General features: G+C 42.8%; 4 protein-coding genes across 6 annotated transcripts; all 4 read left to right on the plus strand.

Annotated features, from left to right (window-relative positions):
- Window positions 1-14,876: 14,876 nt before the first annotated feature.
- LOC100653743 (NADH-cytochrome b5 reductase 1) lies at window positions 14,877-22,725 on the plus strand. Its single transcript, XM_003410235.4, has 9 exons — window positions 14,877-14,955; window positions 15,266-15,415; window positions 15,571-15,643; window positions 16,159-16,265; window positions 16,507-16,636; window positions 17,333-17,416; window positions 18,320-18,405; window positions 19,253-19,352; window positions 19,780-22,725. Exons 1-9 carry the CDS (start codon window positions 14,941-14,943, stop codon window positions 19,950-19,952), a joined length of 918 nt encoding a protein of 305 aa, XP_003410283.1. The 5' UTR covers window positions 14,877-14,940; the 3' UTR covers window positions 19,953-22,725.
- Window positions 22,726-23,919: 1,194 nt separating this feature from the next.
- ADIPOR1 (adiponectin receptor 1) lies at window positions 23,920-38,856 on the plus strand. Of its 3 annotated transcripts, XM_023548272.2 has the most exons (9): window positions 23,954-24,038; window positions 29,045-29,174; window positions 30,463-30,697; window positions 32,033-32,149; window positions 33,240-33,411; window positions 33,974-34,160; window positions 35,962-36,149; window positions 37,491-37,684; window positions 38,000-38,856. In XM_023548272.2, the coding sequence occupies exons 3-9, from the start codon at window positions 30,557-30,559 to the stop codon at window positions 38,126-38,128; spliced, it is 1,128 nt and encodes a 375-aa protein (XP_023404040.1). In that variant the 5' UTR covers window positions 23,954-24,038; window positions 29,045-29,174; window positions 30,463-30,556; the 3' UTR covers window positions 38,129-38,856. The 3 variants fall into 3 exon arrangements, with proteins under 3 accessions (XP_003410282.1, XP_023404040.1, XP_023404041.1); XM_003410234.3 differs by lacking the exon at window positions 29,045-29,174 and having other exon boundaries at window positions 23,920-24,038; XM_023548273.2 differs by lacking the exons at window positions 23,954-24,038; window positions 29,045-29,174; window positions 30,463-30,697 and adding an exon at window positions 31,073-31,304.
- Window positions 38,857-43,487: 4,631 nt separating this feature from the next.
- KLHL12 (kelch like family member 12) lies at window positions 43,488-76,564 on the plus strand. Its single transcript, XM_003410233.4, has 12 exons — window positions 43,488-43,654; window positions 45,443-45,682; window positions 49,904-50,057; window positions 51,344-51,561; window positions 56,681-56,830; window positions 59,495-59,609; window positions 71,699-71,805; window positions 72,624-72,819; window positions 73,257-73,415; window positions 73,737-73,835; window positions 74,639-74,825; window positions 75,012-76,564. Exons 2-12 carry the CDS (start codon window positions 45,488-45,490, stop codon window positions 75,136-75,138), a joined length of 1,707 nt encoding a protein of 568 aa, XP_003410281.1. The 5' UTR covers window positions 43,488-43,654; window positions 45,443-45,487; the 3' UTR covers window positions 75,139-76,564.
- A 130-nt stretch (window positions 76,565-76,694) lies between these two features.
- Window positions 76,695-99,727, plus strand: RABIF (RAB interacting factor). Its single transcript, XM_003410232.4, has 2 exons — window positions 76,695-80,519; window positions 94,975-99,727. The coding sequence occupies exons 1-2, from the start codon at window positions 80,394-80,396 to the stop codon at window positions 95,218-95,220; spliced, it is 372 nt and encodes a 123-aa protein (XP_003410280.1). The 5' UTR covers window positions 76,695-80,393; the 3' UTR covers window positions 95,221-99,727.
- The last annotated feature ends 44,452 nt before the right edge of the window (window positions 99,728-144,179 follow it).

Below are 144,179 nucleotides of genomic sequence, written 5' to 3' on the forward strand. Positions count from 1 at the left end.
TGCAACACCTCAACAACACAAAGATGAATAATCTGATATAAAAATGGGCAAAGACACTTCACCAAAGAAGACTTTCAGGCAGCTAACAGACACATGAGGAAATGCTCACAATCATTAGCCATAAGAGAAATGCGAAGTAAAACTACATTGACAAACCATCTCGTTGTGACAATGCTGGCATTAAATCCAAAAAACACAAAATAACAAATGTCAGAGAGGGTGGAGGGAGCTTGGAATTCTTATGCTCTGCTGGTGGGACTGTAAAATGGTACAACCATTATGGAAAATGATATGGCACTTCCTCTAAAAGCAGAAATAGAAATACCATATAATCCAGCAGTCCCACTCCTATTAATATATCCTAGAGAAATAAGAGCTGTCACACAAATAGACGTACGCACACCCATGTTCATTGCAGCGCTATTCACAATAGCAAAAAGATGTAAACTAGGAGCTGGCTGAATGGACATGGGAAATCCGGAGTAGAGAGAAGTGTGCTGTCACATAGCAACTAGGTTCACATAACACTGTGTGTATAAATTTTTGTATGAAAAACTACTTTGAGCTATAAACTTTCACCTAAAGCACAATAAAAAATTTTTTTAATTAAAAAAAAAAGATGTAAACAACCTAAGTGCCCATCAACAGAGGAATGGATAAACAAATTATGGTGCATACAATGGAATACTATACAATGATAAAGAACAATGATGAAGTCTCAAAACATCTCACACCATGGATGAAACTGGAAGGCATTACGCTGAGTGAAATAAGTCAACCACAAAATGACAAATATTGTGTGAGACCACTATCACAAGAACTCAAGAAAAGGTTTACACACAGATAAAAACATCCTTTGATGGTTAGGAGAGTAGGGAGGGAGGGGGAGAGGAAATTGCTAACTAGATAGAAGACAAGTGTCAACTCTGGTGAAGGGAAAGACAACACACAGCATAGGGGAAGGCAGCACAACTTGACCAAGGCAAAGGCATAGACATTTTCTAGATACATCCAAACAACTTGAGGGACCAAGGGACCAACTTGAGGGGTAGGGACTATTGTCTTGGGGGCACCTAGGTCAGTTGGCATAACACAGTTCATAAAGAAAATGTTCTACATCCCGTATTTGGTGAGTCGTATCTGGGGTCTTAAAAGCTTGTGAACTGCCACCTAAGATACATCTATTGGTCCCAACCCATCAGAAGCAAAGGAAAATGAAGAAAATCAAAGACATAAGGAAAATATTAGTTCAAAGGACTAAGAGACCACATGAACCAGAGCCTCCACCGGTCTGAACCCAGAAGAACGAGACGGTGCCCAGCTACCATCACCTACTGCTCTAACAGGGATCACAATAGAGAGTTCCAGACAGAGTGGAAGAAAAATGTAGAACAAAATTCAAATTCACAGAAATATACCAGATTTATTGGTCTGACAGAGACTGGAGGAACCTCTGAGACTATGACCCCGAATACCCTGCTAACTCCAAAATAAAGCCGCTCCTGAAGCACACTTTTCAGAAAAGATAACACACATGAGTAATGCGCTTCTTAGATCAATCAAATATACAATACCAAATGGTCAACTCCTGCCAAAAGCAAGACAAGAAGGCAGGAAAGGACAGGAAAACTGGACAAATGGACAAGACAGAACCCTGGGTAGAAAGGGGGAGAATGCTGTCACATTGTGGGGATTACAACCCATGTCAAAAAATTTATGTGTATAAATTTTTCAATGAGAAACTTAACTCGAGCTATAAATTTTCACCTAAATCACAACAAAAAAAAAAAAACCTTTACCATGCAGGTACTAAGGACTCCTTTATATTAGCTATTATTATCATTGTCATTATTATTTAAATCATTAACTCCTAATTCTTTTGCAAGAGTACAATCTAACCACAACCTATGTCTGTCATCTCACTGGCCACTTCTCTCCCTCTACCAGTCATTCAACACTCTATTCACTGCCTGGAATACCACTCCTACCTTTATTTTTTTGACAAATTACAACGTTCAAAGGTGCATGAGAACTCGGGCTTGATTTAAACCATTGTCCTTAGCAAAGACTGATCAAGATGCAGGGCCACTCACAATTAGGAGCAGTATTGCTAGGTGCCATCGAGTCAGTTTTGACTCATACTGACCCTATAGGACAGAGAAGAACTGCACCATAGAGTTTCCAGTGAACAGCTGGTGATTTTGAACTGCCTACCTTTTGGTTAGCAGCTGAGCTCTTAACCACTCTGCCACCAGGGCTCCCAGTGAGGAGTAGGAGACAGTAAAACAAAGATTAAAGAAACAATTAGGGGCAGAAAGAAAGAAAAAATTGATCTCAGTGACTTCCAGGGCTCTTGCTGTGCCCAAGGAAGGTGTATTCCTCTCCAAGTATTGGCTCTTGTCCCCCAACCTGTGCCATCCCAAGAACAATGTGAAAGAAGTACAGCAGAAGCTGAAACACAAAGTGTTCCCAGAGGATTTGAAACTGTTTTAAATAACAAAGAGTGGCAAAGACCAGAACAAAGACAGAAATAAAATGAGACAGCAAAGAAGTGTTTGATATACACCTTCTCCCAGCCACCCTGCATTCTATTGTTCTTTGATTCTCTCTTCAACATTGGTCTTCATCCAGGAGTGATTTGCCCCCCAGGGGGACATTTGGCAATGTCCTCAGATACTTCTGGTTGTCACAACTGGAGGTGCTACTGGCACCTAGTTTGAAGAAGCCAGAGGTGCTGGTAAACATTCTACAAGGCACAGGATAGCCCCTCACAACAAAGAATCATCATCTAGCCCAAACTATCAGTAGGGTCAAGATTGAGAAACCCTATCCTTCAATGAATTAGCAACAGCGTTCGTGACATGCTGAGACCACTTTTAAACAATCATACTAAAAGCAGAAATTTCCAAAACTATGTAAGGAGGGAATAGATTTCGCAAGCAGCAGATGGACTTCTTTTCTCCACAAAAGGCAGAAGCACTAGTTCAATAAGGAAGCCCTGGTGTACAGAAAGACATCAATAAAGGACACGATTCATGGGAGAGAAGTGTTAAAGAATTTCTACTAGGATTTCTTCTAACTTTTTAAAATTTTTTACCTTTGTGTGTTTCGTCAAATAGAAGGTTTTCCTTGGGATTTGTCTTAGTTATCTAGTGCTGCTATAACAGAAATACCACAAGTGGATGGCTTCAACAAAGAAGTTTATTCTCTTACGGTCTAGTAGGCTAGAAGTCCAAATTCAGGGCACCCGCTCCAGGCTTTCTCTCTCGGCTCTGGAGGAAGGTCCTTCTCATCAGTCTTCACCTGGTCTTGGATCTTCTCTGTTCAGGAACCCTGGGTCCAAAGGATGTGCTCTGCTACCGGCAGCACTTTCTTGGTGGTATGATGTCCCCCACGTCTCTCTGCTTGCTTCTCTCTTTTATATCTCAAAGGAGATTGGCTTAAAACACAACCTAAACTCGTAGATTGAGTCCTACCTCATTAACGTAACTGCCTCTAATCCTGCCTCATTAACACCATAGAGGTACGGTTTACAACACACAGGAAAATCACACCAGACGGCAAAATGGTGGACAATCACACAGTACTGAGAATCATGGCCTAGCCAAGTTGACACATATTTTTGAAGGACACAATTCAATCCGTGATAGAATTTGTAATGTAAAGATATCTGAATGCTTGAAGGGACTACACCTATACTTTATAAATCTGTGAACTTCTCTCTGAAATCTTCTCCAGTCAGGCTTTTGCCCCTACCACTGAATCAAAACTGCTCTTGTCAAGATTGCTAATCACCTCCTGGTTGCAAAACTTGCAATGTGTCAGCATAGAAAGCCACGAGATTACCAAGGCCTGAGCCCCAGTTCATTTCAGCATTAAGAGGCAGAGGAGATGGAAAACCAGCAAAGGAGAGTGAGACAAATGGACATGGAGTAGCAGTGTGTGCTGTGAAGAAAATGTGTCAAGAGGGAATAAACAGCTGCATCAAGCTGATAAACCAGGTTAAATAAGGCCTGACAATTAATCTTTGCGTTTAGCATTGTAGAGATCAAGTCAAATAGCAGGAAACAGAATGTAATGAAAAAAGAGCTCCACCTCTTTCCACCGTAGTTTTTTTGTGGTTCTTGTTATTGTAGTGGAGGATATACACAAAAAACCATAAACTAATTCAACAGTTTCTACATGTAAAATTCAGTGACATTGATGACCTTCTTCGAGTAGCGCAACCATTCTCACCCTCCTTTTCTGAGTTGTTCCACCCCCATTAACATAAACTCACTGCCCCTAAGGTTCCTATCTAATCTTTTAATCTTTTGAGTTGCTGTTGTCAATTGGATCCCAGATACATAGTTCTTAAACGAGCATAATGCACAAGGCAGATATTTTTTACTAGTTAATGTAAACTCTTGTTTGGTTTTAAGACTTCAGGGAATATCTTTGGTTAAAGGTTTAAAAATTATCTCAGGACCGTATTGTCAGGCATTCATCCAGCCTGCATGTTTTCAGAAAGTCTGGAGTCCATGAGAATTTGAAATTCTGTCTTGCATTTTCCCCCTTTTGATCAGAATTCTTCTATAGAATCTTTGATCAAAATGTTGAGTAATGGCACCATACAGTTCTCCTGGACTCATGGCAAAGGAGGCAGTTTTTCATGGAGGCAATTAGCCTCTTGTTCCATTTCCTCCTCCTATTCCTGCCTCTCCTTCTTCCTCTGTTGCTCCAAGTGAATAGGAGACCAATTGTTGTGCCTTGGACGGCCCCCACCCTAGGTTTGATCCCCAACTACCTTAGACTCTTTAGCTATTACTTTTGGTGTTTATTTGCATCCATATTTCTAAATAATATACTTATGCTATTTTTTAATTTGGAAACCCTGGTGTCATGGTGGTTAAGTGCTATGGCTGCTAACCAAAGGGTCGGCAGTTTGAATCCACCAGGCGCTCCTTGGAAACTCTATGGGGAGTTCTACTCTGTCCTGTAGGGTCGCTATAAGTCAGAATCGACTTGACGGCACTGGGTTTGGGTTTTTTTGTTTGTTTGTTTGTTTGTTTTTTAATTTATTTATTTTATACACAATTTCCTGTCATGACTGATAAGGTTTTAGCCCTTTCATGCTATTCCACAAAGGTCCCTAGGTGACACAAATGATTTGCGCTCAGTTGCAAAAAATGGTTTGCACTCGATTGCTAACCTAAAGATTGGCAGTTCAAACCCACCCAACTATGTGCTGTGGAAGAAAAGACCTGGCAATCTCCTTCCATTAAGATTACAGCCAATCAAGTCGACACATGAGACTATGTGGGCAACTCCTGTCTAGTGGTGAGATGAGGAGGAAAAAGGGGACAGGAGCTGGTTGAATGGACATGAGGAACACATGGTGGAGAAGAGAAATGTGCTGTTTCATTAAGGGGAGAGCAGCTGGGAGTGCACGGCAGGGTGTGTATGGCTTTTTGTATGAGAGACTGACTTGATTTGTAAACTTTCAGCTAAAGCGCAATAAATAAATTAAAAAAAAAATTACAGCTAAGAAAACCCAATGAGCAGTTCTACTTTATAACACCTGGAGTCACCATTAGCCAAGCAACTTGACAGCAACTAATAACAATAACAACATGTTTTGTGCCCTCCAGTCTATTTTGATTCACAGAGACTCAATATGACAGAGTTGAACTGCCCCATAGCTGTAATCTTAGGTGAGCAGATCACCAGGTCTTTTCTGCTATGGAGCCACTGGTGGGTTTGAACTGCTGACCTTTCAGTTATCAGCGACACGCTTACCCATTGCACCACCAGGGATCCTTAAACAACATGCTACCCCATAGATAGGCAGTTCTTCCATTCTTTCAATATACTTTCATCAGTGATTACATTTTGATGCTTTTGTAAATTATTCACTGCTGAGCAAGTAGTTGTTGGGAATTTCTACATGGTGCTTCTACACACAGCCTTATAAACCAAAAGCAGTATCTTCCACCAGTGCAGAGGTTTGTTTATAAAGATAACTACCTCAGGAGAGATTTAGAGATGTAGCTCTTGCAGAGACATTCCAGAATAATAAAGTCCCCTTCTTTAGCTGCCCAGAGAAGGTGTATTTCCTCACCAAAATAGTAAAGATAACATCTCCCTTTGGGCAAAGGTTGGGCAAGTTTGGTGTCACTTGTGCGATTATTGTTGTTGTTAGGTGCCATTAAGTCAGTTCCGACTGATAGCGACCCTATGTACAGTGGAACTGAACGCTGCCCGGTCCTGCGCCATCCTCACAATTGTTGTTATGCTTGAGCCTGTTGTTGCAGCCAGTGTGTCAGTCCATCTCATTGAGGGTCTTTCTATTTTTTCTCTGACCCTCTACTTTACCAAGCATGATGTCCTCCTCCAGGGACTGGTCCCTTCTGATAACATGTCCAAAGTATAGGAGATGAAGTCTCGCCATCCTTGCTTCTAAGGAGCAATCTGGCTGTACTTCCAAGACAGATTTGTTCATTCTCCTGGCAGTCCATGGTATATTCAATATTCTTCACCAATGCCACAATTCAAAAGCATCGGTTCTCCTTTGGTCTTCTTTATTCATTGTCCAGCTTTCGTATGCACATGAGGTGATTGAAAACACCATGGCCTGGGTCAGGTGCAACTTAGTCCTTAAAGTGATATCTTTGCTTTTTAACACTTTAAAGAGGTCCTTTGCAGCAGACGCACCCAATGCAATGCATCATTTGATTTCTTGACTGCTGCTTCCGTGGGCATTGATTGTGGACCCAAGTAAAATTAAATTCTTGACAATTCCAATCTTCTCTCCATTTATCATGATGTTGCTTATTGGTCCAGTTGTGAGGATTTTTGTTTTATGTTAAGGTGTAATCCATACTGAAAACTGAAGTCTTTGATATGCATCAATAAGTGCTTCAATACCTCTTCACTTACAGCAAGCAAGGTTGTGTCATCTGCATATCACAGGTTGTTAATGAGTCTTTCCAATCCTGATGCCACGTTCTTCTTCATATAGTCCAGTTTTTCAGATTATTTGCTTGGCATACAGAGTGAATAAGTATGGTGAAATGATACAATCTTGATGCATACCCTCCCTGATTTTAAACTACACAGTATCCCCCTTGTTCCATTCAAACAACTGCCTCCTGGTCTATGTACAAGTTCCACATGAGCACAATTAAGTGTTCTGGAATTCCCATTCTTCACAATGTTATCCATAATTTGTTATGATCCACATAGTTGAATGTGTTTGCATAGTCAATAAAACACAGGTAAACGTCTTTCTGGTATTCTCTGCTTTCAGCCAAGATCCATCTGACATCAGCAATAATATACCTCATTCCATATCCTCTTCTGAATCCGGTTTGAATTTCTGGCAGTTCCCTGTCAACGTACTGCTGCAACCACTTTTGAATGACCTTCAACAGACTTTTACTTGTGTGAGATATTAGTGATATTGTTGAATAATTTCTGCATTCGATTGGATCACCTTTTTCTGGACAGGGCACAAGTATGGATCTCTTCCAGTCAGTTGGCCAGGTAGCTGTCTTCCAAATTGCTTAGCATAAATGAGTGAGCACTTCCAGCACTACATCCATTTGTTGAAATATCTCAACTGGTATTCCATTAGTTCCTGAAGGCTTGTTTTTCACCAATGCCTTCAGTGCAGCTTGACTTCTTCCTTCAGTACCATGGGTTCTCAATCATATGCTACCTCCTGAAATGGTTATATGTCAACCTGTTCTTTTAGGTACACTGACTCTGTATATTTCTTTAATCTTCTTTTGATGCTTCCTGCATTGTTTAATATTGTCCCAAGAGAATCCTTCAGTATTGTAACTCAAGGTTTGAATTTTCTCTTCAGTTCTTTCAGCTTGAGAAGTGTCGAGCGTGATCTTCCCTTTTGGTTTTGGTTTTCTAACTCTAGGTCTTTGCATATTTCACTATAATATTTTGTCTTCTTGAGCTGCCCTTTGAAATCTTCTTTTCAGTTCTTGTACTGCATCATTTCATCCTTTCAACCTTTCAACCTACCTTCTCTACATTTAATGCAAGTTTCAGAATCTCTTCTGACATCCATTTTGGTATTTTATCTTTTTCCTGTCTTTTTAATGACCTCTTGCTTTCTTCATGTATGATGTCCTTGATGTCACTCCACAACTTGTCTAGTCTTTGGTCACTGGTGTTTAATAAGTCAAATCTATTCTTGAAATGGTCTCTAAATTCGGGTGGAATACACTCAAGGTCATACTTTGGCTCTTGTGGACTTGTTCTAAATTTTCTTCAGCTTCAATTTGAACTTCTATAGGAGTAATTGATGTCTTATTCTGGCCTTATTCTAACTGATGGTATTGAGCCTTTACATCATCTCTTTCCACAGATGTAGTCAATTTGATTCCTGTGTATTTCATCTGGTGAGGTTTATGTGTACAGACACTGCTTATGTTGGTGAAAAAAGGTATTCACAATGAAGTCGTTGGTCTTGCAAAAGTCTGTCATGCGATCTCCAGCATCGTTTGTATCGCCAATGCCATACTCCCCAACTACTGATCAGTATCAGTCATCTAGTGCTGCTATAACAGAAATACCATACGTAGATGGCTTTAACAAAGAGAAATTTATTCTGACATAATCTAGGAGGCTAGAAGTCAAAATTTAAGGCATCAGCTTCAGGGGAAGGATTTCTCTGTCGTTGGCTCTGGAAGAATGTCCTTGTCATTAATTTTCCCCTGGACTAGAGCTTCTCAGTGCAGGGACCCCACATCCAAATGACATGCTCTTCTCCTGGCACTACTTTCTTGGTGGTATGAGGTCCCTCATCTCTCTGTTTGCTTCTCTCTTTTGTATCTCAAAAGAGATTGACTCAAGACCAATCCTAATTTTTTAGATTGAGTCCTGCCTCATTAACATAACTGTCACTTATCCCACCTCTTAACATCATAGAGGTAGAATTTACAACACAGGAAAATCGCATCAGATGACAAAATGGTGGACAATCATATAATACTGGGAATCCTGGACTAGCCAAATTGACATACATTTTGGGGGGACAAAATTCAATCCATAATATGATCCTCCTTTGTTTCCAACTTTCACATTTCAATCACCAGTAATTAACCAGTGCACCTTGATTGCATGTTTGATCAATTTCAGACTCCAGAAGTTCGTGAAAATCTTCAATTTCTTCATCTTTGGCATTAGTGGTTGGTGCATAATTTGAATAATAGTCGTATTAACTGGTCTTCCTTGTAGGTGTGTGGATATTATCCTATCACTGACATCGTTGTACTTTGGGATAGATCTTGGAATGTTCTTTTTGACAATGAATGTAAAGTCATTCCTCTTCAGTTTGAAATTCCCAGCATAGTATACCATATGAATGTCCAATTTGAAATGGCCAATACCAGTCCATTTCAGCTCACTACTGCCAGGATATTGATGTTTATGCGTTCCATTTTGCTTCTGATGACTTCCAATTTTCCTAGATTCGTACATCGTACATTCTACATTCCTATTATTAATGGATGTTTGCAGCCATTTCTTCTCATTTTGAGTCGTGCCACATCAGCAAATGAAGGTCCCAAAAGCTTGACTCCATTTACATCATTAAGGTCTACTTTACTTTGAAGGGGCAGCTCTTCCCCAGTCATTATTTGAGTGCCTTCCAACCCGAGGGGCTCATCTTCCCATACTATATCAGACAATGTTCTGCTGCTATTCATATGGTTTTTACTGGCTAATTTTGTCAGAAGTAAACTTCCAGGTCCTTCTCCATAGTCTGTCTAAGTCTGGAAGCTCAGCTGAGACACATCCACCATGGGTGACCCTGCTGGTGTTTGAAATACCAGTGGCATAGCTTACAGCATCAGGGCAACCTGCAAGCCACCACAGTACAACAAACTGACAGACATGTGGGGCTTGTAAATTTGGGGGTTACTAAACTCAGCTTTGGGAGCAGTGGTAGCTCAGTGGTAGAATTTCTGCCTTTCATGCAGGAGAACTAGATTCAATTCCCGGTCAATGCACCCCAAGCACAGCCACAGCCAATCTGTCATTGGAGGCCTGTGTGTTGCTATGATGCTCAGCAGGTTTCATCAGAGCTTCCAGACTAAGATGGAATAGGAGGAAAGGCCTGGCAATCTACTTCTGAAAACTCAGCCAATAAAAACCCTATGGATCACAATGGTCTGATCCGAAATTGATCATAGGAATGGTGTAGGACTAGACAGCATTCTATTGTGTGTGGGTTTCCCTGATGTCTTAGGCTGGGTTCTCTAGAGAAGCAAAACCAGTAAAGCATATAAATGTATGAATAGAGAGAGATTTATATCAAGGAAATGGCTCACATGGTTGTAGAGGCTGTGATGTCCCAGGTCTGTAGGTCAGGATAGAAGCTTCTCCTGATTCATGTAGCCACAAGGGTTAGTGAACCCAAGACTGGCAGGTCAGAGAGCAGGGCTGTTGCTCACAGGCCGTGAAGATCAACAAATTCCAAGATCGGCAGACAAGACCTCAGGTAAGATGCTACCTCAAGTCCTAAGAACCAGAGGTCTGACAAACAGGAGCCAGCTGCGGGATCCAGAATGAGCAAAAGCTCCCCATCCCTGCCTGAACGTCCGCCCACATTCGATGCAGGCCACACACGCAAGGAAACTCCCCTTCAATGGATTGGCTACTCACAGCAGATCCCATCATGGGGATGATCACATCAAATCTCAACAGGGAAAGGACCAAAATACCACATGATGGTCAAAACACTGAGTATCATGGCCCAGCCAAGTTGACACACAATCTTAACCATCACACATGAGTTGGGGGCTGACTTGAAGGCAGTAACAACAACAACTCTCATGAGCTCCCAATGTAGGGCGGTAACATAGAAGATAACAAACTACACAATGAATTAGATGGACCCACCATGGTAAGTGCTAAAAAAAGGTAGTACACTGACTGGGTTGTTGATGATGGACGTTGGTTGAAAAAGTTTCCCCTGAAAAAGTGATGCTTGAGTCAAACTCCACATTAGTTTTCTATTGCTGCATGGCAAATTTCCATCAACTCAGTAGCTTAAAACAGCAAAAATTTATTACTTCACAGTTTCTATGAGTCAAAAGTCTGAACACAGGTTAGCTGGATCCTCTGCTTAGGGTCTCACCAAGCTAAAATCAAGGTGTTGGCTTCGGCTATGATCTCATCTGAGTCTCAGCATCATCTTCCAAGCTTGTTCAGGTTGTCAGAATTTAGTTCCTTGTGACTATATGACTGAGGCCCCATTTTCTTGCAGCTGTCATTTACTCTAGCACCTCCAGGTCTCCCTCTCACAGCATAGCAGATTACTTTTTCAAAGCCTTCAGGAAAATCTCTCTCTGGGTCCTCTAGGGCAAAATATTATATAATGTAACCTAATCAAGGGAGTGACTATCCCATCGTATCCAAAATCTCTGTCCCCACTCAAAGGCAGGAGATCATACAGAGTATTATGAATTGAATTGTGTTCTCCAAAAATATATGTTTAAAATCCTAACTCCTATAAGCCAGAATCAACTCAACAGCAACAGGTATACCTGTGGATGTAATTCCATTTGAAATAGGGTTTTTCTTTGTTACCTTAATGAGGCCATATCAGTGTAGAATGTGTCTTAAACCAATCACTTTTTTTTTCTTTAAACTGAGTTTTAGGTGAAAGTTTACATAGCAAATTATGCTCCCATTTAACAATTTTTATACAACTTGTTCCATGACATTGGTTACATTTTTCACAATGTGTCAACATTCCCATTATTTCCATTCTGTTTGTTCTGTTTCCATTAATCTAACTTCCCTGCCCCTTCTTAGATTCTCGTCTTTGTTTTAGGGTAAATGTTGACCGTTTGGTCCCATATAGTTGATTATTTAAGGAAGCACAGTATTCACAGGTGATATTATTTATTTCATAAGCCAAGTTATTATTTGGATGAAAAGTGACCACCAGGAGTGGCTTCAGCTCCAAGTATCTTAGGGTGATAGTCTGGAAGTTCCTCTAGTCTCTATCGATCCAGTAAGTCTGGCCTTTTTTAAGAACTTGAGTTTTGTTCTAGATTTTTTTTCACCTTTCTGTCTGGGACCTTCTATTGTATCCCTGCCTGGTTGGTAGTGGTAGCTGGGCACCATCTAGTTCTTCTGGTCTCAGGCTAGATGAAACCATGGTTCATTTAGGCTATTAGTCCCATGGACTAGTTTCTTCTTTGAGTCTTTGGTTTCTTTTATTCTCTTTTGTTCCCGATGAGTAGAGACCAATATTTGTATCTTAGATGGCTGCTCACAAACTTTTAAGACCCCAGATGCTACTTAACAAACTAGGATGTAGAACATTATCTTTATGATCTGTGTTATAGCAATTGACCAAGTTATTCTGTGAGACCCTGGTCCCAAGCCTTCCAACCCAGTAATCCCATCCCACGAGGTATTTGGTTATGCCTAGGCAGTATCCACAACTGTGTCCCCATGTGGCTTATTATACATATATATGAATATATATGCAGCACACATAAACATGCATATGCATATGCCTACAGATATACCTGTACATGCACTCCTATATGCTCATACATGGCTTCCTATACACATATATGCATACCAATCCCTTTTGAGATACAAAAGGAGCAAACTAGGCAAGAAGCAAGGAAGCACAAATGGGGAAAGACTGAAGCCACATAGAGATCACCAAGGAACTGAGGAAGAAAGGCTGAAGGGACAAGGATTTTCCCCCAGAGCAGACAGAGAGAGCCTTCCCCTGAAACTGGTATTCTGAATTCAGGCTCTTATCCTCCTAAGCTGTGATAATATAAATTCCTGTTTGCTAAAGCCACGCACTTATGGTATTTCTGTTATAGCAGCACTAGGAAACTGCAGGGGGTGGGAGTCTTGAGGGCGATCATCTTAGAATTCTGCCTATCACAAACTCTGAATAACAAGTTAGAATAACCTGGTGAAGCGTGGGTTCAAAGATGGGAGACAAATGTTCTAGGCCGAGGGATTGGTACTTGCAAAGACCATGAAAGCCCCTAGTAACACAATTGTTCAAGAAAATGGAAGATAGTGTTGCCAAAGGGGTAAAGCAGATGGAGTCTGTCACCATGTGAGGAAGAAGAGATAGAGAGGGGCCACTTCCTGTAGGGAGGCTATAAGCTATGTTAGGTGTTTATTCTAAGAACAATGGGGCACCAAGACAGGACTTTGAAGATTGGGCCCCCAGACTCTACAATCCTCATGGGAAGGACTGTGTCTTGTGAGCTCTGCATTCTAAATGCCTGACACATGGTGGGTGCTCAGTAAGTTTGCTCTCTGATAGCTTTTCAACTCCCTATTTCTTTGCTGGAGACCCTGGATGTTGCAAGCAGTTAACACGCTCTGCTGCTAACTGAAAGTCTGGAGGTTTGAATCCACCCAGAGGTGCCTCAGAAGAAAGGTCTGATGATCGACTTCCAAAAAATCAGCCATTGAAAACCCAACAGAGCACAGGTCTACTCTCATACACATGGGTGGCCATGAGTTGGAATAGACTCCCTGGGAACTGGTGGGCTGCAGATGATAGTATGCATCCATCTTTAGATGAGGAAACCCGGGCTTCTAACCGGTTTGTTCCAGTTCGAACCCCTGCTGAGAATTTATCTTTCCATCCCAGATATACAGAACCCAAATCTACAGTTTAACAAGATCCCCAGGTGATTCTTATGTATAATAATTTTGAGAACCACTGGTCTACTAGTGGTTCTCAGAAGTGGTCCCTAACCAGCACCATTAGCATCGCCTGGAAACTTGTTAGATATGGAGATTCTCATCAGGAGACCAAACTGGAACAATCGGTTGGAAGCCCTGGAGGAGACTCAGAGAAGGTTACAGATCCACCAAGCGGTGGAGCTGACCTTCTTCAGTCCGTTGGACTCCAAAGCCCTTTAACCCTGAGGAAATGACAAGGCAGAATAGGACTTGAAGCTTGATTTGGACTAGAAGGTTGTCTGCAGATCTGGCGCTGTGAACAAAACCAGTATTTTGTAAACAAACAAAAAAAGTTGCGGTGGAGTGGATTCCCACTCATAGCGACCTATAGGAAAGAGTAGAACTGTCTCATGGGGTTCCCAAACCTATAAATTTTCATGGAAACAGGCTGCCATATCTTTCTCCTGCAGAGCAGCTGGTGAGTTCAAACTGCCAACCTTTCAGTTAGCAGCCCGCGCTTAACCACTGAGCAATCAGGACTCCTTATTTTGTCAAACCAAAAGCAAAAAAAAAAAAAAAAACCAAACCCGCGGCCTTCCAGTCGATTCTGACCCATAGCAACCCTATAGGACAGGGTAGAACTGCCCCATAGTTTCCAACCAGCGCCTGGTAGATTCGAACTCCCGACATTCTGGTTAGCAGACGTCTTAACCACTGCGCCACCAGGGTTTCCATTTTGTCAAAAGGGACCATGAAATGAAGTTGCCACTCCACTATTCATTCCTACAAAAGAGACTGTACCAGGCAGTTCACTTCTCTAGTTGCATTTTGGCCCACTGAAAAACTAAGGTGACCCCACAATGATTAATTCCAGCCCCTTCAGCTCTGGTTTGAACCTGTTTCTGGCTCGGCGTCACACACCTCTTAGTTCGGCATTCGCAGACTCAGCCATTTCCAATCCTCCAACTTGGGGTGCTTCTCCATTTTGCAGAATTCTCCCATCCAGCTCAAGGATAAGCGGATCGAAGCGGTTGGGCCAGAAGGTAGTGGAGGAGGAGCCGGAGCTGTGGTCTTAAATGGTCTTTTGCGCACACGGGGAACCGATTCGAGGGGAGAAGGGGCGGGGCACAGAGTGACCCCGCCCTCCGACCCCGCCTCCTGCCCGGCCCCGCCAGCCGTCCCCGCAGCCTGCCCAGCTCCGCGGCGCATTGTGGGATCTGTCCGCCTGCGGGGAGGTGGAGGACACGGCGGTCGGTCATGGGGATCCAGACGGTGAGACCCTGACTCAGTATCGTGCACCAGGAGACCTCGCCCCATCTGGTTCTGGGCATTCACCTCCGGGCCAGGGGCTCTCACTGCTGACCCCACCCCCCAGGGCTCTGGACACGCCCTGGATGCCCGGGTCCGGGTACTGCGCATCCTGGGTGGGGACCCTGCCCAGGTTACCCCTCTGGTCCCGACATGTCCCCGCCCCGGAGCTCCAGATCGCTAACCCCCGGCCGGCTGGTCGTACGGGACGGTCATCGCCCACGCCCTGGGCTCTTCCCCAGCGTGGCGGTCACGCTGCCTCCTCTTCCCACAGAGCCCAGTCCTGCTGGCCTCCCTGGGGGTGGGGCTGCTGACTTTCTTCGGCCTGGCTCTGGGCTCCTACCTGTTTCGGAGGTCCCGCCGGCCGCAGGTTACTCTCCTGGATCCCAATGAGAAGTACCTGCTGCGACTGCTAGACAAAACGGTAAGTCGTGGAAGAAAAGGCCAGGGGAGGGAAGGGAACCAGAGTTCTGATGTGAAGCAGACAGCACCCAGGACAGCATCTGAGGTGGCTGGGATGCCCGAGGGACTTGGGAGCACCCGACCCCCTTGGTGAAACATGTGTCATCCCTCCTCCAGACCGTGAGCCACAACACCAAGAGGTTCCGCTTTGCCCTTCCCACCACCCACCACATTCTGGGGCTGCCTGTGGGTAAGGACAGTATGGAGTGGGCTCCTTTCCCTGGGATCCCGAGAGGGTGATTCCCCTTCTGGGGTTTCCTAAAACAGGCTTCTTCCCTCTATTTCCTCCATACCCCATTCCCCTTTCCCTACCTGGCTGTCTATCCCCTGGGCTGTGAAGTGCCCCTGGGCCCCTCTAGGGTGTGGTATCTGTGCCCCCGGCCATCTTTAACACTCAGCAGTCTTCCATCCTTCCTGCATGATTTGTTTAAGCAAGCACTGATTTTTTTCCCATTGCCCAGACCCTCAACTCACCGGCTGCTGCTAAGGTCCTGGCAGTAATTGATAAGTTTCTCCAAGGAAAAGCTTGTGAGGAATCCACCTAGGGCTCAAAGGAATGAATCCTCCCTGCCTGGTAGTTCATTGGGACTAAAGCAGAAAGCAAGACATTCTTATTTTCTAAAACCTTCCTGAGGGTATTGAAAGGTAAAAAAGATGCGGCACTTCCACAAGCCACCCTTATGTTGCTCCCTGTATGGTCCCCAGGCACACATGTCTACCTCTCTGCCCGAATCGATGGCAGCCTGGTCATCAGGCCATACACTCCTGTCACCAGCAATGACGACCAAGGCTACGTGGATCTTGTCATCAAGGTAAGGGGGTACAAAGGAACTCCAGGAGCTCCTTACTCCTACTCTTTGTAGAATTTGTAGAAACTTCCAAGATTTGTTTGATAGCAAGAGATGGCAGGTCCTTTGTGAATATGAGCAAAGGATGTGGACTGGGAAAAGATAGCATGTGTGTGGTCCCTGCTCCAGCCTCGGGAGTTTCCGTTAACAAGATTCAGAAACCAGTGACATTCCAAAGAAGATATTTTCCACTCTGTCTTATCAGGTCTACCTGAGGGGTGTACACCCCAAATTTCCTGAGGGAGGGAAGATGTCTCAGTACCTGGATAGCCTGAAGATTGGGGACATGGTGGAGTTTCGGGGGCCAAGTGGGTTGCTCACTTACATTGGAAAAGGTAATGCCCTCTCTTCTCATTGAGCCCATCTCCCATTTCTCCAGTTCCTATAGTCCTCTTGGCACAGTGTGACTGTGTGTACTTGTGTGTGTGCATGAAAGGGCCATAGCTGTCTTTCTTTCTGACCATAGCACTGGTACTTACAGAGAGGCACGTTACTGAGCCCCGTTTGTCACAGGGAGAAGTTCCGTGTCCACTTGAATTCACCAGCTATGACAGCTGTGGAGATTACTAAAGGAAACATAATGCCTCCCTCCCTACCCCCCAAAGATTCGTACCTCAGGCTGAGCTGTGGAGCAAGCCAGAGATAGCTTTCAGCCCCTCCCACGGGAGCAGCTGGGTGCATCAGCATGCCTCTGGAGCTTCTCTATGCCACTTGGGAAAATAGATTCACACCTGGCACTATGCCTGTCACCTTCACCAGGGAGTGACACTCTGACAGAAGCAGCTGATGACTCACCACGTGGTTCTGAGCTGACTGGTAGTTGGCAATATGGGCCATAGCTCTGGCCGCATTGTCCCTCAAGTATATTATTTGTCAGGGCTGGCTCAACTCAAACCTCCACCCAGATTCCAGAATCAGATTTCATAGCAGTGGCTAACCTGGCTTTGGACATAGTTTCAAGTCTGTATTTGTTTCTTTAGGTCCCTGTATTGACTTTGTTCTTCTTCCCTTCTCTTCCCTTGGCTCCTCAGGGAATTTTAACATTCAACCCAACAAGAAATCTCCACCAGAACTCCGAGTGGCAAACAAACTGGGAATGATTGCTGGCGGGACAGGTGTTTGTCACTCAAGGGGCCATTCTCTCCCACCACTGTTGATTGTTACCATGAAAACTTCCAAGTGACCTTCAGGAGGTTTGGTGATCATAGCCAAGCTGTTAATCAGGGGATTCCCAGCAACGTCTAGTGCTCCCTGGTATCTGAAAAATAAAATCATAATCAGGTAGAAACAAAAAAATTTTTTTAAACCGATGGAACAAGAGAAATAAATCAGGGGGGCTCTCCCAAGATCTTAAATTGAATGAATTTAATAATTTTTTAAGTGAGAGTAGACAGAAGCACCTAGAAATGACTGGTCAGGAAGAAATAAAATTAACATCGGGGACTACTGTGTATCAGACACTGTGCTAGTCACTTTACATATGTATCTACAGAGCAGGTATTTGCTTTTCCATTTTACAGAAGAGAAAAATGGAGGTTCAGAGAGGTTGAGAGGTTTCCACAGGGTTATTTAATTGGTAATGGACAGAGACAGGACTAGTACCAGAGTCTTCCTGATTCCAAAGTATATGCACTTAACCACTACAAGTCCAGTGTTCCAGAATGGCCATCATTGAATCAGGAGGTGCCTGTAGTCATCTATGACTGTTCTAGTCTCCAAGAGAAAGTGTCTTCAGTTGGTTCTTAGAAGGATTTCAACAAAATGAACTTATGTGAATATTAAGAGTGTCCAGAATTCACCTACCAGATATGATTTTCAGTGAGTTTGGGATAAATGGCAAACCTCTCCAGAAATGTAGGTACTAGATACCCAGAAGGAGGCTAGAGGATTAGGATACTAAAGGAAAATGGAACAGAGTAGTGAATGTGTAGAATTAAGATGAAAGAGTTGGTCAACTAAAGAGCTGGGACAGGGGAGAGTGTGGCCACCACATCTCACTAAGGGGTATCTTTATGCAGGGATCACTCCGATGCTACAACTGATCCAAGCCATCCTGAAAGACCCTGAAGATCCAACCCAGTGTTTTCTGCTTTTCGCCAACCAGGTTGGTTTGCTTTTCTCAGTCCTGGGACTTCAGAGTTGCTGTATGGGTAGAGCTGAGGTGTGGTACCAGTGGGCAGACCTGGTCCAGTGCCTGTTCTATCCTCTGCCCAAGGTCCCCTGTATAAGGTAGAAGGAGGAAAGAGGGCAGAGCATTGGGCCAAATTTCTTCCTCAGCCCCCAAGGAAAGAAGAAAACATTTAAGGAATCTAGCCCTGAGCATAGAAACCTGGGTCTCCTTGGTTAAATTGTTGTTATTGTTGTGTGCCATTGAGTTGATTCCAACTCATAGCAGCCCCATGTGACAGAGTAGAACTGCCATATAGGGTTTCCCAGGGTCCCTAGGAAGACCCTCAATGAGATGGATTAATACAGTGGCTTGAACAATGGTCTCAAACATAGCAACGATTGTGAGGATGGTGCAGGACCAGGCAACATTTCATTCTGTCATACGTAAGGTCACTATGAATTGGAACTGACTAAATGCCGCCTAACAGCAACAACAACAACAATCTTGACAGGAGCAGATCGCTAGGTCTTGTCTCTTGCAGAGTGGCTGGTAGGCTCAAACTGCCAACTTTCTGCTTAGCAGCTGAGCACTTAACCATTGTGCCACCAGGGCTCCTTCCATCTTTATTCCTTCACACTGTGTAGATAATGTTTGTTCCCCTCTCCTCCTCCTCATCCTAACTTCCTAAAAGTGCTTTCTGGTCTTTCTTATTCCCTGGAACTTTACTATTTCTCTGGCATTCTTGTTCTCTCCTGGTTGCAAAGTTGTTAAAGAAAAGATTTTTTTTTTAATGTGGGCCTGAGAAGGTTCCCAAAGACTTTGCTTCCCCTTTTCATTTCAGACTGAAAAGGACATAATCTTGCGGGAGGACTTGGAGGAACTACAGGCCCGATATCCCAATCGCTTTAAGCTCTGGTTCACTCTGGATCAGCCCCCAGAAGGTACCCTCCCCATTTCTGGGTGTTCCAATCTCCCTCATCATCAAAATCCAGGCCTTGCCCTTCTTTGAGTTCTACTTTCAGTGAAACCAGTCCTTGCTGACACTACCAAACTCTCAAGTGTGAGTGCACAGACACAATAATCTCCTGGGCCCTTTCCTTCCAGTTCCTGTCCAGTTTACTCAGTGGGTGGCAGGTGCAGCTTGAGGCTCGGCCTGAGCAGGCTGAGTATACCCCTCCTCTGCTGAGGCAGGCTGGGTATATCCCTTCTACGCTGAGGCAGTCAGAGGATACTCATCCAGCTGCTGCTACAACTTAATACCTCCTCGGGAGTCTTTTTGGACCCCCCCAATGGCTCATCCTTGTGGTATCCTGCCCCCTTGCCACATAGGTTTGTAGTGCCAGCTCTCTCCTCTCCCCTACATTTTAGATTGGGCCTACAGCAAGGGCTTTGTGACTGCCACCATGATCCAGGAGCACCTGCCTGCCCCAGGAGATGATGTGCTGATGCTGCTCTGTGGGCCACCCCCGATGGTGCAACTGGCCTGCCATCCCAACTTGGACAAACTGGGCTACTCGCAAAAGATGCGATTCACTTACTGAGCATCCCCCAGCTTCCTTGGCCCCGTTCCCTGCAATTGTCCCCAGTTGGTACTCAAATGCTATAAGCCCTGGGTTCCTTTTCTGATAGTATCAGCCTTTTGTGTCTTTCTCTGGAGCTGAAATGTGTATGCTACCTGCAGGAACCACATCCCTGCAGCCCATGGAAGAGGACAAAAGTGGAGTCATTCCCTGGAAGGCCTCCCAAATCTCCCTGTGATAAAAGGCCCAGGTCAGGCTCATGGAGCAATCTCTTCCATGGAGTCAGAAAGAAGGGAGCATGTATATTTGTTCCAAGACTGCCTAGTTCTTTAATAGCATCACGGTCTCACTTTCTGTGTCTATGATGAAAGGTATAGTCTGTGCAATGACTTGTACTTAATATTCAGTACTTAACCAATGGACAGGTTCTTCACATGCAAGTGCAAGTTGAGCAAACTACAGAGGTAGTGAAATTGCGGGAAAAGAGGAAATGATTTCTTCAGATCTCCAGTCCTCAGAAAAAGGAGGCTGAGATATGTGTTTGTATGTTTCTCTCTCTCTGCCCTTGCCCAGGCTACAAGAAAGTGGCCACCCAAAGTCTAAGACTGCTGTTTGTGGCAGGAGCCTCTGGCTATGCAAATAAATGGGGCTGAGGTCCCCGTGTGATACCTAAAGGGTTGTCGCATCTGGGGTCCTTGTTTCCAAGGCCTTTTGTGCCTGAGAATCTTGGGAGGAAGGGTTTCCCAGTACAGAATTTCCCCCGGGTCTTCCAAAGAACCTTTGACCAGTTGTTCCCTGTGCTGAAATGTGAGCTGCCACCAAACTCAGTGATCATCTCAGCAGCTGTCTCAGCAGAGCCAGAAGCTTAACTTCCCCTGGAGACTTTGGAGGTGGGGGAGGAGAACATACATGAAAAGAAGTGGTACCCCTCACAGTGGTCCTTGGGTTTAGCCGCTCTTCCCTTCTTCCTTCTCTTGGCCCTTCCTTCACCATATTTATTATCCCTCAGGATACCTGGCAAACAAATCAAAGTATTGTCTTTTTGTTTGGAAGAGAAGCCTTCTTTAAAAAGCAACCTGACTTCACCAGCCCCAGCCAGACTTGGTGTCTTGACAGAGTTGCCTTCCCAGAGGCCCATCTGTCCTGAGCAGTGTCCTTCTGCTCTTCTGTGACAGCATAACCCACTCTTCTCCTGACGTAGGACTAGGGTAGCCCCTTCAGATTCTTCTTTGTTAGATTCATTGGGACAAAGCAATGCATCAGGCTCAGGAGGAAGGTTGACATTGTTTTTCTGCATGGAGCTGTGTATTACTCTCTCTGGAGTCCCTGAGAGAAAGGCTTCGGGAACTGTCAGAATTCACCCCTTCGTAGGAGCCCAGGGAGGTCCAACCATAGGCTAGAGTCTTCAGTAAACCCTTCAAGTGGTGATCCATCATTGATCAGCTATTATGTGTATGGCACTGTGTTCTGTAAGACACAGTCTCAGCCACATCACCTCCCAAAAGGAAAATCTTGCTTAGGATTGTTGTCTCAGATAGTGGAGCAGCCCAGCAAAGATAATTTTCCACATGGAAGCTCACCATTCCTTGTCTTACAGGGTCTCTGCCTCATCCACTTGACATACAAACATTTATTGAAGACCTGTCATGTGCTAAGCACTGTTCTAGCCCCTGAGAATACAATTGTGACCAAGGTTGGTCTTGGGTCCCCCAAATAACTCACAGTCTAAGTAAGATAGACCAGTAAATAACTACAACACAGCATGATTAATGCTGTAACAGATACAAACAGGGTGCAGATGGGGCCTCAGGAGGGAGTTCCAAAGGATTCCTGAGAGGAAGGAAGAGAAAGAGAATTAATAGTTTTGAGTAACCAAGTACTGTGCTACCCAATCTACACCACATAATTTAATCTTCTTGATAATCCTTAGTCTTAAATTTAAGGATTTGTCAAAGGTCATACAGTTGATCAGTGGCTTAGAGAGCCTAAATGTGAACTTAGGATTGTCTTGAGTCCAAAGCCAAACCTAGAACTAAGCATTTTAGATCTTCAGGCAGAATGGGGGCAAGGGCAGGCCAACAGAAGATCAACATGTGCAAAAGCCTGGAAGAAGGAAAGAGTTTATATTTGGAAGACTAGGAAAAGTTCATTGAGGCCCAAGATGCAGGAGGGAAGGTGGAGAAAGATGAAGCCTGAGTGTAGTAGGTTGTCATGCCATGCAGAAGAAGCTTAAACTGAATTCTGTGGACAATGGGAAGTTTTTGAGGGTTTTCTGAATCCTGGCAAAACAATGGCTAATGTTTATGACGCATTTACAATTTGCTGGGCACAGTACTAAGAAACTGCATGAATTATCTCATTTAGTCCTGACAAAGGCCCTATGAAATAGCACTATTTTAGTCCCGTTTCTCAGATGAAGTAATTAGCCTTTGGAGAGGGGTTCAGTAATGTCTTGAAAAGATCAGAGGCTGGCCAGGGGCACAAACCTGGGTCTATGTGACTCTAGAGCCCATGCTTTTAACCAGCACGGAGACAATTAAGCCCTACTGCCCTCAGGCAGGAAACCCTGGTGGCTTAGTGGTTAAGTGCTACAGCTGCTAACCAAGAGGTTGGTAGCTCAAATCCACCAGGCACTCCTTGGAAACTCTGGAAACCCCAGTGGTGTCCTGGTTAAGTGCTCCAGCTGCTAACCCAAAGGTTGGCAGTTCGAATCCACCAGATGCTCCTTGGAAACTCTGTGGGGCAGTTCTACCCTGTTCTATAGGGTCGCTATGAGTAGGAAATGACTTGATGGCAATGGGATTCTTTTTTTTTTTTTTTTGCCCTCAGGCAAGGAGCCCTGGTGGTGCAGTAGTTAAAGGGCTTGGCCACTAACCAAAGCGTTGACAATTGGAATGCACCAGCCACTCCGAAGGAGAAGGATGTGGCAGCCAGCTTCCACAAAGATGTACAACCTTGGAAACCTCATGGGTATTTCTACTCTGCCATATAGGGCCATTATTAGTCAACTGGGCAATGGGTTGTTTTTTTTTTTTTTGCCCATAAGACACCTATTGTAGGTAATGAATAACCTCCTCTCCCATCTAGAATGGCAGTGGTTATGTATCATTTTGGGGAGAATTGAGAAAAACTCGGTCCCTCAAATCATTTTCTGTGTTCTGTGGTTCAGATGAGGGCCGCACCACCCTATATTGTCGCCCACTCTGGGTGTCACCCCTCTGGCTGCAATGTAGGAGCATGAGCTGGAGCAAGGGGCTCTCAAGTAAAAAAAGTTAGAAAGAATTCCACCATTTCTGACAAGAAATTACGAAGCCAATATTAGCCTTAGCTCGTAACCACTAGCCACCAGGGTTTCCATAAAACCAAACCGGTTGCCGTCGAGTTGATTCTGACTCATAGCAACCCCAAAGGACAGAGTAGAACTGCCCCATAGGGTTCCAGGGAGCCCCTGGTGGATTCGAACTGCCGACCTTAAAGTCTAGCCCGCTGCCTGTCACATATTAGGTGCTTAATAAATATTTGTGGCAGGAAGGGAGAATGGGACCATGAACTTGAAGATGATTAGATGTGGGGAGTCTTCTAGCTTGGATGACAAGGTAGGGAATTCAGCTTTCCTTCCCAAGTTTCGGTCTGATTCCCTGACATTCCTTCTCCGTCACGCGCTCTGGTTTGTGATTGGCGGTGTAGATTGGAGGTGGAGTTTGGAATTGGACAGTGAAAGGCCAAGGCCGTGCGTCGTCTGAGTTAACGATTGGAGCAGAGCGAGGAGGCGGGGCCTGCGGTGAGGGGCAGGACTCGTGGTTGGTGCCGGGCCGCGCCGTGACGGGGCGGAGCGCAGGATGGGGAGGCGGGGCCGGCCGGAGGGGCGGAGCCCTGGGCGCTGGGGGTGTGGCGGAGAGGAGCGAGCTTGTGATTGGGACTCCGGGATGAATGCCTCGGATTGGAGGTGGCGCGGCTGCGGAGGTGACGCTGTGTCGTCGCGCGCCCCTTCCGGCGCGGGGAGGGCGCTGAAGATCAGGGGCCGTTCGGCCACAGGCCGCCTCCAGAGCCGCGGGATGTAGCGCCGGGGACCGCGGCCCCCAGCAGAGCCGGCCCGTCAGCGCGGCGGTAAGTATCTCTCCGGGGCTGACGGGGCGAGCGGGTGGGCGGGAACTCAGCCGGGGCGCCGGGACCCCCGGGAGCCTCGACCCAGGCCTGGGGAGCGGACAGCGGTGGGGGCAACCCAGCCCAGACGTCCCTAGGGTCGCAGGGTCTCGAGGTCACCGCCCTGGAGCCGGCCGGGCACCCGGCTTCTGCTCCGTCAGGCTTGTGAACGTTTCCGACCCCTCCCACTGCGCGTCGCCTCCCAGGCGGCCTCAAAAGCAGTTTCAGTGCGGGCGGGTTGCTTGATCGCAGCCTTCAGCCTGGCTCCCAACAGTCCTGGTAAGTGCTGTGTCCTTTCGGCCCCTCTGGGGACTTGACACCTCTGGGTTCAGGCTCAGAGTCTGGACGGGACAGGCCGGGACTCAGCCTGGTCTCGAGGCCGCAGCGCGAGGGACGTGAGGGGAACGGGCCTGGGTCGCAGAACCGCCTGTCTCAGCCGGGAGCACCAGCCTTTGGTGGTCTGGGAAGCCCTAAGGCTCCTCGACCCCCAGCCTTTAACAGGTCAAGCCGTGACAATGCCCCCACTTTGAGAGGGGAGGAGAGGAGGCCGGTGGAAAACACACGGGGTTAAGGCAATCCTAAAAGTAAAATGTGAGCAGAATCTAAAGTAATTTGGGGAAAAACGGGGTTTCATTCACTCAGAAATCTAGGATTGATGTTTGAGTTGTTTGGCTTTCAGACATTCTATTTTTAAGAAAATAGACGTTTTCCCTCAGTTTCTGGTGCTTTGTAGAATGGGAAACTAAGGCTAATTTAAGTTTACAGGGTTTCAGATGTCAGGAGTAGTAGGCGGCCATGGTACCTTGGTAGATTAACCATAGTGTTTGCCCAAGTACTTAGAAGACAGGCTTGAAAACACAGCAGTGAGTATATAGGCCACAGTCTTAAAGCCGAAGACTATTGTTGCTGGGGTTTCTTTTCTGAAATGAAGTAAGCAGTGGGATCTGTTCACTTTTTCTCTCTTGATAGTGGTTGGGTAGCCTGTAGTGGGACCACTGCTATTCCTGAGGTGTCATAGTATATACTATCTGTACAGTGCTAGGAGTTTAGGTTGGGTGGAGCTAAATGGATTGCAGTGTCAGGGTAGGAGTTCCCTGCTTGCAGCCACTAAATTTGTTTACTCCAGGAGCAACTTCTGTGTACCAATACTGTTGTTACTTGGGGTATCAGCATTAAAAACTGGTGTTACCTGTGAAAGCCCATCTTAGGATTGTTGTCAGTTGCGATCAAGCCAATTCCAACTCACAGCGACCCCACGTATGCAGAGTAGAACTGCTCCATAGGGTTTTCAAGGCTGTGACCTTTCGGAAGCAGATCACCAGTCCTGTCTCCCAAGGTGCCTCTGGGTGGGTTTGACATCTTAGAGTCTAACCCCATTGCCATCCAGTCAATTCACATCTTCGGGTAGACCTCCACAAAACTACACGTAATTGTAGAGTAGAATCTAAAAGCATTCCATTCTAAAGGATCAAGAAATCACATGATTCCCAAGGGATTTTAAAAAAGTCAAGTGACCACTTTGCAAGTGTGAGGTAATCTCAGACAAGTAACAGGAAACAACATCAATACACTAGGCCCCCCTTTGCTATGGATAAAGTACACCACATTACATTGGCTTTTAAGTTGTCTTCAATTTTTCAGACTGGCCTCATTCTACCTTTCTAAGAAGACTCCCTATGGAAAAGTGGATTATTCACTGCCCTGGGGCTATGTTCTTTCACACCATTGTTCATGCCATTGTACTCTTGGGGAGTACCTTACTATTAAGAGCCTTTCTAAAAATCTTCCACAAAACCTTTCCTCATTACTCCAACTAAAATTGAGTTTTGCTTCTCGAATTCTTACAGCACTTAATGGCACTTGGTCTTATAGAATATAGAAGCTATTTCTCCCTCTTAACGGCCAGCAACTATGACAACCTGTAACTCCTCTCTTTGCCTTTTCTCTGTAGCCACAAGGCTATGCACATCGTAAATATTCAACAGATATTCTTAGATGAATAAGGGATATAATTTGCATCTTTCTAGGCCAGTAAGTTCTCTATTTCTTGGAAATTTCCTTTGACTCCTGTAATATGACGCCAAACTGAAACTCTTTAAGACTGTTGGTACATTATCCTGTCCTATTTATTGTATTTGTGATCACGGGTGAGCTAAACCAGTCTTTAAATCCAGAAACTTTGTTAATTATGGTGATTTTTCTCTTGGTGCTGTTAGTCATCAAAGTTTTTACATTTTGTGCTTTGTGTCCATGTGTCCCTGTCGTCACCCACCCCACTTTGTTCCACTTGCTAAGCTCAAAGTTTATTCCCTTTTCCTGCTCAGTAATGTTGGGGGTGTGATTAATGTTTATAAAGTTTGTAGCTGTCTTGGATTGAACCGTTCCTTGAAAATGCCCTCTAGCCAAACCAGTTCCAAGTGATTGGTTTTTAAGCATGCACCTAGTTTCCTTTTCTTTCATTGGAACTTCTAGGATGCACAGAATAAATTGAGTGTTATCTTGTGCAATTGTATCGATATATCAAACTAAAAAAACTCATTGCCATCAAGTGGATTCCGATTCATAGCGACCCTATAGAACAGAGTAGAACTGCCCTATAGGGTTTCCAAGGAGCAGCTGGTGGATTCGAACTGCCAATCTCTTAGTTAGCAGTGTAGCTCTTAACCACTGCTCCACTAGAGCTCCATTCATGTATCAGTAATCTGTATTGTGCTTGAAAACTGGGTACAAAGATAGGGAATGGCATGAAACTCTTTCGTAAGCCCATTTACCTTTTTTTTTTTTAAAGTCATGGCATTTGGAAAGCTTACCTGTCTCTGTTCGGGATCAAAAACACCTCTTCCTTCTCCTGGGGCAGCTTTAACTGGGAAAGAGCTGCAAAGGAAGTTAGAGTGTGATTTTCTATTTCAGACTCTAAGTCAGTGCCATAGCATCAAATAGGAGAGCTCAGGCCCCTTTACTGCATTTTGGTAATTTTCAAACCTGGGTCTTGACTTGTTTTTCCACTACAGTGATACGAAACTACCCTCCTTAACAAATGGAGTAGATCGAGGAGAAGATGGCTGTGTTCTTTCTTTGTGTTTACTGCTAGACTAGTCTTGCTTTAGAGCAATGAGAATCAAGGTAGGCATAATAGCACCTACCCGTGGACTCTCTAAGGACCAGGGACGCCAGATCAAAAACTCCTAAAAGTTTTGTGCCTTTGACTCCAGGGAAGGAGTGAGCTGTTGACCTGGAAAACTTGGGTACTGGTTCACAGAATATATGTCTCAAAAAACTGGAAGGGGAATAAATTCTTCGGAAATTGCCTGGTGATTAAGAATCAATCACGTACCAAGTTTGACACAGGATTATTTTATTTGTAGGGTTACAAATATCTCCCTGCCTCCACAGCTTTAGTCTCTAATATCCTAGGTTTATCCAGTTGGAAAGCTTCGTGGTAAAGACTTATTAGCTTGAGTTGCAGAAACCCCATAAAAGATGTACTCAACAGAGTTTGGCTTGATTATAATTTGCACTGTTGGGTGTGACAAGTTTAAGGGGAAATGTGTTTCCTCTAAAATAAATAAGACATAGAAAAGCTGGCAGAAAGTTGAAGAAGTATATTTTGGCTCTTCTGAGTGCTCCCAGAATCAGCCTAACACCTTAGGGGTTTGTGCTGATTTTATATAATGGAGATAAAACACTTCTGCTTGAAATTCTCAGTTGTTTTTGAGTGCGCCCCCCCCCCGCCCCCATCTCAACCGATGTTAAAGCCCTGGTATTATTGCTCTTCTTTCTTGCTAGACCTCTAATCCCTGTCTCTCTCTTTTCTGTCTGTGTTACTACCGTCTAGAAGACCACACTGGACAGTGGGCTTTGCTCACTCTAATGACCTCCATTGTGTGTACCTTAGTGCCTGATGACATATCTTGTATCATGAGTTGTAGCTGATGGCTGGTTTATGAGTTAACTAGCATCTGGCAGGTTTGGTGAGTCTGGATCTGGAAAACAATGCAGGGGGATGTAAGAGCTAGTGATAGAGGGGCTGGATGGAACCAGAAAAAGTAGCAGAAAGTGATTTAGCCTGAAAAGGGAAAAGACCTCGATGATGGCAAAGGGACTAAAGTCATCCTGAGAGAACACTAGACTTGAAGACGTGAGAAAGACTTTTCCGATCAAATAAGAAAACGAGGAAGCCGAATTCTGCATCTAATCTCTGGACTCTAGTTATCTAAAAGTTTGTCTCTGTGATTCTCACTGGCTTTAGTAAACTATTGTCAGCACTCAGTAACTGAACTAGTTGATGTTTCCGTCCACCGCCCTCCCGGAACAGTGAAATTGCATCACTTACTTTGTATGTATCACAACTACCCAAGGCCATCTGACTGTAGGGTCTTTGAGGGAAGTGAGATAACTTGTTCCACTCTGTGTTTTGCGCAGTGTAACGGTGCTAGTACTAAACCCACACGTTAAATATTCAATGACTACGTTGGCTGACTCTGGGAAAAGGAATAGGAGAAAGCCCCATAAACACAAGAAAAAGTGCACAAACCCTTAGCTAGAGGCAAGTAATAAGCTTGCTAGCTGGAATGCTGCCCCAGTTGTTCATTCATTCACTTATTCATTCATTCATTCATATTGCAATACGGGGTTTGACCAAAATTAGGGATATGTATCAATTTATGATCCATGTAGTATCGCATCCCAGAACCTGAGAACAACAACAAAAAAAAAAATTGGTGGGGTGGGGTGTCTGGTAGCCTGCCTCTGAATGATTGATGGCCAGTATTCTGAGTTTGGTGTGGTCCCCTTTCCACATTTCTCTAGGATGTCCAAAACTATATTTTTTCCTGACAGTGTAAATTATTAGTAAAGCTGTTTATTCGGTAGTACTTCATTTTGAGGACATTTGTTTTGTGGTCAGCCAACTGAGAAAGATTTCCTAATGTTTCTTCTCACGTGGGCTGCCTATCACCTGAGGTTTTCAGGAGCTTCCAGTTTCCTGTCCTTGGGCTCGGTTGTTGACTGTGTGTGCTGGCATCCGTCTTGTCGGAGTCTTGCACGTTTAAAGGAAGAGGAACTGTCTATGTGATGACACATCTGAACGTTCACCATACAGTGAGTTACTGCTTTTGTCTCTCTTGGACTGGATTTGCCTATTGCTGTCAGCTGTGCTTGTGTGCTGAGCATAGCATGACTGCTCTGGAATTTGAGATGGCTCTTACGTGACTACATATATCCAAGTCTAATTCCTGAGGAGGAATTTTGTTTACCTGGATTAAAAAAACTAGAAATTTACAAATAGTGAAAATCTTTGAATACTCTTCTCCTCTTCCCAATATCATTTGCTTCTCTGAGGTCTGATTAAAAGCTACTACCTAAAGTTCAACCCAGGAAAACTTGATGTGTTTCTGAGACTTTTCCTAGAAAACTGAATTCAGGGTTTCTCTGGTTTCCCTAAAGGGATCTGTTTACGTATATCAGGTTTCTGAAAAACTAATCTAAATAGGGCTCAGATGATGGGCTGCGGTGGTCGGGACAAGCTCCTGCAGAGCAGGTTAGGTGGTGTGTGTGTGGCGGCTGCAGTGGTTGGGACAAGCTCCTGCAGAGCAGGTTAGGTGATATGTGTGTGGCAAAGGGTAAGGCTGGGGCTGCCTCCTTGTCTTCAGCTTCCTGCTTCCAGGCAAGCTATTTCTTGCTTTAAGGAGATTGTGATGAAAGCCTGTTACCCAAGTGTTGAACCCAGAAGTATAATCCTATAATAACAAATTAGCAGACTTTGTAGAGAAATTAACCACTGGGCATCCAGCCCACAGCCAGGCTCCTTTTGTGTACAAGGCACATTTGTCAGAGCCTTTGTAGATAAAACCCAGCTGAGTTCAGCTGGCATTTAATTCCTCACTAAGCTTGGCTGGTCTTGTAGTAATTGCAGTCTGGTGTTAGCTTCGTAGTTTTGTTCCTCCATCTCAGAGCCAGGCCTTACTTGGGCAGCATGAGCTTTGGGAATGGTAGGCAAGACTCTTCTCAACTCATCTCATTTAATGGGATCTAGACCTGTGGGTGGAGGTCTAGATCCTGTTTAGGATCCAGACCTAAAGAGGAGGGTGGGTAGCTGTTTTTCTTTGGTGACAGTTTGGTGCAATAACTACAGATCGTTTGAAGGCAAGCAGTCAGGCATTATATTTCAGCCTTATCTGTAAGGTTAGTGAGGTTCTGGGTAAAGGGTGATATTAAAGTCAGAGGACAAGGAATAGATTTCATTTCAACAGTTAACTGGCTTTTAGAGTTGGAGGGACAGGGTGTGGGTTGTTTAGCTGTATCTTATTTTATTCAACATTGAACTGTAGAAGTTAAACTGTAAGAGGAATAAATTGTCAACACCCTTCATGTCTGTGTTTGCTTGTAGTGTCTACCACCACAGGGAGATCTCTGCCCCCTGGGGCTGAGAGATCCCCACATTTCCCCAAGCTGAAGCTGCAGGGTATTGAGGTACCAGCCAGATGTCTTCCCACAAAGGACCTGTGGTGGCACAGGGCAATGGGGCGCCTGCCAGTAACAGGGAAACTGACGCAGTGGAACTGGCTGAACTGGGACCCCTGCTAGAAGAGAAGGGCAAACGGGCAGTCGCCAATGCAGCCAAAGTAAGTCATCTTCCCGGGAGTCATTCCCTTGACCAATCTCTCTCCTTAGGCCTCCAGCAGTCTCTATTTTTTCAGAAGAGCTCACCTTCCTCCCAAAAGGAGGAACCATAGCATCCTGGGAATATCCCTATCCAAGTTCTTATCATACTATATTATGTTTGTTTTCCCCTCCGTAAGCTTTTGCAATTTCACTCACCTCTGTAATCCCAATGCTTAGCACAGGGCCAAAATCCAGTAAGTACATAATCAGCAAATATCTGTGACTGAATGAAGGAAGCTATCAGGTTTGGTTTGGTTTTATAGAACAAACAAAAATCCCTTTATCTTTAACAGGGTCGAAGTCTCTCTCACAGAAGAGAATTCTCGAAGTAACCAATCCAAGGCTGATATGGAGGCTCCACTACTGTCAGGGATCCAGGCTCCTTCTGTCTTGCTCCTCCGCCATTCTTAACATGCTTCTCGTCATACCCTCATTCTAGTCACTCTGAAGGAGGAGGAGAGAGAGAAGAAGAGCTTGCCTTTTCCCTTTTAGAGTACCTCCCAACCCTTCCATTTTTATTTCACAGGCCAGAACTTAGTCATGTAGCCATATTCAGCTGCAGTGGAGGTTAGGAAATACAGTCTTCTCGTTGGGCATAAATCTAAGGGGGACCAGTTATTTACCAGGGACCATCAACAGGAGAGAGAATAGCCCAGAGGTGGAACTGAACTGTTAGGTCAGGCTTGCCATCTCCATAGGGTGGTGCCTTGGGACAGAGAGAAAAGCTCCCTCCTTGATAGGCAAGTGCTCTCCAGTGTACACGCTGATGTCAGGGTTCCTTTGGGTACAGGAGTCAGTGCTGCGTCTTTCCATGGAACCAGTTCTAGAGCCCTGATAACCCCTGAGAGCTTCTATGGATACAAAGTTTCACTCACTGTAGCTTCCCCAGAGTCCCCTTCTAGAGAACTGTCAACAAAATTAAATCGTTAAGGGAATTTCTGAGACTCTGCTTTGAGAATTTAGTGACCTGGGAGAGGGAAATATTTGGAAAACTGGGCGAAAGTTGAGAACACTGTCCTAGAGAAAAGGATGGGCCATTTAGACTTAAAGCACACTTAGGACAGGTATGCTAATTCTGTGTTCTCTCAGATGATAGTCTCCAACATTTACAGAATATTAGTAAACTTCCATCTATGCTGTTGTAAGCTCAGTCAAGTGTTTTTTGGAGATAGGGCCACAGGGCCCTATGTTGAGAGAAAGCTTTGGTTGAGTTGGGTTTCTCTGGAGCTCTCTGACCTTGGATAGTAGAGATTATGGAATGACTGCTGGGGTTGGTTGGTTTATTTCTCCCACAGACTGAAGAAGAGCAAACATGCCCAGTGCCCCAGGAAGAAGAGGAGGAGGTGCGGGTACTGACACTTCCCCTGCAAGCCCACCACGCCATGGAGAAGATGGAGGAATTCGTGTATAAGGTACAGCATAGGAGCTTCTGTCCTAAAAGGGGAAGGGAAGCAGGGTGCTGGATGTTCCCAGCAGGCAAGGCTCCCAGTTCAGAGCATGTGTTGTGTTGAAAAGCTTTTACAGCTGTGGATGGGTTTGTGTTTTGCTGAAGGTGAAATAAATCAGGTAGAAGCCTGGATAAATTTGTACTGCTTGCTGTGCTAGGCATTGTTCAAAGTATGCTCAAAAAGAGGGGTTCTTAACTTTTGTGCCATGGATCCCTTTGGCAATCATCAAAATATTTAGAAGTGATATAGTAATATGGGCTTCTTTATTAATGCATTAAATATGCATTAATAAGCCCTAGCATATTTTGTTATAAAAAACCATTTCGAGGTATCTGCAAGACTGTAACGTGGCATGAAAATACCTGTGATTTCTATTAGTTACAAACTCAAAAGTTCTACTAATACTACTGTGATTTGTCGTCTACATTTATAATTGAGGGAATGCCAAATTTTAATTAGAAGTGAATGAAAATAATTTTTTTTTCTGTCTGGGTTTCCATCCACTCCCTGGACTCTGTCCATTGCCTACGGATTCTAGGTGAAGAGCCCCTGCCTAAAATAGCATGGTCCCAGCCTACTAAGAACTTAGAATCTAACTGGGGAAAGGGGTAGGACAGAGGGCAAGCAGAATCTCCTGGAGGAAGGGGCCAAGAAGGAATCTGCATATTTTTTTAATCATGTTTTATAATATATAATTTCCATTTTTTTGTTTTCAATCACTATGTTTACTTAATTTTGAAATTTCAAGTAGTTTAGAGGAGGTCATGCCATATTTTCTTAAAGGTTGAAAAACATCTAAAGCACATCCAGATAAACTAACATGACACAGCAAGGACAAAGTATTTTTTAAAAAAAAAAGTAAAAATATGGGTCAGTCCTCTGCTAGTCTCATTCATGCTGTGCCTTGAATACCTCCAGGGCCAGGCTTGTTCCCCACTATTACCTAGACTATCCAAAGCCTGATTAACATCCTAGACTGGCTGTCCTTCACCCTTATCCTTGGGGAAGCTGGTATTCTCCAGGCCCTTGCCTGGAGAGAGTGTATATGTTCTAGGTCTGGGAGGGACGTTGGAGAGTCATCCCATATGACGTGCTCCCCGACTGGCTGAAGGACAATGACTACCTGCTGCATGGCCATAGACCACCCATGCCATCCTTTCGGGCTTGCTTCAAGAGCATCTTCCGCATCCATACAGAAACTGGCAACATCTGGACCCATCTGCTTGGTGAGCCATCGGGATGGGGAAAAATCCAATTTTTAGTCCCCTTAAATGCCAAGGGAATATAAATATATATGTGTGTATGTGTATATATATGTATATATGTGTGTGTGTGTATATATGTGTATATATATACATATATATGTATAGCCTTTGTCCATGGGAAGGGAGAAGAACTAATGGCTTGCTGGCTGGAGTTGTTCCTTTAAATTACCAGTGACCTTGGCTGACCCATGATCACCAATCTGTAAGACTGGGGCAGAAGGACTAGAAACAGAGAAATTAGGACTAGATGTTCTCTCATTATCCCGTGCAGAACTCTTGTAGATAGGGGCAGTTTCTTCTACTTCATAATTTCCTGTTCTAAAAACAAATACCAGTATTTCAGAAAATGGTCTTTTTGTCTAGGTTTATAAGACCGGTGCCGTTTCCTCCTGAGTTTTTAGACTGCAATTCCCACAGCTAAATCCTGTAGCTCACTGATTTAAAACCATCAATTATCTGACACTGTCAAAGCACACGCATTTCCTTTTTCCTCACAGGCATTTTTTCCTCCTCTTTTCTGTAGGTTTCGTGCTGTTTCTGTTTTTGGGAATCTTGACCATGCTGAGACCAAATATGTACTTCATGGCTCCTCTGCAGGAGAAGGTGGTTTTTGGGATGTTCTTCCTGGGTGCAGTGCTTTGCCTCAGCTTTTCCTGGCTCTTCCACACCGTCTATTGTCATTCAGAGAAAGTCTCTCGGACTTTTTCCAAGTGAGTCAAAAACCGTCAGTAGGACAAGACCATGCACTATTGTGACCCCAGTGCTGACTGGGTGCCAGTTACTCCAATAACCCATAAAGGTTCCCTGATACGCCAGAGGAGTGGCTTTCTGTTTTGTGGGTATAGTAGGTCGATGAAGCTTTTCTCTTAAATCCTTCATGAAAAAAGCTCACTGCAGCCTCAGCAGAGGCGGGAACCCAATTATGGAATATTTTTTCTACCTGCAACAGTACAAAGTTGTGACTCATCCTTTGTGAAACTTAGATGCCAGTGGGCTGCTTTCCAAGGCCATGTACCCAATATTAGCTTACCTTCCTGTTGGCCCAAGGCAAAGCAGGGCATGGTAAAGTATTCTGTGCTTCCTTCTGCTAGTGACCCTAACCACTCGTCAAGTAAAGCTTATCTTTGCTGCCCATGTGTTGCTGGAAGCCCCAGATATCCATCATATAATGTTTTCTCTGTTCTCCAACTCTGAGCCTGGGTTTTGTTTATTTATTTGCTTGTGGTCTCCCCCCTTGACCCTTTCCATCCATTGCTGGTTTTGTTTATGATGGTGGTGGATTATTTTTTTCCCTCAGTACCACCAGTAACTAAAAAAACTTAACTAAAACAGAACAAGCTAAAGTACTTCTTGAAGACATATAGGTCAATTGGCATAACATAGTTCATAAAGAAAATGTTCTACATCCTACTTTGGTGAGTAGCATCTGGGGTCTTAAAAGCTTGCAAGCAGCTATCCAAGATGGATCTGTTGGTCCCATGCTATCCAGAGCAAAGGAGAATGAAGAAAACCAAAGACACAAGGAAAATATTAGTCCAAAAGACTAGTGGACCACATGAACCAGAGCCTTCACCAGTCTGAGCCCAGAGGAACTAGATGGTGCCCAGCTACCACCACCAACTACTCTAACAAGGATCACAATAGAAGGTCCCAAAGTGGGAAAAGTATATAGAACAAAATTCAAATTCACAAGAAAAGACCAGACTTGCTGGTCTGACAGAGACTGGAGGAACCCCCGAGACTGTGGCCCCCAGACATCTTACTAACTCAGAACTGAAGCTACTCCCAAAGCCTGCCTTTCAGCCAAAGATTAGACAGGCATATAAAACAAACTAACACATGTGAGGAATATGCTGCATAGTTCAATCAAGTATACAAAACCAAACAGGCAACACCTACCCAAAAACAAAGATGAGAAGGCAGGAAGGGGCAGGAAAAATGGGTGAATGGACATGGGCACGAATCTGGGATGGAAAGGGACAGGGGGAGAATGCTGATGCATCACAGGGATTGCAACTGACTTCACAAATAATTTGTATATAAATTTTTGAATGAGAAACTAATTTGCACTGCAAACTTTCACGTAAACGACAATTAAAAAAACAAAGTTCCCCTTGATAATATTCCCAGTCTAAGTATTGCTTTTAGAATTGAACCTATCGGAGTTGGGAAATATTCAGAGTCCTTCCCGAGTGTGATGCTGGGAACCATCTGATTGTGACAGACTCCTAAATTTAAGTGTCCACCAAAGAAATGTAGCTGTTCACAACTAAGGGAAAAGGATCAGGTTCTGTCATTAGGGAGTCTTAGAGACCTTTCCACTGTAAAATAGTGATTGACCTTGTGGGATTTCAGTCGAGGATACAGGGTGGACTGCATGAGAGGAGGTAAGGGGAGGAAACTGGAGATGGCTAAATCTAGGAGCAGACAGAGAACAAAAATCATTAAACCAGCTGTAGCAGTTCTTCATTTCACCCACTGATTTGTTTCATCTTTATTGCTCTTTTCTAGACTGGACTATTCAGGGATTGCTCTACTGATTATGGGGAGCTTTGTCCCCTGGCTCTATTACTCCTTCTACTGCTCCCCACAACCACGGCTCATCTACCTCTCCATCGTCTGTGTCCTGGGCATTTCTGCCATCATCGTGGCACAGTGGGACCGGTTTGCCACTCCTAAGCACCGGCAGACAAGAGCAGGTGGGTAGGAAGGCATAGTGTAAACCTTAGAGGTATCTTTGGACCTTGGGTGCAAGAGGCTCAACTCTGGGCCCTAAGGCTTGCCACGCAGACCCTGATTTGTGTTTAGAACTTCCAAAGGAATGTGGCTCTTGAAAGGTCAGTTTTCCTTCAAGTTTTATACTGTTTCAGAAGAATGCAAATAGGACAGATCATTACCCGACTTGTCAGTTAGCTGTAAGCCTGGATATGACTGCTCTTGTCATACTTGGTTTAAGACAGTTAAAAATGTGGCAAGCATAGTCATTTTAGTAAACCAAGCTCTCAGCACTCCAACCAGGGGGCTAAAGTGAAAACACCCAGATTTATTTACTAGGGGATTGGAAGGCTTGGTTTGGTGAATAAAATACTGAAGCATAATCACTAGTAACAACTAATGTAATAGCTGCAAGCATAAACATCTCTATTTCTGTTGTCTCATCTGGGCTCTAATTTTAAGTTTTTATTACTTGCAGCAACACCACCAATTACCACTAGTCTTCAGTCCCTTTAAAAACTCGTTGCTGTCGAGTCGATTCTGACTCATAATGACCATATAGGACAGAGTAGAACAGCCCCACAGGGTTTCCAAGGAGCAGCTGGTGGGTTCCAATTGCTGACCTTTTGGTTAGCAGCTGAGTTCGTAACCACTGGACCGCTTCTTAAACTCTGCTCTGCTTTAACCTCCAGTTAAGACAATTATGTATTCATCAAGCACCAGCCACGTACCAGGCCCTGTGCTTAAACACGGGTACCGACAGAGGTGGAGAAGGTGGTCCCTGCTCTCTAGTTATGTATAGTCTGGTTATGTGTAGGTAGTGGTGTTGAGACCGGTGTCATTCTTCCCTTGCTCTTGCTTCATTTGTGCGTCCCAGTAGCCACAGACAACATCTAAGCTGGATTTATCTATCTACTAAGGGGGTGAGAGTCCTGGTTACCTAAGTCTTCTATGATCTTAATGAGAAACCTGTCCTCCTCCTCTCTGGCTTGAGAACCAAATGAAGCCTTGAGATTTAGGTTCTGTACCTATGACATACCACTTTTGCCTACACTTCTTAACAGGTAGTGAAGAATGTGAGCTTTGTTTTTGATGCTTCTTAAAAGGTGACAGCTGCATAAGCACTTACACAATCATCTCCCCATTCTGGATGTGGAAGAGATACCTGCCGGCTGTTATCCACCTGGTGGTTAAATTTCCTAAATATGGATTATTCACCAAAAAACAGCTAATTATCATAAAGTTTTGGATTCCAGAGGAAGGCGACAGTGCCTTTCACATAATGGCGTTTCCTTTCTTGACCGTCTCATGTCTGCTTTGTTCAGGAGTGTTCCTGGGACTTGGCTTGAGTGGTGTTGTACCCACCATGCACTTTACTATCGCTGAGGGCTTTGTCAAGGCTACCACAGTGGGCCAGATGGGCTGGTTCTTCCTTATGGCTGTGATGTACATCACCGGAGCTGGCCTTTATGCTGCTCGGATTCCTGAGCGCTTCTTCCCTGGAAAGTTTGACATATGGGTAAGGACTTACTCTTCCGGGGGGGCATGTGATTGTGTGTGACTAACACAGAGTTAAAAGGCTGAGTAAAAAGTGGTTAGAGACATAGGGATCGTTGAGTGTTTGGGGCTACATACATGTATATGGGGGAAAAAAAAAGAAAAAATTGTGTCTCTTTGGGAACGACTGTTTTTTAAATTTTTACAACAAACCCACCACTTTTATGATACAAAAAAAATTTTAAAAGAGAAACTAGAAGAGGCAAATGCTTTCTCTGCTTTTTTCTAGTCCGTCTTTGCCATTATCCTAAAGGCTCTTCTCTTTGTGTTCTTGCAGTTCCAGTCTCATCAGATTTTTCATGTCCTGGTGGTGGCGGCAGCCTTTGTACACTTCTATGGGGTCTCCAACCTTCAGGAATTCCGTTATGGCCTAGAAGGTGGCTGTACTGATGACTCCCTTCTCTGAACCTTCCCACCAGGAGGGTGGAGGAGGAACTTCCCAAGTGCTTTTAAAAAATAACTTCTTTGCTGAAGTGAGAGGAAGAGTCTGAGTTGTCTATTTCTAGAAGAAACCTCTTAGAGAATTCAGTACCAACCAAGCTTCAGCCCACTTTCACACCCACTGGATGGTAAACTTCGCATTTCCATTTCCCTGGCTGGGAAGGGAGGGGATGAACTAACTTGGCCATCCCCCTCCTCAGCAAGGCAACTTGTCCCCTCACAGAGACAGTACTTTGAAGCTCATGTTGAGATTTTACCCCCTCTTCCAACCATTTTGGGAAAAAATGATGGACTGGGACTCTTCAGAAATCCTGTTTCTGGAAGAAAATGTCCTTCCCTTACCCTGTCCTTTGTAACCTGGCTTATAATGAGCCACCCATTTTTGTAGCACACTTTTCAAAAACAGTTATAACCTGGTCCCATCTTTCTAGGGCCTGGATCTGCTTACACAGCAGGAAGAACAGAGCCACCAACTTTTACATAGCCCGGCTAATCATGGAAGTGGTCCAGACTTCAAATAACTTGAGTTTTAATTTTTTTTTTTCTTGGCAGAGTAATGTAAAATTAAAATGGGGAAAGTTATTTAATATTTAATACTAAGCTTTAAAAAGAAACCTGCTATCATTGCTATGTACTTGATGTGATGACTGATGATAATAAAAGAAAGTACAGAAGATACTTGACATTCACATATTTAACATGTGTGGTCTCAGCTCTCTGCACACGACTCCAAAGGTCTAAAACCTGTAAAAATTTCAGTTCCTGCTGAGGTATAAGTTTGAATCACCGGCACTGATGGTCTGTATATGTTGGCCAGTGAATGAACCTAACTGTATTTCTAACACGTCAATATAGCTTTATTTTTCTCTCCTTGCTGCAGAGACATTTTATAAGGGAAATTAGTATGCTGTAGTGGTGTTCAGCAACTCGAGGGCACTGAGTTAGTGGTGTTCAGTAATTAGAAGGTTCTCAAAGGTGCTGGGATAGATCCCTTATGACTATCAAAGATCTATCTATTACATAATAGATCTTGCTCAGGGTTGTCTCCTAAAGGGGTCACTCCGTGCCTTTCTGTGCCTTTGTGAATTGTAGCACTCAACTTGACATGGGTTCTGTTCACTGGATAGCGTAAGGCCCGGCAGTAATCATTTCTCAGTGACATGGGCAGTTGAGAGTCTTCTGGGGTAATAAACTTGGATTTACTTCAACAGCCAAGTTTGTACCACTGGAATAGCAAATGATCCTTTTAAAAAGTAACCCAACTAGGCCAACAGGAAAAGTCTCTCAGCCTCAAGTGTTAGTTAGGGAAATCTAAATTAAAACCACAATGATATACCAGCCAGATTGGCAAATTAAAAAGCCAAATAATACTGAGTGTTGGTGCAGGTACAGACATATACGTTGGTAGAACCACTCTGTGCTGATACGCATATAGTATATGCCCATGTTAAAAGATTCAGATATTTCATGAAACAATACGAGATGGATCTGATAGCTGTCTCAGGTTACTTCATTTAAAAAAAAGTGCTGGTTCTGACCCACTAAATTGTTTTCATAACTCATTAGTAGATCACAGTTCACAACGGTGAAAACACTTTTTGAGAAACATACCAAAAGGTTCATTGCAGCTGTTTGTAGTAACAAAATACTGCAGACAACCTAAGTGCCTACAGCTGTTGAATGGAAAAATAAGTCTTGGTTTATTCATATAATGAAACATTAACAGTGAAAATGAATGAATTACAGTGACAAGCAATAACATGGTTGAATCTCAGAAATAAGGTTGGAGGGAGGAAGCAGCTTACAGAAGAATGCATATGGTATGATTGCATTTACGTGAAGTTCAGAAATTTGCAAAACTAAAGACAGTTTGTTATATCTACTTGACATTTAATACAGAACAATTTTAAATTAAAAAAAAAAAGAAACACTTTCAGAAACTGTTAGCAGAAGTCACCAACTGGAGCTGAGTAGCAGTTAAGTGCTACGACTGCTAACCTAAAGGTTGACAGTTCAAGTCCATCAGGCGCTCCTTGGAAACTATGGGGCAGTTCTACTCTGTCCTATAGGGTCGCTATGAGTCGGAATCGACTCCACGGCAATGGGTTGGGGTTGGGTGCTTTAAATGGATGTTTACAGTTCAAGTGAGTTTCTCATACAAAAATTTATACACACAATGTTACGTGGCCCTAGCTGCTGTCCCTATACTGTGACAGCACAGTCCTTTCCACGCCAGATTTCCCGTGTCCATTCAACCAGCTCCTGTCCCTTCTGCCTTCTCATCTCGCCTCCAGAGAGGAGCTGCCCATTTAGTTTCATGTCTGAAGAAATTCTTGAGTGTGTTAATCTGGATCTCCGGAAAAGCATTCGCCAAGGCATAATTAAATGCGCAAAGATTTTATGACGGTAAATGTCTATACGAGTGTATGTAAAGGAAAATAAGGGAGCAGGACAAGGCTGAAAGCAGACCGCGCGATGCAGATCTGACCCCTGTGAAGAAGGGAAAGAGGAAGGTTGGGAGAAGCGTCCTAGACTGCCCTGCAGTATAAGAAAAGTTCAGCCAAGCCCTTGGTTTTTTGGAAATCCTTCATCCAAGGTCTGATGACAAGAGGCCAGTCTCCCAATAAAGGGTCTGCCTTAGTACCTCCGCTATGAGTCGGAATCGACTCTACCTTAACGGGTTTTAGGACCTCTGCCGTTCCTGGTAAGGGGCGGGGACCAGCTCGCAGGAGGTGTGGCCTCAGCCTTGGCGCAAATTCAGCAGCGAATTTCAGAGCAGTAACTGGGGCCTTCGCTTCGTTACACACTGTAGGCAATAGAGAGGTGCGTCCTGCAAAAATACAATATATTCTTCCTGACTGGTTTACAGGTTCGACCTGTACCTTCATCTACCTGATCTTGAGTTTTAAGGCAAAGTCCCTGTTTTCCCTCATTGAAACTTTCAATAGCTATGAACACCAGAATCAACACCACAGGTATCCAAACCATAAAGTCAGGATGATTTATGGGACCTGGCTACTGACTTACCTTATCAGGACTCAACCCTCAAGAAGGGACCTTAGAAACTTAGAATAAGTTTGGGCTGTAGGATATCGGGTCAGATATCCAAATGCCTGTAAACAATATTCTTGTAGAGAAAAATTTGAACGCTGCTTCAAGTTAAAACAGAAAGGTTTATTAAGAATTAAAAACAGTTGCAATTGGGAAACTACATAGCCTACTGAAAATGGAACCAGGTATCCCAGGGCAGTTTCCTTATACAAGTATTCTTATGGGGTAAAAAAAGGAACCAAACCACAGCGAAGGCAATTACAGGAAAATAAATATTGTAATAATCACACTGGTTACGGATTACTAATAGTGTAGTTAGTGATTACAGAGAATTCACAGGATGCTTACTTAAATCATGGTCACAAAGGCCTCCTGCTGGCTCAGTGGTTAAGAGCTTGGCTGTTCAAATTCACCAACCACTCCTTGGAAACCCTATGGGGCAGTTCTACTCTGTTCTATAGGGTGGCTATGAGTTGGAATCAATTCGACAGCAACGGGTTTGGTTATCTTGCAAAAATACTTTGTTGGCAACAGCACCCAGACAGCACTCTTCCTGAGTGCATGTATTTTCAGGGGTGCAGATGGTCACTTGGTTAAGACCCCTCAGGGCATATGATTTCACGTCCTGGTTTTGACCATGGAGGAAAAACATGTTTGTTTTTTTTTTTTTGAGAAAAACATAGCTATAATCCAGATTACAATGAGATAGCATGGTCAGCATAGTATGCCTCTCTCTGTCTCACTGACTGCACTGAGAGTTGTCTTTTCCTGAGACATTCTTGTATGGGAAGGAGAGTTAACCCATGATTCAAAGACCCAATATGTGCCAGGACTGTACCCCTGCAGAAAATAGTTAGGAGAACCCTGAACCGGTTTCCTCAGTGTGTTGACTCTTGCTAGCTGCTTGTCCATCTTTAATTCTCTGGAAAACAGTAGCCATACTCTAAAGAAAGCATCTTTTTAAGTTCCCTCCCATATTTAGAAAAATTCTTGATTTAGTAGCCAGGAATTAGGCAATATTATTAAGGTGTCTTTTTGTACTCCAAAAATAAGGGATGATTTTTATTTAAATTGTACATATTTTTAATTCACAGGATTCAAAATTACAAAAGCCCAACAAGATATAGAGAGACTATCTTCCACCCACCTGCCCGCCCACACCCCCCCCCACCAACTACCAGGTTCCTCTCCCCAAAGAAACCAGTTACCACTTTATTTTATACCTTTCCATATACATTTTATACATATACAAGCACATATGGAGTCCCTGAACGGTGTAAACATTAACCACTGGAACCCACCCAGGGGCGCCTCCAAGATAGGCCTAGCCTTGAAAACTTTATGGAGCACTGATAATTTTAAACCTTAAACCAAAAATGTACCCTGAATTCTCCTTAAAACTGAACAACGGTTTAGCTTAACTAGTAAAAAAAAACGTCTGCTTTGAGCATTATGCTCTTTTAAGAACTATCTTTGTGGGAACAAATAGACAACAGTATCTTGAAAGATTAGATAGAAACTTGGGGGGGCACTGAGTTTATATTAATGAAGGAGGAATAACTCAGAAAAGGGGGCTGAGAATGGCTGTGCTACTCAAAGAATATCATCAATTTCAGTGAACCGTACATGTAGAAACTGTTAAGTTGGTCTATGTGTATGTTTGCAATCAAATTCTGAGCTTAAAAATCTTTTGAATCCTCTCAGTTGTCCTTGCCTGTGCACCTTAGGAAGAAGGGGCTCAGCCTCCGGCAATCACCAAAGTGAAAAGCTGTACATAACCCCCACCCCACTCCACACACACACCTGCCTGCCACACCCCGCCCACCCACCTTTCCCTTTTCGCCTTCACTACACGCACTGTAGTGTCGCTATGAGTCGGAATCAACTCCACCGCAATGGGTTCGGTTTTTTTTTTTTTTTTTTTTTTTTTTTTAATGCACTAAAGTGAAGGAGCCCTCACAGCGGAATGGTTAAGCGCTTGGCTGCTAATCGAAAAAGCAGGAGGTTCAAACCCACCAGCAGAATCCACGGGGGAAAAAGGACCTAGCGATCTGCTCCTGTAAAGATCATAGCCTAATAAACCCCATGTGGCAGTTCTACGCTATCCTATAGGGTCGCTATGAGTCCCAATCAGCTCCACAGCACCAAACAAGCAGAACAAACGCACTGAAAGCGGACATCCAGGTAGACTCAGGTCACGTGATACCGCCTCCTCACGTGACGCAGCCCCGTGGGACGAGGCCGAGCCTTTAGCTGCATACGTCATCACTTAGCGCGGACCTGGTGACGAAAACAGCGACAATCACAGTGACGGCTCCAGGGCCTCCGGGTCGGGGCGGCGGCGGTTCGGCTTCACTTGAGCCGCCTGCTAGCCCCGCGCCCCACTCCACCCCACGGGCGGGGGACGGGCCGGAGCGATTGGGTGGGCCCGGGAGCGGAGGTGAGTTGCGCGGAGGGGGCGGCAGTCAGCCCTCTTCCTCCTACCCCTCAGCTCCGGGATTTGGCCCTTGCCCCGTCTGTCGTCTCCTTCCGAGGCGGAATGGGAGAGATGCCCTGGAGAGGAGGAAGACTGGGGGCTTCTGGCAGCGAGCTCGCTCCTCTCAACTCCGCCCTGAGCTGCGCCCCTTGGGTACCTCACCTGACGGTGCCGGCCTTATTCCTGATGCTGTCAGGGGAAGAGACCTCCTTTTCTTTTCTCCCACCTCGAATAGCCAGAACTTACCCCCTCCCCGAATCTCCCGTGTTGGAACCTCTCTATTCAGATATTAACGGAAGTTCTAGAATAGGTCACCTCAGAAAGGTGAGGGTGAGGGATGTGGCTGAGACTTCCCCTGGTGATAACTTGAAGGACAGGAATCCCAAAGAGGGAAGGTCACGCTGCTTTAGGGTTATTGTCATTTTTACACTAAAATTATAAGCCCAGTCATAGACTAACCGCCCGCCCCACCATCTTCACAATAAAATCGGCATTTGTTCAGACCTTTTTTATATCCCCAGATTTGAAACTGAGTAAACGAAAATCCTTCTGAAAACATCGTTTGACGCATCACCTTCTTCTCTGTGAAATGGATCTTGCAGAGCTATTAGAGGGATTATCTAGTGTTGACAGAATTATATGCGAACTATAAACAGAAGTAGATGAGAATTTAGGAAAGTAGTGAGGAGCTCGTTTTTGCTCTGCAAAAGTTATGGTCGGGAGTTGTGGTGTCTAGAAGACAACTGATTGATTTCCCCACCCCCCACCCCCCGATCATTTCGGAAACTTACAGATTTCAAAAAAGATAAGCTGTCTTAGTCCATCCCACTTCATTACCTAGAAATTGCCCTAGAAGAAAAAAAAAGTGTGACTAAAACTTGTCAACAATCAAGAAAGTACTCCTTAAGCTGCATACAGTGAACTTTGCAAGTGATGAGCTATCCCAGTAAAGCTAGTGAGTTCTGATAGGTTTATAATTCTAATAAGGCTCTTTGGGTATAGAAGAATAAGTACACATACTGATTTTTTAATGTTGATGGACGTTTACTAATAATATAGAGTAGGCAGACTCTTCTGTTGAACAGCTTCAATTGATTAATCAACTGAAAGCCCATAGGTAGCTTGCATGGTTTTCATTATGCAGTGTAGACATTGGATTCTCATTTGAGGTTTCATTATAAGAAATCCAGATATATTTGGAGGTCTTCATAAATAATTCTTTGCATACTCTTTAGAAAAAGTTCATTTTCACCATCTCTGGCCATTCTTGCTCTAAGTTGAACACAGTTTTTCTTGTATTCAATTAATGTTTATTGTGTACCTGCTAGGATAGCAGAACTATAAAACCGGATCCTCAGTCTCTAAAATCTTATCTACCTGTGGATATTGGTAGTTATCAGACCTTTAAGGAATTTTATCATTTGAGACAACGATTTTGTGAAAACCTGCAGGACATGTATAATATCTTTCTACTTACAATACAGTTTAGTATTAATGATAATAATGTCAAGCGGTAAGGGCACTCAATGATACTGGAATTCAGAGAAAGAAAAGATCATTTAATTGAAGTAGTAGCCGGATTGTGTTTTGGCAGTGATGCCAGGAGGAAGAGTGCTCTCTACTGGTGGAGGGTTGGGTTTCAGGAAACTTCCCCTTAGCTCCTTCATTTTTAAAGTTAATTGAATATGTTCGGTTTCCTTCAGTCTTTCAAATATGCTCTTTTTTTTCTCTCTCTGTCTGCCTCTGTTTTAGTTGTAGGATCCAAGGACGACTCTTGTTCTTTCTCCAAATTGCTTAATGGGAGGCATTATGGCCCCCAAAGACATAATGACAAATACTCATGCTAAATCCATCCTCAATTCAATGAACTCCCTCAGGAAAAGCAACACCCTCTGTGATGTGACATTGAGAGTAGAGCAAAAAGACTTCCCTGCCCATCGGATTGTGCTGGCTGCTTGTAGTGATTACTTCTGTGCCATGTTCACTAGTGAGGTAAGTAATAAGTTATCTCCTCACAAATGAGACACATGTAATCTTGTAGTTGTCTCTTTTTGCTGAATAATATAGAGGTTTGATATAATAGTGAATTCTCTATTGTGGTGGTTACATAAAAAGGCTCTGGAAAAGATCTGCCACTTAACCTGAGTGCTTTAGTTTCTTCATTTCTAAACTAGGGATAATAGTCATACATAGTAGCGTGGTTATTGTGAAGATCATATGAAATTACATGTAATATGATTAGAACAGTGTTTAGCATATAGGAAAAAACTCAAATGTCAGCTCTTGGGTTTTAACGTACTTTTTATAAAGTTGTTTCCCTGTTTTTCTCCTTCTAAACTTTAGTATTTTTAAGTCACTACCAAGGGGTAGCAACTCATAGCGCCCCTATAGGGAATTGACTCGACAGCAATGGGTTTGGCTTTTGGTTTGACCAAGGGGTAGGGAGAAGGGAAGGAAAGAAGAGGAGTGGGATTCAGTCCTCATCCCATTCCTCTTAACAGTATGTGAAGAAAATCAGTATTCATTCTACCAGTATAGATTTAGGGTAATTTCAAATGAGAGGAAGAAGATTTCATGAATGGTTATATAGGATTATGGAGTGTAACTTGGAAAAAGATGCTGACTCTGGAGTGGACACAGTTAACAGAAGGAGTTAGGAAAAGGTCGTCTTGACAAGAAAAACGGCAGCGCTCACAAAGTATTAAGACTGAAGACTATTTAGTAATTGCTTGGCAAAACACTTGAATAGTAGAATAAGGTTGTTGAATATATTGTGAGGTAGTCTTAGAAAGTTGAACACAGGTGAGGGCTGCAACTTTTTTGTTTTTCAAGATCCTATGTCTGATTTGAAAAATAGATTTAAGTAAATTATCTTGATTTCTTAAGCTGAGTGCTTGATACACCAGTGTTTATTATGTCCTTTATGTATACCTGAAATATTTCATCATAATACCACTTTTTAAGAAATCTTATTAAGCATCAATATTCAGTTAATTCTGTTACCTTAATGAAGATGTTGCTACTGGATCTGAATAGGAAAGGTTGGTATTGTCATAATGAAAATAACTACCTATTATGGGCCATGTACTGTGGTAGGTGATTGTTATACATATCTCATTCACCCTAGGGGTAGGTGTTAACCATCTTATTTTACACATAAAGAAATAAAGTCTCAGATGTGACTTACTAAAGTCACATGGCTTATAAGTGGTAAAAGTGGGTTTAATTCTAAATTTTTTTATGCTAAAGCCAAAATAGTGTTTAACTCCTGTGCCTCCTTAGCCTTTGAAATATGGATTTTTATGTTCTATGATCTGACTCTAAAACCATAATAATTTATGATGCTCTGTCACATGGCTATTAGGAGAACATAGGAACCTGACAAATCATTCTAACCAGACTAATTTTAAAACGGTCTTGTGTAACATGACATTACAGATCCTCATCCTATACTGTGCTCCACGATATCTGCACAAGAGCATCCAAAGTAGTTGGCATTTAACTGGGTAGGAGAGTGTCACCCAGCATCTGGTGAGCATGAAATACTAATGGACTAGGAGTGTGGACTGCTAATTATGTATTGTGCATCCTGTTCTTTGTCAGCTTGAAGAAAATTAGAAATTTCATCCTTTTTCTACACATTTAGAAATTAGTATGGAGTTATCTAAGAGAATTCTCTCTTTTCTCATTGGTGATTATTTTATAGTTTTTCTTAAAAAACTGACATTGGGCAAGAAAATGCCAGATGATTTTGTTTTTATTTTTAACAGTAGAAGGTTAAGGAGTGGATCTAGAGACCTGGATTCTGGGTTCAACAATCTTAGCAATTCTGTATGAACCCTGGCAACCATCTGACTTCATTGTGTTAATCTATAAAATAAAGTGATCGAACTAGAAGGTTTCAGAGTTCTATTCCAACTCTGAAATGCTCCTCACATGTGGTCCAATTGAAAGATCACAGGACTGAAGTTAAAGGACTTGGGTTTTGTCTGTTATCTCTTACTAGTTAAGTGACCTTGGTTGAGTCACAAACTTCTTCGAATTCTTCATTTCTTACCAGGTTGCTGTGAAAATCAAACAAAATAACAGTAAATAAGAAACACTCTGAAAAATTGTAAAGCAAAATATGAATGTGAAATGGTATTGTACTTGTTCTAAGTTATTACATACTAAAATCCTTCCCATATTTAAACTATTTGGCTTATGGAAATACAGTTTAATTATTGAATGAGAAACTTCTAGAATAAATGTACTCATGTATTCCAGGGTCATTAGTAGTGAATATATTTCATGTGTTGGGATAGTAATTATTTAAAAAATCTAGTATGTTTTTTCCTAAATAATGTACTAGTGACTTTTTTGTAGTATTAGGGATTGATTTTGTTTTTGGCTTTCGTAGACAATGCTTTTTGACAATTACTCTGGGCTAATGAAAGAATCAAAGGTGATAAAGCCATTTATTTTGTAATGGAGGTTGTCTTAGGCTGGCTTCTCCAGAAAAGCATAACAACAAAGTGTATACATGTATATATATATAGAGAGAGAGATTTATCGCAAGGAAATGGCTCACATGGTTATAGAGGCTGGCAAGTCCCAAGTCTGTGGGTCAGGCATCAGACTGGAGGCTTCTCCTGACTCATGTAGCTGCAGGGGCTGAGGAACTCAGGATCAGCAGATCAGGTGGCTGGCCACTGGCTCTCAGGCTGCAGAGGCTAATAAATCCCAAGATTGGCAGGCCGTACAGCAGGCTGCCGGCTCAAGTCCCAAGAACCGGAGGTCAGATAAGCCGGATGCAGGATTGAGAGCAAGCAAAAGCCAGCAAGCTTTGCCAGAATGTCCATATATATTGAATGTAGGCCACACCTCCAAGGAAACTCTCCTTATAACTGATTGGCTGATCACATCAGATCACATCAGGGAAGTGATTACATTATATCAGAAAATGGAGGATAACTACATCAGCACCTAACTGCCAAACTGCTGAGAATCATAGCCCAGCCAAGTTGACACACAACCTTAACATCACAGAGGCGTGATGAAGTTTTATGAGTAATAAGAATTTCTAAACTAAGATTAAGATCTAGTAAAATTTTCATAAGGTAATCAGTTTTCAAATAGTTTACTGCCCTGTAAAAATTTAAGATTTCCACCCTGAGCTAAACAGTTATTATCTGGCCTCATCAACACTTGTAACTGTAAAAATATATCCTAGACTAAATATTAAAAAAAAAAAAAAAATGCCATCGAGTTGATTCCAACTCATAGTGACCCTGGAGGACAAAGTAGAACTGCCCCATAGGGCTTCCAGGGAGCACCTGGTGCATTCAAACTGCCGACCTTTTGGTTAGCAGCTGTAGCTCTTAACCACTACATAACCAGGGTTTCAAAGAATAAAAATACCACCTACAATTCCATAATCAAAAGCTAGAGTTAACTCAATATTTTGAAAAAGTATCAGACAGTTCAGTTGTGTTTCTGCAGTGTTACAGTGGAGCCCTGGTGGCACAGTGGTTATGAGCTCAGTCTGCTAAACAAAAGGTAGGCAATTCGTATCCACCAGCCACTCCTTGGAAACCCCATGGGGCGGTTCTGCACTGTCCTGTGGGGTCACTATGAGTCAGAATCAACTCGATGGCAGTGAGTTTTTTTTTTAAGTGTTACAGCAGAAGACTCCTTAGAATGGTCCACATGTTCCTTCCTGTCTCTACCAGATGTAGTCTAAGGGCAGATGAGAGGGACTGGGTACTCCTGGGGGGCCGAGGAGCATAACTCACAGGGTCCTCTATAAGCATGAAATTCCTTTGTGTTTTACCTTGAATGTTCATGAGCCCTAGTGGTACGTTCATGGAATTTGCATTCTGTTCCGTAATACATCTATGTTTTTTTTAATGTGAAAGCAATGTTTTAATTTCCTCACTGGTAAAATTGATATTCCAGGAAGTTGTCACCTCACCATGTACTCCTGGTGCACACCCCACCCTCCATTTGGGACCACCTCCCCATCATTGAAAAGCTGTATACACATAAAAATAATAAAAATATACACCTTATTTGCTTTGTGCAAATCAAGTAAAATAGACCATAATTTTTTAAAGATGTATATTCAATTAATATTATTAACATTTGTTCAAGCTCTTGGATGTGAGAGTCTGCCTTTCTCTTTTGGAATTTGAAATTCTACCTACCATTATTTTCTCCCCTTTGCATTTGCAGCTTTCTGAGAAGGGGAAGCCTTATGTTGATATCCAGGGTTTAACTGCTTCTACCATGGAAATACTCTTGGACTTCGTGTACACAGAAACAGTGCATGTGACGGTGGAGAATGTACAAGAGCTGCTCCCTGCAGCCTGTCTGCTTCAACTGAAAGGTACAGACATTAGAGGCTTCTATTGTTCATGCCAAAAGAGCCCTGGAAATCTTTAAAATTAATAATGTAAACCTAATCGTGAAAATCTTGGAGACAGACTTGGGCACTCGTGTTTCCCCTGGCTTTTGTCTTCCTGAGCAATAGAAGATCAGATGTCAATAGCAACGTAAGGGAACCTCTCCAAACGTATTTGACTCTTTAGAAAAAAGCATTTACACCTTTTCGTGTTTTAAAAAGTGGAGGAAGGGATAATATCTGCGCTTTCTTACAGATTTGTACACAGTAGCCCTGGAAGAAAACAAAAGATGCTGATACTGTTCATTACCTGCATGGATGGGAACTAGGTGGCTGGGAGGCTAGGGAAGCTAGGGGGGCTTTTCATGGTAAACCCTTTTGTATCTTTTAATTTTGAGCCATGTAAATTATCTCTTCAAAAATATTATTAAAAGTGATGTACAAGAATGAGAATATGAAGTTTTCACAGCACTGGAGGTAGCCCCCCTTTTGGTTCCCACTCCTGTCTTTCTTAACCTCTAGTTTTTATTAATTTCAGTTTTTATATATGCATGATTGAAACAGTGTGAAGCTTTTACATTAGTGCATAGTTATGAAATTAAGTTTGTACTCTGAACTTTTCAATTAGAGAAACATGACGCTGTAATTAATACCTTCTGTTTTCCTTCACTGGAGTTTTTTGGTGAGTTTTCACATAGAGTAAAAACGAGGCATGTTATGCTAAGTTAGTAATTGGTTTTTTAGCTTGATTCCCAAGAGTTTTATATGCATTTTTGTTTAATTGTGCCCAAAGCTAAACCAAACCCATTGCCATTGAGTTAATTCAGACCCACAGCGACCCTATAGGACAGTAGAACTGCCCCATAGGGTTTCCAAGGCTATAATCTTACTGAAGCAGATTGCCACATCTTTCTCCCAAGGAGCAGCTGGTGGGTTCCAGCTGCTGACCCTTTGGTTAACAGCCAGATGCTTAATCACTACACCACCAGGGCTCTCCCTGTCATTGTGCCAGTGTCCCTGAAAGGAATTGGTCTTGCTACTATGCTCATTTTAAAGATGAAGCAGAGACAGGTATAAAGGACTTGCTGAAGATCATATAGCATATAAAATACAAGTAGGATTTGAACTGCTTAAGCATAAAATTTCTAATCTGGTTCTTAGGTGTTGAGCCAGAGTTCTTGATACTGTATTGAGAAAATGTTGAGATCTGAGAATATAAACCAATTCAACACCTGACAAGTATCCTGAAATATTCACTGTGTTTGTCCTAGGTGTGAAGCAAGCCTGCTGTGAGTTCTTAGAAAGTCAGTTGGACCCTTCAAATTGCCTGGGTATCAGAGATTTTGCTGAAACTCACAATTGTGTTGACTTGATGCAAGCAGCTGAGGTCTTTAGCCAGAAGCATTTCCCCGAAGTGGTACAGCATGAAGAATTCATTCTTCTAAGTCAAGGAGAGGTGGAAAAGCTAATCAAGTGTGATGAAATCCAGGTACAGATGTGGCTCCAAGACTGGGCTGTTTGAAAAGTTGCAAAGCAGGGTGGAGTTACTGTGTCTCCTTGCAGGGCTTCTTAATCCAGCATCTGTATTGGCTCCAAAGGAGCCATTGACCCTCCTGAAATTACAGGCCAAATTTATTTGCATATTTATAGAGAAGGAGTTAGCCATTTTCCTCTATGAAATGTATGATCCCAGTGGTTAACAATCACTTTCTAACAGTGTAGAATAAGCAAAAACTGGAAATGGAAGTAGATGTCTATGGTACTTCTCTGTTACCCATTCACTCATTTTACAGATACTTATTGAGAATATCTCCTTTTATAACAGGTGCTAGGATCTAAAAATGAATAAGACAGTTCCTGCTTTCAGAGAATTCACAAATGTAGTAGTAGAAACAAACATATAAGCAAAAAGTTATTATAATAGATTATGAGAGTAATAGCAATGCCTGTGTAAGGTAAGGAGATTGCACAGAAGAGAGAAAAGTAAACCTCTGCCTGGAGTGGATCAAAAAGCAAGGGACAAGAGGTTGGAGGTGATGATCTGTGTCAGCAGGGCCGGATCCTCAGTGCTTGTGGAGGTGCAAGGAGGATGGAAGGAAGGGACGTGCAAACTGGGTGTTAGAGGAGTAGTACCTCACCCAGCAGAGGGGACTACCTGTGCTCAGGCCAGTGTTCAGTGACTTAACCCAGCAGGAAGAATCTTAGTCCTGAGTTTGAATCATAGTACCAGTAGGTTAGCAGAGTTTTTACTGCATTTGGGCTTGTCATCAGGCTAAGAATTGTAGTGAGAAGTCCAAGATAGGGCTTTCATATGCCTTTTATCTTTGGTGACCCGGTTGTTTAAGTTAGTAGTAGTTTCTAGAAAATTCCTAGCAGAGTCACGTGGTAGGATAAAAGTCCACCTGCTGGGTTTTATTTCCCCCAGTTAGGAGGAATTAGATTTTCTAGAAAGGCTTGAGAGTTCATTTTTTTGTGTGTCTCCTCAATAATAAAAACCAGATTTTAAATTAATAGATTCCTGGAAGTTAGTGGCACCTCTACAGGTAAATGCCTTAATTTAAACAAGAGGTGTATTAGAAAGAATCAAAGCTTGATTAATATTCTAAGTCCTTGAGGGGGAATTTGTTAAAGAAATCCTATAATATAAATAGACTCTTTTGTAAACCAAATGATTACTACCTGATTTATTTTGTAAAACCCAGGAGTTTTATGTAGTATAATAACAGGTCTTACATAAATTTCTTATCAATTTTTTTTTTAATTCCCACTTTTGTTTTTGTAATTTCCATACATCTTGTCACATTTGAGCCAACTTTTTCTTTACACCTTTCCCTAGTGACTTTTCTGAGAGAAAATTGTTTAGGGCTCATTGGTGACATTGTTCCCATGTAAAAAGGAGCAATCCTGTCACCTCCGAGAAGCTGCTCTTACAAATGCTGCTGAGCTGCAGTATTAGCTAGTCTTTGTTTTTACCCTCGTGATGCACTATCCTCTCACTAAAAGGCCAGGCATGGCCAAAGTGTACAAATGCAGACTTGAGAACTGATAATTCGCTAGAATATCTTGATTTTTCTTGACTTTTCCATATATTAGAAAGTATAGTGAATAAAATCGACACCATGACTTGAAGTTCTCTGTACATGAGAATAAAATAGCTGACGCTCGGCATTTATTATCGGTTCGTTTATCAAGTGTTTATCGAACACTTTCTGTGTGCCCAGATAGTTCCAGAGGAGCATGACAATTGTGAACAAAACATATTTAAAAATCCCTGGACCCTGGGGCTTACATGCTGATGGTGCTATTTCTGGTATTTTATAGAGATTATTTTATATGATTCTCATGACTGTCTCCATTTATCAGAGAAGGAAACTGAGGCGTGGAAGTTAACTCTACCATACTACACCTAGTAAGTGGGAGAGCCAGGATTCAGTCTGGCTTCAGGGTCTGGTCTCTTAACCCCTAAACTGTGAGCTGATTACCTAGTCAGTTTGCTTCTGACTGCCCAAATGAGGAGGCAGTAACAGAAGTCATTTACTTCAGAACTATCTACAGTAAAACTAAATGGAACAGAGAGAGCCAATAACTAGCCATCTTATTCAGAAGCTGTGATGAGAAACTGTTTGAGAACCATTTTGTGGGGCCTTCCATAAGTGTTGGTCAAACTGTCCTTGGTTTTTTTTTTTTTTTTCTGAAAAAACAGCAAATGACATATTTTTTCTGTTGCATTGACCAGCTAGATATAGAAACCAGAAGTCTGACTCCCAGTTACTAACTAAAGCTTCCTCTTATTCAAAACAATAGTACTTAAAACAATGGGAAGCAGTATATCATATGAGTTAAAACAACGTGGGCTTTGAATCTTGGCTTTGTGACATTAGATAAGTTACCTAACCACTAATCTTCAGTTTCTTTTTCTATAAAATGCAGATAATATTAGTACTTAGTATAAAATTTACAGACCGTTAAATAAGAATGCCAGTGTCTGATACATAGGAGAATTCTCCCTGAAAATTTGTTATGGAAAAAATGCATTTTTCCCTGTGGTTAAACATGAATGTTATATGGGTTTTGTTTTTTTTTTTTTTTTCTCCTAGTTTAGCTGTTTTTCTGCAATTACAGTTTCTGTCTTCAGTTAAATCAAGGATCTCTGCTCATAATTGACATAGCTAATTTAAACCTAGAAAACGTTAGAGCTTAGCATGCAGTTGCTTAGAACTTTGAGCTTACCATTCTTACCTTTAAAAGAAAGTGTTAAAAACCTCATGGACACTTCTGTACCCTCCTCTGCGTCTGATCCATCTGTATGCTACATTACTTTTACCACCCAAGTATTTCTCCAGTGCATATACTTCTGTCCGTCATCACTGCCATAACTATAGTCTAAGCAGCATTATCTCTTGCCTAGTGTACCAGAGTAGCCTCCTAACTGGTCTCCCCGCTCTTGATCCTTCCAACTGTTCTACCAATGGCAGCCAGGATATTATGATCATGTCACTAGCATGCTCAAAACATTTTAATGTTTTCTAGTTGCTCTTAGGGTAAACTCCAGTCTTATAACGCCCTCTGTGATCTGGCCCTTGCTTACCCCTCCAACTTCATCTTTTGCCACCCTTGCCCCTCCCTCCTTCGTTCTACTACACTAACCTTGATCATTTTCTCAGCTGTCACTTCTGTTTTGCTTTAGGGCGGTGCTATCCACTAGGACATTTCTGTGAGGATGGAAATGATCTACATCTGTGTTGTCTAATTTGATAGCCTATAGCCATATGTAGCTATTGAGTACTTGAAATGCGGCTTGTGCTACTGAGACACTGAATTTTTAATTTTAATTAATTTAACTGTAAATAACCACATGTGACTGGTGGCTACTATATTGAACTATGCAGCCCTAGGGTCTTTGCAGGTGCTTTTCTGTCCGCCTAGGACTACTCTTTTACTCTCTTTGGCTAACTGCTACTCACACATTGGATTGTAGTTTTTGCTTCTTCAGGGAGCCCTTCACTGACCCACCAACCTAAATTAGAAGTCTTCTGTTACCTTGTACCTTTCCTATATACTGTATAATGACTAAGTGGGATTGTTTATTTTTCTGATTTAACAATTGTCTCTTCTCTTAAGAGCAAGGATGATACCTGATTTGTTCATTTTATAAGCCCCCAGCAGAGTGCCTGGCACTTAGTAGGTTGTCAGTAAATCTGTGGAATGAGGGAACTTTCTGAAACATTTTCTGCATATCTAGAGATAGTTCTTAGAAAAAGTTCATGGGGATAGTTTCTTTCTCTAGTTACAATCACACGCTGAAAAGTATCTCTCAGAAGAGAAATGCTTTAGGGACTGGTAGAAGGAACACAGGACCTATACTTAGTTGTCTGCCTTTGGGAGGTCGTGTTACTACATCTAATGTACTCCCAGTAGTATATTGTAGGCTCTTTAGGGTGCGTCTCAGCTACTCAGTTTGTCTCACATATAAGCTTAGACCTAAGTTCCCCAAATGACTAATTATATATGTCAGCTCAAACAATGGTGCCTAATATGTAGTAGTTCCTCAAACGCTCATTGACAATACTTTGAAAACTGCAGCATTCCATATAATAATGTAAGAGAAACTTCTGCTTAACCGGCTTGGATGAAGGAGTTGTTGGGGAGCAAGGCTGGAGACGATTAGACAAGACTTATGAATAAGAGTTATTTCAAGTAGGGCAACAAATTACCAGGAAAAAAATTGAGGGATGGGGAAAATTCTGAAGTGAAGGCTAACATGTGATAGGCACCATCTGTCTTACGAGCTGCTTTTACCCAAGTTGACTGTAATTCTTTTCTTGGACTGAGTTAGCTGTGTCTGAAAAGCTCATTTTCCCAAGAGCCTGTCTATTTTTGGAAGACTGGAAATAATGGTGGTGGAAATGGGGAGTGTCTTAGTTATCTGTTGTTGTTAGGTGCCTTCAAGTCAGTTCCGACTCATAGCAACCCTATAGGACAGTGTAGAACTGGCCCATAGGGTTTCCATGGAGTGGCTGGTGGATTTGAACTGCTGACCTTTTGGTTAGCAGCTGAGCCCTTAACCACTATACCACCAGGACTTCTTAGTTATCTAGTGCTGCTGTATAACAGAAATGCCATAAATGTGTGCCTTTAAAAAACAGAAATTTCTTTTTCTCACAGTTTAGGAGTCTAGACATTTGAATTCAGGGTGTCGGCTCTAGGAGAAGGCTTTTTCTCTCTTGGCTCTGGAGGAGGGTCCTTGTCTCTTTTGAGCCTCTGCTCCTGGGCAGTCTTCGTGTGGCTTGGCATCTCTCTTCCCCCATCTCTGCTCCCTTTCTTGCTTGTTTAATCTCCTCTATATCTCAGAAGATAATACCCTAATTCTGCCACATTAACATAACAAACAACCTAATTTTCATTGACATAACCTAATCTTGCCTCATTAACATAACACAGCCTATTCACAAATGGGATTATATAACCATAGGCAGAGATTAGGATTTACAACATATTTTTTGGGGACACAGTTCAATCAGTTACAGGGAGCGAGAGGGAGAAAATATGGTTTACCTTTGAGAATGTGAGCTAATTTGAAAAGCAGAGATCCATGTATACATTTATAGGTGGATTCTGAAGAGCCAGTCTTTGAGGCGGTCATCAACTGGGTGAAGCACAGCAAGAAGGAACGAGAAGAATCTTTGCCTGATCTGCTGCAGTATGTCAGGATGCCCCTGCTGACCCCCAGGTATATCACAGATGTGATAGATGCTGAGGTAAGTCGTTTTTGAGTGTCGCTTGTAGCTTAGTATTGTGTACTCAATTATTTTAATGTCGGCACAGAGTCTCCTGGTTCGCTTCTCCAGGAATCTGAGAGGGGCTTGTTCTTGACAGTCCTCAGGCATATTTTCCAGAAAAGTTAATTGCTTGGCAAGTCAGGCTCCTGACTCAGATGAAAATCGATAATTTAATTTAATTTTGTGGGTTTTTTTTTAACATGCCCCTAGTATGTTACATAGCCCACATCAGATGGTAAACTTTGTCCCCTTCTTCATTAAAAATAAAGGGTCGTCATTGCTCTGAAACAGTGGGCACAGATGCTTTGCTTAGCAACCTTCTATATTTTTGACCCCTGCTGAAATCAGCATGGAAACAGTTTTATGCATTTTAATATCAATTTTGGTTATATCATTTTGAGTTTATTTTTTAAAGTGTTTCTCCAACTTAAGTTGTTTGTAGTATATTTTCATGATTTTTTACCATATATACCACATGTATTATCTGAACAACATTTTGGGGTAACACTGATATCATGTAGTTAAGGCCCAAATCAATGAATGAGTTTTTCCTGCTAGCTGAACCCCACATCTCTGGGGAGTTAACTGCAAACACAGTCTTTCACTTGTTCTTGTTAGAAACGGTGCAAACTGGTTAGTGTAACATCTCAAACTCTTTTTTTTTCCTATTTGTAATTTTTTTCTGATAACTCATCCACATACACATTGTGTCTGGTTCTTTACCTAGTGTTTAGGAACACAGACTCTGGAGCCAGACTCTGGGACTAAAATCCCAAATTGGCCAGTTACTGGGAAAACCTTAGGCAGTTTACTTAATTTATTTGTGGCTCAGCTTTCTTATTTGTAAAGTGGAAATAGTAATAGTACTACCTCATAGGTTGTTGTCAATATTAAATAAGTTAAATATATTTAAGAGCTTTTATGTACAAGTTGTCTTGTACATGGTATTTGCTACAGTCATTGTTTTTTTCCTTTTTAATTCATAGTGAAAACTTCTTGGGTTAGGTTAATGGAGGTACTGTGTAATTAGAGCTTGTATCAGTCCTGTCCCAGATGGCATACTCAAAAGCAGGATAATTTGAGGAGGGCTTTCTTAGAAAGGAGCTGTTTATGAAAGTGTGAGTTGGGAGAATAATAAAAGACAGTGAAGTAACTGGGAGCTCATACAGCGAAGTCGTTAACCACCCCAAGGCCTGAAGGGACAAGGTCGAGGACTGGTTACCAAAACCTGGAAGGAAAGAAAGTCAGTGGAGTCATTGCCTGGTGAGGAGCTGTGGCCTTTGGTTGAGGGATACAGCCTGCTTTGCAGTGAGGGAGCCAGGGGCATAAAGACCCTCACCTCACTCTCCTTCCTCCCAATAACTGAGCCCAACAAGAAGCCAGAGGGCATGGGAGCCCTATTGACATAGTTTATATAGTTCATACAGGTCAGTCTTTTGAGTCAGCAGCAGAGTGGAGAAGGGTGCGGAGTGAATTTGGGAAGGCAAATGAAAGATATCCAGGGAATCTACGAAACAACTATTGTTCTCTACTCGTCCGAAGCAAAAGACGATGAAGGAAACCAAGATTCAAAGAAGAAACTAGTCCACAGAACTAATAGCCCACAGGAAGCACAGCCTCATCTAGCCTGAAACCAGGAGAACTAAACGGTGCCTGGCTACCACTACTGACCATTCTGACCAGGGACACAGTAGAAAGTCCTGGATAGAAAGGGAGAAAAATGTAGAACAAAACTGAAATTCCTAAAAAAATTCAGACTTACTGGACCGGTAGAGACTACGGGAACCCCTGAGACTATCGCCCTAAGGTACCCTTTGAACTTGGAACTGAAGCTACTCCTGGTGGTCACCTTTCAGCTCAATAATAGATTGGCTTATAAAATAAATATCACCTGTGAGTACTGTGCCGCCTTAAATAATCAACTATATGAGGCCAAATGGTCAACATTTATCCTAAAACAAAGATGAGAAGCTAGAAAGGAGCAGGGAAGCTAGGTTAATGGAAACAGAACAAACAAAATAGAAATGACAGTGTTATGAAAAATGTAACCAATGCCATGGAACAGGTTGTATAAAAATTGTTAAACAGGAACCTAATCTGCTATGTAAACTTTCACCTAAAACACAATAAAGTATCTATTTTTAAAATACACAAAGGGATTATGTTAGTGCTGTGAACCTTGGAGAAACTATTTCAAGTAAGATGTACTTCTCCCCATCATCTCAGAGAATGACAGAGGCCTTTTGGTTTCCTCTTAAAATTCTTGTCAGTTTTTCTGTACTTACATTTGCATAATCATCAGAAGAATGTACAAACCAATAAAAGTTACTACCTGTAAGTGCCGAGGTGGGTGGGAATAGGGCTAGGAGCAAAACTTCTTGGTATGTATCATCTTCTATCATTTGATTTTTTAACTATGTAAAATGTATCTATTCAGAACATAAATTTAAAAAACTTTCTGGAAACCCACGGAAATAGTTTCTTAAATTTATTACAGTTATTTACCAGCAGCTCTCCTGGGATCACAGGGCTTTGGAAACTGGTTTTCTGTACTAGAAGTTAATCCTTTATATGTGCCATTTGTACCCTAATTAGCATTAAAGAAGGCCCCTGTGATTCACTGTACCATCTGCTGTATTTCAGCCTTTCATCCGCTGTAGTTTACAGTGCAGAGACCTAGTTGATGAAGCAAAGAAGTTTCATCTGAGGCCTGAACTTCGGAGTCAGATGCAGGGACCCAGGACAAGGGCTCGTCTAGGTAAGCTGGCATTTTGGCAGAATTGGAGTATTTTTCAGCTACTCCTTGGAGGTGGCTTAATGTAGTTGCAAAAAAATACTGTGTAAGAAGTGAAGAGACTGTTTCAAACCTGTTTTCAATCATTTCGTAATTGTGTCATCTCAGGCAAGTCGCTTTACCTCTCTGAGCTTTCTTTCGTATACACCAAGGATATCTTCCCTGTCTATTCCACATAACTATTTGGAGGATTAAGGAGCCCTGGGGACGCAATGGTTAAGCACTTGGCTGCTAACCAAAAGGTCGTCGGTTCGAACTCACCAGCCGCTTCGAGGGAGAAAGATGTGGCAGTCTGCTTCTGTAAAGACTACTGCCTTGGAAACCCTATGGGGCAGTTCTACTCTGTCCTGTAGGGTCGCTATGAATCAGATTCAACTTGAGGATACACAACAACAATAACAATTTGGAGGATCAAATGAGATAAAGTGTATGAAAGCAATTATAAATTGTCAAGTATTATGTAATACATTAGCATTTTATTGCAGTTCATTTACCGTCTGTGAATTAGAGATGATTTGGAATGCCATGTGTTAAGTGTTATGTTCTTACCCACCGTTCCCTTCCCCTCATGTGTTTTCTCCATTCTGGAATGAAAAGAGGAAGGAGAGGCAGCCCAGTATAGTGGAAAGTACAGGGGTTTTGGCAGTGATGTGCAGTAGTTGAGAGCCTGACCTCTGGAGCCAGACTGTGGGTGCAGATCCCAGTTTACCACTTACTAGGTATGTTAACTTTGGCAAGAAACTTAACCTCTCTGCACTTCAGTTCCTTACTTGTAAAATGAGGATCATAAATAGTACCTACTCTAAGGCCATTATGAAGACTAAATGAAGTAATTTATGTAAAAGACTTAGAACATTTCTTGGCACATAATAAGTGCTATATATGTTAGCTATTATTTTAACAAACAGATTAAAGTTCAAATCCCAGCCACTCCAGTGACTGGTTGTATGACCTTAGGCAAGATATCAGTTTATCTCAGCCTATGTTTTTACCTCTGAAATGAAGGTACCAATGTCTTATCTTACTGGGTTACTGGAAGGATTAAATGAGATAATGTATCTAAGATAATAAATACTCAGATGTTAGTTCACTTCCCATTTTCTAGCCTCCTTACTTTACTGTCCCAAGAGCCTAGATATAATGTGGAAAAGCATTTTGTAGGTTATAAATTACTCTGTTTTTGTGGGGTGGTATTTTGTTTTTACTGCTTCCTGTTCTTTTATTTGACTTTGGATTCATGCAGGCTAAGGTGTTAATTGATAATTAAGCTGTTCACTGATAGGTTTCAAGGAGCCCTGGTGACGCAGTGGTTAAAGCAATCAGCTGCTAACCAAAAGGTCAACAGTTGAACCCACCCGCCACTCTTCAGGAGAAAGATGTGGCAGTCTGCTTCCATAAAGATTTACAGCCTTGGAAACCCTATGGAGCAGTTCCATTCTGTCCTGTAGGGTCGCTATGAGTTGGAATTGACTTGATGGCAGTGGATTTGGTTTGGGTTGGATAGGTTTCAGTACAATAGTGATTTATCCTGTATGTTTTTTAATGGCCTAAGTACTACGTATTCAACTTAGAAATTTTAGAAATACAAATAAGGAAAAAGTAAATAAAAAATCACTCATACTTCCACCACCCAGAGATACCTGCATTTTTTTTTAAAAAGGGAACTCTTAGAGAAGGAATAGTAGATGGTACTATTCTTTTAGCTCCTACAGGATGACAAAATGTGCTCTGTATCTCATGCAGTATACAGAGATATATAATCAACACAAGATAGATTGAAGGGCTAAATGTGAAAAACTATGAAAATATTAGAAGAAATTATAGGAAAATATTTGTGTAGCTTCTGGGTGGGATCCTTTACCTAAGATATAAAAACCCAGAAGCCTTCTAGGGTACTTATATCTGTTTTTTTTTTTTTTTTTTATAAGTCATGGCAAAAGACATCACAAACTAAGGCACAACACATAAAATGGGAGAAAATATATTTGGTGTGTGTGACAAAAGGTTAATATTTTTAATAAAAAAAGAACCTATATAAATCAACAAGAAAAAGATAATACAAGATTGCAGAAGAAACGTATAGGCGGTAGATTGACAAAGAGACGTTCAGATAGTATACAGAGCAGAAAAGGAAAAGTTAAGTCATCCATAAAAATTTAAAAATATGTTTCACTAGCAGGTCTGGAAATAAAGATTAAAGCTTATTATAAAGTTTAAAATGTGCATGTCCTTTGTGTTCCACTTCTGGGAATCCATACTGTAGAAATAAACACCAGCATATAAGGATATGTGTGTAAGGATGTTTACTATAAGATGCTAGCATTGGCAGAAGAAAGGGGATGCCACGTGAATTCTGTCTGAAGGAATGAGTAGTTGACTTATTTATAATACAACTATACCATGGAATATTATGTAGCTAAAAGCATTGCGTCAGATAGCTGGGTAGACAGGCTACCGGCCTAAGTGGGAAAAGGGGAAAAAAAAACTCTTTTTAATTAAAACTTTTATTTGTATATGTGTTTATGTTTCTATGAGCATAAGCAAAAGTATGCAAGAATCTACACTAAACCTTTGACAAGGTTACCCTGTGGAGATGGGATTGCAGGGGAATATTAACTATTAACGTTTTACTTATATACCTCTGTGTTAATACCATAAGTGTGTGGTTACTTTTGTTTTTTAAAAAATTATAAAACATATGTTTAAATACGATGTGAGACAGTGACAGAGGGGAAAGAACCTGGCACTAAGGAGATAAGACGTTTTGGTTTCACTCCCAGCTATCACTATAGTAACTTGCTGTATGAATTTGGACAAGTCCTCTAATCTCCCTGGGTTAACACTTCATCTCTATGTTAAGTAAGTTAAGTTCAATCACTAAGGTTCTTTCTAATACAGAAGATACATACATATATATATATGTGTGTATATATATATATAATGGGTTTTTGGGTTTTTTTTTGTAGACCCAAAGGTGTCCTAGACAGTACATGATAGCACTCACTAATTGCCTTTTAAATTGAACTGAAGCCAATGAAAATTTTGGTGAATCAGCAAACCCAGAAAATTCTTTGGAGATACTCTTTTTGCATTTCTCTAAACAGGCAAATGAAAGACTTCTGGTTGCTCAAAGAACTTGCTTGTTGCCCTGACGTTGAGGGATCAGAATATGATTCTACATGCCTTCATAGTTTTGAAATTAGTTTTCAGAAGTTCTAGAAGGGAAATTCTGAAGCCGTCTCCAACTAGATTCTTAAAACTTGTTAGTGACTTAGAAGGCAGATTGCTGCCACCATCCTGTCCTCTACCCATCTGTATTCATAGAGATTGCTCAACCAGCTACCAGAATAATGACTCTTCTGTATACAGCATAAGGAATTTAAGCCTTGGTTTCAATAGCTAAGTAAAAATAGCATGCCAAATAAAGTTTGGGGATTTTTGTTTTAGTTATTAACCTTACCCGCTACTCTCTCACAGAAAATCTATGGAAATTGCATTCCTAATTTCTGACTGTTTCCTTTTCTGAGCTACAGATCAATGCAAATGAAAATGTAGGTCTCTGAACTCTGTTACTTCAGCAGTACTGCTATCTATCTTCCCTATTCCTCTAGTAGCACACCACAGCATGTACTCACCCCTCCCCCACCAAAAAAATAATGACCATAGCACTGCCAAGATGCCTCTGCTTTAGTAATGTACTTTTTCACTCTGTTCTTGCCAGATTTTTTTTGGACACACTTTCCTCATCATAAAGATTAAAATCTAACTTAACAATTACGCCATTTATTGGCAAAGAAGGAAGAGGCTTCCTTTTGGCCAACCCTTTCATTAGCTCTTAGTTTTAAACATCAGATTGTTGGAGTAGTGGTCTTCAGCCTAGGAGACCTAGGGCCCAAAGATGTTAAACTCTTAGGCATTCTTCCAGGGGAGAAAGACTTTCTAGGCACAAAGGAAAAGATCAGTGTATTTGACTAAATAAAAAATTTTATCTTTCCTACCTCAAAGAATTGGTACAAAATTATAAGGCCAGGTAGGAGAATAGATTTGCTATAACCACAGCAAAGCGTGAAAATAGTTTATATGTAAAGAGCTCATAAAAATGTGTAACAGAAAATCTATGTATTTAGTAGCCATTGAACTTCCTCTTTTGTGAACTGTATGTTCATATCTTTACACTAAAGCACTCAGTTTACAGAAGAGGAAGTACAATGACTACTAAATGTAAGGGGAAAAGATTTATCTTACCAGTAATTCGTAATACAATCTTATAGGAATTAAAATAATAAATACAACCTTTTGTCTACCACATTATCAAAGATTAAAAGACAATATCTAGTGCTAAAGAGAAACAGACTGAATTGGACACTTTTATATCAAAGTATTGGTGGGAGTATAAATTGTACAACCTCAGAATGTAACTCTAATATTATATATCAGAAGATTTTTTAAAACTTCATGTTCACTCCAGGAATCTCCTCATTTCTATATTAAGAAAATAACCAGGAACATGTATATGAGACTAATAATGGGCACACCAGCCCAAAAGCAAACATGGGAAGGCAGGAAGGGACAAGAAAACTGGACAAATGGAAACAGGGAACCTGGTGTGGAAAAGGGAACAGTGTTGACATGTCACAGGATTGGCAACCAATGTCACAAAACAATTTGTATTAACTGTTTAATGAGAAACTAATTTGCTCTGTGTACTTTCACCTAGATCACAATTAAAAATAATAATACTAACCAGGAAAAGTTTCATATTCAAGAATATTTATCACAGGATGATTTGTGATTGTTTATAACCTAAAATTGTGAACTACTGAAATGCCTAAAAATATTATAGAAGCATGTAGTAAAACATTTAGCTAATGCTGTGGGAGAATGAAATAAAAATAGCAGGATACAATACTGTGTGGTCCTATTTATGTTTATATATATTTAGAAACAAGGCTGGAAGAAAATACTACATTTTGCTGTGTCTTTAGCTTGTGGAATTATGGTTAAATTTTAAGAAAATCATTTTTATGCTAGAGAAAGCTACATGGGCTAAACAAAGATATCAAACTTGACTAAAATTGTATCCATTCAGTGTGAAAATACTGGTGCTCTCATATTTATCAAAAGCTCTGTTGGTTGTTACCAACAATAATGGGAGACTTAATTACTTAAACTCAACTTGGTAGACAGTCTTTCAAAACATAGGATCTATCGGGAAAATAATAATAGAGAATCCTTTATGACGAAGTTTGGGAACCAGTGGCCTAGAGCCCCAGCTGCTACAGTCATAAAATCCCAGAGTGGCTCACACATCTCGGTCCAGGTTCTGCTCTGGGCGTATTGTTACCAGAATGTTTGCTAAGAAACTTTGAACCAACAGGAAGTACTGTCAGCACTCTGAGTTTTGTAGCATGATCTAAATACCTCCTATCTGCGTCTATGCCCCTACCCTTCAAGAACTGCCTAAATGCAATTGTATTATAAAGGAAAAAGGTGTTTTTTTTTTTTTTCCCCTAGTTTATTTTCTGGGAACTGTTGTTGTTGTTAGATGCTGTTGAGTTGGTTCCGACTCATAGTGACCCTGTGTACCACGGAACGAAACACTGCCCGGCTCTGCACCATCCTCACAATCGTTGCTATGTTTGAGCCCATTGTTGCAGCCGCTGTGTCAGTCCATCTCATTGGGGTCTTCTTCTTTTTCACTGAACCTCTACTTTACCACACCTGATGTCCTTCTGCAGGAAATATCCTTTGATAATATGTCCAAAGTACGTGACACAAGTCTCACCATCCTTCTAAGGAGCGTTCTGGCTGTACTTCTTCCGAGACAGATTTGCTCATTCTTCTGGCAGTCCATGGTAGACTCAGTATTCTTCACCAACACCATAATTCAAAGGCATTAATTCTTCTTCAGTCTTCTTTATTCATTGTCCAGTTTTTGCATGCATAGGAGGCAATTGAAAATACTGTGGCTTGGGTCAGGTGCACCTTAGTCCTCAAAGTGATATCTTTGTTTTTTAACTCTTTAAAGAGATCTTTTGCAGCAATGCAATACATCATTTGGTTTCTTGACTGTTGCTTCCATGGGCGTTGATTGTGGATCCAAGTAAATCTTTGACAACTTCAGTATTTTCTACAAGTTCAGCTTGAAACTGAAGAAAATTAAAACAAGTCCACGAGAGCCAAAGTATGACTTTGAGTATATCCCACCTAAATTTAGAGACCATCTCAAGAATAGATTTGACGCATTGAACATTAATGACTAAAGACCAGATGAGTTGTGGAATGACATCAAGGACATCATATGTGAAGAAAGCAAAAGATCATTAAAAAGATGGAAAAGAGAAAAGACCAAGATGGACGTCAGAAGAGACTCAGAAAGTTGCTCTTGAACCTACAGCAGCTAAAGTGAATGGAAGAAATGATGAAGTAAATGAGCTGAGTAGAAGATTTCAAAGGGCAGCTCAAGAAGATAAAGTATTATAATGAAATGTGAAAAACCTGGAGTTAGAAAACCAAAAGGGAGGAACACACTAGGCATTTCTTAAGCTGAAAGAGCTGAAGAAAAAATTCAAGCCTTGAGTTGAGATGTTGAAGAATTCTATGGGCAAAATATCGAAGGAAGCATCAAAAAAAAATGGGAGGAATACAGAGTCACCATAGCAGAAAGGCTTGGTTGATGTTTGTCTTAGTCATCTAGTGCTGTTCTAACAGAAATACCACAAGTGGATGGCTTTAACAAAGAGAATTTTTTTTTTTTTTCTCATGATCTGGTAGGCTAGAAGTCCAAATTCAGGGCATCAGCTCCAAAGGAAGCGTTTCTCTCTCTCTTGGCTCTGGAGGAAGGTCCCTGCCATCAATCTTCCCCTGGGCTAGGAGCTTCTCTGCACAGGAACCCCGAGTCCAGAGCACACACTCTGTTCCTGGTGCTGCATTTTTGGTGGTAGGAGGTCCCCAACTCTCTGCTTGCTTCCTTTTCCTTTTATCTCTTGTAAGATAAAAGGTGGTGCAGGCCACACCCCAGGGAAACTCCCTTTACATTGGATCAGGAGTGTGATCTGAGCAAGTGTGTTACATCCCACCCCAATCCTCTTTAACCATAAGCAGAGATGATGATGTATAACACATAGGAAAATCACAAAATGGAGGACAACCACACGGTACTGGAATCATGGCCTAAACAAGTTGACACATACTTTGGGGGGACACAATTCAATCCATGACACGCTACCCTTTGGCCCCCAAAAACTCATGTCCTTGCTACACATAAGACACACTCACCCCATCGTATCATAGCAAAAGTCTTAAATCGACTCCAAGTCCAAAATCTAAAAACTCCTCTTTGTCTGTGAAGTCTAGAACACAAGTTAATCTGCTTCTGAAGTACAAAGGCAGAACGGGCACAAGCTAGGCATTTCCGTTATAAATGGGAGAAATTGCAGGGAAAGAAGGGATAACAGGCACCAAAAAAGTCAGCAGAACACATTAGCCCTCAAAAAAAAAAAAAAAAACCGCATAGCTGTTGAGTCGATTCTGACTCATAGCAACCCTGTAGGACAGAGTAGAACTGCCCCATAGAGTTTCCAAGGAGCACCTAGGTGGGTTTGAACTGCTGACCTTTTGGTTAGCAGCCGTGGCTCTTTACCACTACACCAACAGGATTAGTCCTTAAGACTTTGAAAATAATCCTCTGTTCTCTGGTACCGTTTACACAGTAGCCCTGCCTTCCGGACTCTAGGTATTGACCATGTTCTCCAGATTCTGAGTGGAGGCTCCTCAGCCCTGGGCTTCAGTTTCGCCCTCCAGGGCCACTGGGATGGTAACTCTGCTCCCTTGGCTTTAGGTACAGCATTCTCCTAGACCACCTGTATGGTGACTCCATCCATAGAAACACCAGAAGCCATGGGTCCACCCTTTGAAACCCCAGAGGTCGTGGCCATACCTTTTGAGACTGAGGCAGCTCAGCTTCCTGTATTCCTTGACCTCTGGGTCCCTGGGCCTCACGCTGCATCTGCCCTGTGGGAGCAAGTGTTCCAAGCTCTGTAGCTCCACCAATAAGTGCCTGGAGGCACCCCACTCTGTCAGGAAGCTTCCTGCGCACAGGCACTCAGGTCTGTCGCTCCATGGGTCAGCTCCAGCACTGTCTGGTGTTGGTCTCCTGGTTCTGCTGCTGCCAGTCCTCTGCTGCTGTTTCTCACCATCTGTGCCTTCTCCAGCGTTAGCAGTTCTCACTTTCTTCAGAGTCTTCTATCCATTCACAGTGTCAAAACTGTTTCCACGTTTTAGGTATCTGTTAGAGCAGTGCCCCACTCTGTCAGTACCAAAATCTGTCTTAGTCATCTAGTGCTGTTCTAACAGAAGTACCACAAGTGGATGGCTTTAACACAGAGAAATTTGTTTTCTCACAGTCTAGTAGGCTAGAAGTCCAAATTCAAGGCATCAGTTCCAGGGGAAGGCTTTCTCTCTCTGTTGGCTCTGGAAGAAGGTCCTTGTCACCAGTCTTCCCCTGGACTTGGAGCTTGTCTGCACAGGAACCCCAAGTCCAAAGCACATGCTCTGCTCCTGGCACTGCTTTCTTGGTGATATGACGTCCCCAACTCTCTGCTTGCTTCCCTTTTATCTCTTTTAAGATAAAAGGTGGTACAGGCCACACCACAGGGAAACTCTACATTGGATCAGAGATGTGACCTGACCAAGCATGTTACATCCTGCCCTAATCCTCTTTAACCCCAGGCAGAGATTATATGATTTATAACATACAAAAAAATCACAAAATGGAGGACAGCCACACAGTACTGGAATCATGGCCTAACCAGGTCGACACGTATTTTGGGGGGACACGATTCAATCCATGACAGTGTTCAACGATTTCAGGAGGCGGCATATGATCAAGAACCGAGGTCTGAAGAAGTCCAAACTGCACTGAAGGCATTGGTGAAAAACAAGGCTCCAGGAATTGACAGAATACCAATTGAGATATTTCAACAAAGATGCAGTGCTGGAGGTACTCACTCCATGCCAAGAAATTTGGAAGACAGCTACCAGGCCAACTAACTGGAACAGATCCATATTTATGCCCATTCCAAAGAAAGGTGGTCCAACAGAATGTGGAGGTTATCAAACAATATCATCAGTATCACACATGAGTAAAATTTTGCTCAAGATCATTCAAAAGCGGTTGCAGCAGTACATAGACTGGGAACTGCCAAAAATTCAAGCTGGATTCAGGAGAGGACGTAGAATGAGGTATATCATTGCTGATGTCAGATGGATCTTGGCTAAAAGCAGAGAATACCAGAAATATGTTTACCTGTGTTATATTGTGGATCATAACAAATTATGGATAACATTATGAAGAATGGGAATTCCAGAACACTTAATTGTGCTCATGAAGAACCTGTACATAGACCAAGAGGCAGTCGTTCGGCCAGAACAAGAGGATACGTGTGGCTTAAAGTCAGGAAAGATGTGTGTCAGGGTTGTGTCCTTTCACCGTACTTAATCTGTATGCAGAGGGAATTACATAGATCAACAGAAATTACAGCCGAAAATTGTTGTGGAGTATTGTCATTCTCTGACTCATACAGATATCATCCACTAGCATACTCTTCTACAAGGGGATATATGTATTTGGATAGAAGAATTGCTTTACCTTCTCTGTTCAAGTCAGAGGGATAGAATAGGCGGGGTAAGAAGAGGTGAACAGGGAAATAGTGCTCCAAAGGAAGAAACAAATAACTTTTGGCCCTGGCCTCTCCCAGCATGAAAGAATTTTATGTACATATAAACTTATTCTAATATGAAAGGGTCCTTTGTTCAAATGCTTTGATTTTCTAAGAAGCTGACTGCTGAGACCTACTTTCTGGCTCACTTGGGAGAAGGGTCCATTTACCTTATTGGTCAAGTGTAGGAGACAGCTGCTGTCTTAGAAGATGAGATTCAACTCCACAGTTTATAAACTGTGTGTGTGTGTGTGTGTGTGTTAAGAAAATTTCAAACACACATAAAAAAAACTAACATATGTAGTGTTCCCCCATACCCATCACTCACTTTCAACAATTTTTTGACACATGACCTATTTTGTTTCGTCTACTTTGAAACAAATGCTGGACACGATATAATCTCATCTATATATAATTTAGGGAAACCCTGGTGGCATAGTGGTTAAGGGTTCAGCTGCTAACCACAAGGTCAGCAGTTAAAATCCACCAGGCACTCCTTGGAAACTGTATGGGGCAGTTCCACTCTGTCCTATGGGGTTGCTATGAGTCGGAATCGACTCAGCAGCAACAGGTTTGGTTTTTGGTTTATATATAATTACACATATTCAAAATACCATTATCACATTAAAAAAAAAACTAATTCCTTATTATCTTCAGATATCAAGCACATGTTCACATTTCACCAATTTTCTCATAATTTTTATCATTTGTTTTTGAACACTTAGGTTGTTCGAATCAGGATCCAGACAAGGTCTACACATTGCATTGGGTTTACATCTCTCCCTGGTTTCTTTTAATCTATAAGTTTCACCACCTGCTTTGGTTTTTCCTTGCAATTTATTTATCGAAAAAATTAGGTTGTTTGACCAGTAGAATTTCCCACATTCTGAGTTTTGCTTCTTGCATCCCTGTAGTGTCACTTAACATGTTTATCTGTCCCTTATATTTCCTTTAAACTGGTAGTTAAACTAGAGGTTTGATGAAATTCAGTTCAGTATTTTGGAAAGAATACTTCCTAGGCGGTAGTGGTGTACTTATTATATCACATCGCACAATATCTGATTGTTCATCCATTATAAAGTAGTATACCAGCTTTCCACCTATTGATTTTAGCAGCCGTTGATGCTAATTGTCAGATCCATTACTTCATTAGTGATGTATTTCTTGTCAGCTTGAAGTTGCTGTATTATTTCAAGTCCAAGTTAGTTATAAGATCACCTTAGGCTTCTAAATGCCCTCCTAAAGATTGAATTGTCTAACATGCTCCACCTAACCATTCTCTTTTTTCGAATATACTATGAACTGTCAGAAGAAGGAACAAATCTGTCTTGGAAGAAGTACAGCCAGAATGCTCTTTAAGCAAGGATGGTGAGACTTCGTCTCCCATACTTTGGACATGTTATCAGGAGGGACCAGTCCCTGGAGAACATCATACTTGGTAAAGTAGAAGGTCAGCGAAAAAGAGAAAGACCCTCAATGAGATGGATTGACACAGTGGCTGCAACAGTGAGCTCAAGCATAACAATGATAGCGAGGATGACGCATGACCAGGCGGTGTTGTGTTCTGTAGTACACAGGGTTGCTATGAGTCAGAACCAACTAGACACCACCTAACAACAACAACAACAACCGTTTTCTGCATTGGTTCTGGTAGACTAGATGCACAAGGATTTCTTCAATGGAGAGACATGGTAGGGAATATTTTATTAGAACAAGGTCTTGGAGAAAAGACAAGAGGATCTAAAGGCTGTCAAAATAGCTTGGGTAAATGATAGAGAAAAAGACTCTTTTAAAGCCAAATCTATGGTCAGTTGGCAGTTTTGATGAATTGGCAAGGAATATGGTCATATACATACATAGTTGGCTAAATTGGAAAAGTAAAAGTTCATGGAGAAGAGATTTTAAAAAATCTATCATTTGGTTCCTAAGCTTCAACTCTCAACTTTTTAGAGACAAGGTTAGGAGATGTTCTTTTTCTCCCAATTTGAGTTTTCCAGGCTGAGAGGGGAGGGAGCTTTTTAGTCTCCCACGTGCACTTAGGACCTCAGTTAGTATGTCAGCCAAAGCTATGCAGATGGTTGAGATGGTTTAGTGGTATGTTCTGTTTGCCTTCTGGGGTCTTAATGTGGTCCAGAAATTTAAATTTTAGAGTCAAGTCCTCAAGAAGAAATAATTTCCTATTAAGCAGCCTTACAATGTATCTCCTATTCCAGATCGCTTCTCTGGGCCACATCAAACAAGATACCCTAGAACTGTTCTACTTATACTTCCTTGTGAGTAGCTACGCAGCCAGCGATGGTGAGGTAACCTGTCTTTTTCTCCCTTTGTCCTTAGGAGCCAATGAAGTGCTCCTGGTGGTCGGGGGCTTTGGAAGCCAGCAGTCTCCCATCGATGTGGTAGAGAAATATGACCCCAAGACTCAGGAGTGGAGCTTTTTGCCAGTAAGTATGGTAGAACCAGCTGTGGGCAGAGAGCTTAAATGTCCTCATTCCCTGACTCTAGGTCATAGCTAATCCAGTCCTAAGACTAGAAAAACCTAGTAACAGTGTTCTTTACAACAGTGTCTTGCACACAGTGGGTATGTACTAAACAGTTGTTGACTAAAGATTAGACTTCGGAAAGTGATTGGCCCTGTGTCAAATGAAACTCAGCTGGCCACAACTATTTTGGCATCTGTATAATTCCCAACATGCTTCACTGGTCATACTGTGTTAAACTGAAGTCAGTGTTAAATTGAAGTAGTGTTCAGTTGAACTCAGAAGTTTGTGGTCTTTCTGTTTCGATACATCCTTATTTCAGTGCTTAATGAACAATAATCATTATTCTCAGAAAACATAGACATCTTTTTGCTCAGTTCTCTTACCTTTAGGGTCTTAGAATCCTAGCCCTTTGATTAGCAATGCTGGAATAGTTTCCACTCATGGAAGGATATCAGTCTGTTAGCCCAGTGCCCTATGGAGTAGAAAGGAGGCAGATACTAAATGATGGAAGGACATTACATTCTTTGAAAACTTTGGAAGGAGGTAAATGTGTAGAAGATTGCATCTTTAAGAACACCACAACAAGCAAGAAAGTATTCATTCGGTAGGCAGACAGCCAGAAGCCACTTGAGGATCAACCACTGTCTAAAGGATGGCTCATGGTGACAGGTGAAGAAACAAAGAGGTCTGTGGGTAAAAACAGGATGTATAGCAAAAGGTAACGCCCAAAGAGTTATCTGACTTAAATGCTGTGTACCTTTTTTCTCCAAAATCCATAGAGCATCACACGTAAGAGACGTTATGTGGCCTCGGTCTCCCTACATGACCGGATCTACGTAATTGGTGGCTATGATGGCCGTTCCCGCCTCAGTTCAGTGGAATGTCTAGACTACACAGCAGATGAGGATGGGGTCTGGTATTCTGTGGCTCCTATGAATGTCCGACGAGGCCTTGCTGGAGCCACCACCCTGGGAGGTAGGCTTGATGTGCAGGGTGATGTTTTCATTTCCCTGTGGATGGATCAGGCTTCATATCTCTCCTGTTGTCTGGAAGAAGCATGAAACAGAGGAAGACTGGTAGGGTCAAATACTCCTTTTTGCTTTGGGAAATATTAATGCTACCAAAGCTATTCAGTCTTCATGGTTGTTTCAGCACTCACTACTAAGCTGCAAATTCCTACGTGCTGGGTGGGAAACTGGTGGTAGTTGTATTTTTACAGACTCCATCTAGACTTCAAATGCTTTTGAGGATTCCATCTTGTCCCATTCTTTTTAGACTTAATTGGTTTATCCCATAAAAAACACTTTGAATTTTGCTACCAGACATTTGAAAGACCTGTGAAGAATTTGTAGATAAGAGAATTATTAGAAATCTCTCAAACTCTAATAGTCTAATTTGTTCATCCTGGGCAGATATGATCTATGTCTCTGGAGGCTTTGATGGAAGCAGGCGTCATACCAGTATGGAGCGATATGACCCAAACATTGATCAGTGGAGCATGCTGGGAGATATGCAGACAGCCCGGGAAGGCGCCGGACTGGTGGTGGCCAGTGGGGTGATCTACTGTCTTGGTATTCAGCCTGGGATACAGGGATAGGAAAGAACTCAGTGGGTAGCAGACACTGTATGGGAATCCCTTTTTACCAGAATTAGGTTCGTAGACTTCCTTCAACTAAAACCATGGCCTAGCTCAATATGTTTTCTGTTAATGAGGGTTATCTATTTTTTGTAAACAGAAAATAGAGTACTGTCAGTTTCTCCTCAGGTTAATGGAACTGCTGTGGGAGACCTGAAACCAAAGAAATTAGTAGAAGCACTCAGACAAAGGCAGACTGGGAGTGGACACGGGAATTTACCGTTCTCTGTGGAATGATGTCTACTTTGTGTTTCAGGAGGATATGATGGCTTGAATATCTTAAATTCAGTTGAGAAATATGATCCCCATACAGGACACTGGACTAATGTTACACCGATGGCCATCAAGCGCTCTGGTAAGACAGCCAGACTTAGGAGGGGTCAAAACACAGTGCTTTCAGATCTTGCCATACTCAGTAATGGTTCATTCACAGCACAGCGTATCAGTAAGTCAGAGTTAAATTTCCCACTTCACAGTAGACAATGTAAAACATTAGGCAAATTCCATTCTCCTCTTTACCTCTGTTTTTTCTGAGTATTAGTGAGGATGAAGACAGCTTAAACTTTCAATTAGATTATAAATTTGAGGGAAAAATCCTTCTTGTTTTATTCATTTTTTTTATGTCCATGTTCTTCCTTACATTCTGCAATATCTAATACAATTTAGTGCATGTAGTGCATATTAAGTAAATGTTTGTTGAATAAAATCTTTAATGCATAGGTAGCTATTTACCTTCACTAAAAAACTCTTGAAGTGGAGGAGGCAGAAATGGAAGAGAAGGCACTGTGCTGTTCTAGCTCTCCATAGGTTAAAATTGCTGCAAAACGAGTCACATAGTCCTTTCCTTCCTGCCACTTTTATTGCCTTTTTTTTTTTTTAACTCTCTTCTTTTCTCCTAATGAAGAGGAATTGAGCTCTGAATTAATGAAGGTGAAGAAAAGAACCACTTCAATCTTTCTTTGCTTGTTTCACGTCCTAGCCAAAGGACTTACAGATGGGACAGCCTGTGCTGGACTAGATACTCTAGATCTGCCTGGCCCCAGTTCACATCCCTCAGTTACCCTAGAATTGGACTAGCCATCAGGGACCATGTTTTATTTCTGGGCTTCAGATCCTAGGCTTAGTATCATTCATTTGCCATCCCCTCTTTTTCCCCAGGTGCAGGGGTAGCTCTGCTGAATGACCATATTTATGTGGTGGGGGGATTTGATGGTACAGCCCACCTTTCTTCTGTTGAAGCATACAACATTCGCACTGATTCCTGGACTACTGTCACTAGTATGACCACCCCACGATGCTATGTAGGGGCCACAGTGCTTCGGGGGAGACTCTATGCAATTGCAGGGTAAGGATTTAGAACCCAGGCTAGTGTCATCATTTTTTGGGGCAAGAGTCTGTGTGATCCAATCCTCATTTTTGGTTGGAGATTGAGCTTGGGTGGGGGAGACATCTCCAGTGGCAACCTGGATGAAGGACTTACGTGCAAAAAAATCAAAAGCTTAATTTCTTCTTTTGTTTCTTTTCCACTCAGATATGATGGGAATTCCCTGCTGAGTAGCATTGAATGCTATGACCCTATCATTGACAGCTGGGAAGTCATAACATCCATGGGAACCCAGCGGTGTGATGCTGGCGTGTGCGTTCTCCGAGAGAAGTGACCATTGCTGGAGCATCAGCCAGAGCTAGTGGCCAGTCCAAAGGACTGTTCGCGGTAGAATCAAGGATCCTTTCCAGAATGTCTGTTTCTCACAGGGTGATTATAGGCACCAGTATGGTGATGATTGTACTTATTTGATACACACTCCTCCTGAGGATGTTAGTTGTCCCTGAGAAGGGTGGGTAACAGACACTCCAGGAAAGAGAATGCACATTGAATGGAGGTGGAAGTCCAGGATCATCTCTCCTCTGTGGTCTGGGGAGCACTTTCTCTTGTCATGTGCTTAGGAGAATATATATATATATGTGTGTATGTTGTGCCTCATGTATTGCAGAGAACTAAGGTAAGTATGGCTTACTAGGTGTGTGCATCCAGCCTAGATGATTGGAAGGATACCAACTTGAGTAAGCTTGGTACACTCCAAGTCTTTTTTTTTTTCCCCCGGGAACAAATATCTTTTTTAGTCTACAGTTAGCTAGGGGTAACACAGTTCCATTCTGGAGGGGAAGAAAGGGGGAGGTCCTATCAAAACTTTGGGTATCATGAGGAGAGATTCATCTGACACGCCTTCAGGGGGACAGGGTTGGTATCTGAGGTTAGAGTAAGTGAAGTGGAACACCACTGACGTGTCACCTGGGAGACTGAGAAGGGTGTATTATTTGAAGGATCTTTTAATTTCCCAAGGTCTTTCCAAAGTAGGGTGTTACACATCTTGGCACTGGAGACCATGGGAAAGAATAACAGAGTGAGCAGATGTTGGGATGAGAGAAGATGGTATAATATGAGAGTTCAGTACGCCTGGGGAGAAACTAAAAGTACCTGTGATTTTACAATCGTCTTAATCCCGGCCAGGCTTTGCTAGCTGTGGCAAGGTTTGCCTTGAATGGGTGAGAGACCATTCTTCTTTGTTGCATCAAATACTACTACACTATTACACTTCCAGACTATTTATTTTGGGATGGGGTCGTGGTGGCAGCAGCCTAGTAGTTCAGCTACCTGACTACTGCCCTGTTCTCTGACGGGCGCACTTCTGACAAGGAGTGGTTTTTACTGCTGTGTTTGGTACACTTAGTCCTTTTCCTCCTGTAAGGTTCCCTTACCTGTCCTTAGGGAGGATTTTATTCATGCCGGTACAATCAGTTATTATCCCAGAGTAATCAGGGAGAACCAAAACTCTTTTCTTACTTCCAGTACCTCTGCTGTCACCATTTCTAAGACACCATTCAAGGCTCCTGTGTGTTGTGGAATGAAATTTTTGCTTTATGGGTATTGGGCTTGTGGGATAATAACCTAAACAAGGATGCACTTTCCCTTGCTCAGAAATGCCATTTTTCCCCTTTCTCTGAGTTGTGCTGACCCACAGAGTTAATTTCCTTTATATTTTTTTAAGAAAATATTAAAAATACCTGTCTGAAAAGTCTAGGAGAGTTTGTGACTAACCAGCACTGCCTTCAGCAGACGTTTGAGGGAGTGGGGTGGGGGGGAGCAGATAGGGATCAGCTGTAGGTCCCATCTCTTCAGCCTTTTCACCCTGTGTATTTGCCTACTAGTTCTGTTTCTCTGTTAGACACAGAGAAGAGGTAGCTGCTTAACCATCATGGAGATTCTCCTCAGTAAAATGTTTACCTAAAATTTGCCATTTTCATTCGGCCCTTTCACACTTGTAGTTTACCTCAAAACAAAGGAGTATAAAGAAGAGGCAGTCTTGAACTCAGCTGGTTCTTCTCATTTTGAGTCATGCCACATCAGCAAATGAAGGTCTCGAAAGCTTGACTTCATCCCCATCATTAAGGTCGACTCTACTTTGAGGAGGCAGCTCTTTCCCAGTTGTCTTTTGAGTGTCTTCCAACCTAGGGGGCTCATCTTCCAGCACTGTATCAGACAGTGTTTTGCTGCTATTCATAAGATTTTCACTGGCTAATTCTTTTCAGAAGTAGACTGCCAGGTCCTTCTTCCTGGTCTGTCTTAGTCTGGAAGTTTAGCTGAAACCTGTCCTCCATGGGTGACCCTGCTGGTATCTGAATACCGGTGGCATAGCTTCCAGCATCACAGCATCACAGCAACACACAAGCCCCAAAGTATGACAAACTGACAGACACGTGGGGGATTGGAGGAGGACTCATTAACAACCTGCATTACGCAGATGACATAACCTTGCTTGCTGAAAGTGAAGAGGACTTGAAGCACTTACTGATGAAGATCAAAGACCACAGCCTTCAGTATGGATTATACCTCAACATAAAGAAAGCAGAAATCCTCACAACTGGACCAATAAGCAGCAACATGATAAATGGAGAACAGATTGACATTGTCAAGGATTTCATTTTACTTGGATCCACAATCAGCACCCATGGAAGCAGCAGTCAAGAAATCAGAAGACTCATTGCATTGGGTAAATCTGCTGCAAAGTCACTGTGAAGACTAAGGTGTGCCTGACCCAAGCCATCCTATTTTTAATTGCATCATATGCATGTGAAAGCTGGACAATGAATAAGGAAGACTGAAGAAGAATTGCTACCTTTGAACTGTGGTGTTGACAAAGAATATTGAACAAATCTGTATTGGAAGAAGTGCAGCCAGAATGCTCCTTGGAAGCAAGGATGGCAAGACTGCATCTTACATACTTTGGACATGTTGTCAGGAGGGATCAGTCCCTGGAGAAGGACACCATGCTTGGTAAAGTAGAGGGTCAGCAGAAAAGAGGAAGACCTTCAACGAGATAGACTGTGACACAGTGGCTGCGGCAATGGGCTCAGCCATAATGATTGTGAGGATGGGGCAGGACCGGGCAGTGTTTCATTCTGATGCGCATAAGGTTGCTATGAGTGGGAATCAACTTGACAGGACCTAACAATGACCACAATCTTGAACTCATTTAGCACCCCACTTGAATTTTAGGATTCCAGTCTCCCTAGACCTTTTTCTGGTTGCTTTGATTTATGGCGAGTGATATAAACCGCTATGCAGAAGTCCTGCAAAACTTCAAAAATCCTGATATTCCCAGAGCAAAGGGAAGAAGGAACCACATGAGGAAATTATTACTAAAGGTGCCTGCCAGCCTTTCGATCTATGTTCTTTAACAGATGGATTGTGCCTGCTGATGAGACAAACCACAGTCTGGAGAACACGTGGTCCCTGCTGTCTCAGGAAGAGATTCAGGGTTTGTTTTTTTTTTTTTAAGGGGAGGCAGAAAAGCGGTTGGGTGAGGAATGGTTAGTAGACTGGTGGCATCTCTTCTGGCATCTCTTCTGAGCTTTAGAACATGATTTCCAAATATTTCATATGAACAGCCACAACTGAGTATTCTGCAGAAAAATCAACGTGTAAAACTCATTGCCTTTTCCACTCTTCCTGGTCTTAAACCTTTCATGCTCCCGCACAGATACAAAGGTACCCCTAATTGGTGGTTCCTCCTGTTTTTAAGTGGAAACTAGTCACTTAGTTACCCAACCTAGGAAAGCTATCATTCATCTTGTGTCACCACCATCACAATACATACATGCGATTTGTTTCTGAGTTCTACACAGTTTTATCTTTAACTGTTCTCCATCCATTCTCATACCTCATTCCCTCTCCTACCAGATGGTTCAGGCCTCTATCTCTTGCCTGGGCTCATGGAGTAATGGCCTCCTGATAGTCTCACCTCTGGTCTTTTCCTCTTCCAATCTAGTCCCTCCATTTTGTCATCAGTTATCTTTTTAAAGCACAGGAGCATTACAGTACTTAGCATTCAGCAGATTTTCTGGCCTAAAAAACCGTAGATTCCCATTATCTATATGATAAAGTTCAAATTCCTTAACATGACACTAGATCCATTGTGATCTGGATGTATTCTACCTTTCTGATCTTACCTCCCTCCACTAACCCTCTTTACCAGGCATAATGTGTTCCAGCCACACTAACCACTAAATTTATTTTCACCTTTGTTTGTGTATTATACTGTTTCCTCTACCTGAAATATTCTTGCTTTCCTAACAAAAGCTAGTCACCTTTTAATGTCTAATTCAAATGTCAACTAGATAAAGCCTTTTCTAACTGCCCGGACAGAATTACTCTGCACTCCATGCTTCGATTTACTTTGTTCCTGTGACTGTTGTCTTTAATCACATGTCACTGGGTTTGGTTCTGTCTAGACTATGTTCTCAAGTACAAATTGTGTATTGTACCCTTAAGGTTTAGTATAATGTCTGGCGTGTTATATACCCACTAAATGGTGAATTAATTAGGGATGAAGAGGAAGAAGAGAAAAGGGATGGGGTGGTGGATAGACTAGGAATTACTTAATCAAGTAGCGTAGTTCCTCCTCATATTCCGTTTCCCCTGCCCATTTCAGGAGACGCATGGCCTATTGGAATAGAACTAAGATCTAAAGGCGGCTAATCAGAGTAACAAAGTATGCAGTGTAATGATCAAGAGCAGTGGCTTTAGAGTCAGGCCTGGATCTGTAGACCGTGGAAAGTAACCTTTCTGATTTTTACCTTCCTCGTTGTGCACTGAGGATAACAACAGTACCAACCCCATAAGGAAATTGTGATTTAATAAGTTAATTTCTAAAGCACTTTCACACCATAAAAAACCCATTGCTGTGGAGTGGATTCCGACTCATAGCGACCCTATAGACAGAGTGGAATTGCTCCATAGGATTTCCAAGGAGCAGGTGGTGGATTCAAACTGCAGATCTTTTGGTTAGCAGCCAGTCCCTTAAGCACTGCACCACCAGGGCTCCTTCACATCCTAAATGGTAAGCAAGTAATGCTTCCAGATATCCTTCTCCAACACCACAAAGGTACATACTCTGCTATATAATTTCCTATAGAAGAATCTAACACGACTAAAATTTAATGATGGGAAATCAGAACTGGATTCCCTTCACGTTGCCCCCAATAATGCCCTTCTTCCTGTATGAGAATGGATTCAAATCTCAGTCAGAAAACTTGAGTTAAGGTTATCTTTAATGGCTTTTCACTCCTCACTCAATATTAAGGGAAGTCCAGTGACCAGGTATGTATGGAGAGAATTGATTTGCCACTGGTCCCAGGAGGTAACCTTGTCACAAAGCCAAGGGACGCCCAGTCACTCGATTCAGGCAATGAATGAGGGCGCTTGCGCAGTGGAGTCCAGAGCAGGGGAAGCGGGCGCCTGCGCAGAGAGGGAGTGGTCGTCCGCTCCCCGCCTCGTCTCCGCCAAGCCGCGCCCGCGCAGTTAAGAGACAGCGCCTGCGCGGTAGTGGCCAAGGAGGCTGTGGCGGCAGCGGCAATGGAACCAGCGGAGCAGCTGAACGAATTAGTGTCAGCCGAGGGCCGAAACCGGAAGGCGGTGCTGTGCCAACGTTGTGGCTCCCGGGTGCTGCAGCCAGGGACCGCTCTCTTCTCCCGCCGACAGGTAGGAAAGCGGAATAGAGGCACTAAACACCCCGCACGCTCTTGCCGAAAGGCCGAGGAGGTCGGAATGAGTCCCGGGTCCTCATTTTGTGGAGACCGCACCCCTCCTCGCGGTCTCCAAGCCACGCCCCGGGGCCGAGGCTCCGCCCAGCCCGGGCCGCGCCCCCCCTGGCTCCCTGCGGCGCGGCTGCCATCTGCAGGGGATGGAGGAGGCAGGGGCGGCGGCCCGGGTCCTGGACTGCAGAAGCGCTTTGCGGTGAACGTTTCCGTCTGCCCTTCCGCCTGGCTTTTGAGAGTCATCGTCTGCTCCAGGCTTGCCCGCGGGAGAGCACTCGGCGCCGCCCCCGGGGCGCGGCCCCTGCCATCCCATCCCGGAGGCCGCGTCTGGGGCCGGGTCCAACGAAGCTACAGCTGGGCGGGCGGTTCCTGTCCCTCTCGGCGTACAGGTGGAAGGAATGCGCCCTGAGCTTGCTGGTTTCCTAGAACCGGCGAACCTGTGAGACCGGGCAGGTTTATCTTTCAACTCCATGCCTCGGAAGCTGCCAAACTGGCGCTTGAGTGTTAACTTGATAAGTGTCCCGCATCCAGCCCTCACCCACCAGTCCTTAATCCTGACAGGCTCGGATCTGCTCCACACCGGAGCTCCAGAAACAGCAACTCATGACAAAAAAAATCCTGTAACCCTAATACTTTACCAGGGTACTGGAACCCAAGGTTTCACAGAAGAACCGTATTTCAGATGGGATAAAAGTCCGAAATCCTGGAAATACACTTTGAAGGAAGAATTAAAAGGTTTTTTTCAGGCTAGGATTCTTAGTACCCTTCGTACCCCATCACCCCAAGGAGAAAGTTGATGTTTTTTTTGTAAACTTTTTATTGAAATAAATCATACCCACAGGTGGGATATACTCAAGGTCATATTTTGGCTCTCATGGACTTGCTCTGATTTTCTTCAGTTTCAGCTTGAACTTGCATATGAGCAATTGATGGTCTGTTCCACAGTCGGCCCCGGCCTTGTTCTGACTGATGATATTGAGCTTTTCTATCGTTTCTTTCCACAGATGTAGTCAGTTTGATTCCTGTGTGTTCCATCTGGCGAGGTCCATGTGTATAGTCGCCGTTTATGTTGGTCTTTCTGAAAGAAGGTATTTGCAATGAAGAAATCGTTGGTCTTGCAAAATTCTATCATTCGATCTCCGGCATTGTTTCTATCACCAAGGCCATATTTTCCAACTACTGGTCCTTCTTCTTTGTTTCCAACTTTTGCATTCCAATCACCAGTAATTATCAATGCATCTTGATTGCATGTTCGGTCAATTTCAGACTGCAGCAGCTGATAAAAATCTTCTATTTCTTCATCTTTAGCCCTAGTGGTTGGTGTGTAAATTTGAATAATAGTCGTATTAACTGGTCTTTCTTGTAGGCATATGGATATTATCCTATCACTGACAGCATTGTAATTCAGGATAGATCCTGAAACGTTCTTTTTGACAACGAATGCACAACCATTCCTCTTCGAGTTGTCATTCCCAGCATAGTACACTATATGATTGTCTGATTCAAAATGGTCAATACCAGTCCATTTCAGCTCACTAATGCCTAGGATATCGATGTTTATGCATTCCATTTCATTTTTGATGATTTCCAGTTTTCCTAGATTCATACTTCGTACATTCCAGGTTCTGATTATTAATGGATGTTTGCAGCTGTTTCTTCTCATTTTGAGTCATGCCACATCAGCAAATGAAGGTCCCGAAAGCTTTACTCCATCCACGTCATTAAAGTCAACTCTACTTTGAGGAGGCAGGTCTAACCCAGTCACCTTTTGAGTTCCTTCCAACCTGCGGGGTTCATCTTCCAGCTTTCCGCCGCTATTCATAAAGTTTTCACTGGCTAATGCTGAAGAATAGATTTGACGCATTGACCACTAGTGACCGAAGACCAGACGAGTTGTGGAATGACATCAAGGACATCATCCATGAAGAAAGCAAGAGGTCACTGAAAAGACAGGAAAGAAAGAAAAGACCAAGATGGATGTCAGAGGAGACTCTGAAACTTGCTCTTGAGCATCCAGCAGCTAAAGCAAAAGGAAGAATTGATGAAGTAAAAGAACTCAACAGAAGATTTCAAACAGCCTCTCGAGAAGATAAAGTATTATAATGACATGTGCAAAGAGCAGGAGATGGAAAACCAAAAGGGAAGAACACGCTCGGTGTTTCTCAAGCTGAAAGAACTGAAGAACGGATTCAAGCCTTGGGTTGTGATAGCGAAGGATTCCATGGGGAAAATATTAAACGACTCAGGAAACATCAAAAGAAGATGGAAGGAATACACAGGGTCATTATACCGAAAAGAATTCGTCGATACTCACCCATTTCAAGAGGTGGCATATGATCAGAAACCGATGGTACCAAAGGAAGAAGTCCAAGCTGCTCTGAAGGCATTGGCGAAAAACAAGGCTTCAGGAATTGATGGAATATCAATTAAGATGTTTCAACAAACAGATGCAGTGCTGGATGTGCTCACTCATCTATACCAAGAAATATGGAAGACAGCTTCCTGGCCAACTGACTGGAAGAGATCCATATTTATCCCTATTCCCAAGAAAGGTGATCCAACCAAATGTGGAAATTATAGAACAATATCATTAATATTACACACAAGCAAAATTCTGCTGAAGATCATTCAAAAACGGCTGTGGCAGTATATCGACAGGGAACTGCCAGAAATTGAGGCCGGTTTCAGAAAAGGACGTGGAACCAGGGATATCATTGCTGATGTCAGATGGATCCTGGCTGAAAGCAGAGAATACCAGAAGAATGTTTACCTGTGTTTTACTGACTATGCAAAGGCATTCGACTGTGTGGATCATAACAAACTATGGATAACACTGCGAAGAATGGGAATTCCAGAACACTTAATTGTGCTCATAAGGAACCTTTACAAAGATCAAGAGGCAGTTGTTCGGACAGAACAAGGGGATACTGATTGGTTTAAAGTCAGGAAAGGTGTGCGTCAGGGCTGTATTCTTTCACCATACCTATTTAATTTGTATGTTGAACAAATAATACGAGAAGCTGGACTATATGAAGAAGAATGGGGCATCAGGATTGGAGGAAGACTCATTAACAACCTGCGTTATGCAGATGACACAACCTTGCTTGCTGAAAGTGAAGAGGACTTGAAGCACTAATGAAGATCAAAGACCACAGCCTTCAGTATGGATTACACCTCAACATAAAACAAAAACCCTCACAACTGGACCAATGAGCAACATCATGATAAACGGAGAAAAGATTGAAGTTGTCAAGGATTTCATTTTACTTGGATCCACAATCAACAGCCATGGAAACAGCAGTCAAGAAATCAAAAGACGCATTGCATTGGGCAAATCTGCTGCAAAGGACCTCTTCAAAGTGTTGAAGAGCAAAGATGTCACCCTGAAGACTAAGGTGCGCCTGACCCAAGCCATGGTATTTTCAGTCACATCATATGCATGTGAAAGCTGGACAATGAATAAGGAAGACCGAAGAAGAGTTGACGCCTTTGAATTGTGGTGTTGGCGAAGAATATTGAATATACCATGGACTGCCAAAAGAACGAACAAATCTGTCTTGGAAGAAGTGCGACCAGAATGCTCCTTAGAGGCAAGGATGGCGAGACTGCCTCTTACATACTTTGGACATGTTGTTAGGAGGCATCAGTCCCTGGAGAAGGACATCACGCTTGGCAGAGTACAGGGTCAGCGGAAAAGGGGAAGACCCTCAACGAGGTAGATTGATACAGTGGCTGCAACAGTGAGCTCAAGCATAACAACGATTGTAAGGATGGCTCAGGACCGGGCAGTGTTTCGTTCTGTTGTGCATAGGGTCGCTATGAGTCAGAACCAAGTCAACGGCACCTGACAACATCATCATACCCGCAGGAAAGTACAATCCTATTTCAACCATGTACATATACTATCACTCCAAACTTTTTTTTTTAACGTGCAGTAGATCGTTTTATTATTTCAGGTGGTTGAACAGACGGTAAAGTGTAGTGTGCAATATACAGTGAAACCTGTGAAAGCCAGAACCTATGTAAGGTGGAAACCTGTCAGAGAAGGACAGATAAAATATTTTCCACTAAAGCAAGTGATAGAAAAGTGGTAAGACTGTCAAAGGCAGAGAAATTGAGAGACCTGGAAAAACAAGGCAGTTCCCGTCAAGTTACAGCTCTCATGGGTTTCACTGTAGGAGCAAGAAGCAGCACCACTCCCGCCAAAAGCAGGTCCCTTTTCATAAAAGAAGGGAGAATCGATCAATGTCTTTGTTTTATGGGTGTTTTTATGACTTTTAGTCTAGAGACTGGTGGACCTCCTCCAGCTTTCTTGATCAGGCTTCCAAGGATCGGGAGTAGAGCTTTCCGTTTGTTTTATTATTGAGCGGCGGAATGAGCATGGATCTTGGGATTAAAACATACGCAGTATTAAATTCTGACCTTATCATTCAGTAGCGTTGCAAGAGTTAGTTAATGTCCATGAACTTCAGTTTGCTCACTCTGTAAAATAAGGGCTATATTACAGGAAAGGATTTATGTGACAGCACTGTGCCTGGCATTTTGTACATGATATGTACTAGTTCCCACTCCCCTTTCCTTTGGCAAGGTTTTATTTACTTTTATAAACTGGCAGAAAGGACTTTATAATTTGTTTTTCCTAAGTTTTATGTATTTGTTGTTGTCGAGAATATACACAGCAAAACAGATACCAGTTGAACAGTTTGTGTATGTACAGTTTAGTGACATTCTTCAAGTTGTGTAACCATTCTCACACTCCTTTTCTGAGTTGTTCTTCCCTCGTTAACATAAACTCACTGCCCTAAGGTTCCTTTCTAATCTTCCAGTTGCTGTTGTCAGTTTGATCTCATATAGATTTTTTTTAGATACTTCTTAAAAGAGCATAATGCTCAAGACATGAGTCGGAACGGACTTGAATGCAGAGGGTTTGGTTTGGTTTGGAAGCTAAACTATTATTCAGTTTTAAGATGACTTCAGGGGATATTTTTAGTTTAAAGATTATCTCAGGGCAGTAGTTTTAGGGATTCACCACACTCCAGGGCTCCAGAAAGTCTGGAGTACATGAGAATTTGAAATTCTGTTTTGCGCTTCCCCCCTTTTGATCAGGATTTGTCTATTGACTCGTTGATCAAAATGTTCAGTAATGGCAGCCAGGCACCATCCAGTTTGTCTGGTCTCACAGCAAAGGAGGCAGTTGTTCATGGAGATCATTAGCCAAACATTCTATATCCTCCTCCTATTCCTGACTATCTTTACTGTTGCTCGAGGCAAAAGGAGACCAATCATTGTGCCTTGGATGGCTGCTTGCAAGCTTTTAAGACCCCAGATGCTATGCAGTGAATTAGGAGGTAGAACTGGAGCACTAAACACATTATTAGCCAATTAATTGGAATGTCCCATGAGACCATGACTCTAAACCCCCAAACCAAGCAACCAAATCCCGTGGGGTGTTTGGTTGTACGTAAGCAGCCTCAGCAGCTAGTTTTTTTTTTTTGTCATTGTAAATATATCTATTACAAAACTTTTGCCAGTTCAGCTTTTTACAGGTATACAACGTATTGACAGCAGTTAGAATAATAGGTTACCCTTAATCAGTGTATTTTTTTCCATCACAGTTAACTCCCATTTTTCTCCCCCATCCCACCCCTGGTAACCACTAATAAACTTTAGTTTCTGTACTTGCCCTTTCTTGTCTTTTTATATAAGTGAAGTCATACAGTATTTGTCCTCTTGTGATTGGCTTATTTTGCTCAGCATGGTCTTCAAGCTCCATCCATACTATAGCATGTATCGAGACTTCGTTTCTCCTGCTGGCTGAGCATGTATGTGCTACAGTCTATGTATGTACTACGTTTTGTTTATCCATTCACCTGCTGATGGATATTTTGGTTTTGGCTGTTCGAATAGCGCTGCAGAGAACATTGCAGCACTATTTGAGTCTCTGCTTTCAAGTCTTTTGGTTATAGACCTTTCTATTTTTAGTTTTTTGAGGAACTGCCACACTGTTTTCCACAATAATTGTACCATTTTGCATTCCCACCAGCAGTGGGTAAGGGTTCCAGTTTCCTAACATCCTTGCCAACATTTGTTATTTTCTGAGGTTTTTTTTTTTTTTTTCAAGACCTCATGGGAGTGAAATGGTTTTCATTTGCATCTTTCTGATGGATAATGACGCAGAGCTTCTTTTCATGTGTCTGGTGGCCATTTGAATGTCCTTGTTGGTGAGATGTCTATTCAAGACCTTTGCGCATTTTATGATTGGGTTGTCTTTTTGTTGTTAAATAGTCAAAGTTTTGGTTTTTTTTTGTTGTTGTTGTTATTAGATTCTTATTGGATATGTGGTTTCTGAAGATAGTCTCCCAGTTGGTAGCTTGTCTTTTCCCTTTTTTGGTAAAGTCTTTTGATGAACAAAAGTTTTCAGTTTTTGTGAGGTCCCGTTTATTTGTCTTTTTCTCTTTGTGCTTTTGTTAATATATCAGATAATCCATTGTTAAAAGCTGGGCCTGACAGCATTGCTACTGCATTTTCTTCTAAGAATTTTATGGTTTTAAATGTTGGAGAGACTGCGAGCAGATGGGAACTCTTATGCACTGCTTGGTGGGAATGCAAAATGATATAACCATTTTGGAAAATGATATGATACTTCCTTAGAAGCTCGAAATAGTAATACCAGATGATCCAGTGATCCCACTCCTAGGAATATATCCTAGAGAAATAAGAGTCATCACACGAATAGAAATATGCATACCCATGTTCACTGCAGCATTGTTCACAATAGCAAACCGATGGAAACAACCTAGATGCACATCAACAGATGAATGATGTCTTGATTATCTAGTGCGGCTGTAATAGAAATACCACAAGTGGATGGCTTTAACGAAGAGAAATGTATTTTCTCACAGTCTAGTAGGGTAGAAGTCCAAATTCAAGGCATCAGCTCCAGGGGAAGGCTTTCTCTCTCTGTTGGCCTTCTCATCAATGTTCTCCCAGACTAGGAGCTTCTCCGTGCAGGGACCCCAAGTCCAAAGGATGTGCTCTGCTCCCAGAAATGCTTTCTTCTTGGTATATAAGGTCCCCCCTCTGCTCGTTTCCCTTTTTATCTCTTGAAAGACAAAAGGTGGTGCAGGCCACACCCCAGGAAAACTCCCTTTACATTGGATCAGAATGTGATCTGGGTAAGGGTGTTAAAATCCCGCCCTAATCCTCTTTAACATAAAATTATAATAACAAAATGGAGGACAATCACACAATACTGGGAATCCTGGCCTAACCAAGTTGACACATATTTTTGGGGAACACAATTCAGTCTGTGACAAATGGAAAAATAAACTACGGCCCATACACACAATGGAGTATTACGCAACGATAAAGAACAATGATGAATCTGCGAAGGATCTCATAACATGGATGAATCTGGAGGGCATTATGCTGAGTGAAATAAGTCATTCACAAAAGGACAAATATTGTGTGAGACCACTACTGTAAAAACTCATGAAAAGGTTTACATACAAAAAGAATCTTTGATGGTTACAAGGAAAGGGAGGGGTGGGGATGGAAAAACACTAAATAGACAATAGATAGGTGGTAGCTTTGGTGAAAGGTAAGACAGTACACAGTACTGGGCAAGCCAGGACAGCTTGTACAAGGCAAGGCCGTGGAAGCTCCGTAGGCACATCCCAGCTCCCTGAGGGACCAAATTGCTGGGCTAAGGGCTGTGGGGACCATGGTCTCGGGGAACATCTAGCTCAATTGGCATAACATAGTTAATAAAAGGTTCTACATTCTACTTTGATGAGTAGCGTCTGGGGTCTTAAAAGCCTGTGAACAGTCATCTGAGATACTCCATTGGTCTCACCCCTTCGGGAGCAAGAGGGAATGAAGAAAACTAAAGATACAGGGGAAGGATTAGTCCAAAGGCCTAATGGACCACAACTAACACAGCCTCCACCAGACTGAATCCAACACAACTAGATGGTGCCCAGCTACCACCACTGACTACTCTGACAGGCATCACAATAGAGGGTCCCGGACAGAGCTGGAGGAAAATGTAGAACAAAATTCTAACTCACAAAAAAAGACTGGACTTACTGGTGTGACACAGACTGGAGAAACCCTAATAGTATGGCCCCCAGCACCGTTTTAGCTCAGTAATGAAGTCACTCCCGAGGTTCACTCTTCAGATGAAGGTTAGACGGGCCCATAAAACAAAATGAGGCTAAAGGGGCACACCAACCCAGGGGCAAGGACTAACAGGCAGGAGGGGACAGGAAAGATGGTAATAGGGAACCTAAGGTTAAGAAGGGAGAGTGTTGACATGTCGTGGGGTTGTTAACCAACGTCATAAAACAATATGTGTACTAACTGTCTAACGAGAAACTGGTTCTGTAAACCTTCATCTAAAGTACAATTAAAAAATTTTTTTTTATGGTTTTGGTTTGCACATTTAGGTCCTTAATCCATTTTCAATTTGTTTTTGTATGTGGTGTGAGGCATGGATCCTATTTCATTTTTCTGCATGTGGAAATCCAATTTTCCCAACACCACCACTTATTAAAGAGATTCTTCATTCCCCATCGAATGGACTTAGCACTCTTGTCAAAAATCACTTGACCATAGACATGTGGGTTTACTTCTGGACTCTCAGTTCTATTCCATTGGTCTGTGTGTGTTTTAAAATTTTTAATTCATCTTTGGTGTATTTTATTTTAGAATGCTCCTTAGAAGTGAGGATGGTGAGACTTTGTCTCCCGTACTTCGTACGTGTTATCAGGAGGGACCATTCCCTGGAGACCATCATGCTTGATGGAGGGTCTGTGAAAAAGAGAAAGTCCCTCAAGGAGATAGACTGACACAGTGGCTGGAACAGTGGTCTTAAGCATAACAATTATGAGGATGGCACTGGACTGGGCAATGTTTCATTCTGTTGTACATAGAGTCACTGTGAGTCGGAACTGACTCAACAGCACCTAACAACAACCACAACACAATTATCTCAATAAAGCTGTCAATTAAAAAAAAAAACTAGAAGTCATACTACCAGAGCAGTTAAGCAACAAAAAGAAATAAAAGATATCTGAATCAGGAGGGAAGAAGTAAAACTATCCCTTTTTGTGGATGACCTGATCCTATCTAGAGAAACCCCCCCAAGAATCCCCAAGAAAGCTACTAGAATTTATAAACAAATTCAGCAAAATGGCAGAATACAAGATCAAGGCACAAAAATCAGTCAGGTTTCCATACATCAGCAAGGAGCATTCTGAAAAGGAAATAAAGGGAACAGTTCCATTTAAAATAGCATCTAAAAGAATAAAATATCTAGGAATAAATTCAACCAAGGAAGTCAAAGATTTCTACACTGAAAACTATAAAACATTACTGAAAGAAATCAAAGAAGACCTAAATAAGTGGAAGGACATTCTGTTCATGGATTGGAAGACTTAAGATGTCAATACTACCCAAAGTTAACTATAGATTCAGTGCAATCCTCATCAAAATTCCAACATCCTTCTTTGCAGAAATGGGAAGACCAATGCTTAAAATTTATATGGAACTGCAAGGAGCCCCGAATAGCCAAGGAATCTTGTAAAAGAAGAATAAATTAGGACTCATGTGGTCCAATCTCAAAACATACTATAAAGCTACAGTAATCAAAACAGTTTGATACTAGTATAATGATAGGTATATAGATCAATGGAATAGAATTGAGAGTGCAGAAATACATACATCTGTGGTAGACTGATTTTTGACAAGGGTGCTAAGCCCATATAATGGCAAAAGAATAGTCTTTTTAATGAATGGTGCTGGAATAACTGGATTTTCACATGTGAAAGAATCAAGCCGGACCCCTACTTCCCACCATAAAAAAAATAACTCAAAATGGATCAAGGACCTAAATATAAGAACTAAAATCATAAAACTCTTAGAAGAAAACATAGAGGTAATGCTTTAAGACCTAGTTTTTAAGAGTAGATTCTTAAATATGACACTAAAAGCACTAGCAACAAAAGACAAAGTAGATAAATTGGACTTCGTTAAAATTAAAAACTTCTGTTCATCAAAGGACTTTATGAACAAAGCAAAGAGATAACCTACAGATTCGGATAACTGTATATCTGATAAGGGTTTTACATCCTGAATATACAAAGAACTACAACCTAAAAAGAGACAAATCTAAACTAGCCTCAGGGCCTGTCTACATTCAGGAAGAGGGAGGGCTGAGAATCAAGATCAGCATAAAGGTTCCTCTGAAATGGAAGTCAGACATACCTCCACTCTCCAACTTTTTCACCATTTCTGATACCAGCCGACCCCACTCTGCTGCCCACATGGCACTTTCTACTTCCCTGTTGGATTTGATAATTCATTGCAGTGGCCGCACAGAACTCAAAGACCGTACTCACGATTATGTGGTTTACTAGGGAAATAGGCTACAGCTCAGGATCAGGATCGACTTGGAAGTAACAGGATACAACTCAGGAGACAGCATACAGTTCTTCAATGAGATCAGCTTCCAACCAAGACAGCTCTCAGCTTGTTGGCCATGCTGCAGGCAGGCCCTTCTCCCCTGTGCCCACTGGCAGGTGACCCTTCTGTCAGCCATGCCACAGGCAGGTGGCTCTTCTCTGGCCTCTGCCCTGCTTGGGCAAGAGTTACAGCTCTTTAGCTCAGCCAACAAGTGCCTGGAGGCACCCCTACTTTGTCAGCAAGCCTCCTGCCCAAAGGTGTGCAGCTCTCTCTCCCTCTGTGGGCCAGCAAGCCCGCTGCAGCTGCTTCATACCAGTCTCCTGGTTCCTGCTGCCATTTCACTGCCACTGGGCTCTGCTGTGGTTACCGCAGTTTTTTACTGTCTCGTATCATATTCATTGTTAGAGCTCTGTCCTGCATCTAGGAGGTTCTCAGAGCTGGGGCCCCAGGTCCAAAGGACATGCCTGCTCCAGGCTTTTCTTGATGGTAATGAGGCCCCCTTCAACCTCAGGGTTTGGCCCTTGTGTTCAATTTCAGGGCATAGCTCTCCTGGCCAAACCATAGACTGACCAATCCCTTCAGTAGAACACAGTCACTCAATTTGTACAGTAATTGACCAATTCCCACAAGGTCACTTAATCCTATTGGGTGGTCTTAAATAGTAAAGTCAATTACATAGTAAATAACCAGTTGCTTGCAATATTGTGGCGTAGCCAATCGTTTTGGCAGAGTTATAAACCCAAGGCCAGAAAGAACATATACAGTCATGCATTGTTCAACGTCCATAATACATTCCGTGAAATAGGACGTTATGTGATTTGGACATTGTGGGAACACCATGCAGTAACGTGCTGCATCTGTTCGGGCAGCGTCTGTTTACGGTCCTGTAAGGTTGTATGTGAAATCGGTGTGTTTATGGCATTTGTGACCTGAGTGCTTACTGGTGGCTCTCAAAGTACACAGGCCTCCCAGGCTGAACGGTGCATGGTGGCTGACAAACAGTTGTTTAGCAACAGCAGGCAGGCAGTTTGCATGTGTTGCATTTGTTATTCCAGTTGCCTGCCTGGTGGTCTTAAGCGATTTGCCAGCCCTGAACGGACAGCTCACCTTGGGGGGCCTGTGCACTTAGCTTACAAATGCCATAATCATGCCACTCATTTCCCCATATAAGCATATGGGCCCATGAACATCTGTGCGGTTCAACATCGTCAGAAGGGACATTATGCAGCATGTGACTGTATAACAGAAACCCATTGCACTGCAACAGTCAAAAAATGGGCAAAGGAGACTTGAATGGGCATTTCATCAAAGAAATACAAACGGCCAACAAACACATGAAAAGATTCTCAATGTCATTAGTCATTTGTTGATGATGGTAGTTGTCGTCGAGTTGATTCCAACTCATGGTGACCCCATGTGTGCTGAGTAGAACTGCCCCATAGGGTTTTCAAGGCTGTGACCTTTTGGAAGCAGATTGTCAGGCTTGTCTTCCAAAACGCCTCTGGGTGGGTTCAAACCACCAGCCTTTTGACTAGTAGTCAGGTGCTTAACCATTGGTGTCACCAGGGGCTCCTATTAGTCATTAACCCCAAAAAACAAGAACAAACCCATTGCTTGTCAAGTCAGTTCCACTCATAGCGACCCTATAGGACAGAAGAACTGCCCCATAGAGTTTCCAAGGAGCACCTGGTGGATTCAAACTGCTGACCTTTTGATTAGTGGCTGAGCACTTAACCTCTGCACCACCAGGGCTCAGAAGAAAGCATTAGGGGCACATTTAAATATCAGATGAGGCAAAAAGAGTGACTGGAATAACTTTACAACTCTAACTGAAGGAGGAGCCATATATTTCGTGACCTCCTCAGATGAAGTCTCAGGTGACACAGCAAAGGACAGTGCACAGATACCTGTTCTAATACTCCACTAGCTACATGTGGCCCAGGGCTCTAGCAGCGCTTGTGGGCTTCCTAGCTACACTTTGGGGAGAGACTTAACTTCATCTCTACCAAAGCATTTACCTTTCTGGGCTAATTTTAAGTCTTTTTTTTTTTTTGCTTTTATCATGATTGCTCGTGCCAGCCTAGCACACTGAGGCCATCCTATTGCATTAGAGTTTGGAAATGCATGAGAACTGTTTGTGAAGTGGGAAATAAGTATACTGACAGCCATAACGATGAGGAACAGAGAGGTAACTAGCCTCACTGGTATTGTATTCTGCACTAGTCTGGGACAAGTAAAAGTGTATAAACTAGCCATGTGGAACAAATGAAAGGGATTGCCTCTGTTTGCTATAGGCTTTCTCCTGGTTACTGAAAAATCAAGTAAATTGAAGATAGAGGGATCTTAGAATGATATTCCAAATCCAGAACTAGGTTTTCATTTTTAGTGCTCTTTCTTTTTATAAGGTAACTCTAGCATACTCATAATAATGATGGGATATATCAAAACCAAATATCCTACATTCGTTCTTTTCATAAATATTTGAGGTTCCGCTGTATGTCAGGTGCTGTTCCAAGCGCTGGGGAGTATAGTAAGGAACAAGGAAGGCACATTCCTTGCCTTCCAGGAGCTTACATTCTAGTAGAGGGAGACACATGGTAAATAAGTAAGCCAATAAATTAATAACTTCAGAGGGATTAAGTGATATGTAAAAAGTACAGTGGGAGGGACACAAGGAAACATTTGGGGTGATGAATATGCTCATTATCTTGATCGTGGTGATGGTTTCACCTGCGTGTACTTACGCCAAACTTACCAAATGATGCGCTTTAAAATATGCGCAATTTATGTGTCAGCTATACCTCAATAAACCTGTTTTTAAAAATAAAAAAAATGGGCAGTGAGAGAGGCTAATTCAGATTGTTTGGTGAGGAAAGATCTCCTGAAGAGGTTACATTTGAGCCGACTTACCTTGTTTGAAGGGCAAAAAGGCCAGTGTAGGTGGAGCAGAATGGGCTGGGAGGATATCAGGACCATGTAGCTTCCTTGGAAGTCATGGTAAGGATAGCACTGAAGCCAAGTCACCACAGCATCCTAGTCTGTAGCTTAAGGATAAAGCTCCTTCTCTTTTTTTTCTTCCCAGGAAACTATTGGCAGCATAAAATATAAGCAAAATGAGGGTAATGGTGGGTTCAGCATTTATGTTCTGTCTTCGTGCTGCTGTAACAGAAATACCAAAAGTGGATGGCTTGTAACAAATAGATATTTATTCTCTCACAGTTTAGGAGTCTAGACGTGTGGATTCAGGGTACCAGTTCTAGGGGAAAGCTTTCTCTCTGTGTCAGCTCTGGAGGAAGGTCATTGTCTCCTTTCAGCATGTGTGGGCCTGGCGTTCTTCAGAGATCTCCGTGTATCTTGGCATCAGTCTTCCACTGGGTCTAGGAGGTTCTCAGCACAGGGACCCCGGGTCCAAAGGCTGTGCTTCACTCCTGGCTCTTCTTTCTTGGTGATAATGAGGTCCCTCTTCTCTCAGCTCATTTCTCTCTCTTTTTATCTCTTGTAAGATAAAAGGTGTGACTCAAGCAAGGGTATAACTTGAGTAAGGGTGTGACTTGATCACCTGCAGTAATCCTGCCTCAGTAACATATGAAACCAAAAAACCAGACCCGTTGCTGCCAAGTCGATTCCGACTCATAGCGACCCTATGGGACAGAGTGGAACTGCCCCATAGAGTTTCCAAGGAGTGCCTGGTAGGTTCGAACTGCCGACCTTTTGGTTAGCAGCCATAGTTCTTAACCACTATGCCACCAGGGTTCCCCAGTAACATACAGAGATTAGAATTCACAACACATCATGAATGGAGGCTAATTACATCAGATCACAAAATGGAGGACAGACACACAATGCTGGGAATCACAGCCCAGCCAAGTTGACACATATTTTGGGGGGACACAATTCAGTCCATGACATGTTCTTCATGTTCTCTTCCCCTACAGCTTTTCCTTCCCTCCATGAGAAAGAAGCCAGCACTGGCTGATGGCAGCAATCCTGATGGTGATCTCCTCCAAGAGCACTGGCTGGTTGATGACATGTTCATCTTTGAGAACGTGGGCTTCACCAAGGACGTGGGCAACATCAAGTTTCTGGTCTGCGCAGACTGTGAAATTGGGCCAATTGGTTGGCATTGCCTAGATGACAAGAACAGTTTCTATGTGGCCTTGGAACGGGTTTCCCATGAATAACTGAGGGGAAGGGACCTCAGTTGTACCCCCAACTATACAAACTACTCCCCACAAGAACTGGCATTTAACCTGTCATACTTGTTCTGCAGCCTTCTCTGTACTAATATAAAATTATGAGTACCAGCAGGTCCACTGGAACATGCAAAGAATTAATACTCAAGTGCATGCCTCTTGCTTAGTTTGCTTTGCATCACATTTCCTAATCTCCCTGTCTCCCAGTTTTGGGACACTCCACCAATCTCTCCACAGCCTTGCCGTTCTTCTCGAGCTCCATCCTACCCAGGGGCTCCCTTGTTACTTGCTCTAGAAGAGCAGTATCAACCTTTTAGCCACGATGGCCCACAACAAATGATGCACATGTGCTGGCATTTGAAACCCCACCTTTTCCTCTCTCGCTGAAGAAAGCATACAGATGTCTGAGAGTGGCTTTGTTTTATGGCTAGCCTTGTATCTACAGTGTTTAAACCACTAATCAGAAACATCACTTTGGACACACCTCTAACACCATGTTTGAGAGCTTCTTCTCTAAGTTGATGGTAACATTGTATTGTTAAGATGAACTTGGCCCCTCTTCCCTTAAGGTCCTGATGAGGTTTTTCTATGTTAACTCCTCACTCCTCTAGCCTGTAAGTTTAAAATCAGATTTGCAACCCTATTTGGCAGCCACTGCAAAGAAAACTCAGTCCTAGCTGTTTTCCCAGGATCTCTTGCAATTAGAGTAGAAGGTATGGGATATATAAGGGATAGGCCTTTGCCAAATTATACGAGTTTATAGGTCTGTCTCATCTGAACAGGTAACTTTTTTCCTTCGTTCTTAGGAAAGACTTCTTAAACAGATAGGATTATCATTTACTGAACTTGCTGGCTATGTTCCTCACAGAGTTTTTTGGTTCAGTTGGAATCGTGATATCAATCGTCAGTACAAACTTTCCATTCAAACGCCACTATTCCTGTGGCTGTGGGGTTGCTCTAACAGTTGGGTATTATCATGATTACTTGTTTAACCTTGAACGTGATTTCCAATTGTTCTGCCATTTCTCTTTTGAAATGACTCAACATCTTAGAAGGAATCTGTACAATCAGGTTTCAGGAATCCTCCCGTCATCTCTGCCTCTAAGATTCAAGGGGCCTAGAATTGAAATAAGGACTAAATAAAGACTTTACTTCAGTCCATTCATTTGTATCTGTTTTCTGGTTGCTTCTTCCATCACCCCAAAACTTACTCTAAGGATGCCCCATTAAGTGGGGACCACGGACACAGTTCTGCAGCCAACCTTGTTGTTAGTTGCCATTGAGCCGATTCCATCTCATGGTGACCCCTCAGTTGCAGAGTAGAACTGTGCTCCATAGGGTTTACAAGGTGTGACCTTTGGGAAGCAGATCACCAGACCTGTCTTCCAGTGTGCCTCTGGATAGGTTTGAACTGCCAACGTCTTGGCTAGTAGTCAAGCGCTTAACTGTTTGTGCCACCCAGCGATTCCACAACTAACCTGTTCCCCTAGAAAAGTGGTTCCCTTCCTTGTGAGGGAGCGTGAATGACCTCTAGTAGAAAATGAGAGCTGTGCTTTCCAGGCAAATGGTCATGTCCATTATGGCATTTGTAGAAAATCAACTGTGAGAATTATCCATTCAGGTCAGAAGGGACAAAACCAAGTAGATGCCTCTAGGAGCATAAGGCCCCTCACATCACAGATCAAACCTAGGCAAAGCATTTTCTTTTTTTAATTAGGTTTTTTCTTTGTAATTTTTTTTTTTTTAATCACAGAAGTAGTACATGCTCGTTGCAGATAAATTAAAAAATGGGTATAAAGTTTTTTAAATCAGAGATTGCTGGTGGTAATGTGTGGACCCTCAGTGTTTTTCTACATGTATATATATATGGACTCAGATATACCAACAGTTGTGAGGACAGCGCAGGGCCGGGCAGTGTTTTGTTCTGTTATACGTGAGCTTGCCGACGAGAAGGAGCCAACTCGATGGCAACTAAGAGCAACAACACAGTTTTTTAAACAAGTATGAGATCATACTGTACCCTTTTATAACTTGCTTTTTTCATTTAACAAAACAGGATAAACATCCCATGTCAGTAGACATCCATCTGTGTACACGATTGTTTTCAGTATTCCATTGTATTACTGTTGGGAAACGCTGGTGGCGTAGTGGTTAAGTGCTACAGCTGCTAACCAAAAGGTCGGCTGTTCAAATCCACCAGGCACTCCTTGGAAACTCTGTGGGGGCAGTTCTGCTCTGTCCTACGGGGTCACTATGAGTCAGAACCGACTCGAGGGCAACAGGTTTGGTTTTCTGGTTTTGTACTGCTGTACTATAGTTAATGTAACCAATCCGCTATTAGGTTGTCTCCAGTTTCTTACTCTTAGAAACATTGGTATAACGTGCAACCTTGTAGTTAAATCAGTATACACATTCTTCATTATTTTCTTGGCATTCATTATTAGAAATGGAATTGCCGGGGGTGCACGTCTCCAAAATTTTGCTCTATTGACCCATATTGCTCCAAAAAACTCATGCCAGTTTACCATCCTCTGGGAGTGTTAACGAGCAGTCCTTTCTCTGAACCTTTACTAACACTGGGTATTTATTATCATAAAAATATTTTATCTATTTAACAGGAGGAATAAATAGTATCTCATTGTTTTAATTTACATTTATTTGTAATGAAATTTTTGTATCCTTGTTGGTCATTCATTTTATTTATTTATTTTTTTTGAGAATTGTCAAACATTGTTGCCCCAGAATCCGAAACTATCGAGTTGCTATTCTGCCGTTTTCAGTTTCATTTGAAAGAAAGAAAAGCATTTAAACAGTGGAAATTAGATTCCTGTAGTCCCATAGAGTTTCCAAGGCTGTAATCTTTGGAAAACTTGGTGGCATAGTGGTAAAGTGCTATGGCTGCTAACCAAAAGGTCAGCAGTTCAAATCCACCAGGTGATCCTTGGGAACTCTATGGGGCAGTTCTACTATGTCCTGTAGGGTCAATATGAGTCGGAATTGACTCGACGGCGATGGGACATCCTTGGGAAGAATATACAATTAGAAAAAGCAGAAGAGAGCAGAAGCCTGAACCTTAGGGTTTATCTTGAAGTCTGTCAGCTAATTAACCAATCAGCTAGTGTTTGGTATAAAATGAGAATGCCATCTCTTCATTCCTTTCACACATAATAGACTCTCAATACATACTTGTGCATCAGTTAACTGCCGTGTGCCCTCAGTAGGTGGAGGTAACCTTACTTGCTGCTGTGAGTATAAAAATCTGCAGCTCCTGTTGGGGAAAGCATTTGATTTTGCCAAGGCGTAGTTGTTACTACTAAACTGTTTGTTTGTTTTTCAACAGAAGCAAAGATGATCAAGGGTGTATTGACATTTTACATGTTGCTACCTTGTTGAGACTACTCAGGTAACTCCAACATAACTCCTGAAGGACTTCTGTGCCTGGTAATGGTGGCTAGGTGATTTGTTCTGACCACCCCACAGAGGGCAACTAGGAAAGCTAGACAAAATATTTTAAACATCTGTTTGAAGGCATCAAAGAACTAACATGACTACAGAATTACTGGACCAGGACCACTGAGAAGATGGAGGTCCTGGGAGGTGAGCTCAGTGGTATGGGCCAGTATTCTCCTGAGTGTATTTTCCAGACTTGGAGGAGGCAGTTCAGAGGCTGAGCAGTGATTTTTTTTTTTTTTAATAACTTTTATTAAGCTTCAAGTGAACGTTTACAAATCCAATCAGTCTGTCACATATAAGTTTACATACATCTCACTCCCTACTCCCACTTGCTCTCCCCTTCTTGAGTCAGCCCTTTCAGTCTCTCCTTTCTTGACAATTTTGCCGGCTTCCCTCTCTCTCTATCCTCCCATCCCCCCTCCAGACAAGAGTTGCCAACACAATCTCAAGTGTCCACCTGATATAATTAGCTCACTCTTCATCAGCGTCTCTCTCCCACCCGCTGACCAGTCCCTTTCATTTCTGATGAGTTGTCTTCGGGGATGGTTCCTGTCCTGTGTCAACTGAAGGTCTGGAGAGCATGGCCGCCGGGATTCCTCCAGTCTCAGTCAGACCATTAAGTTTGGTCTTTTTATGAGAATTTGGGGTCTGCATCCCACTGATCTGTTCCCTCAGGGGTCCTCTGCTGTGCTCCCTGTCAGGGCAGTCATCGATTGTGGCCGGGCACCAACTAGTTCTTCTGGTCTCAGGATGATGTAGGTCTCTGGTTCATGTGGCCCTTTCTGTCTCTTGGGCTCTGAGTTGTCGTGTGGCCTTGGTGTTCTTCATTTTCCTTTGCTCCAGGTGGGTTGAGACCAATTGCTGCATCTTAGACGGCCGCTTGTTAGCATTTAAGACCCCAGACGCCACATTTCAAAGTGGGATACAGAATGATTTCATAATAGAATTATTTTGCCAATTGACTCAGAAGTCCCCGCAAACCATGTTCCCCAGACCCCCGCACTTGCTCCGCTGACCTTTGAAGCATTCATTTTATCCCGGAAACTTCTTTGCTTTTGGTCCAGTCCAATTGAGCTGACCTTCCATGTATTGAGTGTTGTCTTTCCCTTCACCGAAAGCAGTTCTTATCTACTGATTAATCAATAAAAAACCCTCCCCCACCCTCCCTCCCTCCCCTCCTCGTAACCACAAAAGTATGTGTTCTTCTCAGGTTTACTATTTCTCAAGATCTTATAATAGTGGTCTTATACAATATTTGTCCTTTTGCCTCTGACTGATTTCGCTCAGCATAATGCCTTCCAGGTTCCTCCATGTTATGAAATATTTCAGAGATTCGTCACTGTTCTTTATCGATACGTAGTATTCCATTGTGTGAATATACCACAATTTATTTACCCATTGATCCGTTGATGGACATCTTGGTTGCTTCCAACTTTTTGCTATTGTAAACAGAGCTGCAATAAACATGGGTGTGCATGTATCTGTTTGTATGAAGGCTCTTGTATCTCTAGGCTATATTCCTAGGAGTGGGATTTCTGGGTTGTATGGCAGTTCTATTTCTAACTGTTTAAGATAATGCCAGATAGATTTCCAAAGTGGTTGTACCATTTTACATTCCCACCAGCAGTGTATAAGAGTTCCAGTCTCTCCGCAGCCTCTCCAACATTTATTATTTTGTGTTTTTTGGATTAATGCCAGCCTTACTGGTGTGAGATGGAATCTCATCGTAGTTTTAATTTGCATTTCTCTAATGGCTAATGATCGAGAGCATTTTCTCATGTATCTGTTAGCTGCCTGAATATCTTCTTTAGTGAAATGAGTGTTCATATCCTTTGCCCACTTCTTGATTGGGTTGTTTGTCTTTTTGTGGTTGAGTTTTGACAGAATCATGTAGATTTTAGAGATCAGGCGCTGGTCGGAGATATCATAGCTGAAAATTCTTTCCCAGTCTGTAGGTGGTCTTTTTACTCTTTTGGTGAAGTCTTTAGATGAGCATAGGTGTTTGATTTTTAGGAGCTCCCAGTTATCGGGTTTCTCTTCATCATTTTTGGTAATGTTTTGTATTCTGTTTATACCTTGTATTAGGGCTTCTAGGGTTGTCCCAATTTTTTCTTCCATGATCTTTATCGTTTTAGTCTTTATGTTTAGGTCTTTGATCCACTTGGAGTTAGTTTTTGTGCACGGTGTGAGGTATGGGTCCTGTTTCATTTTTTTGCAAATGTATATCCAGTTATGCCAGCACCATTTGTTAAAAAGGCTATCTTTTCCCCAGTTAATCGACACTGGTCTTTTGTCAAATATCAGCTGCTCATACGTGGATGGATCTATGTCTGGGTTCTCAATTCTGTTCCATTGGTCTATGTGTCTGTTGTTGTACCAATACCAGGCTGTTTTGACTACTGTGGCTGTATAATAGGTTCTGAAGTCAGGTAAGGTGAGGCCTCCCACTTTCTTCTTCTTTTTCAGTACTGCTTTGCTTATCCGGGGCTTCTTTCCCTTCCATATGAAATTGGTGATTTGTTTCTCTATCCCCTTAAAATATGACATTGGAATTTGGATCGGAAGTGCGTTAAATGTATAGATGGCTTTTGGTAGAATAGACATTTTCACTACGTTAAGTCTTCCTATCCATGAGCAGGGTATGTTTTTCCATTTAAGTATGTCCTTTTTAATTTCTTGTAGTAGAGCTTTGTAGTTTTCTTTGTATAGGTCTTTTACATCCTTGGTAAGATTTATTCCTAAGTATCTTATCTTCTTGGGGGCTACTGTGAATGGTATTGATTTGGTTATTTCCTCTTCGGTGTTCTTTTTGTTGATGTAGAGGAATCCAAGTGATTTTTGTATGTTTATTTTATAACCTGAGACTCTGCCAAACTCTTCTATTAGTTTCAGTAGTTTTCTGGAGGATTCCTTAGGGTTTTCTGTGTATATAATCATGTCATCTGCAAATAGTGATAACTTTACTTCTTCCTTGAGCAGTGATTTTTGACAGCCTTCTAGAAGTAGGACAGGGCCTGCCATAGCGTGGTCGACCTGGTGAATCTCCCTCACTTTGGGCTGACACCCTCATTCCTTGGCCCCCTGAGAATAAGGGTGAACCAGAAGTAGAAAATACAACAGCTTTCTCAGGGGGTTGCAGCTCAGCTTCCAATGATCTCGTCCTTGAAATTAGATTAAGGTGATCCCAGAGTGGTAGTTCCCCCAAACCCTTGGCATAGGCCAACAGAAACTCTCTACAGGAAGACATCATCATCCCAGGCCTTGAATTATTTCTACAAACAAATCTGCTAATACAATGTCCTGAATGCAATAAAATGTAACCAGGCACATAAGGACAAGACAATAAAAAAAAAACTGCAAAACAATAGACAATAGAAACAGGTCCAAGGTGACTCAAGAATTTCAGCGCTATCAGACACAGACTTTAAGATAACTACTATGTTCAAGGAGGTAGACAACTTTGACACTCTCAGCAGATACCTGGACATTAAAAAAAAAAAAAATTATAGAATTTTTAAAAAATCCAATAACCAAAATTAAGAATCCAGTGGAAGTTTTTAACAGGGAGCTAGACACAAAGGAAATGGACCAATGAGCAACATCGTGATAAATGGAGAAAAGACTGAAGTTGTCAAGGATTTCATTTTACTTGGATCCACAATCAACAGCCATGGAAGCAGCAGTCAAGAAATCAAAAGACGCATTGCATTGGGCAAATCTGCTGCAAAGGACCTCTTCAAAGTGTTGAAGAGCAAAGATGTCACCCTGAAGACTAAGGTGCGCCTGACCCAAGCCATGGTATTTTCAGTCACATCATATGCATGTGAAGGCTGGACAATGAATAAGGAAGACCGAAGAAGAGTTGACGCCTTTGAATTGTGGTGTTGGCGAAGAATATTGAATATACCACGGACTGCCAAAAGAATGAACAAATCTGTCTTGGAAGAAGTGCGACCAGAATGCTCCTTAGAGGCAAGGATGGCAAAAGTGTGTCTTACATACTTTGGACATGTTGTCAGGAGGGATCAGTCCCTGGAGAAGGACATCATGCTTGGCAGAGTACAGGGTCAGCAGAAAAGAGGAAGACCCTCAATGAGGTGGATTGACACAGTGGCTGCAACAATGAGCTCAAGCATAACAACAATTGTAAGGATGGCTCAGGACCGGGCAGTGTTTCGTTTTGTTGTGCATAGGGTCGCTATGAGTCGGAACCGACTCGATGGCATCTAACAACAACATAACAACAAGACACAAATGGAGAGAGAATTAGAAAACTGGAAGCTGGGAATAAATCTAACAGCAGATGTGCACGACCTCCACACAAAAACATTATACAGCATTCCGAAACCAAAAGAAACCCATTGCTGTCAATTCCAACTCATAGCAACCATATAGGACAGAGTAGAACTGTTCCATTAGGTTTCCAAGGAGCAGCCTGTGTATTTGAACTGCTGACATTTTGGTTAGCTTCTTAACCACCCTTGAACCAGGGTTCCTACACAGCATTACTGAGAGAAATTAAACGAGTTCACGGGGCCAGCAAACTATAGCCTACAGTCCAAATCCGTCTAGCCAGCCACCTGGTTTATGAAGGCTAGGGAACCTGTAAGCTAAGAATGGTTTTTACATTTTTGAATGGTTATGTAAGTGCCTACATAATATCTCACTTTTGCCTTTTAGCCCACAAAGCCTGAAATATTTACTCTCTGGTCTTTTAAGAAAAAGTTGGCCAACCCCTGACTAATATTGTAAAGGTGTCAACTGTCCCCAAAACTGATGTACAGATTCAATAAAATTCCGATCAAAATCCCAACAGTTTTTGTGATATTCAACAAACTGATTCTAAAAGTAAAATGAAAATACAGAGGACCAAGAATAGTCAAGACAGTTATGCGGAAGTGTAGTTTCTCGCAAGGACAGACGAAAAGACTAATGAAACAGACCTATGCATCTGGATACTTGATTTATGGGGGTAACGATTTGGAGGTGGTACAAGAAGGACTTCAGTGTTGCTGGTAATGTTCTTTTTTTTTAATCTTGGTGGTGGTTATATATTTTGAGTTGTACATCCTTTTCTTGTACACTTTTCTGAATATGTTATATTCTCACAATAAAAAGGTCTTTGAAAGAATGTAATTAATGGTCCTGTACTAAGCCCAGTATCCTAAACCTCACTTCTTCCCTTCAAAATTGGATGGCATTTGTCCTAAGCCTATACTCACTTAAAAATTAAACTCTCAACTCTATTTCCTCACTCCTGAAGGGAGATAAATTCCATGACCATAGGAACCAAGAATATCCTACTTACTGTTGTAGCCTTCCCTCCACTCCTCTGTCAGTTTGTTGGACTGTGGTGGCATATGTGTTGCTGTGATGTTGGAAGCTATGCCACTGGTATTTCAAACACCAGCAGGGTCACCCATGGTGGACAGATTTCAGCAGAGCTTCCAGACTAAGACAGACTAGGAAGAAGGACCTGGTGGTCTACTTCTGAAAAAATGACCAGTAAAACCTTACAAATAGCCGCGGAACATTGTCTGATAGAGTGCCGGAAGAGGAGACCTTCATGCGGGAAGGCACTCAAAATACATCTTTTAATGACCTTTTGCTTTTTTCATGTGTGATGTCCTTGATGTCATCCCACAGCTCATCTGGCCTTCGGTCATTGCTGTTCAATGCATCAAATCCGTTCTTGAGTTGGTCTCTAAATTCAGGTGGAATATACTCAAGGTCATATTTTGGTTCTTGCGGACTCATTTTAATTTTCTTCATCTTCACTTTGAACTCGCATGTGAACAACTGATGATCTGTTCTACAATTGGCCCCTTGTTCTGACGTATAAAAGTGAGCTTCTCTATCATATCTTTCCACAGATGTAGTCGAATTGATTCCTGCGTATTCTGTCTGGTGAAATCCACATGTATAATCACCCTGCAAGGAGTAAGTTGTTGGTCTTGTGAAATTCTATCATGCAATCTCCAGCATCATTTCTACCACCAAGGCCATATTTTCCAACTACTGATCCTTCTTGTTTCCAACTTTTGTATTCCAATCACCAGTAATTATCAACGCATCTTGATTGCTTATTTGATCAATTTTCGACTGCAGAAGTTGGTAAAAATCTTCAATTTCTTCATCTTTGGCATTAGTGGTTGCTGCATAAATTTGAATAATAGTCATACTAACTGATGCTCCTTGTAGGCGTGCGGATATTATCCTATCACTGATAGCATTGTACTTCAGCATAGGTCTTGAAATGTTCTTTTTGACAATGAGTGTGACGCCATTCCTCTTCAATTTGTCATTCCCAGCATAGTAGACCATATGTTTTATTGACTATGCAAAGGCATTCAACTATATAAATCATAACAAATTACAGATGGCATTCCGAAGAATGGGAATTCTTAATTGTGCTTATGACGAGCCTGTGCATGAACCAGGAGGCAATTGTTAGAGCAGAACTAGGGAATACTATGTGATTCATGGTCAGGAAAGGTGTGCATTATGGTTGTGTCCTTTCACCGTACTCGTTCAATCTGTATGTTGAGCAGGTGATCCAAGAAGCTGGACTGTGTGAGGAGGAGTGTGGCGTCAGAACTGGAGGAAGACTCATTAATTTTTTTTTTTTTTAGTGTGCAGACAACACAATCTTGCTTGCAGAGGGCAAAGAGGACTTGAGATAGTTACTGATGAAGATCAGATACTGCAGCCTTCGGAATGGATTACAGCTCAACATAAAGAAAGCAAAAATCCTCACAGCTGGACAAATAAGCAACATCATGATAAACGGAGAAAATGTTGAAGTTGTCAGGGATTTCATTTTACTTGGATCCATGATCAACGCCCATGGCAGTAGCAGTCAAGAAATCGGACAATATATTGCATCAGCAAATCTGCTGCAGAAGACCTCTTTTTTAAAGTATTAAAAAGCAAGGATGTCACTTTGGAGACTGAGGTGCGCCTGACCCAAGCTTTGCAGTTTTCAACACCTCGTGAGCATGCGAAAGCTGGACAACAATGAGGAAGACCAAAGAATTGATGCTTTTGAATTACGGTGTTGGTGAAGAATGGTCAGTGTACCATGGACTGCCAGAAGAACAAAAAAAAATCTGTCTTGGAAGGAGTACAGCTAGGATGCTTCCTATAAGTGAAGACGGGGAGGCTTTGTCTCACATACTTTGGACATATTGTCAGGAGGGACCAGTCCCTGGAGAAGGATATCATGCTTGGTAATGTAGAGGGTCAGCAAAAGAGAGGAAGACCCTCAACAAATGGATTGACACAGTGGCTGCAATGGTGGGCTTAAGCATAGCAATGATTGTGAAGATAATGCAGAACTGGGCAGTGTTGTGTTCTGTTGTACATAGGATCGCTATGAGTCAGAACTGACTCAACAGCACCTAACAACAACAACAACAACAACATTGGAGGCTTGGTGCCTGGCACAATGTCTGCCACATTTTAATAGTTCAATAAATAATAATTATTTGTTAAGGAATTTAAAATGACCTCTGCTGAATGATGTATTATTTTGATAGGGCTATTTTAAAGTAGTTCACTTTTGAAAATGGGGCTAGGGGTTTGAGTGAATTGTATTTCTGACTCAGGAATTGTTGTTGTTAGATTCCATCAAGTCAGTTCTGACTCAGCGACCCTACGTACTACAGAATGAAATACTGCCCAGTCCTGCACCATCCTCACAATTGTTGCTATTATCGAGCCCATTATTGCAGCCATGGTGTCAGTCCATCTTCTTGAGGGTCTTCCTCTTTTTCACTGGCCCTCTACTTTACCAAGCATGATGTCCTTCTCCAGGGAATGGTCCCTCCTGAGAAGATGTCCAAAGTATGTGACACGAAGCCTTGTCATCCTCACTTCTAAGGAGCATTCTGTCTGTACTTCTTCCAAGACAGATTTGTTCATTCTTCTGGCAGTTCATGGTATATTCAATATTCTTTGCCAACACTACAATTCAGGAGCATCATTTCTTCTTCGGTCTTCATCATTGTCCAGCTTTCGCATGCATATGAGGTGATTAAAAATACCATGGCTTGGATCAGGCACACCTTAGTCCTCCAAGTGACGTCTTTGCTTTTTAACACTTTAAAGAGGTCTTCTGCACCAGATTTGCCCAATGCAATATGTCATTTGATTTTTTGCTGCTTCATTGATCGTGGATCCAAGAAAAACGAAGTCTTTGACAACTTCAATATTCTTTCCGTTTATTATGATGTTGCTTTCTGGTCCAGTTGAGAGGATTTTTGTGTTGTTTCTGTTCATGCAGGAATAGTGGATTAAAAATTAGACTAGGCCAAGACCTTCTGTTAGCCCAGGACAGGAACCGTTCCTGAAGTCAACTCTTCAGACATGGATTGGTCTGGTCAATGGGTTGGAGAGGGATGCTGGTGAGGAGTGAGCTTCTTGGATCAGAGGGACACTTGAAACTATGTTGGCGTCTCCTGCCTGGAGGGGAGATGAGAGGGTAGAGGGGGTTAGCTGGCAAAATGGACACAAACAGAGAGAGTGGAGGGAGAGAGCAGGCTCTGTCATTAGGGGGAGAGTAATTGGGAGTATGTAAAAAAAAAAAATATGTAGCAAGGTATATATAAGATTTTATGTGAGAGACTGAATTGATTTGTAAACTTTCACTTAAAGTACAATAAAAAGTATTAAAAAAAAAAAGTTAAAAAAAATTAGAATAGGTACCAAACTTTTTTCCAGTGCTGTTTGACCAAGACAGTGAAAACAGATGTGGCACACAATGTGGTGATGACCATGGCTACTTCTTCAGAGATGTAAGGAAATAAAGGTGTTAGCTTCAGCAGTGCCAACCTTTCAATTGTGACCAAGGTTTTCTTCTGTTTAGAGAATTACATTCCTGTAATAGGTGTCTGAATGTAAGAATTTAGATACCTATTCCAGGAATATAATTCTCTAAACAAAAGAAGTGTCCAGTTTATTGCAGAAGTGTCCACCATATTCATTTGAAGTCAATTGTTTGAAACTTAGAATGCATTTTGTCTTATATAGTGACAATGTTATAAATAAGTAGTTTGTAGCCTATGACACAGAACTATATGTGTACCTGAAGCATAGTATTATAACAAATTATTCTAATTTTTGGATGCCAGGATCAAGTACTCTGCTGCAGTTAGAGCTGGGGACCTCCAAAATGCAAGTCTAGTGACCCCAGACAGAGTCAACTTCAGGCTGGGCCCAGAATGAACTGTGACCTGGGTGACAGTGGGAGAATTAGTGAAGAGATAGGATGTGGGCTGGGAACACTTATGGCCCTAGGGAGGTGAGGGGAGAGTGAGCATCTGCCATGGTTTATATATTATCCCTTCCCCTTTGTCTTGAATGGGCTCTGGTATAAGATGAGAAACGGGTTGGGTTGAAATCCATCCCAGGGAGTGGTTATTCCAGTCAAAGGAGAGGTAAATGTCAAGCTAAGATAATAGGGAAAGTGAGCTCATGCAGGCACCCAGGTTGGACAACTATACTGAGGTAACCATGACTTGTCAGTAATGCAGCCATTTGAGCAGCAGGTCCTGCCTGTACAGTCTGGCACTGGCTCAAGAACAAACACCGAGGCGTGGCCCTGCTGCCTCCCTGTTTACCTTGTTTCTTCACCACCCGATGAACAGAATGTTCTTGTTCCCACAAAGCCTCCCCATCTTCTTTTGCCCCTGCCTTGCCCAGACTGACTGTGATTGTCATCTTAATTCACACTGTCATTTCATTACTCTGTGGTGGTGAAGGATGACAGGAGAGTACATATAGGGAAAGGATGCAGGCTTTTCAGGGACATTTATGTTGCTTCAAAACTAGAGCTGACCATGGACAGGTTTTACCCTCTGAAACTGGAATATTTAAATTTCTGAAGAAATGTGTGAAAAGAGGATGCCACCCACATGTCTTAAGCTGGGTGCTATAGAGAAGCAAAACCAATGAAGTGTATACATGTATATACAGAGACATTTATCTCAAAGAAATGACATGCGGTTGTGAAGCTGGAAAGTCCCAAGTCTATGGGTCAGGTGTCATGCAGAAGGCTTCTCCTGACTCACATAGCTGCAGGGGCTGACAAATCCAAAATTGGCAGGTAAGATGACAGGCTGCTGGCTCACAGGCTATGGAGGCTGGTGAATCCAAGATTCGCAGGCAGTATGGCAGGCCAGTGGCTCCAGTCCCAAGAACTGGAGATCAGATGATGAGCCAGATGCAGGATCCAAAGCAAGACTGAGCTTTGTCCAAAAAACAAACAAAAAAAAACCTGCTGCTGTTGAGTCGATTCCGACTCATAGCAACCCTACAGGGCAGGGTAGAACTGCCCCATAGTTTCCAAGGAGCGCCTGGTAGATTTGAACTGCTGGCCTTTTTTGGTTAGCAGCCGTAGCACTTAACCACTATGCCACCAGGGTTTCCCTAAGCTTTGTCAGACCTTTGTCAGAGCATCTATACATATTGGATGCAGGCCACACCCCCGAGGAAACTCCTCTTACAACTGATTGGTTGATTACATATGATCACATCATGGAGGTGATTACATTATATAATTTATGGGATATTATAAAATGGAGGATAATTACATCAGATCACAAAAAAGGAAGGATAATTACATCGTTACATAACTGCCAAACTCCATCATAACTGCCAAACCATTGAGGAATCATGGCCCCTGCCAAGTTGACACACAACCTTAACCATCAAAGTTTGACCCTTGTTAACTTGGCACCTCTACAAATCTTATTAAACCATACATGATCTCTAAATAAAGACAATTTATAAAGTCATACTTGCACCTAACATGATACAACTGACACCTGTGCAATCAAAAACGCACCAGCCCTGTTTACATCTTATATTTTACAAGTGATACTCAACAATTACAGTCCTTATTTCTGCAACTGGTCATGTGGTTGTAGCTGGTATTTAGAACTACCTTCTTCTACTTCACATCCTGCATTCCCTTTACCCTCAGCAAGCACCTCAGCTGCTCATGGTTCTTTGCATGGTGGGGTGTCCCAAATCTTCATTCCTGAAGGGTCTGGTCCATCAGTAGTCATGTCAGAATTAGGTTGCTGTAGATTTCCATTGACTAATCACAGGGCATAGTAGTACCAAGGGGTGCCCTAAGGGATCTCCTGTGTTCCAGACATACTCTTCTTTACGTCCATTATGCAACCGCAAGTCGATTTCCCCTTATTGGTCAGGATCAATCACACCAGCCAATACGGCAACTCCCTTCTTTGCCTGTTGATCCAAAGGCACGAGGAGCCCAAAGTGGCTGGGTGGCAATGACACTGGAGTTGAGACCAGTGGACTAATATAGAGGAGGAGGAAAAGTTAGAATCCTTAGATAATAGGAATAAATCCAAATGCCTTATAAAAGAACCAGTTTTAAGTGATGTGATGTAAAGAAGTGTATTGTCGAGAAAGGGGATTGTGTAATTTCCACAAATAACACTGAACCTATTACTGTTTCAAATGTATTTATAATCCCAGGGTTAAAGTGGACTGTATTCAGTAGAGGGATCCCAACCCAGTGCCATAGAGTGGATTCTGACTGAAGACATTATTAACTGGCAGATTCTACCAGAGCTTGGAATGAATGTGAGGCAGGAAAGAGATGATGGTGTTGCATTCTATGACCTTTTGGGTATATGACTAGGTAGCTTCATTTTATACCAAAGATCATGATGAAGATGGCACAGGAACAGGGAACATTTCATTCTGGTATAAATAAGGTCACTATGAGTCAGAGCCACAACGGCTTCGTTTTAACCATCAATATGCTAACCACATGTTTGTCAGTTTGTTGTACTGTGGGGGCTTGTATGTTGCTGTGATGCTGGAAGCTATGCCACCGATATTCAAATACCAGCAGGGTTACCCATGGAGGACAGGTTTCAGCTGAGCTTCCAGACTAGGACAGACTAGGAAGAAGGATTTGGCAGTCTACTTCTGAAAAGAGTCATCCAGTGAAAGCCTTATAATTACCAGCGGAACATTGTCTGATATAGTGCTGGAAGATGAGCCCCTCAGGTTGGAAGGCACTCAAAATACAACTGGGGAAGAGCTGCCTCCTCGAAGTAGAGTTGACCTTAATGATGTGGATGGAGTAAAGCTTCCAGGACCTTCATTTGCTGATGTGGCATGACTCAAAATGAGAAGAAACAGCTGCAAACATCCATTAACAATCGGAACATGAAATGTACAAAGATGAATCTAAGAAAATTAGAAATCATCAAAAATGAAATGGAACACATAAACATCAACTTCCTAGGCATTAGTGAGCTGAAATGGACTGGTATTGGCCATTTTGAATGGGACAGTCATATGGCCTACTATGCCAGGAATGACAACTTGAAGAGGAATGGAGTTGCATTCGTTGTCAAAAAGAACATTTCAAGATCTATCGTGAAGTACAATGCTGTCAGTGATAGGATAATATCCATACGCCTACAAAGAAGACCAGTTAATAGGTCTATTATTCAAATTTACACACTAATTGCTAAGGCCAAAGATGAAGAAATTGAAGATTTTTACCAACTTCTGCAGTCTGAAATTGATCAAACATGCAATCAGAATGCATTGATAATTACTAGTGATTGGAATGCAAAAGCTGGAAACAAAGAAAAAGGATCTGAAGTTGGAAAATATGGCCTTAGTGATAGAAATGATACCGGAGATCACACGATAGAATTTTTCAAGACCAATGACTTCTTCATTGCCAATACCTTTCTTTGCCAGCATAAACGGCGACTATACACATGGACCTTGCCAGATGGAATATACAGGAATAAAATCAACTACATCTGTGGAAAGGGATGGTAGAAAAGGTCAATATCATTATTCAGAACAAGGCCAGGGACTGACTATGGAACAGACCATTAATTGCCCACATGCAAGTTCAAGTTGAACCTGAAAAAAATTAAAACAAGTCCATGAGAGCCAAAGTACGATCTCGAGTATATCCCACCTGAATTCAGAGACCATCTCAAGAATAGATTTGATGTGTCGAACACTAAGGACCGAAAACCAGATGAGTTGTGGTATGACATCAATGACATCATACATGAAGAAAGCAAGAGGTCATTAAAAAGACAAGAAAGAAAGAAAAGACCAAAATGGATGTCAGAAGAGACTCTGAAACTTGCTCTTGAACATAGAGTAGCTAAAGCAAAAGGAAGGAACGATGAAGTCAAAGAGCTGAACAGAAAATTTCAAAGGGTAGCTCAAGAAGACAAAGTGAAGTATTATAATAACGTGTGCAAAGACCTGGAGATAGAAAACCGAAAGGGAAGCGCATGCTCAGCATTTCTCAAGCGGAAGGAACTGAAGAAAAAAAATCCAAGCCTTGAGTTGCAATATTGAAGGACTTAACGGGAAAAATATTAAATGACGCTGGAAGCACCAAAAGAAAATGGAAGGAGTACAGAGTCGCTGTACCAAAAGGAATTGGTCGACGTTCGACCATTTCAAGAGGTAGCATATGATCAGGAACTGATGGTACTGAAGGAAGAGGTCCAAGCTGCACTGAAGGCATTGGTGAAAAACAAGGCTCCAGGAACTGACTGAATACCAACTGAGATGTTTCAACAAAGGGATGCAGCATCGTTCTATGCCAAGAAATTCGGAAGGCAGGCCAACTGACTGGAAGAGATCCATATTTATGACTCTTCCTAAGAAAGGTGATCCTGCCGAGTGGAGAAATTATCAAACAATATCATTAATATCACACGCAAGTAAAATTTTGCTGGAGATCATGCAAAAGCGGCTGCAGCAGTATATTGACAGGGAATTGCCAGAAATCCAAGCCGGATTCAGAAGAGGACATGGAACCGGGGATATCATTGATGTCAGATGGACCCTGGCTGAAAGCAGAGACTACTAGATAGATGTTTACCTGTGTTTTATTGACTATGCAGAGGCATTTAACTGTGTGGATCATAACAAATTATGGATAACATTGCGAAGAATGGGAATTCCAGAACACTTAATTGTGCTCATGAGGAAACTGTACATAGATCAAGAGGCAGTCTTTGGAACAGAACAAGGGGATACGGTGTAGTTTAATGTCAGAAAAGGTGTGCGTCAGGGTAGTACCCTTTCACCATACCTATTCAATCTACATGCCAAGCAAATAATCAGAGAAGCTGGACTATACGAAGAATGGGGCATCAGAATGGAAGGAAGACTCATTAACAACCTGTGTTAAATGCAGATGACACAACCTTGCTTTCTGAAAGTGAAGAGCATTTGAAGTACATACTGGTGAAGATCAAAGACCACAGCCTTCAGTATGGATTACACCTCAACATAATACAAAAATCCTCTCAACTGGACCAATAAGCAACATCATGATAAATGGAAAAAAGATTGGCGTTGTCAAGGATTTCATTTTACTGGATCCACAATCAACACAAGTCACTTTCAAAGTGCCTCTCCCAGTCTGGGAAACCCTGGTGGTGTAGTGGCATAGGGTCGGCAGTTCAAATCAGCCAGGTGCTCCTTGGAAACTCTATGGGGTAGCTCTGCTCTGTCCTATAGGGTAGTTATGAGTCGGAATCGACTGGAGGACACTGGGTTTTTTTCCCAGTCTGGACCTCTTGCCCTTCTGGGAATCTGAGGCATCTGAAATGGTGCGATTGCCTGCATTAAAAAAAAAAAAAAACCATTGCCATAGTCTATTTTGACTCGTAGCAACCCTATAGGACAGAGTAGAAGTGCCCCATAGGGTTTCCAAGGCTGTAATCCTGAGGAAGCACACTGCCACATCTCTCTCCCGCAGCACCTGGTGGGTTCCAGACGCTGACCTTTTGATTTGCAGCCAAGCGCTTAACCACTGTGCCACCAGGGCTCCATTGTCTGAGTCAAAGGGGAGGTAAATTTCAATTACCTGCATCTGCAATACTCTCGCCCACACCTGTGTGCCCAGCCCCTACCCCAGCTGCATTTCGTTCCATCTTTGAAGCCCCTAGGACCTGGTTCCTAACATAGCATCTTTTCTTCTCTCCAGTGATTGCTGATCTCAAGCCTGCACCACCCTCCGAGTGAGGCACACTTCCAACCAGATCCGCGGTGTTACCCATGCAAAGACCTACAACAAAAACGGAATGAAGATATTTCCCCAAAGCGTCAATCTCTCAGACCCAGCACAACTTCAACAGTGGGAGCAGACTGTCGCGCTGACCGCGAGGACTCTGACCTCTGACGCTTTCCCTCTCTCGGACTTTACAAACTGCCCAACGCTTAGCTAGGGCGGGGACATTTCCTGAGCGGTGGCCCAATAGCGGAAAGAGGGGCGGGCCTCGGTGGAGGCCTGGCCCAATCAGAGGCGCCGAAGGGGCGGCCTCTGGCCAGCTTTAGCCCAATGGGAGCCTGATGAGGGGCCTGGCGGGCGGCTGGGCGGGGACATACAAGCTCCCACTAGGCGCCCAGCGCAGCTCTGGGGTTCCAGCTGTTGGTGGAGACTCGTAGTGCGCCTGTAGCCACCGACTCTCCACGAACCTTGCCAGGGTAAAGGGGGGAGCTGTGAGGGGTACTGCTCCGGACAGGTGTCGGGGGCGCCCGATAAGGGCAGGCTGCACACTGAGGCTAGACGTCTGGGGCGCCAGGATAGTCTAGGGTGTGGGTGGGCCTCGCAGGGATGCTGGGGTATTTGGGGAGGTCACGGTGAGGGTGGATTGTGCTAGAGCCGGGGACGCGCGGGGAGTAGACGCACTGCTTTTCTCCGCCGCTTCCCTACGAGAGACTCAGAGGTAGACGGAAAAGTTATGAGCGCCTCAGTAGCGCTCCGGGACAGTGGAGACTGGCGAGAGTGTAGCTGCGGGGCGCGGTGAGAACGTGGCGGGGTCCTACGTGCCCCCGGCGAGGGCTCGGGGCCCAGAGTCGGGCCAGCGGTGGAGCCAGCTCCGGAACCCGCAGTTAGACCTGGACCTGTCGCAGGTTTCTTCCGCTGCGGTCCGGGACAAAGAGGCTCCCGCCTCTCCTGTTGCCCCTGCCTCCCTCTGAGGTCACACTCCCGCGCAGGAGACCGGACCTGGGATAATTAGGAAATGCCAACAGGTTTCTCCAGTTCGAAACTCTTTCCTCTGAATGCCTGTGTCTCAGGCCAAGTGTCAGAGGTTCACGACCTTTGGCACCATACCTGACCAGGGGTTTCAGTAAACTACTGGTGCCTGGGGAATAATGTCCTTTGCTCCAATACTCTTCTCTATGGGCGCCCAAGGACTTGAGATCCCTAAGAACTGGACTCGAGATCCCTAAGAACTTGAGGGGGACACACAGGACCCCATGCCCTACAGGAATCTTTTGAGCCCCACCTCTGCTCTGAGCCACTTTAAAGGCACTGAGGCTTCTTGAAGGATAGTCCTAAGGCTGTGAAACTGTTGCCAACTGTCCTAGAAGACGCTCTCTGCCTCTGGGAGGTCCACAACTCTTTCCAAGTGACACTCTAGACTGGGTTGGGGATAAAGAACCAGGAGGGTCCAGGGTCTATCCCCTAAAGGAATTATCTCAATAAGGAGAGCGGAAAGAGGGGATGGTCTTCTGGCCTTTGCTGTGACCTTCCAGTGGTGTTTGCTTGGATCAACCTGTCTGTACTGCAGTGGGCAGGGACAGGTGTCTAGAGAGGGGCGGTTGTGGGTGATCTTTCAGGCTTACTCTAAATCCGGAGTCTTCACCTCACTTCATCTCAGACCTAAACTAACAGTCTACTGCCCTTTCAGGGTGTGGAGGAGACAGAGCTCTCTCTGCCATGGAGACCTCTTCCCCTAGGCCCCAGTGCTTGAGCCTAGGAGCTCTTGGTGGGGCTGTCTTGGAAAGCAGGACTGTTAGTTTTCCCGAGGAGTCCCCAGGTGTTTTGCAAATTAACCAGAAGGTTGGCAGAGGTGCCTTGGAAAAAACGCCTGGAGATCTACTTCCAAAAAATCAGCCACCGAAAACCTATAGAGAACAGTTCTAAACGGCCACACATGGGGTAGCCATGAGTGGCACTGACTCTCTGGCAACTTGGTGTTTTGTTTTTGAACTTACCCCAGCCAGCAGAGGGGGCGCTATGCAGTGGGATTTGGCTATTTCTGGCTTTCTCTAGTTCTTCCCCCCAGAAAACCTAGGCGTAGCCACCTGTGTTCTTAAGCCCTGAGTAAATGAAAGGAAAATGAAGGCCTGGAGATGGTTTGGCTTCATAACTCTTTGGTAACTTGTGGGACATAGGGTATCCCAACCACTGTTTTTTGTTTTTCCATTTTCTTTTTTTATTGTGCTTTAAGTGAAAGCTTACAGTTCAAGTTAGTTTCTCGTACAAAAATTTATGCACACATTGTTATGTAACTCTAGTTGTTCTCCCTGTAATGTGACAGCATAGTCCTCCTTTCCACCCCGGGTTTCCCATGTTCCTTCAACAGCTCCCCTCCCCTTTTGCCTTCTCATTTCACCTCCAGACAGGAGCTGCCCATTTCGTCTTATGTATCTTCTTGAGCTAGGAAGCACTCTCTACGAGTATCATTTTATGTCCTGTTATCCAATCTAATCTTTGTCTGAAGAGTTGGCTTCGGGAATGGTTTCAGTTCTGGCCTAACAGAGAGCCCGGGAACAATGTCTCCCAGGATCCCTCTAGTCTCAGTCAGACCACTAAGTCTGGTCTTTTTACTAGAATTTGAGTTTTGCACCCCACTTTTCTTCTGCTCCGTCAGGGACTCTCTGTTTTGTTCCCTGTCAGGGCAGTATTTGGTGGTAGCTGGGCACCATCTAGTTCTGGTCTCAGGCTGATGGAGCCTCTGATTTATGTGGCCCTTTCTGTCTTTTGGGCTAATATTTTCTTTGTCTTTGGTGTTCTTCATTCTTCTTTTCTCCAGGTGGGTTGGGACCGATTGATGTATCTTAGATGATCACTTGCCAGCTTTTAGGACCCCAGATGCCACTCACCAAAGTGGGGTGCAGAACACTTTCTTAATAAACTTCCTTATGCCAATTGACCTAGATGTCCTCAGAAACCATGGTCCCCAGACCCCCGCCCCTGCTACTGTGTCCCTTGAAATGTTTGATTTTATTCAGGAAACTTCTTAGCTTTTGGTTTAGTCCAGTTGTGCTGACTTCCCCTATATTGTGTGTTGTGCTTCCCTTCTTCTAAAATAATTCTTGTCTTCTGTGGTTAGTGAATACCCCCTCTCTCCCTCCCCACCCTCGTAACCATCAAAGAATGTTTTCTTCTGTGTTTAAACCTTTCCTTGAGTTCTTATAATAGCGGTCTCATACAGTATTTGTCCTTTTGCGACTGACTAATCTCACTCAGCATAAGGCCTTCCAGATTCCTCCATGTTTCACGGATTCATCATTGTTCTTTATCGTTGCCTAGTGTTCCATTGTGTGAATATACCATAATTTATTTATCCATTCATCTATTGATGGGCACTGAGGTAGTTTCCATCTTTTTGCTATTGTAAACAGTGCTTCAATGAACATGGCTGTGCATATATCTATTCATGTGATGGCTCTTATTTCTCTTGGATATATTCCAAGGAGTGGGGTTCCTGAATCATATGGTAGTTCTAGTTCTAGCTTTCTAAGAAAGGGCCAAATTGATTTCCAAAGTGGTTGTACCATTTTACATTCCCACCAGCAGTGTGTAACTGTTCCAGTCTTTCTACAACCTCTCCAACATTTATTATTTTGTGTTGTTTGGATTAATGCTAGCCTTGTTGGGGTGAGATGGTATCTCATTGAATTTCGATTTTCATTTCTCTAATGGCTAATGATGGTGAGCGTTTCCTCATGTATCTGTTAGCCACCAGAACGTCTTCTTTTGGTGAAGTGCCTATTATATGCTTTGCCCATTTTTTAATTGGGTTATTTGTCTTTTTGTTGTTGAGATTTTGCAGTATCTTTTAGATTTTAGAGATTAGACGCTGATCAAATTTGTCGTAGCCAAAATTTTTTTCCCAGTCTGTAGGTTGTCTTTTTATTCTTTTAGTGAGGTCTTTGGACAAGCATAAGTGTTTGATTTTTAGGAGTGCTCAGTTATCTAGTTTCTTTTCTGGTGTTTGTGCATTGTTAGTAGCGTTTTTACCATGTATTAGGGGTCTTAGCATTGTCCCTATTTTTTCTTCCATGATCTTTATTGTTTTAGATTTTATATTAGGTCTTTGATCCGTTTTGAGTTTGTTTTTGCGCATGGTATGAGACTATCTTCTCCCCACTTAATGGACTTTGGGCCTTTGTCAAATATCAGCTGCTCATAAGTGGATGAATTTACATCTGGATTCTCAGTTCTGTTCCATTGGTCTATATACCTGTTGTTGTGCCAGCACCAGGCTGTTTTGACTACTGTGGCTGTATAATAGGTTCTCAAATCTGGTAGTGTGAGGCTTTGCTCTTCTTCAGTAATGTTATACATATCCGGGGCTTCTTCCCTTGCCATGTGAAGTTGGTGATTTGTTTCTCTATCTCATTAAAAATGCCATTGGAATTTGAATCGGGATTGCATTGTATCTGTAGATTGCTTTGGGTAGAATAGACATTTTCACAATGTTGAGTCTTCCTGCCCATGAGCAACTATGTTTTTCCACTTATAGAGGTCTCTTTTGGTTTCTTGCAGTAGTGTCTTGTAGTTTTCTTTGCATAGGTCTTTTACATCTCTGGTTAGATTTATTCCTAAGTATTTTATCTTCTTCAGGACCATTGTAAATACTATTCATTTGGTGATTTCTTCTTGGAAGTTTTCTTTGTTGGTGTAGAGGAATCCAACTGATTTTTGTATGTTTATCTTGTATCCCGATACTCTGCTGAGCTCTTCTATTAGTTTCAGTAGTTTTCTGGAGGATTCCTTAGGGTTTTCTGTGTATAAGATCATGTCATCTGCAAATAGAGATAACTTCTTCCTTGCCAATCTGGATGCCCTTTATTTCTTTATCTAGCCTAATTGCTCTGGCTAGGACTTCCAGCACAATGTTGAATAAGAATGGTGAGAAAGGGCCTCCTTGTCTGGTTCTCGATCTCAGTGGGAATGTTTTCAGGCTCTCTCCATTGAGGGTGATGTTGGCTTTTGGCTTTGTTTAAATGCCCTTTATTATGTTGAGAAATTTTCCTTCTATTCCTATTTTGCTGAGAGTTTTTATCATGAATGAGTGTTGAATTTTGTCAAATGCCTTTTCTGCATCAGTTGATAAAATCATGTGATTCTTGTCTTTTATTTTATTTATGTGGTGGATTACATTGTTTTTCTAATGTTGAACCATCCCTGCATACCTGGTATGAATCCCACTTGGTCGTGGTGAATTATTTTTTGATGTATTGTTGAATTCTATTGGCTAGAATTTTGTTGAGGATTTTTGCATCTAATTTCATAAAGAATATTGGTCTGTAATTTTCTTTTTTTGTGGTGTCTTTACCTGGTTTTGGTATCAGGGTTACACTGGCTTCATAGAATGAGTTTGGGAGTATGCCGTCCTTTTCTATGCTCTGAAATACCTTTAGTAGTAGTGTTATTAACTCTGAAAGTTTGGTAGAATTCTCCAGTGAAGCCATCAGGGCCAAGGTTTTTTTGTTGGGAGTTTTTTAATTACCTTTTCAATCTCTTTTGTTATAGGTTTATTTATTTGTTCTATCTCTGTTTGTGTTAGTTTAGGTAGGTAGTATGTTTCTAGAAATTTGTCCATTTCCTCTAGGTTTTAAAATTTGTTAGAGTGCCCTGTATTCAATCTTAAGGCCCAACCATTGCGTCCACATGTAGCAAGGGGAATGCACAGCTGTGAGCAGTTCTGCAGTATTCTAGGGCAGCTGTTTCTGCTTCTTAGCTGTTAGTACTGCTTTTCTTATAATGAAGAACACATAGTAGTGGTAATTTTTCTGAGATTCAAATTCCTTTCCTCTTTTTATTTGGCCTGTCAATACTGCTCTTGCTGTAAGGAATAATGCATTGTACTATGTTTTGAAAAACTTCATGGAAAATAGTAAAAAGGCTAAATAGGAGAGTAGAATAAAATGTATGTGCAGTCATTGCCAGGTGCCTTCATGTTTTATATCATGTTTTACAATTTTCGAGAAATTAAATAAAATTTTTAAAAACTTCTATCATTGACTCATTGGTAGGATTTACTGCGTCTGGGGTCCACTGGGACGTATGGCATCCCAGATAATGGGTATCAAAATCTATAACCCATACCAAAAATTCTGAACTGGTCTTTTAATCAACAGGCCTTCCATTAATGAAAACACATGGTGTCAACACAAAATTTAAAGGAAGAACATAAGTGGGTCACCAATCAAAAGGTGGGAAGGCCTGGAAAAAGAATCCAGTTTTGTTTTGTTTTTTGAGTTTTGGACTAGGTAAAGAAGTGTTTGGAGCCCTGGTGGCACAGTGGTTAAGAGCTTGGCTGCTAGCCAAAAGTTTGGCAGTTTGAATCCACCAGCCACTCCTTGGAAACCCTATAGGGCAGTTCTACTCTGTCCTTTATGGTTGCTATGAGTCAGAATTGACTGACAGCAGTGAGTAACAGTGTCAGTCTTTAGCCTCCAGGAAGGAAAATTAAGGGATGCTCCAAGGAAGGCTTTTCAAGTTCAGGTTCCCTCCACTTGACCCTCACGGCATTTAGCTGTACTCTGCTTCCCCCCGCCCGGTGAGTATCTCCATCGTGAGGGCCAGGCTGAGGTGCAGTTGGGCAGTGCCTGCTGGGAGCTCTTCTGCCTGGAGCATGATGTCTAGCCTGGTGGCACCCTGTCCAGCAACAAAACACTGGGGAACAGTGGTGACCCCTCCAACACCTTCAGTGAAGCAGGGGCTAGCAGGCATGAGTCCCAGGCTGTCCTTGTGGGCCTAGAGCCTACTGTTATGGGTAAGTAGGGGGAGCTGGGGGCTCCCCTCCCCCAGCCCATATCTTCTGCCAACTCCAAGGTCAGTGGGGAGCTCAGCTTAGGGGATAACACTTGGAATGCAGGCACTCCCCTGCCAGGAACAGCAGTGAAGTTCGCTGCTTTTGTCTAGACTCTTCTTCAGGAAGGATCCTAGGGGCTTCCTTTGCTAACTAAGGGTGGGGGATGAGTCAAACAGCTCTGATGGGAAACTGCCAGATGTTGGAGTCAGGAGTCAGACCTAGAATGAGGGCTGCAGAAAAGGAGTGGATATAAAAGCAGAAACTTAGACTTCTCTTCCCTACCCCCAGGCCCAGATGATAAAGATTGCTGCCCCTGATCAATCTTAACTGAAATAAGCCCCTTGTAGAATGTGGGCCTGCGTGAACTTGGCTGTTGTTTGCTTCCAGGGGCTTTTCTGCTTCTTCTCTTCTGTGTCTGGATTTCCTCGGTTTCCTGCTTCTAAAACTTTTACCCCTCCCCTATCTTCCTGAAGACATCGTTGTAGATGTTAAACTGTGAGCTGGCTTTTCTGCATTAGCCTACGTTCTTACCCCAATCAAAAGTCCATGAGCTTCTCTTGAACACCCCTCTGCTTCCTCTACCGTGCAGGGGAAGTGGCTTAGGTCAGCGGGAAGAGCCCGTTAAAGGCACCCCTAACTTTGCCCCTCACAGGCCCAGGTAGGACCAGGCATTGTAGATGGGCCTCTGAATGCCATATGCCCATCACTCAGTTGTATAGGTCCACGTAGGGGAGCTTGGCAGCAAAAGTGTTCTTTGGAGAAGGAGACCAGCCTCTCTTACCTTTATCTTCTTTCTTCCACATGAGATGCAGTAAGAACTGGCATTCCTGGCAGCTCTTCCACCCTGAGCAGCTGATAACTGGCAAAGAAGAAGGCTGCCAACAACTATGCCCGTGGCCACCACACTGTGGGGAAGGAAATCATCAATCTGCTGTGGGAGTGCATCCAAAGACTGGTGAGGAGGGCCAGGTGCCCTTGGTGCCTGCAAGGGGCTTCTGTGTCCTTGACCTCTCTGCCTGCCCTGGGAGGTTGAACATGTGCACATAGAAAGGGAAACCACAGGCCTAGGGCTGGTGCCCTTGGTGTCCGTGCCCTTCCTCTGGCCTGGCTGAGGATTCTGCTTCCCCTTGGGGAGCTGTGTGTCTGGGTGTCGGTCTAGGGTTAGAGACCTGGGTAGCCTGCTCCAGTCCTGAGTACATGGACTCTGAGGCTCCTACCCTTCTCGTTCCCCCACTTTGTCAGGCCCGATAGTCTGATTCAGGCCGCCTTTCAACTTTGATCCATTGCTAGCCCTTCAGGTAGGGAGATGCTACCTCGGCAGTTCAACTTGCTGTTCTTAGAGTCCTAAGCAGAATTGTCCAGCTGGGAAAGGTTCCTGCTTAGCTTGTCACCATTTCTCTAATTTACCCGATTCCTTGTGTGAAGCACTGAGAACCAAAAAAAACCAAACCCGTTGCCCTGGAGTTGATTCTAACTCATAGCGACCCCATAGGACAGAGCAGAACTGTCTCACAGGGTTTCTAAGGAGTGCCTGGTGGATTCAAACTGCCGAGTGTTTGGTGAGCAGCCATAGCTCTTAACTACTTTGCCACCAGGGTTTCCATGCTTTGCCTTGGAGAAGTGGTATACATGGATGTGAATGCTGCCATTGTCACTGTCAAGGCCAAGTGCACCACCCAGTTTGTGGCCTCAGTGCCCCACAGGTTTCAAGGCAAGTTGTGGGAAGGGGAGGGATTAGCATGTGACTCGTGTACTCACGGAGAAGGAAGATTCCTGTAAAGCTGCAGTTCTGAAGAAAAGTGGGCTAGGGATGGGGAGAGTTCGGGAAAAGAAGTTTTGTTGTTAGTTGTCGGAGTCGGCTCCAATTCATGGCCACCTTTTGTATCACAGAATGAAACTTTACCTAGTTGTGTGCCGTCTTCGTGATGGTTGGTATGTTTGAGTCCATTATTGTGCTATTGTCATTTCATCTCATTGAGAGTCCCTCGTTTTCGCTGCCCCTCGACCAAACATGAAATCCTTTTCTAGTGCTTGGCCTGTCCTGATGATGCGTCTTGGAAGTCTTGCCATCCTTTCTTCTAAGGAGGATTCTCGATGTATTTCTTCTGAGACTCAAGGCTTCTAAGACTCTTAAGTACATGTGTATTCAATATTCTTTACCAACACCACAGCTTGAATGCATTAATTTTTGCTGTTGTTGTTGTTAGGTGCCTTGATATCATACATCACAAAGAAAGGGAATTGACAGATCAGGGTTAACGGGTTTTGAAGAAGAAAGAGGTTTTTTAAACTTGAATAGATCTCAGCCTGTCTAGAACCCAAGGCTTTGGACTCTAAGCTGAGGTCGACTCTACTTGAAAGCTTGCCTTTATGAAAGGAAAAGTGTCAGTGTCATGTCACTTAGCCTGGCAAATAGGCATACCCAGACTTGCCAGTCAGGTGCGGGGGTGGTGGGGGAGGGATCTGATCCACAAGCATGTTCACATGTCCCAGGGACACAGCCGCATAATATGATTCCTCCCTGGAGGAGAGCGCTTTGGGAAGCAGATAACGGGGAAAGCATTTCAGTCAGAAGACTTCCTCTGTGTCTATGAATGGAGTCTCTTCCTGTGGAAATAATGCAGAAAAACCCGTCTATGCCCCACCCTTTTGTCAGCTCACTTTGCCAAAGGGTGCTGGGCATATGATCTAGTTTGTTTCATGGGTTTTCCCAGGGAAAGACTCTAGAAAGATGAAAGATGGCAGATGTGGCATTTAGAAAACATCTACAGCTCTCCTGCCTTGTTCAGCGCTGAGGACAAGTGACCACACGGGGGGGAAGCAGGGACTCCTCTGTGGTCAGAAAGCTAGGATCTGCTGCTGGTCTTGAGGAGCTGTCCTGTAGCTCTGAACTAGAAATGAGGGTAGGGCATCTGGGAGGCCAGCCTCTTCCCATCTCCATATTAGGAAGAGCTTTAGCCATTCAAAGGAAGAATAGGGTGTCTTTAAGAGGTAAGCTTGCTGTCCCTAAAGGTGTTAGAGGAAGCTGGATGGCTGAAAAAAAAATCAGTATGAAATGTATATGCTGGATAGACCAATGTTTAGAGTAGGTGAAGTTTAGACCTAACCGGAGATCTTCACAGAAAGTTTGATATTTTTAGAACTATTTTCTAAACCACAGGAAAGTAGGAAAACAAAGGCCCCCGTATCTCCACTACCTAGATTCGACTGCTAACTCTCCTGTATTTTTTTATTTACTTTTTGGCTGATTCATTTAAACTCACTGGTAGCTGTCATATTTCTAACATCTGAATGTCAACATGCATCACAAAGTCGTGCCTTCTGTAACACACAAATCTATTTTTAATGCCTAAAAAACTGATACTTCCCCAGAAGAAAAATCCCTAATCAGTATTCAAACTTTCTGAGTTGCCACAAATGATTCTTCAGGTTAAGATCTAATCAAGGACCTGGCATGATATTTGTCTTTGAAGTCTCTACAAAGTCTTTTAATGTGAAACAGTCTCCCTTTTTTCTTGATAGTGATATTTTCTAGGTGCAAAAGTTAATGTTTATTTAGAACAAGAAATCATGACAAATTATGAAATTTGAGTGGCTGACACGCACAACAAACTTGATCATGACTTTTTTATTGTATTTTAGATGAAGGCTTACAGAACTAACTAGCTTCTCATTAAATAATTAGTACACGTATTGTTTTGTGACATCAGTTACCAACCCCACAACATGTCAGCACTCTACCCTTCTTGATCTTGGGATCCCTATTGCCAGCTTTCCTGTCCCATTCTGCCTTCTAGTCCTTGACCCTGGGCTGGTGTGCCACTTTAGTGTCATTTTATTTTATGGGCCTGTGTAAGCTTTGGCTGAAGGGTGAACTTCAGGAGTGACTTCATTACAGATGTCATACTCTGGGGGGTTCTCCAGTCTCTGTCAGGCCAGTAAGCCTGGTCTTTTTTTGTTCGTGAGACTTTTGTTCTCCATCTTTCTCCAGCTCAGAGCAGTTGCTGGTGGTAGCTGGGTACCATCTAGTTGTGTTGGATTCAGTCTGGTGGAGGCTGTGGTAGTTGTGGTCCATTAGTCCCATCTTTCCCTTGTGCCTTCAGTTTTCTTCACTTGCTTACTCCCGACAGGGTTTGATCCTGACTTTTGAAGGGACTAGTCTCATTCTCTTGTAGAAGGTCCCAACATTTTAGATTTTGTCTGTTTCCTTGTTTCCTCTATGCTCATGTTTCTTACAGATTAGAGGTGGCTGCCTTTTCCCCAGTTACGAGGATCCTTATACAAACCCTTTCCAGGAACAGAGAACCAGGTACTAATACTACTTCCTGTTTCTCCTTAGGTTGGCATCAACTACCAGCCTCCACAGCGTGCCTGGGAGAGACCCAGCCAAGGCACAGCAGGCAGTCTGCGCACTAAGTAATACTACAGCTGTCGCCAAGGCCTGAGCCCTCCTCAACCACAAGTTTGACCTGATGGATGCCAGGCGGGCATTTGTGCACTGGCTTGTGGGGGAGAACATGGAGGAAGGCGAGTCCTCAGAGGCCCGAGGGGAGCCTGCTCTCCCGGAGAAGGATTATGAAGAAATGGGCACAGGTCTGTGGACGCTGAGGATGGGAAGGAGGAGTACTGGAGAGTCATGGCACCTGCAGCGCCCTAGCGTGTCTCTTCCCAATTTTGTGTCTGTCACTTCTCTGTTCCCCTACCCCACAAACACAGTCAGTGTCACAAGCAATGTGGAACTCAGTGGGCCTTCTGTAACTTTCCAACTGCCTTTCCCGTCCTTCTAAGTTAAGAAGCAGGATGGCCTCTACCTCTGGTCAGTCCAGTCAGTCCAGCCAGGAAGGTGCTTAGTGGAGGATGGACCCAGCTCTTCTTGTGTGACCTGACTTCCTGACAAATGTAGGCTTAGGGCCTGGGTTGGGGTTTATTGATTTCATGTAGTTTCCACGTACCCCCTTATCCCCAGCACACCTCAAGGAAGGGCAAACCTTCTAGAGGTTCCGTGCAAAGCTGCTGAAGGCTAATCTGCACCTAGCTTCTGGAACAGGAAGCCTGTCTCAACTTCACAGCCTGGAAGGAATGGAGCATTTTTACCTATCATTCCTCCTCCTGGCCAATAGAGGGTGCTAGAGGTTGAAGTCGCAGGCCCATCTTCAGCAGCCATCTTACAGTGTAGGGCTCTGCCCTGATGCCTTATGAAGGTACAACGTCTAAGAACTACGGTTCCAGTACAAAGGAGTCTCTAGCCTGGGGTGATGAACATCTGAAATAACTTTTTAAAGTACATATGTGCCGTTCAGGCAAGAAGGTCTATATCTTTTATTCCTGAAGGGGTCCCTGATGAGGAAGTTGGGGACTGCTGTTCTAGGGACTGGTCATATCTGGTCACATATATCTTAGAGATGAGTGTATTAGTCAGTAAAATGATCTGGCAGTAGCTAAGTGATAAACAAATGTCCCATTCTAGCACAACTCAGGTTCAAGGAAATTTCTCTTTAAGGTCCTTAAAAAGTCCCTCAGCCAGGCAGGGGTGGCAGCTTTCTGTTCTCGGAAGAGATGGGGAATCTTCATGGGACCAGGTCCTGCCCCTTGCAAAACCTTTGAGCAGAACCCAGCCCAACCCCCATTCTCTTAACCTGCGTCTGCCTACTCTGATATTTGGATACTCAATTCTAACATGTGGCTCAGGATATGTCTCTGCTATTTTTTAAGCGCCAATGAGCCTTGGGACTGCCTGGAAACGGTACTTGTGGTCTTGATTTGGGTACAAGGGACTAGTTTTAGTAATAACCTAGGGACTGGTCCCCACCGTCTGTGTTTTGTCTGAGTAAAGGGTAGGTACCACATTGAGCCTGCCTGAGAGCTCCCTGAGAGGGATTTGCTGAGAGGATGGTTTCCCAGACCCTGTAGCACAGTTCCCAGACCCAGAGACTTTGACCCCTGCATGCATTTAAGAGGGGATTGGACCTATAGGGTCACTATGAGTCAGAATCGAATCAATGGCAATGGGTTTGGTTTTTGGTTTGGTGGACCTACATGATTGTTGAATCCCAAGTGATAGGTCTCTTTCTGTTTCCCCATCCCCCTCCATCATTGCAGTCCTGAGAAATAGGGGCCTGACACACTCCTGCTTGGCTTGGCTTTTTTTCCTTTTTCCCTCAGTTCTCATGGTCCCTAGAAGACAAGGCACTTGGCCTACTCTATTCCTTTGTCTCAATTCCCTCATGTCCCAGCTGTGACATGGGTATGTCTCTTCTTCCCCGTATCCGTCTCCTTTCATTTTAGCCATATAAGTCTCTTGGTACAGCTATTGATGCTCTACTTTAGAATTTTTTCCCCAAATCTGTTCCTGGGGAACTCAACTCCTGGCTCCTCTGGTACTCAATGTGTTGGGTTGGAGTTAGGGAATAGAAGGAAGGGAAAGAGGTTAGAAAAATCTGCCCAGAGAATGATCTTTGTTAAATCTGTGCCTAGCCTCAAGTAACCATCACCGCCACTACTAACCCCCAAGGCACACATGGAGCCAAGTCTCTGTGTCCTCTGAGAGAGCTTCCCTTGGTTCCTTTCTAACTATGGAGGCTTGATGAGGTTGGGAAGGAGAAGAGAAATTCTTGCCTTGGGATTTCCAGTCTGAAACTAGAGACACTTGGAGTCTTAACAAGTACTCTACTCAGCATGAGCATAAAATGAGCATTGCGAACTATTTCTGCGCTGGGATTCTTTTGCACGTGAAATTACTGCAGTGGCAGCAGATAGACTCCAGTTCTGCCCATGTTGTTGTTTTTAGGTGCCGCCGATTCAGTTCCGTATCCCCTTGGTTCTGTTAGAACGACTGCTTCTCGGTCTATATACAGCAGAATGAAACACTGCCCAGTCCTGCACCATCCTCACAATCGTTGTTATGCTTGAGCCCATTGTTGCAGCCGCTGTGTCAATCCATCTCTCTGAGGGTCTTCCTCTCTTTCGCTGACCCTTTACTCTACCAAGCATGATGTCCTTCTGCAGGTACTGGACCCTCCTCACAACATGTCCAAAGTATGTGAGAGAAGTCTCGCCATTTCACCATCGTCTCCAACCAGCATTCTGGCTGTACTTCTTCCAAGACAAATTTGTATGTTCTTCTTGCAGGCCATGGTATATTCAATATTCTTTGCCAACACCATAAATCTTTTTTGGTCTTCCTTATACATTGTCCAGCTTTCACATACATATGAGGCAATTGAAAACACCATGGCTTGGGTCAGGCACACCTTAGTCCTCAAAGTGACGTCTTTGCTTTTTAACACTTTAAGGTCTTTTTCAGTAGATTTACCCAATGCAATGCATCATTTGATTTCTTGACTGCAGCTTCCATGGGCCTTGATTATGGATCCAAGTATAATGAAATCCTTAACAATGTCAGTATTTTTGCTGTTTATCATGATATTGCTTATTGGTCCAGTTGTGAGAAATTTGTTTTCTTTATGTTGAGGTGTAATCCATGTGGTCTCTGATCTTTATCAGTTAATGCTTCAAGTCCTCTTCACTTTCCACAAGCAAGGTTGTGTCATTTGCATACTGCAGGTTGTTAATGAGTCTTCCTCCAAACCTAATGGCCAGTTCTTCTTCATATAGTCCAGCTTCTTGGATTATTTACTCAGCATACAGATTGAGTAAGTATGGTGACAGGATACAACCCTGACGCACACATTTCCTGACTTTAAACCACACTGTATCCCCTTGGTTTTGTTAGAATGACTGCTTCTTGGTCTGAGTACACTTACGTGTTCTGGACTTCCCATTCTCTGCAATGTTACCCATAATTTCTTTCTGCCCATAGCAAGGTCTAAACTAGAAGACTTCTAACAGGCACCATCCAACTTCATTTGTAACTGCCTTAGGAACCAGGTGCTGTCAAGTCAATCCTGACTTATGATGAACCTGTGTGTGTCAGAGTGGAACTGTGTTCCATAAGATATTTAGTGGCTGATTTTTCAGAAGCAGATTGCCAGACCTTTGTTCTGAGGTACCTCTGGGTGGACTTGAACTGCCAACCCTTCAGTTAGCAGCCGAGTGCCTTAACCGTTTGCATCACCCAGGGACTTCTGGCCTGTATTAGATATTTATCAACAAAAAGTGCCTGTCTACCAACAGTTCATAGATGAGGTTGGAGATCTTAAATGTTTCTCTCTCCTTCTTTATGGTTCAGACTTTCACTAATGCCTGGTTTTCAGTGTGGTTCCTCACCTATACCCTGAACTGGGCCTGAGGCACCCAGGACCAGATTTGGTCTCCTCCAGGGGGTAAACCTCCTGTTTTCTGTCAGATGTGTTACGGTTGTCTGCCTGTTTAAGGTCAAAGACAGGATCTTGGAGGTTAACTGTTCCTTTGTGAAGATTTTTAGTGAATCTTCTATTCTCCGCTCTACCCCGCATCTCCACCTTGAACACTTCCTAGGGCTTCCAGTTCCTCAGCTTTTGGAGATTCTGTGATGTGAATCACCTTGCTGCTCGTAGGCGTTCAGCCTTGTGCACTAGTCCTGTCTCCAGCGAGGAACGTGTCTGCTTTCCAGCTTCTAAAGCCTTGTTTATCATTAATCTGCTGCCTTGTCCTCTGTCTTTCCTTTTCTTAAAGCTCAGTCTGACTGAAATGAGATACGTGCTCAGTGTGCCTAGAGGATGCAGAGGAAGCCCCAGCTTTGCTAGGGGAGGCTTCCTTGAGGACTGGCACCTGAACCAAGTACCGAGGTGGGTTGGGGTGAGGGCAGGGTGTTCAAGGCAGAGACAGGTATAGGCAAAGGATGGAAAACATGAGCATATCATACTCAGGTGGAGTCCCTGGGTGGTACAAACAGTTTAATGTGCTCGGCTGCTAAACAAAAAGTTGGAGGTTTGAGTCCCCATAGTAAGGCCTGGTGACCTACTTCTGAAAAATCAACCGTTAAAAAACCTGTGCAGCACAGTTCTACTCTGATGCACATGTGGTTGGCATGAGTCGGAATCAACTTGGTGGCAACTGGTTAACTGGTTATGAGTTGTTTGTAGCTGAAACTTGGGATAGGGGAAGGGGAGGCTAGAGAGAATAACTTGGGTTTTGTATTTCTTTTTCAAATATTTATTGAGTACCTACTATGTTCCGTGGATTATTCTAGATGCTATGGAAACCCTGGTGGTGTAGTGGTTAAGTGCTATGGCTGCTAACCAAAGGGTCAGCAATTTGAATCTGCCAGGTGCTCCTTGGAAACTGTATGGGGCAGTTCTACTCTGTCCTATAGGGTTGCTATCAGTTGGAATTGACTCGACGGCACGGGGTTTGGTTTTTTTGTTTTTGGGTTAGGGACCCTATGGGGAATGGAATGAAGGAGTTTGAACTTTCTCCTTTATGAAATCCTTGGTGGCTTTCAGGTGCCTATAGTCATAGATAACCTGTCCTTAAAGCAGTGGTTCTCAACCTGCGGTGATTTTGCTACCCAGGGGACATCTGGTAATACTTGGGGACATTTTGGTTGTCACAACTGAGAGGTGGTGATGCTACTGGCATGTAGTGGGTAGAGACCAGGGTTACTGTTCAACATCCTGAAAATCACAGGACAGCCCCCCACAATAAATATCCCACCCACAAATGCAACAGTGCTGAGTTTGAGAAGCTTGGCCTTAAAGGATTGCTTGTCAGTTGCAAAAATGGTGGATTTTGGTGGGGGTCAGGGACACAGTGCAGTAGAGGGACGGAGGCCGTTGGAGTAATCCAGGTGAAGGATAATGTTTGGACCAGAGCAATGAAATGGAGAAGGGACCCGTAAAAGGGTTAGAATCATAGCACTTAGTGACCTGCTAACATGCCATGTGAGGGAGAAAAGAAGTCATGGATGACTTTAGATTTCTGCCTTGGTCAGTGTGAGATGGTCTCCCTCCCAAATTTTCCGTCTGAGTTTACAGATTAATTTGGTTTCAGACATGTTGATCTTGAGGTACCCCAGGGCTGACCGTACCACAGTGGACACCAGAGATGCCACCTGAGGGTCTGAATGAGGTCACCTGCGGAGTATACAGAAAGCCAGTAGAGAGACTCTCCAGCCCAGGAGGTATGAGGAGACTCAGAAGAGAGGATAGTCAAGAAGGCAGGCAGTGTGTGTGTGGGGGGGGGGGGAGCGAAAGAGGGTTGTTTTTCCTGCTTCTTGTAGTTGGGTGTCATCTAATTGATTCTGACTCATAGTGACCCTATATGACAGAGTAGAACTGTCCCGTAGAGTTTCCTAAGCTGGAATCCATGGGAGCAGATCGCCAGGTCTTTTTACCCACAGAGCAGCTGGTGGGTTCAAACTGCCAACCTTTTGGTTAGTACCTGAGTGCTTAGCCATTGGACTGACAGGGCTCCTTTTGTTCTCAATACTAGTATCAAATACAGCAGCAACAGAGGAAAATGGTCACATGTCCAGATGCCTTTGTAGGTAGGAAATTGGAATTTCCAGCTTCTACTTTTAACTTGATGAATTCTATCTTTTTTATTCATTCATATGAGTAGAAAGGAAGAGATTAGATGCTATTCAAGATTTTTTATTTTCTTCTTGGGGAATGGGAAGAAACATCTAAGAAGAGAGAGGAAATGGACCTGGCATCTTTAAGGTCAGTTCCATCAAGTAGCAAACATTGCCTTGCTTCTTCCTGAGCTCTGAGGGGGCCCTAGAATCCCAATACAGCCACTTCCAAGGGGCTGCTGTCACAGGGGGCATGAAACCTACTTGTCATTCTGAGTCTAGGCTTAGAAGGGAAAACGCAAAGTCAGGAGGAGAAAGATATACGAAGAAACCACAATATAATGTAGTTGAAATGGGAATAATGTCTAGTAGCTGGGCAGAAAGTCTCAGTGGGGGTGAAGACAGAATGGATTTTGAAGGCCCAAATAGAAGTTGGCTAAACAGGCCAAGAAGGAACAAGGCAGAGGAACAACACGTAATATCTCAGAACGACAATTAGCTTTCCAATGCTGGGGCTTAAGGCACAAGGCAGAGTGGCAGGAAACGGGTAAAAATTCCATGGGGCAGTCTGTTCATGGAACAGAATCACGTGAGAGTGAGAAGAAAGGACTCCTGTATTAGTTTCCTAGTGCTACTGTAACAAAGTACCACAGATTGAGTGCTTTATAATAACAAGTTTATTGTCTCATGGTTCTGGAGTCTAGGAGCTCAAAATCAGGGTATCAGCCATGTTGATTGCCTCTGAGGGCTTTGAGGAAGAATCTGTTCTCCTCCTCTCCTAGCTTCTGGTGAGAGCTGGCATTCTTTGGCTTGTAGATTCTTCTGTCTCCATAATCACATGGCTGGCTTTCCTGTCTCTCTGCACCTTTGTCTCTTCTCTAAGGACACCATGCATACCGAATTAGGACCCACCCTACTCTGGTATGACCTCATGTTAACTGACAATATCTTCAAAAACCCTATTTCCAAACAAGGGCACATTTACAGGTGCCAGGGGTTAGGAGGGACACAGTCCAATCCATAATAACTCCCCTGGTATGTGAGCCCTTTGAGGGCAGAGTCTGTTTTTGTCACATTTAACACAGTGCTGAACATCCTCCACCCCTTGCATCCTCAGGTACTGACCTAGTTTGAAGGACCTGGGTGTGAGGCAGGTAGAGAGGAGCTGGACTGTTGAGTCATGGTCATAGATAGATGGTGAGCATCTAAGACCACAGATGTCTCACCATTTTGGGGAATTAAAGTCCAAAGGATGGTTATGAATGTAGATGACTCTCCATGTCCCTGGCACCTTACTTCCCACTGAGGCTGTCTCATTTTTATTGCCCAGGAAGAGAGGGAACAACACTCAAAGCAAAATTGGTGACAGAGGGTTCTAGGCCTCAGTCCTATGCTGAGATTATGTCTTCTGTGCCACTTCCTGGGTGCCTTAATCATCCTGAGGAGGAGAGTAAGGGAATATTGATGCTGGCTCAACCCTGGACTTGAACCCCTGTTCAGAAGGCCCTGGCAGTATGGAATTCCCTCATTGATAGGAAGAATGAAGAAGCCGGCCTACTAACCCCCTCTCTCTTTTGGAATAAAAACAGTGTGTTGTAGTAGTCCATGGGAAAAGAGATGCACCACCTCTCTCACTTGGGGAAAGGAGTTGTGAGGCCTTGCTAAGTAATCCTCTTCTCTGGACTCTTTTTGTCTATAAATTGAGGAACTTGGATTAGATCCCCAGTTAAGAACACTCCCCATGTCACTTTGGACAAGTATACAGAACCCAGGCAACTAAAAAATTGAGGGATAGCAGGTGGGAGTGTAGGTTGTCTGAGGCGTAGAAACTACCCTGCCCCACATATACACATCACACCCCATCTTGCTGATTTCCTGGAGTCTGGCTTTTCCCCAACAAGTCTGAGCAGGCTCCTCCCTCACCGCCCCAGGCAGACTCCTTGGAAGGTTGTAGCTTGCCTTCTCTAGGAGGGGCTGCTCCCAGACTGTCAGAAAGACAGGATTTCATGCATCCCAGCAGACCCTGGCCCATTCCATCCTCTGATTCTAGAGCAGCCCACGGAGGAAGAGTCCCCAGCCCTGACGGCCGGGCCCCTTGGGGTGGATTCCATTAGCCCCAAGCACAAATCTGTTGCCGTGGAGTTGATTCCGACTCATAGTCGGACCCTATAGGACAGAGTAGAACTGCCCCATAGGATTTCCAAGGAGCGGCTGGTAGATTCAAACTGCCAACCTTTTGGCTAGCAGCCAAGTTCTTAACCACTAAGCACCCAGGGCTCCATGCCAAGCACAAGCCAGTCTAACTGCTATGTTTAATGCTCTGCAGAGGTGTGAGGGTTAGTGTGGAAACTCATTTGGATGGCCTTATAGAGGACAGGGCAGCATAACTAGTGGTTAAGAGCACAGACTTTAAAGCCAGATGGCCTGGATTTGAATCCCAGATTTCCTACTTAATAACTATGTGGCCTTGGTTGTGTTTCTGGGCCTCAGTTTTCTCATCTATAAAATAAGAATCAAACAATAGATTCTTAGTTAACTAGTGCTGCTATAATAGAAACAACAAAAGTGGGTCGCTTTAACAAACAAATTTACTTTCTGACAGTTTAAGAGGCTAGAAATCTGAATTCAGGGTGCTGGCTCTGAGGAAAGGCTTTCTCTCATCGGCACTGGAGAGAAGGTCTTTGTCTCCTTTGAGCTGCTCCTGGGTGGTCTTCATGTGGCTTGGCATCTCTCTTCCCCCATGTCTGCTCTGCTCACTTGTTTAAGCTCTTTATTTCTCTATAGAGATTGACTCAAAATATACTACATTAATCCTGCCTCATTAACATAACACAACCCATTCCCAAATGGGATCATAACCATGGGCATGGAGGTTAGGATTTATGGCATACATATATATATACATATATTTTTGTGCTTTAGGTAAAAGTTGGTAGCTCAAGGTAATTTCTCATATGAAACTTTGTTCACATATTGTTATGTGACAGTAGTTGCAATCCCTATAATGAGACAGCACACTCCCCCTTTCCACCCTGGGTTTCCCGTGTCCATCCAGCCAGCTCCTGTCACTTCCTCCCTTCTCATCCTGCCTACAGACAGGAGCGGCCCATTTGGTCTTGTATATCTGCTTGAACTAAGAAGTACACCCTTCATGAGTATTATGTTTTATAGTCCAGTCTAATCTTTGTCTGAGGAGCAGGCTTCAGGAATTGTTTTCTTTCTGGGTTAACAGAGCATCTGGGGGCCATGGCTTCCTGGGTTCCTCCAGTCTCAGACCATTAAGTCTGGTCTTTTTATGTGAATTTGAGTTCAGCTCCACTCTTTTCTCCCACTCTGTCCAGGAATCTGTTGTGTTCCCTTTCAGGGCAGTCATTGGTGGTAGCTGGGCACCATCTAGTTCTTCTGGTCTCGGGCTGATGGAGTCCCCGGTTTATGTGGCCCTTTTGTATGATACATATTTTGGGGAGACACAATTCAATCCGTAACAGTACCTACCTCAGAGGGTTGTTGTGAGGATTAAATATACGGTGCTTAGAACAATACCTGGCACACCGTGTTAAGTGTTGTTGTTGCTTTCTTACTATATTGTACCCTTTATCAATATTGTTACTATACCTCACCGTGGTGGGAGGAAAGACCTTTATGTATTGATCTGAGCATTTTGTTCTCCATTACTCTTCCTATATAGTAGTCCTCTGTTCTTGTCCTAAGTAGTCACTTCTTTGTGCTTCCCGTAGCTCTTCCTTTCCTCAAAATTAAGCTCTTTTGAAGATACTCATTCTCAACAGCTAACTATTCCAATTTTCCTCTCAGCCAAGGCCTCTCACTACTTGTATTCTTCCTCACCCCCTGAGTCCCAGTGTTCAGGAGCCCACACAATTAGCTCTGTGCGTCCAGGCTCTGGCTGTAAGCCTACCCACACAAAACACCCCTCGGTACCTCTCTGCGGCCTTCCCTGCTCATGGCTGTTCACAGCCAGAACCTCAGCTTCTCACCCACTGTCTAAGAAGCTTTGAGGTAGGTCAGAGGGTGCCATTCATTATATACAAGCGGAAGTTTGTCCTAATTCCCAGCCACTCAGCCAGCAGCGAGACCCAAATATTTGAGTGATAGGCACGCACTGGGCTCTGGCAGAAATGTTTCCAACAGAAAGAATCAAGCATTAATAATGAAGGCCCTGGGTTGTTTTGAGGTTTGTTTCAGTTATCAGTTGCTATAAAAAAAAAAAAAAAATTTTTTTTTTTTTTATATAACATCTAGTTATATCCAGTTGCTGTCGAGTGGATTCTTGACACGTGGGGACCCCATCTATGTCAGAGAGAACTGTACTCCACAGGGTTTTGAATTACTTAGTTTTCAGAAGTAGATCTCCAGGTGATTCTTCTACGGTGCCTGTTGGTGAACTCCAATCTCCAACCTTTCAGTTAGCAGTCAAGCATGTTAATTAACCATTTATACCACCCAAGGGCTCCACTGTATAACAAACCACCCCAAAACTTAGTTAGTGGCTTAAAACAACAACTGTTTATTTGTTCCCAATTCTGTAACTTGGGCAGAATTTGGTGGGGTTGGCTGCAGGAACCCAACTCAGGCTGGGAGATCCAAGATGGCTTCACCCACACAGCTGATACCTGAGCTGGGTTGACTGGAATGGCAGGGGGTAGGTGGGACCTCCATTTCTCTGCCTAGTCTCTCTTCTCCAGCAGTACACTGGGACCTGTTTGCATAGTGGCCAGCTTCCAGAGAGTGAAAGGCTAAGAGGACTCTTCAGACCTAGGCCTTCAGGCACAGATTCAATGGGGGGCAGGGAAACAAGTCCACCTCTTTTTTTTGTTTTTAATTATTGTACTTTCTGTGAAAGTTTACAAATCAAGTCAGTCTCTCATACAAAAATTTATGTACACGTTGCTATATACTCCTAGTTACTCTCCTCCTAATGAGACCCCATACACCTTCTCTCCACCCTCTTATTTTCATGTCCTTTCAGCCAGCTTCTGACCCCCTCTACCCTCTCATCTTCCCTCCAGACAGGAGCTGCCCACATAGTCTCATGTGTCTACTTTGTCCAAGAAACTCACTCTTCACCGGTATCATTTTCTATCCCATAGTCTGTCCAATCCCTGTCTGAAGAGTTGACTTTGGGAATGCTTCCTGTCTTGGGCTAACAGAAGGTCTGGGGACCATGACCTCCAGCGTCTTTCTAGTCTCAGTGAGACCATTAAGTCTGGTCTTTCTACCAAAATTTGAGGTCTGCATCCCACTGCTCTCCTGCTCCCTCAGGGGTTCTCTGTTGTGTTCCCTGTCAGAGCAGTCAACGGTTGTAGCATGGCACCATCTAGTTCTTCTGGTCTCAGTCTCTGGTTTATGTGGCCCTTTCTGTCTCTTGGGCTCATAATTACCTCGTGTCCTTGGTGTTCTTCATTCTCCTTTGCTCTAGGTGGGTTGAGACCAATTGATACATCTTAAATGGCCGCTTGCTAGTGTTTAAGACCCCAGATGCCACTTTCCAAAGTGGGATGCAGAATGTTTTCTTAATAGATTGAATTATGCCAATTGACTTAGATGTCCTCTGAAACCATGGTCCCCAAACCCCTGCCCTTGCTACGCTGTCCTTTGAAATCTTCAGTTTATTCAGGAAACTTCTTTGCTTTTGGTTTATTCTGGTTGTGCTGACCTCTCCTGTATTGTATGTTGTCTTTCCTTCACCTATAATAGTTCTTAGCTACTATCTAATTAATGAAAACCCCTCTCCCTCCCTCCTTCCCTCCCTGCTCTCGCAACCATCAACGAATATTTTCTTCTCTGTTTAAACTATTTTTCGAGTTTTTATAATAGTGGTCTCATACAATATTTGTCCCTTTGCAACTGACTAATTTCACACAGCATAATGCCTTCCAGATTCCTCCATGTTATGAAATGTTTCACAGATTCATCATTGTTCTTTGTCAATGTGTAGTATTCTATTGTGTGAATATACCGTAATTTATCCATTCATCCGTTGATGGGCACCTTGGTTGCTTCCCGTCTTCTTGCTATTGAAAACAGTGCTACAGTGAACATAGGTGTGCATATACCTGTTCCTGTAAAGACTCTTATTTCTCTAGGATATATTCTAAGGAGTGGGATTGCTGGATCATGTGGTAGTTCTATTTCTAGCTTTTTAAGGAAGCGCCAAATCGATTTCCAAAGTGGTTGTACCATTTTACATTCCCATCAGCAGTGTATAAGTGTTTCAGTCACTCCACAACCTCTCCAACATTTATTATTTTGTGTTTTTTGGATTAATGCCAGCCTTGTTGGAGTGAGATGGAATCGCATTGTAGTTTTGATTTGCATTTCTCTAATGGCTAATGATGGTGAGCATTTCCTCATATATCTGTTAGCTATCTGAATGTCTTTAGTGACATGCCCATTCATATCCTTTGCCTGTTTTTTAATTAGGTTATTTGTCTTTTTGTAGTTGCATTTTTGCAGTATCTTGTAGATTTTAGAGGTCAGATGCTGATCAGAAATGTCATAGCTAAAAACTTTTTCCCAGTCTGTAGTTAATCTTTTTGTTCTTTCAGCGAAGTCTTTGGATGAGGATACGTGTTTGATTTTTAGGAGCTCCCTGTAATCTAGTTTTTCTTTGGCATTGTTAGTACTGTTTTGTATACTGTTTACGCCATGTATTAGGGCTCTTAGTGTTTTCACTATTTTTTTTTTTCCATGCTCTTTATCGCTTTAGATTTTATATTTAGGTCTTTGATCCATTTTGAGTTAGGTTTTGTGCATGGTGTGAGGTGTGGGCCTTGTTTCATTTTTTTTGCAGATGGATATCCAGTTATGTCAGCACCATCTGTTAAAGAGACTGTCTTTTCCCCATCTAACTGACTTTGGGCCTTTGTCAAATATCAACTGCTCATAGGTGGATGGATTTATGTCTGGATTCTCCATTCTGTTCCAATGGTCTATGTATCTGTTGTTGTACCAGTACCAGGCTGTTTTGACTACAGTGGCAGTATAATAGGTTCTAAAATCAGGTAGAGCGAGGCTTCCCACTTTGTTCTTCTTTTTCAGTAATGCTTTACTTATCCGGGGCCTCTCCCTTGCATATGAAGTTGGAGATTTGTTTCTCCATCTCATTAAAAAATGTCATTGAAATTTGGATCAGAATTGCGTTGTATCTATAGATTGCTTTTGGTAGAATAGACATTTTTACAATGTTAAGTCTTCCTATCCATGAGCAAGGTATGTTTTTCCACTTATGTAGGTCTCTTTTGGTTTCTTGCATTAGTGTCTTGTAGTTTTCTTTGTGTAAGTCTTTTACGTCTCTGGTAAGATTTATTCCTAAGTGTTTTATCTTCTTGGGGCTACTGTAAATGGTATTGATTTGGTGATTTCCTCTTCCATGTTCTTTTTGTTGGTGTAGAGAAATCCAACTGATTTTTGTTTGTTTATCTTGTATCCTGATACTCTGCTGAACTCTTCTATTAGTTATTACCAGTCTAATGGCCTTTATTTCTTCATCTAGCCTAATTTCACTGACTAGGACCTCCAGCACAATGTTGAGTAAGAGTGGTGATAAAGAACATCCTTGTCTGGTTCCCGATCTCAAGAGAAATGCTATCAGACTCTCTCCATTTAGGATGATGTTGGCTGTTGGCTTTGTATAAATGCCCCTTATTATGTTGAGGAATTTTCCTTCTATTCTTATTTTGCTGAGAGTTTTTGTCATGAATGGGTGTTGAACTTTGTCAAATGCCTTTTCTGCGTCAATTGATAAGATCACGTGGTTCTTGTTTTTTGTTTTATTTATAGGATGAATTACATTAAAAATGTTTTTCTAATGTTGAACCATCCCTGCCTGAATCTGACTTGATCATGGTGAATTATTTTTTTGATACGTTGTTGAATTCTATTGGCTAGAATTTTGCTGAGGATTTTTGCATCAAAGTTCATGAGGGACATAGGTCTGTAATTTTCTTTTTTTGTGGTGTCTTTACCTGGTGTTGGTATCAGGGATATGCTAGCTTCTTAGATGTGTTCGGGAGTATTCTGTCCTTTTCTATGCTCTGAAATACCTTTAGTACTAGTGGTGTTAACTCTTCTCTGAAAGTTTGATAGAACTCTGTAGTGAAGCCATCCGGGCCAGGGTTTTTTTTGTTGTTGGGAGTTTTTTTTAACTACTTTTGAATCTCTTCTTTTGTTATGGGTTTGTTTAGTTGTTCTACCTCTGTTTGTGTTAGTTTAGGTAGGTAGCGTGTTTCTAGAAATTCATCCATTTTGTCCAGGTTTTCAAATTTGCTAAAGTACAGTTTTTCATAGTAATCTGATATGGTTCTTTTAATTTCAGTTGGGTGTGTTGTAATATCGCCCATCTCATTTCTTATTCAGGTTATTTGCTTCCTCTCCTGTGTTACTTTTGTCAGTGTGGCCAATGGTTTATCAACTTGTTACTTTTTCAAAGAACTGGCTTTTGGTCCTGTTAACTCCTTCAATTGTTTTTCTGATCTCTGTTTCATTTGGAAACCCTGGTGGCGTAGTGGTTAAGCGCTATGGCTCCTAACCAAAGGGTCGGCAATTTGAATCCACCAGGCGCTCCTTGGAAACTCTGTGGGGCAGTTCTATTCTGTCCTATAGGGCCGCTATGAGTCGGAATCGACTCAACGGCACTGGGTTTAGTTTGGGTTTATTTCATTTAATTCTGTTCAAATTTTTATTATTCGCTTTCTTCTGGTGCCTGTGGGTTTCTTTTGTTGCTCTCTTTCTATTTGTTCAAGTTGTAGGGATAATTCTTTGATTTTGGTCCTTTCTTCTTTTTGGATGTGTGCATTTACTGATATAAATTGACCTCTGAGCACTGCTTTAGCTGCGTTCCAAAGGCTCTGATAGAAAGTGTTTTCATTCTCATTGGATTCTATGAATTTCTTTATTCCACCCTTGATGTCTTCTATAACCCAGTCGTTTTTGAGCAGGATATTGTTCAGTTTCCAAGAGTTTGATTTCTTTTCCCTGCTTTTTCTGTTATTGATTTCTACTTTAACGGCCTTAAGGTCAGAGACGATGCTTTGTAATATTTTGATGTTTTGAATTCTGCTAAGGCTTGCTTTACGACCTAATATGTGGTCTATCCTAGAGAATGTTCCATGTGCACTAGAAAAGAAAGTATACTTGGTTGCTGGTTGATGGAGTGTTCTGTATATGTCTATGAGGTCAAGTTGGTTGATCGTGGCATTTAGGTCTTCCCTGTCTTTATTGAGCTTCTTTCTGGATGTTCTGTCCTTCACCAAAAGTGCTGTGTTAAAGTCTCCTACTATTATCATGGAGCTGCCTGTCTCACTTTTCAATGCTGTTAGAGTTTGTTTTATGTGTCTTGCAGCCCTGTCGTTGGGTGCATAAATATTTAATATGGTATCCTCCTGATGTATTGTCCCTTTAATCATTATATAGTGTCCTACCTTTTCCTTTGTGGTGGATTTAACTTTAAAGTCTATTTTGTCAGAAATTTATATTGCCACTCCTGCTCTGTTTTGATTGTTGTTTGCTTGATATATTTTTTTCCATCCTTTGAGTTTTAGTTTGTTTGTGTCTCTAAGTCTAAGGTGTGTCTCTTGTAGGTAGCATATAGATGGATAGTGTTTTTTTACCCATTCTGCCACTCTCTGTGTCTTTATTGGTGCATTTCATCCATTTACATTCAGCATAATTATGGATAGGTATGAGTTTAGTGCTGTCCTTTTGATGTCTTTGTGTGTTGGTAGTTTCTTTTTCCCACTTAATCTTTTGTGCTAAGGAGTTTATCTTTATATATTATCTTTTCCTCTTATTTGTTGTTGTTGATTTTGTTTCTGATGAGTCTGTATTTTTTTTCTTGTATTTTGATGAGTAGGATTATTAGTCTCCTTTGTGGTTACCTTAATATTTACCCATATTTTTCTATGTTTAAACCTAACTTCTATTTCTTTTTAATAATTTTTATTGTGCTTTAAGTGAAAGTTTACAAATCAAGTCAGTCTGTCACATATAAGCTTATATATACCTTACTACATACTCCCACTTACTCTCCCCCTCATGAGTCAGCCTGCTCCCTCCTTCCAGTCTCTCCTTTCGTGACCATTTTGCCAGTTTCTGACCCTCTCTACCCTCCCATCTTCCATCCAGACAGGAGATGCCAACACAGTCTCAAGTGTCCACCTGATACAAGTAGCTCACTGTTCATCAGCATCTCTCTCCAACCCATTGTCCAGTCCCTTCCATGTCTGATGAGTTGTCTTTGGGAATGGTTCCTGTCCTGGGCCAACAGAAGGTTTGGGGACCATGACCGCCAGGATTCTTCTAGTCTCAGTCAGACCATTAAGTCTGGTCTTTTTATGAGAATTTGGAGTCTGCATCCCACTGTTCTCCTGCTCCCTCAGGGGTTCTCTGTTGTGCTCCCTGTCCGGGCAGTCATTGTTTGAAGCCGGGCACCATCTAGTTCTTCTGGTCTCAGGATGATGTAAATCTCTAGTTCGTGTGGCCCTTTCTGTCTCTTGGGCTTGTAGTTATCATGTGACCTTGGTATTCTTCATTCTCCTTTGACCCAGGTGGGTTGAGACTGATTGATGCATCTTAGATGGCCGCTTGTTAGCATTTAAGACCCCAGACGCCACATTTCAAAGTGGGATGCAGAATGTTTTCATAATAGAATTTATTTTGCCAATTGACTTAGACCTAACTTCTATTTCTTTATATCGCCTTTTCTTCCTCTCCATATGAAAGATCTATGACTACGTTTCTTATTCCCTCTTTATTGTTTTAATGTTGTCTTGTTTTACATAATGACATTGCTGTTTCCCTGTTTTGAGCGTTTTTTTATCTTGATTTATTTTTGTGATTTCCCTATCTGGGTTGACATCTGAGTGCTCTGTCCAGTGTTCTAGTCTTGGGGCTGATATCTGATATTGTTGATTTTCTAACCAAAGAACTCCCTTTAGTATTTCTTGTAATTTTGGTTTGGTTTTTATGAATTCCCTAATCTTCTGTTTATCTGGAAATGTCCTACTTTCGCCTTCATATTTGAGAGACAGCTTTGCTGGTTATATGAATCTTGGCTGGCAATGTTTTTCCTTCAATGCTTTATATAAGTCATCCTATTGCATTGTTGCCTGCATAGTTTCTGCTGAGTAGTCTGAACTTATTCTTATTAACTCTCCTTTGTAGGTGACTTTTCCTTTATCCCTAGCTGCTCTTAAAATTCTCTCTTTATCTTTGGTTTTGGCACGTTTGATTATAATATGTCTTGTTGACTTTCTTTTAAGACCTACCTTATGTGGAGTTCCAAGAGCATCTTGGATAGATGTCTTTCATGATATCAGGGACGTTTTCTGCCAACAAATCTTTAATGATTCTCTCTGTATTTTGTATTATCCCTCCCTGTTCTGGTACTTCAGTCACTCGCAGGTTATTTCTCTTGATAGAGTCCCACTTGCAGGTTATTTCTCTTGATAGAGTCCCACATGATTCTTAGGGCTTCTTCATTTTTTTTTTAATTCTTTTATCTGATTTTTCTTCAAGTATATTGGTGCGAACTGCTTTATCTTCAATCTCACCAATTCTGCCTTCCACTTGCTCAATTCTGCTCCTCTGAGTTTCTATTGAGTTGTTTAATTCTGTACTTTTATTATTAATATTCTGAATTTCTGGTTGCTGCCTCTGTATGGGTCCTTGCAGCTTATTAAATTTTTTATTATGTTCTTGAATAACCTTTTTAATTTCATCAACTGCTTTATCTGTGTGTTCCTTGGCTTGTTCCGTGTATTGCCTGATCTCCTTCCTGATGTCTTCAAGAGTTCTGTATATTAATCTTTTGCATTCTGCATCCGGTAGTTCCGGAAAGGTACCTTCATCCAGAAGGTCCCTTGATTATTTGTTTTGAGAGCTTGTTGTAGTGATCATGGTCTGCTTCTTTATGTGATTTGACATCGACTATGTCTCCGAGCCATCTATAAGTTATTGTATTAGTTTATTTTATGTTTGCTTACTGTATCCTAGCTTCTTGCTTTGTTTTGTTTTGATATGCCCAAAAAGGTTGCTCTAGTGAGCTAGTTTGATTATTTTTGCCTTTGAAGCTCTAACGTCCTGTCACCAGATGGCTATAGCTATTTTCGGGTATATGAGCCTGAAAATATATGAGTCCATTCACTTTTCTTGTATGGATTCAGCTCAGGTGTCCAGGAAGCTGGTTATCAAGTGTGTGGTACAGGCCCTGTCCTACAGTCTTAGAGGGGCAAGGGTGATTGGTGTAGGTACCGGTATCTGGTTGCAGCAGGGGTCACACTCTGAACAAGGCAGGGGGTTGACAACCATTCCCCGAATATCTGTGAGGAAAGTGCGTCCTCATTTCCTACAGCGTACAGGTGGGTGGTTCTGCACACAGACCTTGGGCACCCAGTGCTTTTGGTTGTAAGGACTGGGAGGTACCAGTTATCCTTGGACCTCTGTCATGGGTGGGTGGGTGACATGAGTGGAGCCACCAGTCCTTAGGCCCCTGATGTGGGTAGATGAGGACCCTGTTTAATAGGCAAAGTGGTGTCAAACATCAAACACCCACCTCTCCACCGCACAGCTGAAACAGTTCCAGTCTGCCAACAAAGGCCTGTTCTCCTGAAATAGACCCACACAGGTCCGTGCAGGGGAGAAAGGTATTTAAAGTCCATGGACCATTTATGCCTGGACAGGAGCTGCTTCTGTCATGAGCTCCCCAGGTTAGTGGAGCCGGCAGATTATCTTTTCCACCAGTTGTGAGTTTATCCCTTCTCCAAGGCCAGGAGAATGGCTCTGGACACTCAGCAGAACCTATCTCAGGTCCAGGGAAATCAACAGCCACTGAAGCCAGCTTGGGGGCAGGGGGCATCATAAAATATATGCAAGTACTTAGCCTTTGCCAAGAGCGCTGTTCTTCCACGGTTCCAGAGGTGTGAGTAAGCTGTGCGGCTGGCTGTTTCTCCCTGAGGAAAGTGCAGCCAAAGGCTACCACCAGTCCGCCGCAGTCACTCCTGGAAATGGTGCCTGAGGGTTCCCGGTGATTCAGGTCCAGCAACTCCTCTCGGCTTCTCTACCATCTCTCCCTCCCCCTGCCGCTCAGTCCATTTTTTAACTTTGCCTTTGATGTTCTGGGCTTCTAGCTTGTCATAAATATAATG

Source organism: Loxodonta africana, chromosome 20 (genome assembly GCF_030014295.1).
Source record: "Loxodonta africana isolate mLoxAfr1 chromosome 20, mLoxAfr1.hap2, whole genome shotgun sequence".
Lineage (NCBI taxonomy): Eukaryota > Metazoa > Chordata > Mammalia > Proboscidea > Elephantidae > Loxodonta > Loxodonta africana.

Coding starts and splice junctions, on each gene's coding strand:
- LOC100653743 (XM_003410235.4), top strand. Junction 16,266..16,506: donor ACGTGGATCTTGTCATCAAG/GTAAGGGGGTAC, acceptor CTGTCTTATCAG/GTCTACCTGAGGGGTGTACA. Junction 16,637..17,332: donor GCTCACTTACATTGGAAAAG/GTAATGCCCTCT, acceptor TTGGCTCCTCAG/GGAATTTTAACATTCAACCC.
- ADIPOR1 (XM_003410234.3), top strand. CDS start 30,557: ATGTCTTCCCACAAAGGACCTGTGGTGGCACAGGGCAATGGGGCGCCT. Junction 34,161..35,961: donor GTCTCTCGGACTTTTTCCAA/GTGAGTCAAAAA, acceptor GCTCTTTTCTAG/ACTGGACTATTCAGGGATTG. Junction 37,685..37,999: donor CTGGAAAGTTTGACATATGG/GTAAGGACTTAC, acceptor GTGTTCTTGCAG/TTCCAGTCTCATCAGATTTT.
- KLHL12 (XM_003410233.4), top strand. CDS start 45,488: ATGGGAGGCATTATGGCCCCCAAAGACATAATGACAAATACTCATGCT. Junction 56,831..59,494: donor CAGATGTGATAGATGCTGAG/GTAAGTCGTTTT, acceptor GCTGTATTTCAG/CCTTTCATCCGCTGTAGTTT. Junction 73,416..73,736: donor TGGGGTGATCTACTGTCTTG/GTATTCAGCCTG, acceptor TTTGTGTTTCAG/GAGGATATGATGGCTTGAAT.
- RABIF (XM_003410232.4), top strand. CDS start 80,394: ATGGAACCAGCGGAGCAGCTGAACGAATTAGTGTCAGCCGAGGGCCGA. Junction 80,520..94,974: donor CTCTCTTCTCCCGCCGACAG/GTAGGAAAGCGG, acceptor CTTCCCCTACAG/CTTTTCCTTCCCTCCATGAG.